At 40.3% G+C, this 126,853-nt stretch overlaps 6 protein-coding genes across 20 annotated transcripts in view; 4 read left to right on the top strand and 2 right to left on the bottom strand.

Moving 5' to 3' along the window:
* LOC111871551 (transcription initiation factor TFIID subunit 6) overlaps nt 1–16,519 on the top strand; it is a 58,155-nt gene extending 41,636 nt beyond the window's left edge. For 2 of the 8 annotated variants that reach the window (XM_023864740.1, XM_023864732.2), the window contains one exon: nt 5,056–10,254. The gene's annotated coding sequence lies outside the window, so the exon portion shown is untranslated. Of the gene's footprint in view, nt 1–3,014; nt 3,104–4,965; nt 10,255–15,734 lie in introns of those variants that run through there. The other 6 variants (XR_002844049.2, XM_023864738.2, XM_023864735.2 and 3 more) reach the window with 6 other exon arrangements.
* Nucleotides 16,520–23,809: 7,290 nt separating this feature from the next.
* On the top strand, nt 23,810–37,162 carry LOC111871552 (probable cytochrome P450 6a14). Of its 2 annotated transcripts, none has more exons than XM_023864741.2 (6): nt 23,810–23,917; nt 28,027–28,352; nt 31,795–32,407; nt 34,226–34,447; nt 35,080–35,331; nt 35,751–37,162. In XM_023864741.2, exons 2-6 carry the CDS (start codon nt 28,029–28,031, stop codon nt 35,921–35,923), a joined length of 1,584 nt encoding a protein of 527 aa, XP_023720509.1. In that variant the 5' UTR covers nt 23,810–23,917; nt 28,027–28,028; the 3' UTR covers nt 35,924–37,162. The 2 variants fall into 2 exon arrangements, with proteins under 2 accessions (XP_023720509.1, XP_023720510.1); XM_023864742.2 differs by having other exon boundaries at nt 23,836–23,934.
* Nucleotides 37,163–48,451: 11,289 nt separating this feature from the next.
* Nucleotides 48,452–66,290, top strand: LOC111871553 (cytochrome P450 6a2). 4 transcript variants are annotated; one of them, XR_002844051.2, is made up of 7 exons: nt 48,452–48,528; nt 52,411–52,736; nt 56,488–57,100; nt 60,450–60,671; nt 61,804–62,055; nt 62,817–63,046; nt 65,360–66,290. XR_002844051.2 is itself a non-coding variant. In XM_023864743.1 (6 exons), exons 2-6 carry the CDS (start codon nt 52,413–52,415, stop codon nt 62,984–62,986), a joined length of 1,581 nt encoding a protein of 526 aa, XP_023720511.1. In that variant the 5' UTR covers nt 48,452–48,528; nt 52,411–52,412; the 3' UTR covers nt 62,987–63,175. The 4 variants fall into 4 exon arrangements, 2 of the variants coding, with proteins under 2 accessions (XP_023720511.1, XP_033610192.1); XR_002844050.2 differs by lacking the exon at nt 65,360–66,290 and adding an exon at nt 63,520–63,771; XM_023864743.1 differs by lacking the exon at nt 65,360–66,290 and having other exon boundaries at nt 62,817–63,175.
* A 1,264-nt stretch (nt 66,291–67,554) lies between these two features.
* On the top strand, nt 67,555–81,395 carry LOC111871557 (E3 ubiquitin-protein ligase Siah1). Of its 4 annotated transcripts, none has more exons than XM_023864753.2 (3): nt 67,555–67,887; nt 78,780–78,956; nt 80,146–81,395. In XM_023864753.2, the coding sequence occupies exons 2-3, from the start codon at nt 78,781–78,783 to the stop codon at nt 80,831–80,833; spliced, it is 864 nt and encodes a 287-aa protein (XP_023720521.1). In that variant the 5' UTR covers nt 67,555–67,887; nt 78,780; the 3' UTR covers nt 80,834–81,395. The 4 variants fall into 4 exon arrangements, with proteins under 4 accessions (XP_023720521.1, XP_023720520.1, XP_023720522.1 ...); XM_023864752.2 differs by lacking the exon at nt 67,555–67,887 and adding an exon at nt 76,009–76,143; XM_023864754.1 differs by lacking the exon at nt 67,555–67,887 and adding an exon at nt 76,944–77,031.
* A 5,556-nt stretch (nt 81,396–86,951) lies between these two features.
* LOC117282871 (odorant receptor 49b-like) lies at nt 86,952–91,758 on the bottom strand. The gene is made up of 3 exons (XM_033754300.1): nt 91,608–91,758; nt 89,340–89,495; nt 86,952–87,011 (listed from the first exon to the last, which is right to left on the bottom strand). Exons 1-3 carry the CDS (start codon nt 91,674–91,676, stop codon nt 86,952–86,954), a joined length of 285 nt encoding a protein of 94 aa, XP_033610191.1. The 5' UTR covers nt 91,677–91,758.
* Nucleotides 91,759–115,407: 23,649 nt separating this feature from the next.
* LOC111871550 (sodium channel protein Nach) overlaps nt 115,408–126,853 on the bottom strand; it is a 17,598-nt gene continuing 6,152 nt past the window's right edge. The window contains exons 4-10 of the mRNA XM_033754299.1: nt 126,260–126,483; nt 124,545–124,677; nt 122,801–123,086; nt 119,894–119,947; nt 117,949–118,117; nt 117,262–117,368; nt 115,408–116,071 (exon numbers count right to left, since the gene is read on the bottom strand). Of these exons, the coding sequence (XP_033610190.1) occupies nt 115,845–116,071; nt 117,262–117,368; nt 117,949–118,117; nt 119,894–119,947; nt 122,801–123,086; nt 124,545–124,677; nt 126,260–126,483 (1,200 nt within the window). The 3' untranslated portion in view covers nt 115,408–115,844. The remainder of the gene's footprint in view (nt 116,072–117,261; nt 117,369–117,948; nt 118,118–119,893; nt 119,948–122,800; nt 123,087–124,544; nt 124,678–126,259; nt 126,484–126,853) is intronic.

The following is a 126,853-nucleotide window of genomic DNA, read 5'->3' as shown; positions in this document are numbered from 1 at the left end:
CTGGGTGCTATGTACTGTGCGAAATCAATCAATCTTGCAAGAATAAATTTTTGGACATCCCTCTTCTAAGAATTCCAATTGAGTGTGTTAGTGTGGCCAGCTCAGGGCAATATGATATTATAAACACAGCACATATCACCTCTCTGCTGTTTATAACTTCATAGCAAAGAAAACACGCCATTCATAACAGTAGATCACAAGAGCAACAGGAACTTTGCTGCAAGACAGGCATATGTAACGATGACTTAGCGCAGATAAAGTCGTGGCTTATTATACTCTGTTCTACTGAAAACAGGCCAGCGAAAAATCTAACAATCTACAGCAAAACCATCAATTATTATGGGCATTATAACATAGGTGTGCAGCTGGACGAAACATAGACGTCGAACCCCCCCAGACGATTTAACTGCTGTATCTACTATGATATACAATTTTTGTATAATAAACTTTTTACTGGATCAGCAACTGACTTCCCTGCCAGATCAGATAGGAACAGTTTTTGTTGTGATAGGCCTTAGTAGTCTGTCAGAAGCAGGTGAGAATTATTTTAAAAGGATTAGTGTGGCTTTCTAATTTTTTGTTTTCCTCACTGGTTGGAAGGTCAGTTTAACACTTCTGGTTCAGGACTATTTAAATATTTAACCCCCTATACCAGAGGGTTTTAAATTATGTTAAAAGTAACATTTACATTTTTTTGTATAAAAACATTTGGATGCAAAAAATGCAAACTTTCCTAATTTATACATTGTAAACACAGTCCTTAGTCAGACAAACTAGCCTCACTTGACAGACTACGCCCAGTAATTCATATTGTGACATAATGGGTGAAAGTCAAAATAGCGGAGTGAGATCAGGCAGCCGTTGCTGGGCAACGTCCTGTAATCGTGCGGGCTTTTGGTACACAATGGCTGGTAAACACCTGACACAGTTTTCATTTCATGCATCCTGTTGTGTTATAATATACAACTTCTCTATTAAAACTGTCACAACACAACTATATCGAGGTCAGTGCCTAGTTTTGACTCTGCTACATGTTTCAGCTATTAATAGCCATGATCAGGCAAATACATGGCTAACATATATACACCACCGAACTGCAGTACTAGTAAAATTGGATACAGCAATATTAATTGTATAAAATACAATAAATTAGATTATATAAAACAAAAGCTATAATATAAAACAAGAATAAAATTCTCTGATTGATGCTTTACATCATTGAGTCAGTCTTAGGTTTTTGTAATTTTGTTGTGTTCCCATGGACAAATTGGAGTATTCTATATTTTGTGTGTATATAAAAAACTGTTATTGGAGGAGGCTTGTGATGTAGATTTAGTAATATTAATGTTAATTACAAGGTGGTTCAAATATGACCGGGACTGATTTTTTTTTTTAACCAAAATTGCCAAACACTTACTTACGCATGTCAGTCTTCAACGTACTCTCCTCCGGAGGAAACACATTTTTTCCAACGTTCTGGAAGCATCCTGATGCCCTTTTCAAAAAAGTCTTGTGGTTGGCAGTGTACCCATTCCTGAACATTCTCGATGACAGCGTCATTGTCCACAAACCGCATGCCTTGCAAGTCTGATTTGAGCCTTCCAAACAGGTAGAAATCACTTGGTGCAAAATCGGGACTGTACGGCAGATGTGTCAGAAGGTTCCATTTCAATTTCCGTAGGGTTTCCATTGTTGTTTTGGTCTATGGGGGCGTGCATTGTCTTGAAGGAAGGCTACCCACTTTCCACCTCTCTTCCGCTTGGATCGGATCTTTTCCTTCACGTCTGTTGCCAGGGGGTCTGAGTAATAAGCAGCATTGACTGTTCTGGCATCTGTCAGAAAGTCTACATGGATAACCCCCTGCCAGTCCCAGAAGAACATCGCCATCACTTTTCCTGCCGAACGGCTTCTCCGCGCCCTCTTGGGTTTGGGAGAACTGGTATGCCGCCACTCGCGTGATGATTGCTGGGACTCGGGAATGAAGTAGTGCATCCACGTTTCATCGGTGGTCACTATAGACTTCAAAAATGCATCACCTTCATCTTCAAACTGCTGTAGGAGGCAACTGGCAACTTGCTTGCCCACCATTTTGTTCACGTCCGTCAAAGTGCATGGTACCCACCGTGCATTCACCTTGCAATAGTGCAGGCGGTATTTCACGATGTCTTCTACACTACCAACACTGATGGACAGCATTGCTCCAAGTTCCTTGATAGTGATGCGCCTACTCTCACGAATAAGTGCGTCTGCACGATCAGTGTTTGGCTTGGTGACGGATGTTCGCGGCTGATGATCATGCGGTTTATTCTCCGCGCGCTCTCTGCCTTCTCTGAAGCACACCACTCAAACACACGGGTCTGTGAGAGACACTCTTCCCCATACTGTTGTTGGAGTATGTGGTGAATTTCAGCGGAGGGATGTTTTCTCCAACGAGGAATTTGATCACAATGCGTTGTTCGACGCTCCACTGTACCTTCTGTACGCTCATCCCTCTAGCAACTTCCAGACAGCACTGAACAGATTCTAACCCTAACAGGAGGGAGAGTGGAGGTTGTGGCTACAATCTCTCAAGGTCGCACAGCTGCTGTGCAGTGTGGCTTGTTTACAAAAAAATCAGTCATGGTCATATTTGAACCACCTAGTATTTAGTCGGTGCCTCATTTTACAAAGTATTGTCCATTTTGTAAGGAATGTAAATTCGAATTTATTGTGTTTTTACATCAAGTATTTTATATAATTAATATCATTGTATCCAATTTTACTAGTACTGCAGTTCAGTGGTGTATATGTATTAGCCATGTATTTGCCTGATGATGGCTATTAATAGCCGAAACATGTAGCAGAGCCAGAACTAGGCACTGACCTCGATATATGTAGCACATCCACAAAGTAAGTTTCCCGCTCATCCCACAGCTAGCAAACCTTATATTGCACGAAGTGACTGCATGTACATGATAGAGCAATGACATATCATGGCGCATGCACTAACAGAATTTCCCGCATTCTCACAGTAGCATTGTTGCAGCTGTTGAAGATGGAGCCTCTTATTCCAGCTCCCGCCAACTGTGAAGTGCGGTCAGTGATAAAGTTTTTGAATGCACAGAGCATAGCTCCGATCAAAATTCATCATCAGCTGTGCTGGTGCAGATAGTATTCAGCAGGTCGACAAAGCGTGCACGATGAGAAGCGCAGTGGGCGGCTGTCCATCATTACAGATGACCTGGTGGAGCTTGTGCGGGAATGCATTATGGAGAATCATCACATCACAATTACGGAACTCAGCAGTCATGTCCCCCAGATTTCCCGCTCCTTGTTGCACGAAATTGTCATGGAGCACCTGTTGTTCAGGAAATTGTGCGCCAGGCGGGTGCCGAAGCAGCTGACACCAGAATACAAAACAGAGCACATGGAGTCAGCATTGACATTTCTGCGGTGGTACCATCATGACGGCGACGAGTTTCTGGACTGGATCATCACAGGTGATGAAACGTGGATTGCACACATTACCCCAGAAACCAAGCAGCAGTCAATGCATTGGCGTCACAGTGGATCTCCGTGTAAGATGAAATTCAAGCAGACATCGGCATGGAAAGTGATGTGCACGGTATTCCGGGACAGACAGGGCATTCTCCACGTCGACTTCCTGACCAGAGGTGAGACGGTGAATGCTGAGCGTTACTGTGAAACACTGCAGAAATTGCGATGGGCCATTCAGAACAAGCGGCGCGGGATGCTTAGTGCCGGTATCGACTTCCTGCACGATAACACTAGGCCGCACACAGCTCGACGGACAACAAGTCTCCTGCAGGAGTTCAGCTGGGAGGTGTTTAATCATCCACCCTACAGCCCAGACCTTGCTCCCAGTGATTTCCATCTTTTCCTACACCTCAAGAAATTCCTGTCCATTGAGCATCAGCATTTTGAGAATGACAGAGAGGCGGAGATGGTTGTCACACAGTGGTTCCAATCCCAGGCGGCACACTTCTACGACACAGGTATTCAAAAGTTGGTTCCAAGGTATGATAAATGTCTCAATTCCGGTGGTGATTATGTTGAAAAATAGCTGAACACTTACTGTATCTGTTGCAATAAATATTTCCATTAAATTATTTTTTGTTTCTGTAAACGGCCCCAGGGAAACTTACTTTGTGGACGAGCCTCGTAGTTGTGTTGTGACAGTTTTAATAAAGAAGTTGTAAAACTGGCACAGTGTTTTCTATGCGGTCCATGCCGTTTTTCTGTGAAGTATGTCCCGAGGCAATGTAACAAGGACCAATGAGGTCATATTGCAAACTTCTGCACAGAAAGGGGTGAACCAAAGGCACCATCTGCAATTCATGGTACCTTAGGGCCCATATTTTATCCAGTTGATAAAGCCACCATAATTTCTGACAGCTTAGAAAACGAGTTCAGAATGTGTGACATGTGAATGTGGCCATAGGAGACATGTGGAGACTCAAATCGAAGCCCTTCTGGCTACCAATGATGAAGACATCCCTGTTAATTTCTGACCCTGTGACATCGGAAAAGAAATACAATCCTTGAAATTAGGAAAGCGCTTTGATTTTGATGGTGTTCAAGATGAATATCTCTGCCATCTTCCAAGAAAACCTCTTATTCATTTACCATATTTATTAAATCACTGCCTTGCCTTTGTCACTTCCTGGCAGCTTGGAAAAAGGCAAAAATCATAACTCTCCTAAAACCTGCAAAGTTCCAAAATTTATGTCCAATCAGCCTCTTGTCCACTACAGGCAAACTATTTGAGAAGCAGAGTTTGAGAAGAATCCGAAAACACACTGAGGAAAGAAACTGAATATATGCAAGTCAGTTTGGCGGTTGATCAGATCATATTATGGCACTTCAATGTATGAGGCTGGCCAAGGCCTTGAATATATATGTAAGGACCTATTCTCTATTGAAAAATGGGTGTTTAAGTACAAATATTACACTTGGGATTTACAGAGGTCTGATTGGTCAGTTAATGACTTATGCCTGTCCCACCTGGGAGTATTCGGTGGATGTTCACTGACAACTTGCATGCCGGTTCTGCAGGAGTACGAGCCATTTTCAAAAGTTCTGTCTCAACGAGACTGGGAGAAGAAATGGAGCCAGCACAGTGTATAGCTGCTGCTTATGAAGGTGATCACATACATCACAGGCCCATCCACTCAGAATACAAGGAATGGCATGCATGAGCAGCAGAGTGAGAGGAGGCAGCTGTTGGTAGGCATCATCTGTTAAACATGAGGGTCATTGCTACGCAACAGCTGGTAAACAATGACTATGATGTGATGTTTTCTGTACAGTCTCCAGAGGCTGTATAATGAGGACCAAAGGGACAAGCCAGTGCGCTGTAATTATGAGTCAGTTGTTACATGAGCATAAAAGCAGAAGGCTCTCCAATGTTTGTAGCTGTTACCAATCTACAACTAGTGAAGACTATAAAAAACTGAGACTTAGTGTGTGCTGTAGTGATTTATAAAGCATGTGTATTAGTGAAAGATTTATGATTATTGTAGTTACAAGTTATAAGAGTTCAGTAAATTCAATTAGCAATCAAAATCCTGTTTATAGTTACTAACACATGACAGTATTTTGAAATGGTAATTTTAAACGCACTCCCTAAACAGTCTCTTCTTTTTAGCTTTCCCTTTTCTTTGCTTGCCAGTGTTTGCACACACTTTGCAGGTTCGGTGAGATTGTTCTTTCAGTTTTATCTCTGTTGCCAGAATTCTGTATGGAAAATTATCTCTTCCAGTACGTTTTCCTGCAGAAGTACCAGTCCGTTCAAAATGTCGTGCCCTGCCTTCAGCAGCCATCTCATAGATCTCTAGTGGGAAGACAGAAACAGATCCAATTTCCGAAACATCGTGTCCTCTGTTACCTAGAATTCCGAACGATGGAAAAAGTCCAAAACCCCAGTAATTCTGGGATGTTTTTTATTGTGCAGTATGTGGGCATTTATGATATACAGATCAGATAGAGGGAAGAAAATATTCTTCTACACTTTTCCAATTTTCTCTAGAAAGAGTAACATATTAACATTTTATTGGGCTTGTCAATGCTAATTTTGTGTTATTGTAGTCCATAACTTCTTACAGGTTTTGTTTTCTGGTGCTGTCCTCTGGGTGATGGTGCCTCAACCATCTCATTTCTATGGGAATTACTCAAAATGTGAATTTCTATGGTGTCTTTCATTGTATAGCCAAGAGGTGATATGTCTTGCAACAAACAGTTTCTCCCTTACCTTCAGTTGTTTTTTTTAATGGCTGTTTATGCAAATTTTTTTGTTGGACATTATTTGCCCACAGCTGTTGCCTTAAGTATCCATTGTTGATCAGAGAGTTTTGAGCTAGAAAACCACAGATTCATATGCACAGTATGACCCTCATTCTTTATTTGCTGGCTGAGCCTGTCAATAACACTTAATGTTGTGTTGTGAACAATGTCACTACATTTTGTGCCATTCTGCATATTTCTCATTGTTGTGTACATAGCCACTTCTTGCTTCACACAGCTGAAAATCTTGATTCCATACTCATGTGGCTTCCCATACATTTACAGTTGCAAAAATACTTCCCCTTGAAATGCACAGATTGTCTCATCAGTAGTAAGTTATTTCTCTGGCATGTATACTTCTTGAAATTTTGAAGTCAGGCTGTGTAATGACCCAGTTGTCCCCTGGGTACTTGTTTGCAAGTGTTACTGATATGCAGCATTGCCAAAAATTGCAAAGAATCTATCATGAGACATACCACTTTATGTTGCAAAGTTGGTTTGCATTATTGGTCATGTGCACCGATAATTGTGGGCAGATAGCGTATGATGCAGTGCAAATATGTGCTGCACATAACACTTTAATTTCTTATAATGTGATAAGTTTCCACTTTGCAAATACTGAATTCTTTTCAGAGGATCATCTTACTCCTCATTTTTTGCATACAAGTGGATTTCATCTTGCATAATTTTGAAACTTACATTTGTCCCTTGCAAGCCAGATAATGCATGTACATTGTTTGCTGTGTTATCACATTGTAAGTCACATTCGGAGCTTGGTTGTTTAGGTTTTGCTCTCACTGTCCTTCCGTGGCCCATGCTTTCATCTGGTCAAGGGAAAATTTCCTCTTCACTGCTACTGCTACCACTAAAAGAAAAGTTATCTGAGACATTCTGAGTGTCAGAAATTTCAATAAATATTCCTAAATATTGGTAGTGTTTCATTTTGTATTTTGTCCATTGCAAAAGATGTTTTTGTTCTGAAGAATAACCCAGAATAGTAGTATGCTGTTGACTGTTGATCTTGCTTGGGCCCCACTATGAACTGCTCTGAGTGAGATGAAGTTACGAGTATATTGATTCTCTGAATTACTTATAAACACTTTGTCTTGTAATAGGAAGCAGACCATTCTTTGTGTCTTGGCCTTGGCAGCATTATTAAGGCAATATAAACAGTTCCTTGCTTATAAAAGAAAACTCAACATGCATGGTTTACAGTGAAGGTAGTTTCAAGGTGGCGGAGCCTTGTTCTATGATGAGGTGATGAAACTTGCTGACACTCGCTAGAAGTAGGTAGATGCTTGGAGCTCTTGCTCAGTGAAAAGTCTGATAATTCAGGTTGTATTTCCTGTGAATTTTTTCATGTTGGGTTAGTAGTAATATTGTCAGTGTTGCCTTGGCAAGATAAGCAAGGTGGCTGTAGTGGAGAGCAGGTCAAGAGTTGTTTGGTGTGACTTTCAGCACTGATGTGAGATTTAGCTTCAGAGTTTGGATGTAAAGGTAACTAAATGAATGAACAGGTAGGTGCAGAAAATGTATAAAATGGGGAAGAGAAAGTGTACTTAAAATGGGTTTAATGGTGAAGTAAATGTCCTGGAAGTGTAATGGTTTTCATTATGTAGGCCAAAGAACGTGAAGAAAGTCATCTTTGTAATGTCCACTTTTCTACTTTCAGTATTAAAAGCAGGGAACAAAATTTGGACATACATGATTACATGTGGTATTGTTGTCATGTGTTAGTAATGATACTCAAGGTTTGGATTGATATTTGGATTCTCTGAAAATCTGTAACTCATGACTATAAGTAATTATGTTATTGCTAACCTACAGGCTTCACAGTTCACTATAGCATACCCAAATTCTTTTAGTTTCTCTTGGCTAGTGGATGCATAAATTGTTACTGATGAAATCAGTGCTTTATTTAGGGTTACTTTCTTAGTGCTTAAACATCCTTTTTGAACAAGGAGTAGATTATAATAAATGTTCTGAAGGCCTTGGCTTCAGTCATTTCTATGTGCAGTCTCCTTATAATCCTTTTAATCGAAGGTTACACCCAGATATTTTACATGAGTGATAAAGAAGGGGATATTCTGTCAGTTCAATGTAAGATGAGCTGCAGGGGGCCTAAGTCTGTGAGAAAAGTAGATGGCGTGAGCCTTATCATCACTGATTTTTATGTTCCAGTGCTCACAATACATCTTACTAGCAATTGAGGCCTTGCAGCAACAGCTTTCTCAGAACATAATCATAATTGTGGTCTGTTGCGTTTGCACAGGTGTCATCTGCCTGGAGCCCTAGATAGACACCAGCTGTTTGTTGGGTACAGAACAGAACCTAATGGCACCCCAGCTTTTATATCCCCTGGCGCAGACATTTCACCTTTGGCTGAGACTGCATTTCCTCTGAGAAAGAAAAGAGGTAATAATCTTGATGTAGGGCACCCATTCTGATGAGGAGACAGGTCTGTTGTTTACAATTGCTGCTGGCCCACTCCAGTGCAGTCATTCTCATGTCCCTAGTCCTGTGGGACTCATGACCATATTTTATTACCACAGGTTGGACACTCCTCCTACTTGGAGGGCTAGGTCCGTGTATTTATATCCTCCAGGTACAAGGTGGCCCAGTTGTCCCCCTAAGCACTGGATTCCCTTTTCAGCGCTTCCTATATCCCACAGAGATACAGTGGAAGCATTCAAACCCACCTGCACACTGGGACAGATGTAACAGGGTCATAGCCCTTATGTAGTATCCTCTCTGATGAGAGGATGGGTCTGCCGTTTAAAATTGCTGCTGGCCCTCAGCAGCACAGTCATTCTCAAGTCCAAGTCCTGCAGGAGTCATGACCACATTCTGCTGTCTCAGATTCAAGAATCCCGAACCTGAAAGGCCAGGTCTCTGTATATATATCCATATAGAAAACACCTCGTTGCCTAGTAGTGGCTCAACAATTCATCTATTCTTGCATATTTATTTGTTGCCATGGAGAGGTGTGTTCCATGCTGTTGCCTTGCAGCGGCTGACATTAAAACTAATGAGTGTGTCTGGAGATTGAAAGTTTACAGACTTCAACAACTGTATGAATTGGCCTGAATTATTTACAGAGGATTCCAATTTCCCAGCAAGAGGACTGAGTATCTTACAGAAAAAAACCAGCCAGGGCATAGCAAGGGGAACCAGTAGAACTCACTGTAGGCCTCAGAGGAATGTCAGGTTTGTGAATCATGGGAAAACCATATAAATATGGAAGTTTGCTGTGATATGACGTTAACTTATATTTTAGATCAGTTGGAAGGGGAGTTTTGTGTTTGGAAAGGCATTTCTATACTTTCTTCTCAACCTCAGCTGTAGGATCTTTGGGCAAGGGTTCATTAACCTCAGACTCTGGCAAAGTGTTTAAGTAATCCTTATATTTGCATTCATCCAACACCACAATGCAATTTCAATTCTCTGCCTGAAGAATCCTAATATCTTTGTTAAGTGTTAAAGATTTCACAGCTTGCAACTGCCTTACTTCTCTAGCATGGACCTGAGCTTCCACCTGAATTCATGCCCAGACTCTGTGAAAGTTTTGAAATAATGCACTCCATAGCACATGCTGTGGCTGGGTTGGAGTGTTTCTGTTGTTCAGCTTTTACTTCACAGAGGCACTAGCAGTAGGCACAAAGTGGTTTCAGAACATTCTCCTATTAATAATATGCATTGGTTTTCATGGACTTGACTTATTGGTTAGGTTTGTTGCATAAAATTTTTGTTTTACATTTCTCCTGTTTTCTCCCCTTGATGTAACCTGGTCTAAGGAATTTATATAGCTGTAGTTACACTGACAGGCTGCCCAGTGATTGAGCTCTTTCTAAAGCACCCAACAGAGTGGGTGTCTCCTCAGGTGGGGGACTTGAAGGCAGAAACAGATCCAGTTTCCGAAATGTTGTGTTCTTTAGTTTTTTAGAATACCATATGATGGACAAAGTCCAAAACCCCACTAATTCTGAGTGTTAACACTCCATTGTCAGAACCATTTAGAATCTACATTTTCAAAATAGTGTTAAAAATCAAAATTGTTTTAAACAGTTTTGAAGAAATCATCAGTTTTTCAAGAACTTTCCCATTTTTATACTTCTTATTTGTACAGAATTTCTTTTTTATATAAAACATTTTGAAAGTTTTTGTTTTTAAAATTATTTCAAGAAATTTTTAGTATTCATAAGTTATTTATAAAAATTGTGTTTGTTTTGAAATTTCATGTCATGTTTAATTTTGAATATTATATTGGATTCTTTTGTTTTTTCATATTGATAAACTTTCCATAATTACTAATGCTTTTAATCACGCTGTAGTCTTGCCCAAACTCTGTACTTCTTCTTTTACCATTACAAAATGGCCCTAAATTCAGAGTGTCTCGTACTTTCTTCCAGAACCTGTATGATGAGTTGGATATGCCAGAACATTGGTACCATCTAGTTTTGAATATTTATTTTATGAAATATGCAGTGTAATTCTATACCTTAGCAAACTTCAGAGGTGTGTGTGTATGTATATGGGTATATATGTATATTATCCAGCTGAAAAATGCTGTTTTACACAGTACAGAATAGGCTGGTGCATAATGTATCAGGTTGCTTCACAGTAGCTCTTCAGTGATTGACTGGAGCAAAATTTGAGAGAAATTGTAAAGTGTGCATGCTGTTGTTTTTTTTTTGTATCCCACCAGAAGTAAATATTTTCACTGAGTTGAAGGAAGGAGAATCTGTCTCGTATGGTTGAGCGGCTCATTCACAAAAGCTCATTGATGATCGCGCTATCTTTGTTCAGTCCTGACATAAAACATATGAAGGTTTCAATTTTTCTTCTTACTTCAGCACTGGAAACTGTATACCATTCCCACTTCATTTTACAAATTTGAAGCAAATAATCTTATGGGCAGTGTATAATAGTGCATTTCATTCAAGATAAAGCCAGAAATCCCTTCTGATTAAACCTCTGTCTTGGCCTTGAAATTTCTCATAATATTACACCGTTCAGTTGGTAATCCATTCATTCTTTCCAGGTATTATGTCTATAACTGGTGTTTCTTATAATTAATACATATATATTTTTATCCTTGTCTTTTTTCCTGATCATATCTCTCATTGCTGTATTCAGTCCTGTTATCACTGCTACAACATTTTAGTTTGCAAACGTACTTACTTGTAACAGTTTTATTACCCTATCTACTAAGATACAAGCCAGTATGACTTGTTAAAATTCTCTAGTTTGTCTTCATTGTTCAGAATAAGTTAATTTAATTCAAATTGAATTGTGTAAAGTAATGAAATATAGGTACAGATCTCAGTTCTGTTAGATAAATTGTCTGAAATCCAGTGGCAGAAATATATTAGTGATCAGGTTAGTGCTTAGGATGTGAAACAAGGGACACATTTGTAAATGTAGTGCAGTTGTTGCATAGTGGATAGTACTGTTTGTAATAAATTTTACAGAATAGGAAACTGAATTTCATACTGAAAATTCTTTACTTACTACTTACCTACCTTAATATTATTTATAGCTTAAGTTATGTATTGTATATTTGCATGCTTGTGGGTTGAACTTTGTTCCATTGAAGTAAAATAATTGTCACATTTGTAACAAATTTATGTGTAAGCACCATAATGTATTGACAGAATCACTTCCAAATGAAAATACATCAGTATATTTCTTAGAATTATAACGTTTTAATTAAAAATTAACCATGACCTATGTCCCTGTCATGAGTATAAAAATCCTCAGGTGATGTGTAAGACCTTTGCTGTCTGCTTACATATAAATTCTTAGTTTCATGAACAGTATAAGCTGGTATGTGGTAGTGTAGTTGGTTGAGGCATTATGCTACAAGCTGGAAGGTAGTGGGTTCGATTCTTGATGAAGTCATTGCATTTTTCAATTGACCTAATCCTTCCAGCCAAACTATGACCCTGGGGTCAACTCAGCCTCTAACAGAAATGAGTATCAGGAGTCTTCCTGTGTGTGAAGTGTGGCTGGCACATAAGGCTGACAACTTCACCGCCATCTGTTAGCCAATTTTCTAGAAATTGTGGGAGCCTCAGTGTCTCACAATCCTATGGTCTTCCAAAGCCTGTTACAGGAATAGCTATACCTTTATTACCTTTATTAGGTATTCTGTCCCAAGTACACACAGTGAACTCTGAATTGTTGATGTGTGGCTTATGGATTATCTGTGTTATTTTATGCATATGTCTGCAAATATGTTCATTATATTAAAAGAGCAGAGTGAAAGTTCCAGATCATATTAAACTGTTATTTCCTTTATTTATATTTTTCTTTTATAAAATGCACTTAAAAGAATCCATATTAATATGCAGTCAGATCTGTAACCAGTTCCATTTTTACCATAGCTGCCTCGGTATTTAAATTTTGGATGCCATCATTGATATGTATTACTGAGTTGCTTAAATGAGCAGGGAATTTTTAATTTAACTGTTTTCATAAAGTTTCAGTTAGTAAATTTGAAGTTTGACACCAATCCTTTACACCTTAGACCCACCCCACTGGGTTAATTGGGTAAGGTTCTTTATAATGAAATAATTAATTGAGGTGGTTGGGTGCCAGGAAGCTGGTTGCTTACAAATAAAATTTAGACTAGGAGGATGAAATTATAAATAGGCATGTAGCTCAACTGAAGAATTCGATGCTTCTCAGGTGTGGTGCTGACTGAAACTCCAACACATGGAATCAAATAATTTAAATTATTCACCAATTATAGGTCTTGCACGTGTGTATGTGTATATATATATATATATATATCCATAATTGCTCATGATCATGGACACAGAGTTAACTGTGTTAAAAGAGTTGGTGCAGGGGATGCAATGTATTCTGCTAATAATTGCTTAGGAGGGAAATATTATTATTTTAGTAAAATTCAAGTACCAGCCCACTTGTTTTAATTTGAAGCAGTTGTAATTCAAATTTAATGCAATACTGAACTTTCACATTTCATAAAATGTTGGTAAATTCTTGGGTAGCTGAATGACTGGTGGTTTCTCAAGAAGGACTCAGCTCCATGGAGTTTGTTTATTTACTTACTTATAGAGCTGAGCCCTTCTTGAGGAGAAGCCAAATCTGCAGCTACTCGAGAATTTCCCAGCATTTTATGGAACCCAAAGGTTCATTACCATGTTCACAAGAGCCCTCCACTGGTCCCTAGCCTGAACCAGATCAGTCCAATCCATACCATCCCCTCCCATCTCTCTAAAGATCCATTTTAATATTGTCCACCCACCTACGAGTTTGTTTAGTTAGTGATTATTATTTGAATAGAACATAACACACACAACAATCTGAAAGAGTGTTTGACTACTGAACATTTCTCTTCACCCTGTTTTAGCAAAACAATGAGATGTAGCAGATTTCTTCACATTCTCAGATTTTTGCAGTTTTAAAACAGTGACACCCCTCTTGACAGTAATAACCCAAACTATGACAGACTATGGAAACTTAGGCATATTTTCAGTTTTGTGAAAGTAATATTACAAATATTATGCCCTTCTGACAATCAGGTTATGTACAGAGTTATACAAATTTCCAATTGAAGGATAATTTTTAGAAAATGTGGCACAATTCAGATATTTGTGAATGATGATAACAGATCAAAACCTGATTCAGGAGGAAATTAAGTGGAGATTGAACTTGGGTAATGCTTGCTACCATTCAGTCCAGAACCTTTTGTCTTCTTGTCTGCTCTCCAAAAATGTAAAAATTATAATATGCAAAACTATAATGTTGCCTGTGGTTCTGTATGGGTGTGAAACTTGGTTTCTGACATTAAGGGAGGAACATTGACTGAGGGTGTTTGAGAACAGGGTGTTGAGGAGAATATTTGGACCGAAGAGGGATGAGGTGACAGGAGGTTGGAGAAAACTGCGTAAAGAGGAGGTTCATAACTTGTACTCTTCTCCAAGTATAATTAGAATGATCAAGTCAAGGAGGATGAGGTTGGAAGGGCATGTAGCACGAATGTGGGAGAAGAGGAATGCATGTAGGATATTGGTGGGAAAGCCAGATGGACTGAGACCACTGGGGAGACCAAGGCGTAGGTGGGTGGACAATATTAAAATGGATCTTAGAGAGATAGGATGGGATGGTATGGATTGGATTGATCTGGCTAAGGATAGGGACCAGTGAACATGGTAATGAACCTTCAGGTTCCATAAAATGCTGGGAAATTCTTGAGTAGCTGCAGATTTGGCTTCTCCTCGAGAAGAGCTCAGCTCCATAAATAAGTAAGTAGGTAAGGATAATTTTAGACATTACATACCATACGCAAGATGTTACAGAGTCAGAATTTATAAGATGTGTTACATGCATGGCTGTACATATGAATGGACATTTCTTAGGAAAGGACAGGACACATGTGGCTGCAGATATGACAGCAACACACACAGCTGCAAAACAACTAACAAGAAAGGTGGGCCATGTATGTGAGCTGTATATGGACAACTTTCTTTCGTTAGAGGATTTATTCACTGGTCTAACAAATACAATTCAGCTGTTGTGGTACAGTCAGATGTAGCAGAAAGGAATGCCTCAGAGCACTGCTTGCTGTCCATTTGTTGCTGGTTTCTCACTGCACTTAAACTTTTGACCCTGAAGACTGAGGCAATATGTTCCTCTGAAACATCAGTGGGTATTGGAGGATCTTACATCTCAGAAGACTACCCCTCATAGGCCGCCCTTCCTGCCTGCTTGCTAATTTCTTCCTTGGCTCGCTCTTCGACCATGAAGATTGAGGCAGTATGTTCCTCCAAAACATCAGTGAACTTTTGCTGTACCATATGGCATTATTTACCAGAAGGTAGTACTCTTCATAGGCTCTGTTTGCTGCCTGCTTCTTGCTGGATTCTAGCTTGACTTACTTTTCAACCCTGAAGATGGAGGCAGTATGTTCCAGTGAAATGTTGATGGACTTGTACTGGACTACATCCCAAAAGGTAGCAGTCTTCATGTCCTAGGAGGTAGTACCCTTAAATACTTGCATTTTTCCTGCAGGGCATTCCATTATAACCAACCACTTGTCTGCCATAATGCCTTTAAGCACAAGTTAAATACCAGGGTTCGGTTAATCAGGCTGTTAGAGGTTAATATACAGGGTGATTCAAAATTCAATGGAAAGTTTTAGGAGATTGTTATGCAGATAATGGGTAGAAACAGTTGTTCAATTTGCCACCATTTTACAGTTATGGCATTTCAAACTTTTAGTCATTATTTCATGTGTATTCATATGGTGGATGGTTCATAACATCATGAAGCAGCTCATTTACATTTATTTGTGTCTCACACATTATTTCTGTTGCCGCAGTAGTGATAATAGCAAAAGAAGATCACAATGTACAAAAGATGGAATGTATCCACAAATTTCAGCAGAAGTATCCAATTGTGCTTGATGAAATTCTGTTCTACAGTTCTCAGGTTGTTTCATGCACCCAGACGGATAGACATAGTTCCAGAGGGTTGTAAACCTGCCTAGAAGTGAGGCAGCAGAAGACAGTTCCACTCTTCTCTTCAGGAGAAAGCAGAATCATAACATCAGGAAACTGTATCGTCTTTTTAATAGAATAATCGGAAGTTTGTTTAGCACGCCGTTGCCTAGTATCAGCGTGCTCTTTTTCTATTATTCCGGCTTTAAGCCTTAATGTCACAATATCATATTCCACTATATGCCTTAAAATATGGAAATCTAATATTTGAGACTACTAATCGCCTTTAAAGTTAATATATGCTACATGTTGTGGCATTCTAGGTAAAGTGTTGCATCACGCGCTCACCAAGGCCAGAATGTGATATATAGGCCTATGTATACATGTACACACTTTACGTGGGGTGATTTATAGTCAAGTCGGCTGGTAGTCAGCCTGTTAAGAAATTGTTGAAGTGTTCCGAGTTAAGCACTTACACCAAAAATTTGACAGAATAAACAGTATTTTCTGCCGAAGTTCTGTATGGAAGAAGAGTGAACCGTAGTATAGTACACTTCTTTTTCCGTTTGATAACGATATATACCTTACACAGCAATTTTGGAAGGACGCTTTTAGTGCTTTGTAACACGACTGATTCCTTGCAGAACAGAAGGGAAGGAAATGCCTGAGTTAGATACTCGAAAGAAATTATTACGAAAATTACAAATTGGTATTTGAAGGTAATAATGAATGTTAGTTTCATAAATTGAAAATTAATCATATTGTTTGGGACAGTCCTGATTGTTTCATGGCCTATATGTTGTATCTGTTTTTACTTTCTTTAAGAAATATACGTTTTTCTGAATTTCAACAGTGAACCTACTATGATTGTCGGATCTTGTAGAATTCCCTGCCCCATTTAATCATTGTATGAAGTTAGTCATACCCTGCTAAAATATCGACGGTGATAAAGTTTGCTTTCAAGACGGAAACTCCTTTATTCGAGTCTTACATAACTTCAGTAAGGCTGATTGCTGGTCTATGCCCATCTTCTCTGGCCCTCTCCTCTATTTCTAGTATGAGGGCAGAGACACTTTTTTTTTGGCTCGAAATGTACGATATTGCAGTAAATTCCCAGATATAATAACTTTCCTGTTTCACGGGTTTCCAGATGTACGTATATGTAGTGGCATACTGCATTTTGTCGTAACACTAGCCAACTGCCGAACAAGGAATTGATGAATTTTAGTAGAACAAGACATGATGATTGTACAGGGTGCGTCAGTGAATCGGGCGATTTTAAGAACGGTATGAACAGTAAGCTAATAAATTTATTTGGTTTTAACACATATGAATACAGTGTAAACATAAACACATTTGGTTTCTCTCAATTAACTCACTGAAAACAGAAGTCTATTTCCCAAAAATAACATCCGACAGATGACCACTATTCCGCTGCAGGCACCCGTTAAGTCTCTTCCTAAAGTCACTCATTGCTCTTTGCACCATCTCTGCGGGAATTCGCTCAACTCCTGAACTGCGTGGGGTGCTGGAGCTTTGAAAACTTGCGATTTCAGATACCCCCAGAGGAGAAAAATCATGTAAAAAGATCAGGTGACCTGGCTGTCCGCATAGCATGGTTAGGAAACAGATTATTCACAACTGCCATGGAAGCTCGTGCGGTGTGGCACGTAGCCCCATCTTGCTGGCAAAACCTTTGTTCCTTGACTGGAAGACGAGAAAGTGCAGGAGCTAAGATGCTCTCCAGCATGTGAATGTAACGTGGCCCAGTCACAGTTACAGCCCTTTCCCACTCATCTTCAAAGAAGTACGGGCCACTAATTCCAAACGAAGATATCGCGCACCATACTGTGACTTTGAAACTGTGAAGTGGTCTCTCTTAAATTTCTTTGGGGTTTGTGGCTGACCAATAGCGGGCATTTTGCTTGTTAACAAACCCCGATAAGTGGAAATGAGCTTCACAGCTCATCAGCAAGCTGTTAACGACATCTTGGTTTTGATTAATTAATTGCAAAAAAGTCTGGCAGGAATCTACTCTGTTTTCATAGTCGTGTTCGTGTAGTGCATGAGTATTTTGAATTTTATAGGGGTAGAAGTGGAGACCTTTGTGCAAAATCCGCCGAACGCTGGCTTCGGACAGCCCGAGTGATGCAGCGTGGTGACGCGCAGACCGGCGTGGACTTCGTTCAATGGCTCCTCTCACTGCCGCTACATTCTCGGGTGTACGTGCTGTTTTTACGCTACCGCCTTTCTTCTTTAGTGTTGAACCAGTAGTCTCGAAGTTTTGAACCCAGGTCTTGATGGCATGGGCAGATGGAACAGCACGATTGCGAAGAATACCAAACGCTCTTCGAAATTCACGCTGAGCGATCAAGAAAATGTCACAATTTTTGTAAAATGCTTTCACAACAAAAGCACCTCGTGCTCCAGTCCACGGCTCCATTGCAACTAAAACGCTTTGATGTAGGCTGCTGGGTGGCAGTAGCGGCATCCTCCCCACTTCAACCAATCCAGGAAAAACACTGCTGTCAAATCGCCCGATTCATTGACGCATCCAGTACAATTTTTTTTCTTGGCACTACACCCACAGTGGGCCTACGCCTACCTCCGTGAACTTCTCCGTTCACTTCGGTTTTTCTAGATCTTACACATTCGGTAGGACTCCTTGGGCGGGTGATCAGCTCGTCGCAAGGCCACTACCTGTACACAAATACAGAAAAACGCGCACACACAAAGTAAACATCCATGGCCTGAGTGGGATTCGAACCCACGATCCCGGTTTCTAAGCGAGCGAAGACAGTCCATGCCTTAGACCGCTCGGCTACCGTGACCGGCATCCAGTATAAATACTGAAGTGAATATTCCTAGAGGAATGTGAAATGTGAGGACTGAACGCTACCTGTACCGAGTTTTCCGAACTGTAAGACATATCTTTGCTGCATATATTTAGAAATACTGTTTCCTCTTTCTTATTAATTATGTCCTATATTAGACATCTGCATCTGTGGTCTAATGGTTAGAGTTCCTGGCTACAGATCCAGAAGTCCGGGTTCGATTCCCGGCGCTACAAAATTTTCTGGGAAGTAGTGGATCTGGAACGGGGTCCACTCAGCCTCGTGAGGATAATTTAGGAGAAATTTGAAGGAAATAGTAGCTTCTGTCTAGAAAACCGAAATTAACTGCCGTGGGGTTCCGTTACGCTAACCATGCTACACCCTCTATCCGAAAAAGTTGGCACTAATTTGGCCGACAAGCGGCGGTTGCTCGGTCGGTATAGTTCGCTTGCGGACTCTAAGCCACGGAGTTTTAGTTTGTATTAGACGTCATCCATGGGCTGCTAATCTTTTAAAAATCAGATCTTCAAACTCTCCTCGTCAGTGTCATCACACGCATCAATATGTGTTAACTCCTTCCTCTTTAAGTAAGAAAATATTGAAGAGTGATTGAAAATCAGCCAATAAATTTCAGCTTCATCTGTGTGAACTATAAGCAACTCTGTGTCTGAACACAAAAGCTTACATCGGAGCAGACGTTTTTAGACTTTAAACCAAAGGGCGATTCATAATTAATAGGATTTAAATTACATATGTATTCTGTGTTCGAGAATACGTACGTAAGTGATAGAACCTTTCTTATCTAAAACAAAATTTTATATCGTTCACTAACAGATGAATATCTTTCTGTTTTTTCGAACTTATACTACAGATGCGTGTCTATAAAGGCGAAAAATCTACCAAAGTACTTGCATTGAAGGCCGTTCAGAGTGGGCGGTTTCTCTATTTTGTCAGATGTATGATAATCGAAATTTTAATTATGGTATCTAACATTACACTGTATTGAAATTACATCAATATTTTAAACCTAAACGTTACAATTAGCTTTCGCGTGTTGTGATTGAGATATCTGATCATTGCATGGCAGGACCTGTATTGGTAGAGTGGAAAAAATTATTTGTTTTGTAATGCGGCCGGCCGGCCGGCCGGTAAGTACCTCGGTATAATTCTGACATGTGGTTGGAAGCTGGACATCCCTGTCACTGCAGACCATGGGCGGGACGCTGACGGAGGGCGCTTTGTGGAGTGAAGAACGCCCGAGAGGGTACACAAGATATGGTTCCAGTTGCCTTTACTGCCGCTGAAATATCTTGTCTCCACAGAAGCAGTGTACGTATGCATTTGCTAAAACATCGGATGTGTATTTAGCATTACCTGGGATGTTTTAAGTGACATACAAATGATTCGAACCATCAACTGATATTCAAATGAGTTGGTGCAAGGTCGTAAGTTGATACCTCAAACTAACATCACATTCGTTTGGTTTATGATAAGATTATTTCAGGACTGCAGTATGTTTATAGTTATTGTTTTCGTTGTTCTTATTGTTCTTGTGTTGTCTTATTCTTTTGTTACTTCTTAGCCCTTATAGGGATTCTAGAGGCCTTTTCCCAGAAGATGATCAGGGTACAACATGTCTCATTGCCTGCCAGACCTTAGACAAAACAAATTACTTTATAATTGCTCCTTTTGGGAACGATTATGAACATATGTTCTGGGTAGACGGATGAAGCGGAGATAAGTGTTGAGCATATGTTCTGGGTAGACGGATGAAGCGGAGATAAGTGTTGAGCATATGTTCTGGGTACACGGATGAAGCGGAAACAAAATGTTCAGCACACCTATCACACGATGTTGCCTATTTATTGAAAGCGAATACTGCTGTAAAAGTGTCTTATCCACTCATTCATTTTACATATGCAGCACACAAGCTGAACAGAGTACCGAAGGATATTCTGGTAATGAATATATACTTTGTTCGCCGGTAACAGCAGTCGGGAGTACGTGTTGGAATTCAAAGTGAAAGAACCCACGAATGAGTGATTCCTCATGTACATGTAGGATCCTCTTATGTTGTGCTTGCAGAACCTGTACGTCCACACAATGCTGGACAGGTGTCGCTCAACTGCTTTTGCGTTTGATTTGGAGCACATTATGACTATACTGGAAAAATTCCGGGAGCCGGGATAGAGTAGTCGGTATAGCGACTGGCTACGGGCTGGACAGCCGAGGGGTCGGAGTTCGAGTCCCGGTAGGGTCAAGAATTTTCTCCACATCGTCCAGACAGACTCTGGGGTCCATCCAACATCCTATCCAGTAGGTACCGGGGGTAGAACCATCGGGGCAATAAGCTGACCACTAACTTTCACCTGGTGCCGAGGTCAAGAAATTGCGGATATATACATCCACTCCCCCATACGCCTTCATGGCGTAGTGCTTAATTAATTAATTAAACACAGGGACAACTTTTTTCTTTTTCTTTTCCCCTTGGCACTACAGCCCCAGTGGGCCTAGGCCTACCTCCATGAACTTCTCCGTTCACTTCGGTTTTTCTAGATCTTACACATACGGTAGGACTCCTTGGACGGATGATCAGCTCGTCGCAAGGCCTCTACCTGTGCACAAACACAGAAAAACGCACACACACAAACTAAACATCCATGGCCTGAGTGGGATTCGAACCCACGATCCCGGTTTCCAAGCGAGCGAAGACAGTACATGCCTTAGACCGCTCGGCTACCGTGACCGACCAGGGGCAACTTTACATTACGTAATACTTGTACCATCGTTTCACAAGCCCCTGAAAACGAGTTACGAGTTCTGTTCCACATTTATATTACGTATATCTCTAGCTTTTATGGCTGCTTGTATAAAGAGGAATATAACAATAGAGAATAGCATAAAGGAAAGAAAATGGATGATGTGAAATTAAATATGGAATGGTCTAAAAATGTATGAGTATACGTGAACAGAAATTGAAGCTTTGGAAGTAATCCTTATTTAGAAGGTTAAAAATAACTACATAATGACTCAGTCTTTAGCACAAAGCAATATCGGCCTCACATTCATTCAGGAAAAACCGCGAGAACATCTTTCAGTGTCGAGTTTTATTACTAGGTGACTCTGCTGCAAGCCAGGACAACCTTGCTAAGGGATGGATTATCACAAATGATTTCTGACGTCACTCAAAGGCACTGAAATCAGTAGCGTTAAAGGTGTGCACAATGAACCTGGAACTTGTAAAGTTCTCCCTGTGCTTAACTAATTAAGCACTGGACGATATGGAGAAAAGAAAAAAGTCTGACCTTACCGAGATTCGAACTCCGACCCTTCGGTCGTCTAGCCCATAGGCAGTCGCTGTATCGACTACGCAATGGCGACTTTTAACATATATTAGTCGAACTGGGAGCCTGTGCTGACAGACCTAGTCTCTGCATTTCCTGCTGTGGTAGATGCTGCTGCACGGGTTTCTGCACGCTATTTCCGTATGTCTGCGGTGCCTGAGGTTACTGGTGTTTTCTCGACGCAGTGAAGCTACGCAGGACTCTTCTGATGAGGTGTACTTAGAGAAGAACTTCCTCCCAGAGGATCTCTTGGGAGCTCGTTGTGCTCTTCTCCTTTGCAGTTCTCTCTTGTCATAGCTGCAGCTTCGGTATTACGCTGGGTGAGGTTCCTCTCCTCCTACTGGAGCTCGCTGTGTTCTCCTTTGCAGTTCTCTCTTCTCATAGCTGCAGCCTCGGTATTACGCTGGGTGAGGTTCCTCTCCTCCTACTGGAGCTCGCTGTGTTCTCCTTTGCAGTTCTCTCTTCTCATAGCTGCAGCCTCGGTATTACGCTGGGTGAGGTTCCTCTCCTCCTACTGGAGCTCGCTGTGTTCTCCTTTGCAGTTCTCTCTTCTCATAGCTGCAGCCTCGGTATTACGCTGGGTGAGGTTCCTCTCCTCCTACTGGAGCTCGCTGTGCTGTTCTCCTTCGCAGTTCTCTCTTCTCATAGCTGCAGCCTCGGTATGACGCTGGATAATGTTTCTCTGCTTCTACTATGATGCAATTGCAGCAGCTCGGCATACATTCTGCAGTTGTCTTTTCAGGAAATTCCATATACAGGTGGCCACCACCGTAACACAAACTCCGAGGCAGTTGCTTGCAGGTGGCCCAGACATGGCTAAAGTCTTGGCAGTTGTAGAACTGCGTGAGGTCAGTCTGATCTCTGTATAAATTTATCTTGATGATAATTTCGTTAAGGCAGGTATTCAATTAATTGGGTACGTGCTGGTATAGATGTATGTGTAAATTGAAAGGAATAGCTGACCGTTAAACGTTGATATTATTAGAGAGAAACAAATTGTTGTACATCCGACAGTCGTCTGATATTATTGTACCTCCAGGATCTGTATGATAGGTACCGACGCGTGCCCACTATTCCTACGGACCTGGACTGGAATAGTAAGGCTTTCTTTTTAGTTTCTTTAAATGGGGTGAGACTGAGTACAATTGGTACGTTTGCCACTAATTGGCCTATTGTACAAGTCCCGGATAATAGTTGATGAATGTGGAGCAGTTGGTGGATGAGAATTGGCAAGGAAAACTGAAGTACTCGGAGAAAACATGCCCCAGTGCCACTTTGTCCACCACAAATCCCACATGACCTGACCTGGGCTTCAACCCGGGCCGCGATTAACCGCCTGAGCTATGGCACGGCCTATGACAAGGCATTACTTAACGTAACAGCGTATGAATCTAAACTTCTATTGTTGTGGTAATATTCGCCACTTATCATTAACACTGAATCTGTGTACTGTTTAACAATGAGTTGTCACAGACCATAACATGAGTCATACAATTAAAGGCTGTATTATTGCTCATCGTGAGGTCTTGGTGTTAGTGTTGGCCCATTCATGTGAGCAGAAATCTACGAAAAGGATGACTGTACAAACATTGAGTATAGATCTTGTTCAGAAGTTTATGTGCCTGTTCTGAACACCGTGTGTCTTCTTGAAACGGATTCAGTCGCCCTAGTCTAGTATATTCACTATCATATCACATCCGAATATGCATCGACGGGGATTATGGAGAGCACCATAACATTTAAACAAGCAATGGGAACTTTTCTGTATTTAGCACTCGCTCCTGTTTCTCACGAATTTGTTTAGAATCGCAACGCCGTTTGCTAATGACATGCGGCACCCTTACAGGTGAAGGAGTGATAACAAGTTCAGTGTGTGTATTCGATAAGAGTTGTGAAACTTGCTTTGGCATGGCGTTAATTGCGACCTGAAAAGAGTGTACAGAGAGTTCTTTCACTGGGCAGTGCATCCGTCTCGCTGGTCTATTCTTCAGTAAGTAATAACTACAGGTACATACAGTGTTGTGTGGGATATTTCTGTATGACATGCTCTCTAAAATGTTATGCACACAGATCAGAACTTACAATTGCAGTTCTCCAGCCCCAGGAAACATTTTCCCCCAATAACTAATTTTTACATCGACATTTCAGTAGAAGAAAATGATATTTGAACCTGATTCAAGGACCCTGTATGGGCTTGTCGAAGTTTCCAAAGGTGAAGTTCTTTTTTCTTCTTCTTCTTTATGGGGGAATAGATTTCTGAGGATTAAAATCTTCTGGAATATGAGGCAGTATACTATATTATATAGGTATCTACCAAACCACACGGTGTTATCGCAGAACAACATAATCTTGTTAGTCACTGCTGTGAACACCCCAAATCCGGTATCTACGTCTCTTCTGGAAAAGACATTCATATTAAGATATGAAACAATCCTTTTCCCATTTTCAAGGTCATTAGAACCTACATTTTCCCGTGAGATAACACAATACTTGTGACATTACAGCTTTTATCTGCAGCCATCCACAGCTAATGATATGGTGAATGTTTTTGAGTTTAACATTTTTCTGGCCAAGTTCGCGAGTTTAGAAATTGTGAACCACAGAAACTGAAGACGTCTGAAACATGTAGTATAATGGACTGGTTATCAAGTCAGGATTTTATTAGTTGCAAATGTGAATACGTGAGGTTATTATTATTATTATTATTATTATTATTATTATTATTATTTCATTCGTGCTCACTTCATAATTGGCCCTTGGGCTGTTGAATTAACACGCAAGTAAACAGGAATCATATTATTATGATTATTCGCTCATTCATGGAGCTGAGCCCTTCTCGAGAAGCCACCAATTGTGCAGCTACCCAAGAACTTTGCAGTATTTTATGGAATCCGAAGGTTCATTGCCGTGTCCAAAAGAGCCCTCCACTGGTCCCTATCCTGAGCCAGTCCAATCCATGCCATCTAATCTCTCTATAATCCATTTTAATATTGTCCACCCACATACGTCTTGGTATTTGCAGTTGTATCTTTCCTTCTGACTTTCCCACCAATATTCTATATGCATTCCTTTTCTCCACCATTCGTGCTACATGCCCTGTCCACTTCATCCTCATTGACTTGATCATTCTAATTATACTAGGAGAAGAGTACACGTCATGAAGCTCCTCATTATGGAGTTCTCTCCAACCTCCCGTCACTTCACCTCTCTTCTGTCCAAATATTCTCCTCAAAACCCTGATCTCGAACACCCTCAGTCTATGTTCCTCCCTTAATGTCAGAGACTAATTTCACACCCATACAGAACCAGAGGCAAAATTATAGTTTTGTATATTCTAGTGTTTATGTTTTTTGACAGCAGGCGATAAGACAAATGGCGCTGGACTCAATGATAGCAAGCATTACCCGAGTTCAGTCTCCTCTTAATGTCCTCCTGAATCAGGTTTAGATGTTTTATAGTCGTTCCCAATTTTAATCTTTCCTTTACTGAAGTCAATTTCTTTTATTCTCTTGCTCTGGAGGAGTTAAAATTGCACACTCTGCATATTGGGAGGCACCGCCTCAATGTGCTCCTTCTTACTCAATCTTGCTTTCGTTTCCAATTCTGCCTTTCTGTTTTCGAAATTGTTGGTCTCCGAGTTCATGCTCGGTATATCAGAGACTTTTCATTGTTCAATGTTTGCTCATCTTCTAAAAATTGTCCCTCTGCTAGATGTGCAGCAGCTGCTAATGTCGTTTGCAGAGACGTTGACGTATTCGGAGCCAGGAATATTCTCCTCAATCTTTTTTTCTCTACGATGTTCCTCAGGGATCTCTTCTGGACCCGTGGTTTTCAGTGTATGTGTATTAATGACTTTTGTGATGAAATTGCCCACTCTATTACTTCTTTCTGACGACACCAGCATCTACCGAGCCGTTAAATATCCTGTAGATTGCAATGTACTACAGTGAAACATTAACTCTCTGCAATGTTTGTTCATGTATGTACATGTATGTATGTTGTGAATATTATCCTTTCTCGGGCTCTTAATAGCCTTAAAAATATTCGAATGAGAAGCAGGAGCTAAAAATAAGGATTCAGAAGATGACGAAAGGATAGGGATGACAACAGATCAAGGATTGTTATGTACTGACTTAAAATGCTTTGAAAATTTTTCAGCAATATCACAAGGTTCGATTGAATACGTGCCATCAAACTCAAGCTGCATAGAAGTAGAAATTCTTTTCCTAAAGAAGGCCATATATTTCCAGAATTTCTTGGGTTGCGACTTTAAATTTTCGTCAATACACTTCAACCATTTAAGTCTGTCAGACTTAAGAGTAGCTTTAACTGGCTTACGATAGAAGCCAATAAGATAGTAAAGGCTGTCTGATTTTTTTAAGCGTCTGTAAAACTAGTTCTTTTTCCTGATAGAATACCTTACGGAACCAGTTTTTTTTTCTTGGCACTACAGCCCCAGTGGGCCTAGGCCTACCTCCATGAACTTCTCCGTTCACTTCGGTTTTTCTAGATCTTACACATTCGGTAGGACTCCTTGGGCGGGTGATCAGCTCGTCGCAAGGCCTCTACCTGTACACAAACACAGAAAAACCCACACAAACATCCATGCCCTGAGTAGGATTCGAACCCACGATCCCGGCTTCCGAGCGAGCGAAGACAGTTCATGCCTTAGACCGCTCAGCTACCCTGACTGGCACGGAACCAGAATACCAGTATAGAAATTTCGGCTTCGAGTTTACGATGCCACTGGGAATTGCCTGTTCCATGGCATCTTGAACACAATATTGATGCAGGCGGCAACAGAATTGACAGAGATGGTATACACAAGACCAGTCATAAGTTAAGAGAACATTATAAAGCAATGTATAATCCCCAGACAAGAAGTTAATAATAATAATACTTTTATTAACACAGATCAAAATTTGTCATTAAGAAGTGAGAAAAGTAATCGTATATACAGTTAAAATGAACACAACTGGCATTTAAATTGTTAGAAGAACCATTGCTAATCTAATGTAATCTAATCATAAATAAATGAGAATATGCCTTGGTTTGTTTGTTTGTTTGTTAACGTTCTAAGTCAAACAGCAAGAAATGTTAAACTTGCATGCGTATTTAAGGAAACCTGATGATGTGCACCTCGGAACTATTTTTTAAATGTGTTTCCATTCCTTTGCTTGCGGGGGTGCAAATAAGTAATGTACATATTAGCGATATGTTTGTGTGGAATGCAAGATGACAATCATGACTATGTAACAATGGGAACAAAATATTTTTACACCATGAGTTGGTATTCTTATGTAACTTCTAATATTATATAAATGTGACTTTCCAATTAAGACTTTAATGAGACTTTCTTTTTGCATATTGAGTATAGGATGTAACTTTTATTTGCTACGTTGTGTGTACATCTGCTGAAAGTGCTTTTGTGATGTGATGTGTTTCGGTGAATTTGAGGGCACAACTTCAAATTTTTGTTCTTAACTCTACATGTGCGTCTAAAAAACTTATAATTAATTCACTGAATTATAATTATTTTTTTTTGTATCATAAATATTAAACAGATTGTTGGAACTTTCATTTGTTGGACATTACCTTTCGTTGGACTTTAAAGGATGGTGTATGCTGTACAGAATTATAAAGTTTATTTTGGACTCTATCCATCGTCTGATATATATATAAGACAAAAAGCACAAAGTTTCGGAGACTGAATCTGTCTCCGTCCTCAGGTGGATGGGGCAAGATAGACCTACTCAGTTTGGCCCGTTAGAAAGAGCTAGTGATTGAGACTAGCTCTTTGTAACGGGCCCAACTGAGTAGGTCTATCTTGTCCCATCCACCTGAGGACGGAGACAGATTGAGTCTCCGAACGTTGTTTTTTATCTTGTATATGCCAGACAATAGAGAGAGTCCAAAATAAACCTTATATTTCTGTATTACCTTTCGTTGTATTCAGCGATTATAAAGTAAAAGTTCACAGGCATTGAAGTAATACATCAGTCAAATCTCAATTACTTTGGCGCCATCCAGTGATACACTATTCTTGTAATTTTAGTTTAATTCTTGAAAGCAAACATGTGATTTGTTCTGTGGTTTCAGTCATGGGTCTACTCTTTGAAACCAGTCCTGTGGAATGGCTTACCATGGCTATTATTCTCTTCACTTCTGTGTGGTACTACTTTAAATCAGAATACAGCTTCTGGAAAAAGAAGGGCGTTAGATTCATTTCACCAGTAATACCATTCGGTAACATAAAAGATATGATTCTTTTGCGCAAGGCAACTGGAGAAATGCTTAAAGTACTTTATGACGAGTTTCCAGAAGAACCCTTTGTCGGAACATACGAACTAACGAAGCCGATGCTTATTATCAGAGACCCAGAACTGATCAAACGTGTGACGGTGAAGGATTTCTCCTATTTCCAGGTACAGTAATATAATTTAATGCAACTGTAATCAGGTTGTGACATACGAGTATACTTCTAGGTGCATATTTAGTAGACTTGNCCGGGATAGCTAAGTCGCTATAACGACGATCTACTGGCTGGACGAACGAAGGGTCGGAGTTCGAGTCCCGGTAGTGCCAAGAATTTTCTCTTCTCCATGTCGTCCAGACCGGCTCTGGTGTCCACCCAACCTCCTATCCATTGGGTACCGGGGGCTGTTTCCTGGGCGTAAAGCGGCCGGGGCGTGAAGCTGACCACTCACCTCCAGCTAGTGCTGATGTCATGAAAATGTGGATCTATACATCCACTCTCCCTTATGCCTTCATGACATAACTTAAGTAGTTAAGCACAAGGACACCTTTTATTCATTTAAAGATACTTTACTATGTGGTTGAAAGAAGCTTCACATATTTCTTCGGAGTTTTGGGGAGATTCTAATGAGATTTCATATGTGGATGTGCAGAAGGACTACGAGAGTGATAGTATTTTGAAGTTTTTATCAATTCATTTTTAGTCCTGCATTACTTTAGGTCACAGAGGCACTTCTGACTGTCCTTTACCAAGTATTGAACTCCGAGGGAAAAGATTTAAATAGAAGTTGCAAGTGTTATTATAAATTATGCAATATATGCGTAAAGCATATGGACTTTTACTTAAATCTTTACTATAATGAAAGTACTATATGTATGTCACGAAATTCACTTTTCGAGCTCATATATTCTCAAAGTCAAAGTTACTTTACGACTAGCGGTTTACCTCCCAATCAGTTCCTCTTTGGTGCCAGGCCCCTTGAGGACCACGACGAGAAATTTTTCTTCAACTGAACTCTTGCAGTCGTAGCCCTTATATACCATCCTCTCTGACCAAAAGATGAATTTGTCTCTTATGAATATGCTTGGCTTCTCGGTAAATGTATATTTCGCAATATAACATGTTATTGACATTTTTTCCTTTTGCACTACACACAGATCCTCTGCTAATACAGGCTTTGCCGAGGAGATCATGCCTATCTTACATATCTCATCCTACAACGGCAGCTTAGTCATTTGAACGGTCGTAAGCTTGACCACCGCCAAGTTTAAGCCTCTTATTCTTTATATTTTTTATTCTACTTTTTGCAGCACGTGGTATAGATATTAGGTAAATATTGTAATATAACGGCTCAAAGCTAGAATAGCAGGACCTATAATATACATCCATTGCTAGATAAGGACCAGTAAACACGTTTCTATGTCAGCAATACCCAGGCTATCGCTAGGCAACAGTCCGCTTAACACGTCATTCAACAATAGAGGAATTCTTTGAAGCGGTGTTTTCTCTGCGGTCCATGCCAAGTACACCATATTCATTAAGACTATTGCATAAAGCTTTTCTCCTAGCTGAACCACGAACTTCCCGGAAGTTTGTAATTAGTTGATGTACTGTCAATTTGTGCTGCCACATTTTCTCCAGCACTGAAGAATGCAGAATTTATTATTAGTAATTTATTATATAAGAGTACACTGTTGTTGACTACCATTAATTCCACCCAAGTTCAGAGAAAAATGTTGGATAAATTTGATATATTGTTAGAATCTGTGATATTTGTAGATATTTATCGATAATCGCTATTACATGCAGTTTTAACCACCGTTCTGTTTACGTGTGTTGCTTTAAAAGTCATGGCAACTAATTTTTTTTGGGGGGGGCAAACACTTTACAATGTAGAAAGTTCAAAATATACTTGTAAAAGGGCATGATATACCCCGCCGAATGGCTTAGTCAGATCAGGTAGATGTGAAGGGGCGTAGGTATAGTAGGCAAGAAAAATTGCACATTACGGAATGACTGTTTTTTTTTATTCTTTATTTATTCATTCATCTGACTTTTGAAGTAATCCACGTATAAGAGGAATATTATATTTCTTCCACTGTCACAGCACTTGTTCTCTGTTCCAAATTGAATTACCAAGTTTGTTTGGATTGCATATCATATTGGTTTTCCCCTGCTTGTATCAGTTCTGACAGTATTTGATCAACTGGTGACTTGTAACTTTTGAAATTTATAGTAGTAAATTCAGCTGAATATGTCTGGGGTTAGGTACTAATTGCTCAACGCTATATGTTTTAGTCTGCCTACCATTATTAACCTCATGTGCGATCAGTTTTCGACAGAAGTAATTCCTCCAACTATTCACAATGTTGTAGAACTCTGAAGTCCTTCTTACTCTACTGCTCACCCTTCTTCAGTTCAAAACAATCCTACAATTCTTTGTTCTTACTGTTTGTTTCCAGCTCATTAATTGTGTCTTCCAAAAATTCTCAATATAATTTCCAGAAATATCTATTAGTCTATCCTGTACCTTGATCTGATTGTCTCCACTCATTTACTTTGGGTTCTGCAGGCATTGTAATTTAACATGCATCCTTTTATCAAATAATTTCGAGTAATCTTCATCGAACCATGGCTTTTGGCTGCTTTATCTCATAATGCTGTCCGTGCCGTATGATACAGGAGTAGAAGATTATTTCTTCACAGCTTATTTTCTATCTCTTCTTCTACCTCTTAATTCTATATTTTAAAATCTGTTTTACGATTTTCATGGGATTAATCCTGTTGTATGTCATATAATAGCGTTCTTTGGGGCCATCTACACAACAGTTATATAAACGAACAAATCGATAATGATGTACCATCATGCATTCATTTGGTAAAGGCGTCGCTACATATTTCGACCCTCACAGGGTCTTCATCAGGCGAATTTATAGAAATGTGATCTTAGTCACTGAACTGTTTTTCCTGATATTGATCCGTATTATTACAATATTTTACCATTTGTTTTATTCCAATACGATATGTGGAGAGTTGATTCATATCTTCAATACAGAAGTCAGATAGTGAATAAAAAGAACTGCATAACCTGGTAATATTTATATGTAGCTGTATTCTACGCCGCGCCACATCTCAAGCGGTTATTCGCTGGCTTCCCACCGCGGCTGCCCGGGTTCTATCCCGGGTCTGGTCAAGTGGGCTTTGTGGTGGACAAAGTGGCGCTGGGGCGGGTTTTCTCCGAGTACTGCGGTTTCCTCTGTCAATCTTCATTCCACCAAAGTCTCCATCATCATCATAATCACCCGGGACAGGCTACAATAGGCCAATCTGTGGCCGCCGTGCCGAGTGGATCCAATTGGACTCAGCCCCCCGCTAAACGAATTTAAAAAATTTTAAATTATTTACTACTTGAGAGAGTAAACTTCCGGCTACATTTCCGGCCAGTAGTACCATTTTTGCACACATATGTTTAGTTAAATATAAAAGGGTACACGCAATAATAATTTGTGGGCATTATGTCCATGGATTACAAAAAGTGGCAGTTCTTAATTATCATGGGTAAAACCTCTGTACCATAAAGAAACAATGAACTACATTGTCCTTGCTTTCAGGACCGTGGGGTACCAGTTAACGAGGAACTTGAACCCTTAGGTTCCCATCTGTTGAATTTAACAGGCAAGAAATGGAGAACCCTCCGTTCCAAGCTCACACCCACCTTCACATCAGGAAAGATAAAGATGATGTTCCACCTGATGATTGAGTGTGCTGAGCAATTAAAAGACTACCTTGAGAAACCTGCACAAAATGGTGAAATTCTGGAAATGAAAGAGGCCGTGGCAAAGTATTCAACCAATGTAATTGGTCTTTGTGCTTTCGGCCTTCAGTTCAACGCAATTAACGAATCAGATTCAGAATTTCGTAGAATAGGCAGGCGAGTGTTTGAAACATCTGTCATCGCAGCTGAGTTAAGAATGTTGCAATCAGCTTATCCTTCTGCGATGAAAATATTTCCTATGAAAATTGTCCCAGATGAAGTTAATAAACATGTCATCAGAACAGTAAAGGAAGTGATGGAGTATCGTGAGAAAAACAACGTATCCCGTAATGATTTCATGCAGCTGCTCATTGAACTGAAGAATAAGGGGAGGGTACACGATGATGAACCTGTGAAGTCAGAAGACAAGTTGGACAGGACATCTCATAAAGAGACAGAAACCAATGTTGGTGAGTATATTTATTGTCATCGATTTGGGAATTTAATGTGACAGCTTAAAATTAAGTGTTTTTCAAGTGAAAGTTTTACTATCCCCCAAACAGACAAAAGCTTCAGACATTTTTGTTTTCTATGAAGACAAGGGGCACGCGGTAGCTTAGTTGGTTAAGGCACTATGCTACAACCCGGAAGGTCGCGGGATTGAATCCCAATGAGAATCCCACAGAGAACATCGCTTGCAACATCTTTTCTTTTGTTGTGTGACGTCACCGCGGACGTGATGTGTTCCTCTGTTGCGTGTGTAAGGACCATTACGTAGCAACGGGTATACATTCAACATTACATTTTCACAAACAGATTCACCGCTTTTTCGATGTCTGTTTCTCTTCGTTACATGCTTAAAAATACAAATATTTTTATATAATTACATTATTTAATGATTTTCGTTATTGTTTCTATGTATGCGTCTCTGACAAGCGATTTCTGTGTTACAGCATTATTCATATTGTCACATATTGGGTGTTGTCATGACGAATAATAATGGGCTCTGGATTAGACGACCGGATTTATTTGCGCTTCTTTACAATTACAGTCCTTTATAACAGCTCACACATCTAAATCCTTCTGGATGCATTACGACTCCTGTCTGACGAATGCCGTTTGAAGAATCTCTCGCAAGTCAGAGTTACTTCACGACTGGCGGTTCACCACCAATCAGTTCGTCTTGGCGACTTGCCCCTTGAGTCCCAGGACCAAAATTTTTATTTTCCAACTGAACCCTTGCGGTTATAGTACTTATGTAACATCCTCTCTGACGAGAGGATTGGTGTGTCGTTTACAGTTACTGCTGGTACTTGCCAGCGCAGTCATTCACAGGTCCGAGTCCCGAGGGACTATGACCATGTCTTGCTGTCTGAGATTCGAGACTTCCCAGACCTGGAGGACCAGGTCCACGTATTTATATCCCCCAGGAATAGTGTGTCCCTGCTGTACCCCATCTCTGAAATCTCCTGAACTGAAGTAACTTCCATGCGGACCGAATGGCGATCACCGCTTCCAAGGGTTCCACTACGGCTCTTCACGAATGCTTTGTCTCGGAAACGTGCTTGAACCGTTGCCTACTGAATGGATAATTCCGTGCCTGGTTCCATTATTCCGGCTTTTAGGCGGAGTTTTCCGAGCAGTTGTCTAGCAAACTGTATTTCCGGCTTGTTGTCACGGAAACACATGTTAGCAAGCCGTTGTCCAGCAATGGATTATTCCGGATCTCATGCTTCATGTCACATGATATAAAGAGCTAATCTCAATCGCTCTTTCTGACGGACCCAACAGAGTAGGTGTCTCCCATCCCTCACCTGAGGATAGAAACAGATCCGGTTTCCGAAACGTTGCGTTCTTCTGTGTCTTCTAGAATACAGAACGATGGGCAAAGTCTAAAAACCCAGTAATCCTGAGTGTTCTGCGCTATCAAGAGAACACTTTAGAATATACTTTTTTTTTTTGCTATTGGGGTGGGACTAAGTCCCTTGTACTGCGGTCACTTCTGGCCTATTGTACCAACCCCAGATGATAGGTGAGGGTGATTGTGGAACAATTGGTGGAATGAAGATTGGCAGGGGAAACCGAAGTACTCGGAGAATACCTGCCCCAGCGCCACTTTGTCCTCCACAAATCTCACTTGACCAGACCCGGGATCGAACCCGGGCCGCCGCGGTGGGATGCCAGTGACTAACTGCTTGAGCTATGGAGCGGCCCTTTAGAATATACTTTCTTTCTTGCAAGATTAAAAGTCATCAGTTTACATTGTGTCATTATATCTATATTGGCAGATTTCACAGAAACTTTGCTAGCATCACAAGCATTTATCTTCTTTTTGGCTGGATTTGAGACATCTTCCACAACACTAAGTTTCTGCCTACATGAACTGGCACTCAATCCTGAAGTACAAGAGCGGCTGAGAGAAGAAATTGATTCTACTCTGGAAAAGTATGAAGGGAAGATAACATATGATGCAATACACAGCATGTCTTACCTTGACAAAGTGGTCGATGGTGAGTAGTCTTGTGTATTAGGAAGAATTTCCTTTTTGTTTCCATCACAAAGAACAGTTGAATCACACACAGAAATATTTTTAATTTGTCACTAAAAATAGTCCGTTGAAATGCATTAGGACAGGTAGTATATAAGCTAGGATTTGTAATAACTTTGTTTAAAATATTATGCATACATGGTTTTGGAGGATTCTCTTAGTGGGGGGTGGAGTCCAACTGGGTCCACTCGGCACAGTGTCCACTGATGAGCCTGTTGTACCTGCCCTGGTTGATTATGATGATGGAGAATTTGGTGGAATGAAGATTGGCAGGGGAAACCGAAGTACTCGGAGAAAACCTGCCCCAACGCCACTCTGTCCACCACAAATCCCACTTGACCAGACCCGGGATCGAACCCGGGCCGCCACGGTGGGAAGCCAGCGACTAGCCACTTGAGCTATGGCGGCTTCAGTTTGGAAGATACAGTAAACATATATTCCTGAACTCTGTGTTGATATTGTAAACTTGTGGTTCGAATTTGTGAAATCTATTCCATGCCAAGAAATATTAGACTATTATCATAATAAATTTCATCACATGTTTAACTGTTAGAACACTGGCTTCATCAATAATCTGACATATGCTCATTTCAGAAACTCTCAGAAAATATCCTCCAATTCCTGTACTTCTTCGTGTGGTAACAAAACCATATGTAATCCCTGGGTCATCAGTGCATCTTGATGTGGGAATGAAGGTCTTGGTACCTATATATGCTCTACATCATGATCCAAAATACTTTCCTGAACCGGAGGTCTTTAATCCTGAGAATTTTAGTGATGAGAGAAAAGCGAAGAGACCACATCATGCATATCTGCCCTTTGGGGATGGACCAAGAGTTTGCATAGGTGATAAAAATGTACTTTTTGTTATGAATTGTATGTTACCACATATCAAGTTTTGTGAACAGTCTCACGTTCCATATCTTTAAGAACCATTTTAACGTTACTTTCTCATGCATGTTTGGGTCCTTTGACTGATTCAAATATTATTCCCTTCAAATGCTCTATATATGAAGAAGACTTGTATTTGTGAATATATAGCAGAGAGAATGAGGAAGAAATATTTCGTTTGATTATTTACAGTAATTCATTCTGATGGAGTTCTGTTTCATGAGTTTAATTTCTTGTAGAAATTACTTTGTAGAAAACCAGTGTATGACCAATTTACACTTAATTCTGATAGAATTTACTAAAATTCATCTTATTCAATCAATATTAGGATAGTGTTGCCATGTTAATGTTAATGCTATTGTCTGTGATTTCAGGCTTGCGATTTGGATTACTACAGACCAAGGTGGGGCTTACTTTCCTCCTTTCCAAATTTAAATTCAGTGTTTGTGAGAAAACAGAAGTGCCTCTAAAATTAGATCCTAAAGCAGTCATCACAGCAGTTACAACGGGAATATGGTTGAGAATCAACAAGCGTAGTGATTCTTAATCACGCTTTCCGATTTCATGCCCAACATATTAAGGGGGCCTGAAGTGTTGTGGTGGTGGTGCTGGTGGTGGAAGGGGGGGGGGCTCAAGGAAATTTGACACTGGATGAAGCTGGATGAACACAATTCATTTATTGGACTGAATACTGGAGAATTTTCACTTTGATCTTTTTGCATAATTTCAGCTGGAATAATCTAGGAAATTTATGTGGGTAAAAGGCATTACATTTCTACACAATATAAGAGAGGAAATATAATTTGTGCTACCTCTTCTTATAGGTATTGACATGTAATACTATCACAAAGAGTGAAATAAAGACACTCACAAGCATCTATGTGTCAAATGGGCACAGGCAAACTCCTACAAGCATGTCGAGTGTATATACAGATATTTCTGTTGTACTATTTTTAAAAATTCATTTTTAGTTTCTTGTAAGGGAAGGCATTGGACTATGTTCCATGGAGGTTTTGTGGCAATAGTTCTAAGATATTAGCTGCTGTTATAACTGGGAGCATATAGTAAGTTAGGGGGCAAGATTATGTCTAAGGAAGTGAATTTGTTTAGGGAGTGGTAACCAAATGAAGTTTTGAAGCAATGTACATTGCACCCTCTTTCTGATGATTGAAATTCTTGTTTCTTCTGCACTGAACATTTCACTTTAATTTTTTGATATGGGGAACATGAAGACACTTTAGAGTATTGTTACAAGCTGGAGTTCTCTTATTATGGTATGAAACAAAAAAAAAAGAGAGAGAGAGATAACCCTTTATTCAAGAGATCTGTATTTAAATGTTGCTACAATCAGTGGTAGCTCTCCTATCAGGCCAGTTTTGGCAGTGCTCCAGCTAAAATTGGAAGTATTATCATAGTTGAGATAAATTTACATTTAATTTTTACTATATTCTGGATCCTCCATATGAATAATTAGGTGGGTGTATGAGCAGCATACCAACTGACTATTAACTGAGGAGGGTTGACTGTAACTAAATTCCTATGTGAAAGTGAAGTATCAGAAGATTTACAGTGTTGCAAAATTGTTTACACCCACCTTTCATATACCGACAGCCCATTGAGTGTCATAATAAGGAGAACAGTAGAAACAGACACATGTTTTCAAGGATGATTGATTGTATTAAATTGTGTAATATGTTTGAACTTGCACTATATAGTCACATAATCATGACATCATTTTGGGTCTGGTCAATTTGATTTTTTAATTGTACAGCCTGATGCGTGACCAATGCTGCAGGCTTATAGGTGCATCAGAAGGTGTGCAAAGTGATCTTTGACCCATGCTTTCTGTCCACTAGAATTTGTAACTAAATAAATTTAAAATAAGGTATGTTGTCATTCGTTGTTATTAAACAGCAAATATAGCTACAAGACAAAAATTTGTTCTGGTATATACCTTATATAATGGGCAAGTTGTGAAGCAGTTTTGGTGGTGCAGTTGTCTCGGAGGTTCCACAACCACTGAACTCACAGAAGCAAAATTGGAAGAAGTTATTAAGATTTTATGAAATTACGCTGAGAAACCTGTGACGCAGAGTTGTGGTGGTGTCTCAGGTATGAGTGGGGATACACAGTGGTGTCCAGGCCCTTGTGAAACGGATATGCAAGCATGCATTACGTTCACCATTACACCAACCAGCTAAATCTAGTAATTCAGCTAGGCACTGGTCACATACTGGAAGCATGACTTCTTAAAAAAGTGTTTTGAAAATATAACTGTGTTTCATATTATTTCTTCTGACCATCTGAGCTCTTGGCTGTTTTGGATGCAGCTGTGTCCAGGAGACTTCCCAGACTTTCATACATGAGACTGAATTTTACCAGCAGGCTTGTCTGTACAGTTTACATGAACAAAGAAGAGTTAGCTGAGCATGTGGAAGAAATGTTAACATGTGGAAAATATGACAGCATTACTTTGAATTAAGCTTCAGTCTTACTAAACCATTCAAATCTGATAAATTCATGCTCTTGTTGTCATTTTTAAAGGGAAGTGCCATATGTTGACACTCCATATAATCAAATGCAGAAACATTGCATAGATCCAGTGTACACTGCAGGCAATATTGCCGCTTTTAGAACTGTATTAAAAGAATATGAGAGAACAAGTTGAATGTAAAAAAATTAACTCCAGCAAACAGTGCCAGCTTCCTCTTTCTAGAAGATTCTGCTACTGCCAAAGAAGCATGTGACATTATTTTAGTCTATGTCAATGAACATTTTTCCTACAAGAATCATTTGGTAGATTCCAAATTGTTCTATATGTAAAATTAGAAAGAGCTAATGACAAAATATTTATTACTGTTTGACAGTTAGGGTCTTATTTTTGTGTGTCTCCCTCTCTGAGGAGAGGACTGGTCTATCATTTTTACATGCTGCTGGCACTTGCCAGCACAGTCTTTCTCGGGTCTGAGTCCCTTAGGACTCGCTACCATATTCCACTGTCTCATATTTGAGACTTCCCTTTTCGTCGCCTCCTACGACTTGCAGGGTCACGGTGGAGGTATTTGACCCCTCCTCCACACAGGTTTATCTCATAATCCAAGTCCAAGTCACATTGCAACTGACGGTCAGTCAGTCAGTAAGTCTTGGTGTCGAGCCCCATCTGGGGCTCATGAGCAGATATTTATTACCTTTAACAGTTATGGTCTTGTTTTTGTGGGGCGCCCTCTCTGACGAGATGACGGGTCTGCCTTTTGTATGTACTGCTGGCCCTTGCCAGTGCAGTCTTTCTAGGGACTGAGTCCCTTGGGACTCGAGAATATATGTTACTGTCTCAGATTTGAGCCTTCCCTTTTCGTCGCCTCTTGCGACTCGCAGGGTCACGGTGGAGGTATTCGACCCATCCTCCACACAGGTTTATCTCGTAATGGCAGATAGTCCTCGTTATATGGCCTCGGCACGGACCGCACAGAAAACACCCCTTCCAATCGTTATTCAATTGTTGCGTGTTACACAGCCGTTACCTAACAATGGCCGTTTCTGTGGCTCTACCGTTCTTACTTTGAGCAAATATGCCACAATATTAAGCTTATTTTGTATAAAGCCCTAAATAGGTTAATAATGGTTTATGCTTGTCCTACCTGGGCCTATGCGGCGGGCGCGCAACTCCTGAAACTACAGTCTATGCAGAACAGAGTTCTCCGCGCTATTGGCAACCGTGACATGCGCACAACGATCGCGAACTGCAAGAGGCTTTTAAAATTCCGTAGGTGTACGATTACATAAGTATACTACGCAGGAAACCGGCAGAATTCGTCAAATTAACCGAAATCGAAACGTGCCGACAACTGGGCAAGGGAAAACCATGAATAGGAAGTATAAGAGGCTTAAATTTGGCGGGGCCAAGCCTGCGGCTGTTCAGGTACCTAACTGATGCTTCAGGATGTAAAAAAAATTAGATATAACCTGCTGCACAAGCCTGCATTGACAGAGTTGAGCCGAATAGCTTATGTAAATATTATTCTTTATATTAAAGTGACACAATTCGTATGGTGTCAATAAAGTATAGTGCCCTTAGGAAGCCGTGAGTGTGGGTACACTCGCGCTGAATTAGGGTGCAACAAATGTGGCCCCTTCTCAGAAAGACAAACCTTCCCTCTCGTCATAGAGGAGACGCCATTTCCAAACATATGAATGGCCTTGGGACTGTTAAAAATGGGTCCCGAAACCAAGAAGACTGTGCTGCCGAGGACCCAATAGCTATTTACTGCTGTGTTGTGCTTTCAGGAATTAAGGTGGGAGTACAAAGACAGACACACAGACACCGAAGTGATCTCATATGCTTCCTTTTATTTTTTCAGATTAATGAAAGTAGGCTCTAGCTATTTATCGACCACTGAGTTTGCCTTCTTTATTGCACCTTGTACTTGCGTTCCACAGGACATCTTTTTCTTTTCCTGAAAATATCTGTCACAGAAGTTCGGATTGTTTTCTGAGTCTTGAAGAGTTTCCTTCTCAGTTGCTATTAGTGATAACTCTTTGAGCTGTTAGTGAGCCTTTCCTGAGTCTGCGCCCCGCGTAAGTTAAGAATGGACCTCCTTAATGAGCCGTCGTTTAATAATGTTGACCATTGTGTTGTAGAGCCGGCGACAAGAGTCCTTTCCATCGTGAATATTTGCTGACATTCGTAGCCCCTTAACTGGAAATTTTGAGGGTTCTGTGTCTGCTTATGGGCAGCTCTTATTTTCTGACCATGCCTTTACAAGACCCTCGAGCTTATCTGTTAAAATATTCCAAATATTCCATGTATTTGTTCAGTAACTGATGTCACATTTTATTTGAATAATTTCGAAAAGTATATTGGGCGCGGAAGTACTCCTGAAATATTTTCAAATACAAATTAAGGCGGAGAATATAACCGTATTCTTGAGGAGAAATATGAATTTCTGCGTCCCGTTCTGGCCTGCTTGTTCAGTTGAAATGTGTTACTACCTTCCTTTTTGCTAACATAGGGAGCTTGCCTGAACGTGGGCTGAGATGCAGTGCCCCATCCCCCTCAGGGACATACTTGCTGGGCCTCTACTTGCTCCCAGAAACGGCCAGCGTAAGCAACAGAGAAATATCTAAGAAGCCCACGATTGGGCGGATGGAGTTGGCAGACATTGTATTATGTGATCTCATCTCCTTCAACTGTGTGAAGTACCAATGAATCACGGAAGACACATTTTTATTTTAAATTCAAATTGTTACCCTGGCTAACACGGATATCACGAATGATCCTCCATTGTACCATGCATAAAAGAGCTGCTGGTTCTTTGTAATTTTGGCAATAGTGCTGGAAAGTTATTAGTGGTTTTCTACGTGTATTAGTGGTTAAAATACTGCCAGGAAAGTTTAATCGGCATAGCGAGACTGAGGGTGTTTGAGAACAGTGTGTTGAGGAGAATATTTGAACAAAAGAGAGATGAAGTGACAGGAGTTTGGAGAAAACTGAATAATGAGGAGCTTCATAACTTGTACACTTCTCCAAGTATAATTAGAATGATCAAGTCAAGGAGGATGAGGTGGGCAGGTCATGTAGCACGAATGGGGGAGACGAGGAAAGCGTATAGGATATTGGTGGGAAAGCCAGAAGGAAAGAGACCACAGGGAAGACCAAGGCGTAGGTGGGTGGACAATATTAGAATGGATCTCAGAGAGATAGGATGGGATGGTATGGATTGGATAGATCTAGCTCAGGATAGGGACCAGTGGAGGGCTCTTGTGAACACGGTGATGAACCTTCGGGTTCCATAAAATGCTGGGAAATTCTTGAGTAGCTGCAGAATTGGCGGCTCCTCCAGAAGGGCTCAGCTCCATGAGTAAGTGAGTAAGCGAAGGGCTACTGACCGGACGGCTCAGAAAACGGGAATTGAGAGGCAAGGGATTTTTCTCCTCTCCACAGAGTCCAGAAGGCTCTGAAGCCCACCCAGTCCCTATACAATGGTTACAAGAGGCTCTTTTCCTGAGAGTAAAACAACCGGAGCGTGAAACTGACAACTGACCTCCATCTAGCGCCAAGGTCAATGATGGTGGGGCTAGACGTACACTTCCCCGTTCTTCTTCATGGAGTGGTATTTAATTGAATAAGCATAAGGGAGACTTTATTTCACTTATGGCTAAAAGATGGGTACTATAACGACATGCAAATTATGTATGGGAAGGTTCTGAAGAAAGTGCCACTGCCACCAGTTATGATGTCTGAATTAGTTTCTAAAAAGTTATGGCAGCAGAAAGGGCTGAATCCAGTCCCTCGACATTGACGCATTTGCAGAATAGAGGTAAGATCATGCACATTCGGCATCCCTAGTGACCAGTTCGGAGCCACAGATGCTCAATCTACTAGGCACTGCAACACCAAAATAACCCATATTTAGAGGTAAATGACGAAGAATGTATAAAGCAAAAAGCTAATATCCACACGGTATGCTCTCCGTGACAAGGACAGATGCAAAGAAAGAACGGAGAACTGTGGACGCCTAGCGTCGGAAGCGTAAATTTGCCGTCCATCAAACTAAACTCGTGCCGGAAAATAGAACGTCAAGTGTGAGAGGTACAACCGGTATAAGAAAAACTTAAGCGTTAAACCATTCCCCGATTTATAGATTTATGTTCTGTAATTTACAGGTTTCCAAGTGTGTAATTTAATGGTTCAAGGATATAAGTACCAACTTCCATAAAGACTGGTTCAGTCATTCGACAGTTGTTAGGAGGGATTCGCATGTAGCACGCAGATATGCAAACAGCAAGGTGATCTCGTGTCATTGAAAAATATAGGCCCAATTAACCGATTTCGTGATATGGCACCCCACACCCCGAGCTTCTGATCATGTCACAGTGTATCGATAATCACATGGGGAAATGGCGGCGCCATAGCTCAAGCGATTAGTCGCTGGCCCGGGTTCGATCCTGGGTCTGGTCAAGTGGAATTTGTGGTGGACAAAGTGGCGCTGGGGCAGGTTTTCTCCGAGTACTTCGGTTTCCCCTGCCAATCTTCATTCCACCAGTTGCTCCACAATCACCCTCACCTATCATCTGGGGCTGGTACAATAGGCCAGAAGTGGCCGCAGTACAAGGGACTTAGTCCCACCCCACTAGCAATAAAAAAATCACATGGGGTTTAGTTGCTGGCCAAACGCGGCTGGTTTAGCTGTTGACGTAGCCAGATAAGTGAAACCACACCTAATCGTTAAAGAATCTGACGCCCAGAATATCCTCTCTACTGGCAGTAATTACGTCTCTAAGTCATCGGCAATACTCAGTATGTTTGTTGTTGTCTCGTACTTTCAGTTCATGCACTCACATTATCTCGTAGATATGCAAGTGCAAATGCTTCTTCAGCGAGCTACGTGAGCTGCCGTCTGCCGTACCAGGTTACAAATATTATTACTAAGGAGTAGGTATACAGCGACTTCTGTCTCATTATGTATATGCACAATAGAGTCTTCGCAGCTTCACAGATTATTAGTTGAATCACCACTTAGTTCATGTTTTCATTCAGCTGAATTTTTACGTCACATAGGGCCGCCATTAGGCACACGACATGCTTCGCCTAAATTTGTATACTGGATTATACGGACCACGAGGGCTCTACATCCGAAAAGTTTATTATTTAGACCAACTTTGAACCTGCTTAAATGCAACATATAAAATTATTTTAATTTTTACAAATGATGTGAAATAATATATTGTGTGTTGTGATATTCTTCTTAAATTGTGTTCTTTTTGTGTTTTTCGCAAAGATGTGCATTTCATGGATTGTCTCTTGGTTACGTGTGTTCCAGTCGCCAGTGTATGTGGACTTGGGAGTGATGCTGTAGCACTGTGATATACCCAATTTATAGTTACACTCAAATATAAAATTACAGTACTGGAGTATATTGTAGACCTGTTGCTATGTAATGACTGTGTAAATAATGCCCTTTACTAGGCAACGGATTCCTAACACACAATGGACTGAAAAGCGGTGTTCTCTGCGCGGTCAGTGCGACAGCTGCTGCTGAGCAACGGTTGGGAGAGGTGTTATATGCAGGACAAGTCTAGAGTTCAGTCAGCTGGAGTCAGTCGGATTTGTAAGACGTTTGTGAGAGATGGCCGCCAGACTGGGAGTTAGCTGTGATTCAGTCGTCAGCCAGTAAGGAAATGAACACGGAAGCTGAGGAAGCTACGGCGTTGAAATCCACCACCAGGGGACAACCGGTAAAGATACAGCAGACTGAGAAGACTACATGCGTGCTGTAGTGAATTATAGAGTGTGTGAAATAGCGATAGCGCTATGGTAACTTGTAGTTAAGATGTGTAAGTGTTCAATAAATCCAATTATATGTCCAAATCCCGTCTATAGTCGCTCATACACCTGAAAATGTTTTTAGTTTATGGATACAAGGTATTCTACAATTGAATTTATTTTTTTATATTTATACAAGCTGGAATGTCGTGGGATCGAATCCCAATGAGGTGGATTTTTTTTTTTCAATTTACCTAATCCTTTCAGCCTCACTATGGCCAAGGGGTCGACTCAGCCTCTAACAGAAGTGAGTACCAGTAATATTCCTGGGTTGTAAAGGGCGGCCGGCGTGTAAGGCTTGCAAACTCACCGCCATCTGTGAGCCGATTATCTAGAAAATGTGGGAACCTCGACATCTCGCAAGCCTATGGGCCTTCACGGCCTGTTACAGGGATACATTTACTTTCACTTACTTATTTATAAACAAAAAAAATACAGTTTTACACATATACAGTAACAAAAGGACACACCGATATTCTATTTCATAGCCCAGGAATTAATAAGGAGAAATTAATTCCACTTTGTTTCGCTAGAGTAACAAAATTAATTTCAGTTCTACATATCCAATAAGGACTAAAATGTACTTAAATGCTACAATTTCTGGTGGAACACACCCTGTACTTGAGAATTAATAACACAGTGCTTTTTAAATAATTTACAATCAGCTGTGACACTGCTAGACTCAAAAGTGTTTTCGTACCATTCATCAAAATCATGTGACGTTATTTCGAGATAAGGATTCATTTGAATATCTACTGAGACCTTGAATCAACTCATTTGAATATCGGTTAAATGAATTTGGGTGGAATCATTTGTATGTCACTTAAAAGACCCCAGGTAATGCTAAATACACATCCGATGTTTCAGCAAATGCATACGTACACTGCTTCTGTGGAGACAAGATATTTCAGCGGCAGTAAAGGCAACTGGGACCATATCTTGTGTACCCTCTCAGGTGTTCTTCACTCCACAAAGCGCCCTCCGTCAGCGTCCCGCCCATGGTCTGCAGTGGCAGGGCTGTCCAGCTTCGAACCACTTGTCAGAATTAGAACCAGATACTTACCGGCGGGCCGCATTAAAAAGAAGTTTGCTATTTTTTCCCCACTCTTCCAATAGAGATGTCTGCCATGCAATGAGGAAATATTTGAATCACAACACGCGAAAGCTAACTGGACCCATTACTTTTAAAATACTGATGTAATTGAAATTTAATATGTTGTAATGATGCACACCAAAGTATAAATTAAAATCATCATGATACGGACAAATTCGTTTTTTTTTCCGTCCTCAAGTGAAAGGGGAAGACACTTACTCTGTTGGGTCCCTCAGCAAGAGCTGACATCAGACAACATATGTCGTTATAAACAGCTTCATAAATATCTGATACCAGGCTTTGTTAATGGGAGATAACAGGAGAAAATTGGTGAAATATGCACAGACCCGAAATTGAGATAAAAAAGAATGTGGAAATTTTATGCAACAATCCCAGCAGACAAACTAAGTCCATGTGAAGCAACGCAAGTGATTAATTTGAGAATGATGTGAAATTATGATGTGCCTATAGGTTCGAGTCCCGATGAGGTGGATTTTTTTCAATTTACCTAATCCTTCCAGTCGCATTATGACCCTGGAGTTGACTCAGCCTCTAAGAGAAACTAGTAGCAGGAATCTTTGTGGGGGATAAAGGGCGGCCAGCGCGTAGGGCTGACAACTTTACGGCCATCTGTGAGCCGATTATCTAAAGAAAATGTTGGAGTCTCGATATCTCACAATCCTATGGACCTCCACGGCCTGTTACAGGGATAAATTTAGTTTAACATTTTTAAGCCATTAACAATATTGCTTTAGGTAATGACTTAATTCATAACAAAGAAATGTAATCATTGCATCCACGCCGATAACATCATGAGGGCGCCTTTCACTCTTGAGTTTTGTGGCAACTTCCTTCCCACCTAAGTCTAGTGGACAACCTTTCTTAAGACATACATTTACAAAAGTAGTTTTTGATTCCGGTAATTTTGAGAATTCCTTTCATTCGAGGCCATTGAAACCAGCAGCGTTAGATGAATGCGCAATAGTAGTGCAGATTTTGGATTATAATTGTCTATGGAGAACAAAATAATGAAAACCCATCAATTTTACCTTGTAGTAGTTAGGAAATTTACGTATTGCGTAAAATATGCTTTACAAGTTTCAGGTCTGTAGGCCACTGAGAAGAATGCCGTCTTCTGGGATGTGGCGCCGTGTAGATATTGTGTTAACCGACGTTTCGGAGGAACATATCGCCTACATCTTCAGGGCACAAGAAATCTGAGAGCGATGAACCAGCGTGAGCAGATGGCTGCACCGTGTAACTTTGCGAAGGACTGCCTAATACTGCATATGCTTTGGCTTCTGTTGGTGTTGTTTTATTCTGTGTAGAATTTCCGCATTATCTGTCCGTCTTGTTGTTAGGGTGTGCGTGTACTCTGCAGGTGGTGCAGTCGGTAGTGCCTCTTTTGCCATTGATATACTCAGTGGCCTGTATTCCGCAAGCGAACTATACCGACCGAGCGACCGCCGCTTGCCGGCGAAGTTAGTGCCACATTTAGCGGATAGAGAGTGTCGCGTGGTTAGCGCAACGAAACCCCACGGTCGCTAATCTCGATTTTCTGGACCTTAGTCGCTATTTCCTTGAAATAGCTCCTAATTATCCTCACGATGCTGATAGGACCCCGTTCCAGGCCCATTACTTCTCAGAAAATCTGGTAGCGCCGGGAATCGAACGCGGGAGCTCTGGATCTGTAGGCAGGAACTCACCACTAGACCACAGAAGCGGCCTGCCATTGATATACTGATGATGCATTTTTCTAGAAGTAACTGCTACATATCTCCACCTGTTTTAATCAGTTTTGTGCGTACATATAATTTTGTAAGAAACAAGAAAAATGTTCGATGTCGCATCATTTTACTCTAAATTTACCTGTGGCTCTGCAGTCCTTCTGTTGGGCCCTGGCAGCTTTTTCACTTTCTTAATCCTAAGCTCATTCGGTAGGGCTCCTTGAACGGGGGATCAGCCCGTCGCAAGGTCTCTACCTACATACAGAACAACACAAACAGAATGAACCACAGACAGACATCCATGCCCCGAGTAGGATTCGAACGCACGACCCCAGTGTTTGAGCGAAGACTGGTCATGCCTTAGACCGTGCTGCCACTGTGATTGACCAATGAATTTCCCACTATTTCTGGTTTCTTGGTGTTGCTTTCTTCCCTAAAATATTCGCTTGAAAAGTTTAACTAGAATAGCTGACCGTAAAATATTTATGTTATTGCAGAGAGAGAGAAACTCTTACACAACCTGCATTCCTCTGGTACGCATTATTGTACTTCCGGGATCTGTAAGATAAATAGCAATGTGTTCCCAGTATTCCTACTGTAACCGTTCTTTGGTTCTGCTAGCTCTAGTAGAGAAATCGAACTCCTCTCAGGGCGTGTTGACTGGCCACGACTTAGGTGATTAGTGGGGCTTTAGGCGTAGAGAAGTCACCTCAACACCCATTAACTGTTTGAAGTCTTTATACAACCTGCACTATTTGTACGGAAACAGCACCGTGGTGACACTTCACAGAATTGTGGATGTAGGCTTCCTTACTGTTTTCCGAGACGCGCACTTAATAGTCACCACAGGGCGTGTTTATGGGGATCAGCACACGTGTACCCCCGGTGAATGTAACTTTCAGAGTCCTCCTTGCCAAGCACCCTCTGAATGGTAAATATTTGCCCTGGTTACCCAAAATTCGGGCAAAGGACCTCCCACTTCAGACGATGATTGGCTGGACCGGGCAGACTGGGAGGTTGCTTATCATTCTCCTCCAATTAGGAAAGCGAATCTCCACTAGTGTACAGTTTAGGGGTGAGCTTTGCCACCTGCTGCGTGGCTGTCAAACTGAGATTTTGGGGTAGCAGTGAACGACGCTGCTAAATTTATGACTTCCCCTGTCAAGTTTAGAATTTCTAAAGAACTCGGCCTTGTGTTACGCATTAAATTGACTGATTTACGGATGGGCAGCTGACTTCAAGCTTGACCAAAGCCACTTGCTGCTTGTCTCAGGGGGAAAATTTCAAATTGTGAGGCGAAAGTGAGGAATTTCACAGAACCCTAACCATATACAAAACATCAATTGACCATCACATAAACTGGACAGTTACACTACGGACGAGACTTTCCTTAGCGTAACAGCGTATGAATCCAAACTTCTATTGTTGTGGTAGTATTCGCCACTTATCATTAACACTGAATCTGTGTCTGTTTAACAGTGAGTTGTCACAGACTATAACATGAGTCATACAATTAAAGGCTGTATTATTGCTCATCGTGAGGTCTTGGTGTTAGTGTTGGCCCATTCATGTGAGCAGAAATCTACGAAAAGGATGACTGTACAAACATCGAGTTCAAATCTTGTTCAGAAGTTTATGTACCTGTTCTGAACGCCGTGTGTCTTCTTGAAACGGATTCAGTCGCCCTAGTCTAGTATATTCACTATCATATCACATCCGAATATGCATCGACGGGGATTATGGAGAGCACCATAACATTTAAACAAGCAATGGGAACTTTTCTGTATTTAGCACTCGCTCCTATTTCTCACGAATTTGTTTAGAATCACAACGCAGTTTGTTAATGACATGCGGCACCCTTACAGGTGCACGAGTGATAACAAGTTCAGTGTGTGTATTTGATAAGAGTTGTGAAGCTTGCTTTGGCATGGCGTTAATTGCGACCTGAAAAAACTGCGCAGAGAGTTCTTTCACTGGGCAGTGCATCCGTCTCGCTGGTCTATTCTTCAGTAAGTAATAACTACAGGTACATACAGTGTTGTGTGGGATATTTCTGTATGACAAACATGATTCCCAAGAAGCCAATGCACAAAAATCTGAACTTACAATTATGGTATTCCACCTGAAAGAAGTATTTTCTCTAAATATGTATTTAAAAATTAAAAAAAAAAATACTTTTACAAATTCAATAAAAATTACATGTATTATGATGATTATAATCATAACACTAATATGGATTCATATTAGGATATTTCAATAAAGTGAGACATATTTAATGAAACTGCCTGTGGATGGCCCAAAAAATTGACCGAAATATATAGCAGTAATTAAATAAAACCCATATAAACAATTAGATTAGTCTCTAAATTTGATAGCTATTACTGATACTGAATGCGACGAAGGAGTCGTGCTGATTCCACAGTTCGATAATTTATTTATTAAAGTCCGTGTGAAATCAAGTGAAATATTTAGCAATTACTTCCCTTGTTTTTCTTCGAGTGTATAACGGCCTTAACACATATTTCTGTGAAAGGAAAAACAAACTTACAGGTTTCATAAAAGAAATTTAAGGGCCATATACTGTCCTTGTGGCGTAAGTTGCGGGTTGATTCCCGGTTAGGTCATTGCGATTTTCAGTAGATCGAATCCTTCAAGCCTCACTATGACCCTGGGGTTGCCTCAGCCTGCAACAGAAATGAGTATCAGTAATCAGTAAGCTCTACTCTTTCACTCTGTGATTGTAATTTTTAGTTGAAAATGTGTATTATTATTATTATTATTATTTTTTATTATTATTAGAGGGGGTGGGTTTCCCCATGCACTTAGATCTGTTATTGGTACATTGTGCGTCCCCTTTTAATTTCTACTGTCGCCATACCCTACCGATACTGGTACTACGACACGGGACCCACGGCTTAAAGTCCCTCCCGGAGGACTTGTTCCCTGAATTTTTCCGCCCTTAAAAATTCCACAACCTCCGCCGGGTTTGAACCCGCGTACCTTGAGTCATGAGGTGGGAACGTTACCCCTAGAATACGGAGGCCACTTTAAATGTGTGTATAGTTGCTACGATTGGTACGCTCTTGACATATTTGTGTATCTTCAGTGTTTTTCTAATAGCTTGACCATATTGTATCTGTAATGTAAAAGCTTAATTATGAGTTATTTTTAATTTTGTTATGCACACTAAGGTATAGTTGCAATTTTTTGTACTTAAATTTTGTGATATAAGGGGGGAATATCGGAGGTATTTTGCTGAATGTTTGCGAAATCTGAAAACATTTCTGTGAAGTAACATTCACTCGTGTTGGTCTGTGTATTGGTTGAATATCACATTTCTCTGCATGTAACCTCGTCGTTGTTTCGGATTTGTTTATGTGGCGGTATTTCGGTGACTTATCAACTACTCTGACTGCGTCACTCCCAGGAAAAGACGTCCGGTAAAACGTGAAGGAAAGCTTGTCTCAGTGTTTAATTAGAACCACGCCACGGAAGCGTATAGAGGAGAGGACCATTCTTAACCTCGGCACTATGTGTGGTGTGTGGTCATCTTGACCCCCCGGCCCCTTTACCCGCGGGAAAGAACACCTGGTTTCGATCGGACAGGAGGCTAGGTTGACCAAAATATCGATGTTGACAGTGAGGGGAAGAGAAGTATGTATTTCTCCTGCCAGGAATGGAACACCAGGTGTGCAGCCCTTAGCTGATCACTATATCGACTGAGCTTTCCCAGTTCATACAGACCCTGGAAAAGCCACAGTATCGGAAAATAAACATAAGCAAAGAAGTAAGGAAAACAAATACAGACAAAAGACAAACTTGTTACGATAGACTCGTCAAATGCGTGGGCTACCACGAGAGCGTAACGTTTGGCTCTGTCGCCTAATTCGCATGAAGGGGAAATCGCCCAAACTCCAATCAGCTTTGGAGGCCCCATACAAGGTAATCACTCGGATAAGTTATATGGTATACAAGATGCAGCTGAACCCTAAATCAAGGTTGGCGGTGATAAATCTGGAGCTACTTGCATCTCATTAGGAAGCCTCTCGGGACGAGCGAATTTAAGGAGGGAGCAGTGGAAGCAGCTGGAAGGTAATCACCGTGCGAACCGAGCCACTGGTCAGAAAGACGAGGTCGATCACATAAGTTACAAACACAGCTCTCGAAAAAAGAAGAAATGGCCGTAGACCTGTAGGCTATTCGGAATAAATAGCCTTGAGGAGGGAGCACTGTAGCATATAGACCCGTTGCTAGTTAATGGCCCTTACGCAAGGAAAAGGGGAACACATCACGTCCGCGGTGAAGTCACGCAACAATAGGAGAGATCTTGCAAACTATATTCTCTGTAGGTCCGTTCCGAGACTGTATGACACGACCGAACTTTTTCAGTTCAGTTAATGATTGTAGTGTATTTGATTACAGTGGAGTCAAGTAGTTCTTTGGTGCGCAGTCAGTTAGTGGCCGCGTCATAGCTCAAGCGGTTAGTCGCTGGTTTTCCACCGCGGGGGCCCGGGTTCGATCCCGGGGCTGGTCAAGTGGAATTTGTGGTGGACAAAGTGGCTCTGGGGCAGGTTTTCTCCGAGTACTTCGGTTTCCCTTGCCAATCTTCATTCCACCAATTGCTCCACAATCACCCTCACCTATCATCTGGGGCTGGTATAATAGGCCAGAAGTGGCCGCAGTACAAGGGACTTAGTCCCACCCCACTAGCAATAAACAAACAGTCAGTTAGAGGACTGCTGTAGTTCAGTCGGTGTAAGATATTGCCCTAAGAAGCTGGTAGCTGAGGCACGGGGATAGTTAGGAAACCCAGAGTAAGAGGTACCTCTGCCCTTACCAAAGAACGACGCGTGTGAATTATTGATAGCGCCATTGTTACTTATAGTTATCATCTGTTAGTGTTCAATAAATCAGTTACCACTTCAAACTCCGTCTATAATCACTTCATACACGTGACCATATTTCAAATGTAAGGATATCTTAGTGCAGCCTCTCTTCCGAAAATATCGCGGTATATCTCCTGAATTTGCGGGACGGATGTCGCAACCCGTCACGTGACTGACAATTGAAAAGAATCGTCTTTGCTATACAAATGTATTCACGGTCAAGCGGGGCAAACAATTTGCGTGACCTGAGTGGGACGCCCCATCTGATAATATCATATTTCGTGCAATTCTAAGAGCCTCCATTATAACATAAACAGGTCTGCAACAACTCATATGGCGGTTCTCAAGCTCAAACTAAAATAACTGATAGTGAAATTACCCGGTTCATACTATCGGTACTACTAATACCGAGGTCTCTCCCGCTACGGTAACTGTCCACAGATTACTTTGTGTGTTTTTATAGAATAAATAGTAAGCGAATGGTTGATATGCCCATTTTTTCAATACAAAATGTTGTTTTATGTTTCAGTGAGTGTCCCAAAGTAGAGTTTAGAAACATTGTGGTACGCATATCAAAATATCTGAGTTAGCTTGGAGCTATCCAGTGACATTTTATATAAAACTAAAAGTACCCTTGTAACACACATTGGAGGCCCATAGGGTTGTGAGAGGTTGAAGCTCCCATATCTTGTAAACAATCGGCTAATGACGGTAAGGTTGTCAACTTTACGCGCCGGCCTCCCTTTAACACCTAGGAAGATTCCTGCTACCCATTTCTGTTAGAGGCTGAGTCGACCCCAGGGCCATAGTGTGGCTGGAAGAATTAGGTAAATTGAAAAAATCCACCTCATCAAGACTCGAACTCTCGACCTTCCGGCGTGTAGCATAGTGCCTCAACCAACTACGCTACCGCGTACCCCACTCGTTTTATATTTTATTATATTTCCTTTTATATTTATATATTTTAATTCTTGAATGTAAACGTGATTTTTTCTGTGATTTCAGTCATGGGTCTGGTCTTTGCAGCCAGTTTCCTGGAATGGCTTTCAATATTTATTATCGTCTGCACTTCTATTTGGTATTATTTTAAATTAAAATATAGTTTCTGGAAAACGAAAGGTGTGAGATTCATTACACCGGCAATACCATTTGGTAACATAAAAGATATGATTCTGCTGCGCAAGTCAACAACAGAAATGACAAAAGAACTTTACGATGCTTTCCCAGAAGAACGCTTTGTGGGATTATTTGAAGGAATGAAACCGATGATTCTTATTAGAGACCTGGAACTGATTAAACACGTGATGGTGAAGGACTTTTCCTACTTCCAGGTATAGTAATAGCATTTAGTTCAGTTTTATTTTGGTCATTATTACATTATTTATTATACTGCAATTGGGTTTTAGCCCGGTGGCAGTAGTACACAATAGGACACAACAGACAAGTAACACACATTACACTAAGTGACAACACGTTCAAACGAAACACAATACACACAACACAACAATAAGGACATCCTACCACAGTGAATACAAACCAAATACGATTAACAACTACAACAATTACAGAGAAATACAAACAACTGCGACAAATACAACAACAAAGACATCCTATCACAATGAATACAAACCAAATACGATTAACAACTAAAACAATTACAGAGAAATACAAACAACTGCAACAAATACAACAACAATTACAGAGAGAGAGAAAAAAATACAACACCCAAAACACAAACAAAAGGAAACCAACAGTCATGGATGCGTAATGTCATTCACTTCACTTCACTTCACTTCACTTCACTTCACATGACACGCACGTTAGGTGCGTCATCAATACACGTGCAAGAAGAGCCTGTTTATGGCATTTATATACCCATCTGATCACAAATAAGGCTCATCTCTTCTAGCTACGGCCCAACAGCTTACCCAACTTTGTTGACAGACAATGTCCGCTTATGCCGGAAATGGACTGCAGCTCCGATATGCTCACCTATGCCTTTAAAAGTCCATGCATCCGTCTGACAGATGGACGGTTTATAGCTATAGATGTGTCAGCGGACATTCTTATGAGGCCAATATCTTACAGCTTCTGTTGCTTGTAACACGTGACCTATAATATTCCTCTCGTCTTCTCTTATTCTCTTTGATAGTCATGGCGGCAAAGAAACATCTTTCACTATATTACTTCTAAACTGTCTTTAAATCATTTAGACATTTCTTCGTCAATTACTTTTCATGTATGGTAGCTGTTCAGCACAATCATTTTAATATTTTCTGCTGTTGTCTTTGAAATTATCGCGACTTCTACGAAGTCCACAATTTACACAGGGTTTCTGATAACTTTTTAGCCCCATTGATATTACAGACTTGTTTATCTAAATAAACACATATTCCCCCCCCCACACACACACAGTCCTATATGCGTACATAATCTCACAGGAGTAAGAAATCGGTGCAAATTACTTGTGCATGCTTTCACATGTACGACTGACCTTCTCTATGCTATTTTCGAAACGAAATTAACTGTTGTTTTGTAGTCCGCATTGGTTATTAGGTACCAATTAACAATGAAACCAATCCGGCCAGTAAAGCCGGTTTNTGACAAGAATATACTTTGTTACACTCGACGGAGGTTATATTGATAACCGGTTTCAGTAATATCTACATTTGACGCTTGGAACTCAGGTGAGCGGGCCGTTATCTTCCTGAAGGTACCACTGATGAAGTTTTTTATTTAGGGAGACGAAATCCAGAAAATACTTAAATTTAATCGAAGTTGTTAAGTCATTTTTAAGAAAATTGTCATTATTTGTTGGAGGTTTTCTAAAGGGCCTATGTTTTTGAAACAATAACATTGAGTTTCGCCGCTTCTATATCTATGGTGGATAATTTCTAAAATACTGAATATGAATTAAACTTCCCTACTGATAAAATGAGCAGAAAATATGTCAGTCCCTCAATATCTTGAGATCAGTTTCTTTAACGGGCACTCACTTCCCCATATATGTATACTGCGTGCGTAAGAAAGTAAGGCCAGAAGAAACCTAAAATAAAAATACGCCCCTTTCTTTCGGTGTAGCTGAGTGTCTGCGGCGTCAGGGAGGGTAACGCATGTGAAGACAAATATGGGAGACAGTAATGCGAAATTTTACGACTATCCGATATGGAGCTACAGTCTGACTGCCCAAGCGATAACGCCACAGACTTGCGAAAGGAAGGCGTGACGTTTGTCGAGGCCCATGAGCACATACAAGTGTGTCGTCATCCTGTGCCAGGAGCCTTAATTTCAAACGCTTGGACTTTTGTGCAGTAAATGAGTCAGCATTTTCCTCGTATGAAATATGAAGTTTTCTTTTTCTGTCAGTATGTCACAATGGGCCGCCTCTGTGGTCTAGTGGTCAGAGTTCCTGGCTACAGATTCAGAGGTCCGGGTTCGATTCCTGGCGCTACCGGATTTTCTAAGAAGTAGTGGATATGGAACGAGGTCCACTCAGCCTCTGTGATGCCCCAAATTTGAGATTAGAAAGAGGATGGTATTACCCAAACGCTAGAGACTTGCGAAAAGAGTTTCCNATATTGCGGCAGACACAGCAATCAGACGCAAGGGGTCCGCCCCCAACCACCCATGAGAGCCAATGAGGAGGTTATTATGAGGATTGAGGACACTGAGGGGAAGTCACCCACCCTCTTTCGTCAAGGCTGAATCAGCGAAATAAAACCATAAATTAGGGAATTTCGGGGGACTTAGATCATGTTCTAACAGAATATTCAGTTGTCAGCCGGAGGCTCTCGGCGACATGTATTCCATAAGAGGGTGGACAACGGCTGTAATCTACATTTGTATGGCAAGTAAGTCTCTTTGCTCATATACGCCATGCTGTTAAAGGTTGTGTTAATACAAGTGTTATTGTGAGATAATGAGGCAGTATCCAGTGAACCAAGTGAGAGTCAGAGTAGAACAGGGTAGGAATGAATGTACAGTAGCAGACGATGATAGGAGGCAGTTCAGGGCACCTCCCCTTCACAACTAGGACGGTAGAATGGGTTTAGCGAGAAGTGTCATGTAAACAGATAAGAGCAGGCCTTTTTATTAATGTATTTATGATTGTAAATAGACAAGTGTACATAGTGGAGAATGTACGCAGGGAGTTCTGATTCGCCCATTAGTAACCATCCTGTCCTCAACCCAGCCCGAGCTCCCCTAGCCAAGACCGCCAACGGCAGCCGAGTGCAACATAGATGTTAGCGAAAGAGAATAACAGACGAAAGTGATTATAAGTTCTCACCCCCTCCCCCTGAGGTGTAACAGCCTCGTGAGGATAATTGAGGAACTATTTCAAGGAAATGTTGGCTCCGGTCTAGAAAACCGAGGTTAACGGCCGTGGAAATTCGTTGCGCTGACCACGCGACACCCTCTATCCGCTAAAGTTGTCACTAACTTCGCCGACGAGCGGCGGTCACTCGGTCAGTATAGTTCGCTTGCGAACTTCAGTCAACGGAGTTTTATATTTGAGCTCCAGAAGATTTAATCAGTATAGCAACGGGCTACCGACTGGACAGCCAGTACATGGGTTTCGATTTTTTACAAGGGCAATAAATTTGTCTTTCGCTACAGCTTACAACATGTGGCCTTTGGCCCACCAACTTCCTGTTTAGTGGGTACTAGAGTCTTTTTCCCAGGGAGAAAATCGACAGGATGCGAAGGTAACCACTCACCTACATTTAGTGTCGAGGTTAAGAATGGTGGAAATATACCTCCATTTCCCCATACATCATCATTGCTTGTTTGTTAATTAAGAACAGTTTGAACGCAACATTTTACCTTACATTCGTCGATTTTTAGTGATCTGGATCTTTGCTACTTGACAGATTGGAGCATTCTCCACTGCTGACAATGATTCCATATGACGGCACTGTTTAACATATATATTTAGTTGAATATAAGAAGTACAAAGAGTAGTAATTCTGTATACCTTGTCTCTGAATTATGAAAACCATCGAAGTGGAATCATAATGAATAAAAGTTTTGTCTAACGCAGACTATGTTGAAATGATGGTACTGTAACATCCTTGCTTGTAGGACCGTGGGTTAGTAAGTAGCGAGGAAATCGAACCTCTGAGTGCCCATCTATTCAACTTAACAGGCAAGAGATGGAGAAGCCTTCGTACCAGGCTCACACCCACCTTCACATCAGGGAAAATAAAAATGATGTACCACCTGATGACTGAGTGTGCTCATCAATTGAAAGAATACCTGGAGAGATCTGCACAAAATGGTGAAATGCTGGAAATGAAAGAAGTCATGGCAAAGTTTACAACCGATGTAATTGGTCTTTGTGCTTTTGGACTTCAGTCTAATGCAATTAATAATTCTGATTCTGAATTTCATCGAATGGCAAGACAAGTGTTTTGTTCATCTCCATTAAAAGGTGTGGTAGCTGTGTTACAAATCGCTTTTCCTTCTTTGATGAAAATATTTCCTATCAAACATTTACCAGCTGTGGTTAGTAAATTTTTTCTGAGAACAGTAAAGGAAGTGATGGAGTATCGTGAGAAAAACAACGTATCCCGTAATGATTTCATGCAGCTGCTCATTGAACTGAAGAATAAGGGGAGGGTACACGATGATGAACCTGTGAAGTCAGAAGACAAGTTGGACAGGACGTCTCATAAGGAGTCAGAAACCAATGTTGGTGAGTATATTGCTTTTTTTTTTTATATATTTCGAGATATATTGTAACTCTTTCAAATAGACCATTTTTGAAAGTGAAGGTTTTGCTATCCTTAATCCCTTGTATAGGCATTTCAATGTCTTATTCTCCGCGTGAATCTACTGTGTGATAATGTAGATACCATAAAGAAAAACACACAAACTTTAATTGACGCAAGTAAGGAGGTTGGTCTAGAAGTAAACACAGAGAAAATTAAGTAGATGTTGCTGTCTCATGACCAAAATTCAGGGCAAAATCATGATATAATGATAGAAAACAGATGTTTTGAAAATGTGTCACAGTTCAGATATTTGGAAATGACGATAACAGATCGAAACCTGATTCAGGAGGAAATTAAGAGGAGATTGAACTCGGGTAATGCTTGCTACAATTCAGTCTAGAACCTTTTTGTCTTCTCGTCTGCTGTTCAAAAACGTAAAAATTTGAATGAACAAAACTATAATTTTGCCTGTGGTTCTGTATAGGTTTGAAACTTGGTCTCTGAACTTAAGGGAGGAACATAGACTGAGGGTGCTTGAGAACAGGGTGTTGAGAATATTTGGTCCAATTTACACGGTCAAATGCCTTCTGCCAGTCTATAAAGCAAGCACACAGTTCTTCATCTATCTCCAAAGTTCGTTCTGCTATAATTCTCATCATCCCAATTGCATCCTTGGTTTCTTTTCCTCTCCTAAATCCAAACTGATCCTCTCCAAGTATATCCTCTATTTTCTTTTCGATTCTTCTTTTAAGTATCTTTGCTGTTATCTTTGCTGTATGTGCAATAAGGCTTATTGTGCGATGGTCGCTGCATTTTGTAGCTTTTGTCTTTTTCTTTAAGGCTTCTGTAAAGTCCTTGGGCCACTCTCCNCCTCTGATCTACTATTCTATTCCCCTGGGAGTCTTTGATGCCAATATTTTGAATCCCATGATTCTCTTTCAATCCTAGTTCTTTTGTCTTCATGTACAAAATCATAAAGTCCTGTCCTTTTGAAATTCTATAATCTCATTACATATCTTCTCAAGATATTCCTTTTTGGCCCTGTCCGTGGCTCTTTTCAATTCATTCCTCAGTCTCCTGTATTTACTTCTGCCTTCTTCATTGTTTACATTCTTCCATTTCCTTCGCTCCTCCATTTTACTCATCATCTCCTGTGTAACCCATGGTTTTCTTGCTATCTTCTCAACTTTACCAACCAATTCGCTAATAGTATCTAACATGCATTTTTTATATTGTTCCACTGCACTTCAGCATTTCCGCTTTCACTTTCAATTTCACTGAGTTTCTCTTCTAGGGTCTCCTGCACGCTTTGTCCGTGAGCATATAACTTCTCCAAATCCCTTCTAGGTCTGCGCTTTTGGAATCTTATAATTTTCTTCAACCTAGTTTGAAACTTGACAACCATAAATTATAGAGTCGACGTAAATTATTGGGATGGTTATATGAAGGGGCAAAATTGGCACAACATGTACCTTGGCTGGTGGAGATAAGAAACACACCAATAATTTAATAAAAATATTTTGCGTCAAAGACAACTTGCGAAACCTTCAATCAGACAGGAGCATAAGATTTAATGCGAAGAATTCAGGCTTCTGGGATGTGGCGCTTGTAGGTCTTGTGTAAACGAACGTTTCGGAGGAACTTATCGCCTCAGTGTTCAGGGTAGAAAAATCCGCGAACGAAGTGCCAGCGTGAGGAAGTGGCTGAAGTCCGCAGAAGACTTCTATGATATCTGCACTGAATACGTTCAGGAAAGGTGTTTGACGTTTCTTATGCCTCTTCAGCCTATGAACTGGATCAATTTGAAGGAAAAGGTGTCATGGAAGAGTGAACAATTTAACTGTGTTTTCATGAAGGCTGCGATACCTGATTTGTCACTGAATGAAGATGACTTATTTGATGAGTTTTCATGTGTACAAAAATACTATGAAAGTAAACTGGAAGTAAGGAATTAAAAAAGTGACCAAAGTATTACCAAAAAGTGGTGTGAAATGTTGACTCACTTTCCAAAAGAAAACATAAATGATGTTACACTTAAATGTCTGATTAGTGTTTGTTTGGCACTGCCAGGATCTAGTGCATCTATTGAGCGTGTTTTCGCAATAATAAATGCTTATGGTCAGATGAAAGGAAACAGACTTAAAATAGAAACAGTTATAGCCTAAACCATTGGGAAGACCCACTTTAATTTCTCACGTTCAGAGTTCCTTTCTCAAATATGGAAAAAAAATGTTTCTGGGACAGGTTCACAAATGTGGGAAATATTCAGGTTAATCTGGGAAGGCTTTCGCAAATTAAGACCTATATTTTATTTATGTATGAATTTTTTAAGTGTCATGTTTCTAAATTAATTATTTTGAGCTTATTTTTATATGTTTAAATTTCTCGATATTTAATATATAATGTATTAATGATTTTTGTTTTTATTAATCTTTACCACGTCTCTTTATAATCAAATGCCCCGATTTTTTGGTGATAAATGCAAATGTCCCGTTTTTTGAAAAAGAAAATAAATATGGGAACCCTATCCAAAATGAGCTTGCGTGAGAGTTGTTCAGTAGAAAGAGCAGAAGACCACATGTTCATGGACACTTCCAACTAACCTCTTTCACTTTTTTTTAATTCGCATAATGGGGGGTGGAGTCCAGTTGGGTCCACTGGGCACGGTGGCACTGATTGGCCTATTGTACCTGCCCCAGGTGATCATGATGATGGAGAATTTGGTGGAATGAAGATTGGCAGGGGAAACCGAAGTACTCGGAGGAAACCTACCTCAGTGCCACTTTGTCCACCACAAATCCCACTTGACCAGACCCAGGCTCGAACCCGGGTAGCCGCGGTGGGAAGTCAGCGACTAACCGCTTGAACTATGGCGCAGCCTTGACCTCTTTACACTTCCTTCCTTCCTCTTTTAAGAAAATTTTTGTGCAGGTGCCATGAGTCCTTGGAGACGCTATGCTCCAATTGACTATGGGCCTATATATAAAGTTTGAGTACTTAATAATCCAGTAAAAATCAAGACGTCCTGAAGGAAAAATGCTCAAGATTTGTGTGCGTTAGATAAGAAATTATGTGGTTGCTTCAGAAAATATGAAATAGCCTATTCCCCATGCCTCTTTCCCCATATCTCCCATAAATTAGTCCAGTGTATTGCTATTCTACCCTCTCCAAAACTGCAACACCTTGACTCTGTGACATGTCACTATGCAGTTTAGTTTACAAAGCAATTGAAGCTAATGACAACCATGCATGGAAAATATAGACAAGCAAACTGCTTTCTTACAGGATTAGATCACTTTACATTTGCTTCATCTCTACCTATGTTGACAGAATTCACAGACAATTTGCTAGCATCGCAAGCATTTATCTTCTTCGTCGCTGGGTTTGAAACATCATCTACAGCACTGAGTTTCTGTTTATATGAACTGGCACTAAATCCTGAAGTACAAGAGCGGCTGAGGGATGAAATTGATTCTACTCTGGAAAAGTATGAAGGGAAGATAACGTATGACGCAATACAGAGCATGTCTTACCTTGACAAGGTGGTTGCTGGTGAGTGGGTTGAAGTGCTTTAGTTTTGTGTATTAGGAAGGAATTCCATTTGCAACAATTATTTTAAGGTTACTCACGATGCAATGTAGAAACTTAAGGTTGTTATCTGTGGTTATACATATTTTTGGATTTTTTAATGTTTAGAAATTCTTTGTTTTATTCAGTACAAGTAATTTATCATTTAAACAGCAGAGAGACATATTTTGAGTCTTTCACTAGCAAAGAACCCATTGCAAGAAATTACGTAACTTCTGATTTTTTAAGTAATTCTGTTGTCAAATATGCACGGGGTCACACGGTAGCGTAGTTGGTTGAAGCAGTATGCTGCAAGCTAGAAAGTAGCGGGTTCAATTCCCGATGAGGTCATTGGATTTTTTCAATCGACCTAGTACTTCCAGCGGCACTGTGGCTGTGGGGTTGACCCAGCCTCTAACAGAAATGAGTACCAGGAATTTTTCTGGGAGTTAAGGGCGGCAGGTGCTTAAGGCTGACAATCTCACCGCCATCTGTGAACTAATTGCATAGATAATGTGGGACCTCGACTCTGACAAACCTATGGGCCTTCACAGCCTGTTACAGGGACAGCCTTATATTTTTCTTATGTATATGATTTAAAAGGGAGCCATGATATTGTAGTCGGTACAGCACCTGTCTACAAGCTGGACGACTTAGGGGTCAAATTCGAATCCCGGCAGGGTCAAAAATTTTCTCGTCTCCACGTCGTTGAGACCATCTCTGTGCCCCACCCAGCCTCCTATCCAATGGGTACCGCAGGCTTTTCCCCGGGAGTAAAGCGGCCGGGGCGTGAAACTGACCAGTCATCTCCAATTAGTGACCTCAAATCTTACAAGGACAAGAATACATGGATCTATACATCCACTCCTCCATATGTCTTTATTACGTAGTGCTTAATTAGTTAAGCACAGAAACAACTTTGCCTTTACCTTTACATGATTCAAATATTAAAAAGAATTTGTATATCTGGACCCTGTGACTAATATCATGAACTTGATTGTAAGTTTTAAATGTTATCTTACATAAAAAAATTAGGTCATTTTCAAAATCAGTTTCATCATATGCTGTACTGTTAGAACACTAGCTTAAACAGTAACTTTTCTCCTGTTGATTTCAGAAACTCTCAGAAAATATCCTCCACTTCCATCTCTGTTTCGCGCAGTAACAAAACCCTATGTAATTCCTGGGACATCTGTACGTCTTCATGTGGGAATGAAGGTCATGATACCTGTATGTGGATTACATTATGATCCACAATATTTTCCTGAACCTGAGATCTTTAATCCTGAAAATTTTAGTGATGATAGTAGAGCAAGGAGACCACACAATGCATACCTACCCTTTGGAGATGGACCAAGAAACTGCATCGGTAACAAAAATTTGCTTTGTGTTATGAATAATATTTCTGAAATATGTCAATTTTTGTATTCCTTGTACAAATATGTATGTCTTCCTGTCCAAAATCAAGAGCTTGACACTTCCAACTAATTAGTTAGATGGTACTACAGAATCTATTTGTTGTAGGTCTTTACTGTTTCAATCTATTCCTCTGCCTGTAGAAGAATGGAGCAAGGTATAACCAACATAATCTTTTAGAGTTTCAGAATTTCAGCCTTTTTGCGTCCAATTATTGATAATCTTGAAGCAGAGTCCATCTTGAGGTACTTTTTGAACTGACCAAGAAATTCTCCATATATTGAGGCATACAAAGTTTTATTGAAGTGTTTACAAAAGCCTCTCTCTGTACACTATCCTGAACCAAGCGAATCTATTAAAGAACTAGCACCCCTTGTATTTAAAATCATTTTAATATTATATTTTCATATATGTTTATGTCTCCCTGCTCATAAAATATTATTCTCCACAAATGCTTTATGCAATAATAAGACCTGCATTTGGAAATATGTAACTGAGAATAGAAAGAAATATTTCATTGCATTCTGATAATAGAATTCGGTCTGATAGAATTCTGTGTTACATGTTTAATTTCTTGGAGTGCACTACATTTCGAAAATAGTAGTATAATCAATTTACTTTTAATTCTGACAAAATTACCAAACATAATTTTGTGTAATCGTTATTAAGATAGTGTTTCCATGTTGATATTGATGTTATTGTCTGTGATTTTAGGAATGCGATTTGGATTACTGCAGGCAAAGTTGGGGCTCTGTGTTCTCCTCTCCAACTTTAAATTCAGTGTCTGTGACAAAACACAGCTGCCTATAAAACTAGATCCTAAAATAATGGTCATGGCCTCAGAATCAGGAATATGGTTGAGAATCAACAAACGTGATATGTAAACACACTTTCCAGCTTGGTGTCCAGTATATTCAGAGGGCCTGGAAGGTTGTGGGCTCAAGGTAACTTATTACATAATTAATCTGTATAACACAATTCATTTATTAAACTGGTTACCGCAGAGTATGCAGATAATAATGTGTATGTAATTCCACTTTGAATAAAATACTGCCTTGTGGTTTAGAAATTTATATAGGTAAAATGCGTTTTTTTTATTATTGCTAGTGTAGTGGGACTAAGTCCCTTGTACTGCGGTCACTTCTGGCCTATTGTACCAGCCCCAGATGATAGCTGAGGGTGATTCTGGAGCAATTGGTGGAATGAAGATTGGCAGGGGAAACCCGAAGTACTCGGAGAATACCTGCTCCAGCGCCACTTCGTCCACCACAAATCTCACTTGACCAGACACGGGATCGAACCCTGGCCGCCGCAGTAGGAAGCGAACAACTAACAGCTTGAGCTATGGCGCTGCCTTGCATTATGTTACTACACAACATAGAAAAGGAAATATAATTTCTCCTGCCTCTTCTTACAGTTACTAACAAGTGGTGCGTGTTATCAAAAAGAAGAATTGAATGACATTCACAGACATTTGTGATCCAAGTTGTCACAGGAAAATTGCTACAAACTCTTAAAATATAGATGCAGCAATTTCTTTCCTCTTGTGTTGAAACTGCGGGAACATCCCACATACTATCACGCTCTTTCGCCCATCAACGGACAACACTCACTCCTACGTCAATAGCACAAGTCAAAGTCAAAGTCAAAGTCATGTTGCAACTTACGGTCAGTCAGTCTGTCTGTCTTGGTGTCGAGACCCAGCTGGGCTCATGACCAGATGTTTTCTTCTTTGTGAAAGTCGCTGTCCTGTCCATTTGGGGCGCCCTCTCTGACGAGATCTCGGGTCTGTCATTTAGCAGTCTTAGTCAGTCCATTGTCAGTATTGACATATATTTACAATTTAATTCAAGTCTTAATTAGTATTTCTATGTACAATATATATAAGGCCTCTGTCAATCCAGGCATTCTACAGCAGATTATGCTCTATTTCTAGTATTATTTGCTACAACGGCAGTCTAGACACTTCAACGGTCGTATGCCTGACGGCCGCCAAGTTTGAGCCTCTTATACTTTCTATGTCGGGCTTCGCCTTGTCCGATGTTGCGAACATTCTCATTTTCATGATTTTGTATGACTTCCGATTGTTGCCTGCATATTTTTTTTATGTAATCATATACGTATGGAATTTTGAATACCATGTGCAATTCGCGGACCGATGTGCCTTTTTTTCGGGTCATTCGCCTGATTGCTTTGGTGACCCAATTGACTGCCGTTTTACACTCTGGATCCCTGGTTTCTTGCCACAGTTTTCGTAGCCTCTGTTTATATTTTATCAAACGATCTAGACCAGGAAGATCGTTGTTTATGTCCGAAAGTGAGCGCTGGAATATAAAAATTAATGATGATAAAACTCGGGGGGTCTACTTCTCTCGTGAGTATCGACCGCCTGAGTCTCGTCTTACTCTTAATGGACGAAATATTCCATTTGTAAATAGTGCAAAATATCTAAGTGTAATCTTCGATAAGAAAGTGACGTGGAGATTACACATAGAAATGATCGAAGCCAAGGCCTTCAGAACATTCATTAGAGTATATTCCATATTCAAAAGTGAGCGATTGAGCGCTAACATTAAACTGACCCTCCATAAAACTCTTATTAGATCCGTAATGACTTATGCTAGTCCCGCCTGGGAGTTTGCGGCAGACACTCATCTAGTGAAATTGCACCGCCTGCAAAACAAGGTTCTCCGCACCATTGGCAATTTTTCAAGGCGCACACCGGTCCGCGAATTGCACATGGCATTCAAAATTCCATACGTATATGATTACATAAAGAAATTATGCAGGCAACAAGCAGAAGTCATACAAAATCATGAAAATGAGAATGTTCGCAACATCGGACAAGGCGAAGCCCGACATAGAAAGTATAAAAGGCTCAAACTTGGCGGCGGTCAGGCATAAGACCGTTCAAGTGACTAGACTACCGTGGTAGCGATTACTACTAGAAATAGAGCATAATCTGCTGTACTGAGCCCGGTTTGACAGAGGCCTTATATATATTGTACATAGAAATAGTAATTTAGACTAGAATTATATTGTAAGTGTATGTCAATTCTGACATGGGCTGACTAAAACTGACAAATGACAGACCGGACCTCTCGTAGGAGATGGCGCCCCAAAATAGACAGGACAGCAACTTTCACAAAGAAGAAAACATCTAGTCATGAGCCCCAGCTGGGTCTCGACACCAAGACAGACAGACTGACTGACCGTCAGTTGCAACATGACTTTGACTCTTACTTCGCAATCATCAGTGACGACATCAGCCAGTCAGCCATCACACCTAGTCCATAGCAATCGGTCTTCGGAGTCATCGGCAGTTCACTGCCTCAGGGACGGCTGCCTCGCCTCTCCGGCGGTCATGCCCCACTCACTGGGCAACTGGCGCAGCTGCCGCCACTCCAGCGACAGCGCTCCACGACCGTACGTCTTCCAGCAACTGCCGCACTGTGACCACACAACTTCCGACAACTGCCGCACTGCGGCCAGACAACTAACTCAGCTGCCGCAACATTAGCCAACACACCGTAACCAACATCTATTTCTACCGGCGCACACGGCCCTACATCACCGGTCTTTCAAACAGGCCTACTATCAAGGAACGAACTGCACTTTTCAGGGCCCTCGAACTTTCCGAAGTGGTTGTCTATTGGAGTACCGACAAAATCCCACAAAACTTTATTCATAATATAATTTTTTTGATGGAAAGAATTAGACTATGTTTGATGGAGGTTTTGTGAGAAGCTTATAGTCCTTAATTTGGACTGATTGTATAAACAAACGGAGATATACAAAATATATATATATATGTAGGGAGATAGAAACAGCGGTCGCTTAAATGTCGTCTTAAGGAAAAAATTATAATATCCGGTTTGAGACGCTTTGGGTTCTTGCTGCGTAGGAACCGACATATTCACTACTTTACGGTTATGAGGGATGCATGTTTTTAAGTTGTTTTCATCATAATAGAAGACTTGCACATTACGTTTTCGATCTCGGATTGAATGTGTGCTGCACCTTTGAGGAATTTAATGAAATAATTGTGGGCAATAGGCCCACTCATAGGCATGATGATAATATATTTGCTAATAGTGACAATATAATTTCTTATTATATAGTGATGAGTTTGTGAATTTTGTAGAGCGTGTTCTTTGAAGTTTTATTTATGCATTAAATTCTATGTTCATGAGACTTCTTTGTTCTTGTGTTTCATGCTGCTTAGTAGTTTCAATGGCCAAATGTACATTTCAAACGGCATGAGAGCATTTCTTGGGGGCTCTGTGGGATTTCGAATAATAAGTTTGCCCCATTCAATCACGAAACTTGGTCTCTGACTCCGAAATAACATAAATTGTAGGTATTTGTAAACAAAGCGGAAGATAGACATTAAGAACCAATACGTATGAATAACTGGGAAAATATCAGGCCTATACGAGTATAAGAAGTTACTTTGCAGTACTTTCTTTTCTTCAGGTGTTCTTTTGCTGAAACAGGTTACAATTTATTGGTCGCGTAGATTAAACAGGGTGGATGGGATAGGTCGTTTAAAGAAGCTGTATCAACTGTAACGGGTGCATATCTTCCAACGATATGAGAATATCGTGCCTTCAGTGTTCTGGATGTGTTCTGGGAATACGCAGCCTTGACCTATTTCGCAAATATATTTCCGTATTTATGTGACGGGCTGACGGAAATCACGTGAGACGTCAGTCAGGGAAGTCGGTGTTCCTGCCTGAATAAGAAGCGGGCACCTCCCGAATACAAGCTATAACGTTACCTTTTCAACCAATTCGATCGGTGAAAGAACGAGAGAAAGAAGAAATGCGTGCACAAATTTGGAGTAAAACCTTTCTCACATGGAAAGAGAAATTGCTGGTTTTATTGAAATGGAATTCGGAAGAATCGAAGTGATTCGAAATTAGGTGTAACACTATCAGAATCCAGTACCAGAGTTGGTTAATTCGTTTGTTAGGTTTCTTGAAGGCATAATATTAAAAAATGCATTGAAAGATAGTTTATATATGATTGATGACAGCTGTTACGTTGAAAGCGCTTATTCTGTTAAGAACTAAGAAATAACAAGATAATTAGGAGCTAAAGATAGACTTTACCGTGTATTACTGAACATACGTATTTTCTTTATAGCATCTTATATAAAATAATCAAAGTATACAGAATTTGGACGCATTACATGCATTTCCTCTTGTTACATTTGTTGAAACGTGAAACCAGGACCATATCATTATCAGATTTGTCAGGAGAGTTTTCTCTCGTGTTAGGTCCACTCAAAGTTACGAGTATATAGGTCCGTAGGGAGCAAACCCTTGTATTACTTCACTGCACCAAGAGCACCCCCTGTGTCCCCCTGTGTCCCTCTGTGTCCCACTGCACATGACATTGCTCAGACAGTCGTTGGCTTTCATCGCGGCGTTCAGGGTCGTTCAATATCAGATCGGCTTGTGTGGGATTTGTTGTGGACGTAGTGAGATTAGGGCTGGTTTTCCCCAAGCACTTCAGTTTCCGCTGCCAATTTTCATTCCACCATTCGCATCATATTCATTAATAATGAGTAATGCTATATAGTCTCGATACTGGCAACGTCATTTAACAACTAACACGGAAATTATATTTTTATTCGTACTATTTATACCTGGCTCTGCGAATATTGGCCGTTTATAAAGAATTGTTTCTGAAGTAAATATTTGGATTACATCAATAAGATTTGTAGTAAAAGAGAAAGTGAACTCAGCTGTTTACTGTTGCCCGATTTAACAGCAAGTGGGTGAGTGTAAACAGGATTTACTTTTAATTACATATATTATATTTGAATTACGTTATCTAATGATTCTGTATTTCAGGATCCCGTTGTAATTGTTCAAATTAGCGTCCATTGTTTATCTTCCGCCAAAATTTCAACACTTGTATGTTCTACACTTCAACACTACATGTTTCGGCCTCAAACGGCCATCTTCAGGTGTTTTTATGTTACAGATATTTTACTAAAACTCTGTTGAAAGCTGCTACACTGTTTTAATTCGTGTTGAAATCACATGCTGTAGTCTTCTTAAGTAAAACGAGATAAAATAATTTAAAATTTCTGTTGCATATTATTTCACCTCACCCAGGGTGTCGCCATTTTCGTAAATGTATCAAGGTGTTTTTCTCGGTAGCTTGCCCCTCACGTTCGTGGTCTACTTTCAGTTTTTGACTGCCATAGGCTCCTGGTTTGTATGTGCTTCCTAGTAAAGACTAGTAAAGACAACACCATATGCTGTGGAGGAAGCATACACAAACCAGGAGCCTATGGCAGTCAAAAACTGAAAGTAGACCACGAACGTGAGGGGAACCTACCGAGAAAAACACCTTGATACATTTACGAAAATGGCGACACCCCGGGTGAGGTGAAATAATATGCAACAGAAATTTTAAAGGATTTTATCTCGTTTACTTAAGAAGACAACAGCGTGGGATTTTAACACGAATTAAAACAGTGTAGCAGTTTTTAACACAGTTTTAGTAAAATATCTGTAACATAAAAACACCTGAAGATGGCCGTTTGAGGCCGAAACATGTAGTGTTGAAGTGTATAATGTAAAAGTGTTACACTTTTGACGGAAGATAAACAATGGACGCTAATTTACATTGTCTAAAGTGAAAGTAACGTTAACAAAGCCAAATATTTAGGATTAGACAACATTAGAATCAGATTGGTAGAGATCGTAAATCTAAGTCTAGACACGATAAATGTCTTCACAGAACATCGATCAGTTCATTATGTCTGTACTGTGAAGTAGCGGTGAAACAGAATCTGGCTAGTGAAACTTTAGCTCGGAAGATCGCTATATGCATCAATTTTGAAGATTTGCTTAGAGTCGATGCATTATGAAAAATAAACATACGATTAATATGAAATTTCAAATAACCACTTGGCGACAGAACATCGAGGATGATGACATCGTAACTTCAACCCCGGTTGCTGCAGTCCTCCGAATACCAGTACAGCCTGCTGACGGGTGTAGTGGACTTATTGACTGAGTATATCAACAATTTCTTTGTAGTGTCGTAATTCCAGATTGGACTCTTGTTCGTGCAGATACTCAGATAAAGCCTGCAACTGACTGAGGAAATAACTGCATAATTTATCTCAGAAGAAGCGTAGTGCATACGGAGATTTTTTTTAAATGAGAGGAGTAATTTCCTGATATCTGAATCTCACGGAATTGTTCTAACAAGATTAATTCCTGTAAATACCGGAACATCTTTGTGTTCCTTCTAAAAATGAACCTTTCAGTCCATATTTTTAACAGTATTACTGGAATGTATGTATTTTTCACAGGTCAAAATCAGGCAGTTAATTAGAATTACTACGAGTATATTTACATTTTTTGCAGTTCATTCAATATTTATATGCCCAATACAATAGATATCCATATACGGGGGAGAATCAGTAAATAGTTCACAAATGGATATCGAACGTAAAACATATGACATTCGAAACTGGAAAGAAATATTTATTTCTCGACATAGCCTCCATAAAAATTGGTACATTTGTCCTATCGCTTTACCAGTGCGTCGAAACAGTAGCATAGAAATCTTTTGACTGTTGTCTCGGTCACTTACTCACCTTCGTTTCAACCTCTTCATCATCTACGGAACATTTGCAATTAAGGTGATTTCTTTAGTGGACCAGACATGTGGAAGTTACTAGGGGCAAAGTTCGGGCTGTAGGACGGATATTCAAGAGTTCTCACTGCAGTTCTTGAATTCTCTTCTGGATTGCTCGGGCTGTATGAGGTCTGGCATTGCCATGTTGAAGCAGCGCCTACTAGTTGGTCTGGACGTTTGCTGCATCCCGAAGCTTAAACCGACCTTCACAGTATGATGCAGAATTGACATTTTCACCACGCTTCTCAAAATGGACTAACAGTACTTCCTAAGAATCCCAAACATGGCAAGCATAAACTTCCCAGCTGATTGCGTAACCTTAACCTTTTGGGTTGAACGTGAACGGGGTTGTTTCCTTTGCATCGAAGCGCATTTTGATTCGGGTTGGTAGTGATGCACCCATGGTTCTTCCTCAGTATCAGTCATGTTAAGTACACTAGTATCATCATCATCTATATACAGTAAGAGATGTTGCAAGGACAGACCCATTCAGTTAATTTCTTCTGGATCGTTCAGTTCTCTTGGTACCCACCGTGAGCACACTTTCCGAAACTTCAAACGATCACGGATTATGATGTATGCTAAAACATGGGAGCACTCTAGTGCGGTTGCTACACTACCTATCCTTATCCTTCTGTCGGCTCGAATCAACTCATCCATCCGCTGCACAGTTGCTCCTGTCACAATCTCAACAGTGCAAAATCGTCGGGCATCATCTGTGACTTTCGAACGTCCTTGAGAGAATTTCGCTGCCCAGTTTTGAGCCTCTTTGAGCAGAATACACTGCCCATGGTAAATAAGAAACATTTATTTATGAATATACTGTGCAATGAGTCCTTTTGCCCATAAAAAAAGCACAAGAGAACGCTGCTCTTTGATAGTACACGCCTAAAGCACGGCAAGCACGGTCACCATTTTGACTACTGAAAGCAACCTCTGAACATGAGCATGCGTGTCTGCTACCGATACTGTAGCTGGACTGTGTTGTTACCTAGCGAAAGACATGGAAAACCTATTAGTCCATTATAGCGGTTTTACTTCCATTTGTGACCTGTTTACTGACTCCCTCGTAAATATTCTAGGATATGTTTATATTCCGTGTGTCCTGAAGTACGTATTGTCGCTTATATAAATGTTTTTACCTTTTCTTTTCTTTCCTATTTTCTTATTAAATGTAAGACAGAACATTTATTCTACGTTCATTACTTGCAAATCGATTTCGAATCGCAACAACATTTAATACATTGACCTAATTCGCTGATCTGTAACAGCATTGAGTTTTATACAAGCCCTATCCCTTAGACTCTAAACAAAACTTATCCCGCCAAAAGCAAAAGTAGTCATAATTCTCTTACCAGCTTTCTTGAGTTTCGCGCTCGGCGTATGAGGTCTGTGGACATAAATGTAGCAATTACAGAATTGTAGCCAACATGGCAGTTGCTTTCACAAAATTACAATTAACGCTGTCGATGTTACTATAATAGATTGCTAGCCTGCTCCTGCAGCTCTTTTATTGACGTAACAGCTTCTGAATATTTCTAAGCTTCACAGAATTTATTGTTATACGTCTAATTTTTATCTTTTGTTGAAAATAAAATAGAAGGATTTTGCTCCCGAGACTTTGTAGAAGGCGATGTCAGTACAGGTCAGATAAAATTGAACACCGCCTGAAGAAAATGAAGTCCAAACGCATAGTGATAAATGTATGCAAATAAGTGACGGTTTCTTTTTATGTTTTATCACATTGTTCAATTTATGAATCGTTTCAAAGTTCTTTGAACTCGATGTTTATACTACGTAGATCATTTCCTGCCCTAAGTGGGCGCTATAAATCTTACAGGCCCACTCTAATGTTTTGTATTCATAGGTCATGCTGTATTAAGATGGAAGCTTCTTCCAGAAAAGAATATATATGTTAAATTTCCGAAATGTTTCGCGATATTCAGTTGAGATTGTGTATGTTTCTGCCCCCTGTCGGAAATCTTTAATGCTGAAATATGAGGTCCTGAAGAGAAAAAGGATGGTTGAGGTTTCTTCAGAATAGGTTGCTTAGGGAAATATTTGGACCAGAGATGAAGGATGTTACATGAGGATGGAGACAATTAGTAAAGGAGGATGTCCATTGTTTAGGACCTTCAGACAGCGCTAGGGTGCTGAAGTGAAGGATGAGAGAATTGGGACGTTACCAAAATAGGGTAATATTATGGCCGTCTGCAGTACATTAAGGAGAATAGAACACTGAAATTAAAAATTCTGTAACTCGCAACTGTTCTCGGTATTCAAAAGCACTTCATGTGTTTCTCTTATTTAAAAGAAGAAATGGAATGTTCTGTGTGGGAAAATATTTATCTCCTCCCCGTAAATCCGGCAAGTCTGGAAAGGATGTCTCGAACCCCTTCAGTAAAACACAGACGCAACCTTGCCAGTGTTTCGAAATGAAGGGAACAGAGGATAGAGAAAACGCTCAGTTCTTCATTTTCTTTTTTGGATATTGAGACATAGAAAATTTTCTGACATTTCAAATAGCCACACAATAAAATCTGAGGAGTTACCTTCAGTCACACGTTTCAGTTGGGGTATTTATAGTATGAAAGCCAATATTAATAATTTTTTATTCAATTTACATTCAATATTAACAATACTTAAGATTCTACACCTTTTCAACATGACTAATATGTTCTCCTCTTCTGAACGGAATTATGGTAGTGAGAATGCAAGGGTTAAACAACTTGAGAGAAGTAGACGCAGATAGGTTAACACTAAAATGTATTTAACAGAAACTAAATATGAAAGTGTAGCTTGGATTCAACTGACTCAGAATGGAACAGAACAATGGTGTGTTCTGAAAGCGGCAGTGAACCTTCGGGTTGCTTAGAAGTCGGGGAAATCACCCCTGAGCAGAGCGCAAACGCCTTTTCAGAAGGACTCCGCTTTATGGAGTTCAGTACACTTGTTAGCGCGTAGATAATAATTTGTTCTGCTGGTACTTCTCATGTCACTGAGACGAATATAACGATTTTCTACGATATTTTAGCGTACTAAGTTTGGAACTCAATTTCTGACTGTAAAGAATGTTAAGAAACATGCTGAACAGATCTGAAATAGTGTCAGAAATTTTCGATTAAGAAACACACAAACACACGTATTCATACACAGATAGGCATATGTGTTTAACGATATTGCCTGAAGCCATTTGGAAAGAGAAATTTCGTTGTGTACCGCGTGATTTACTTCCACCTACTTTGAAAGAGTGACGCTTCCTGAACCAGTTACAGTTCCTATCCGTATTATCTGCAGCAAGGATAGGGATGTGTTTTTCATTTCTGAATTTGTTGCAACTGTTTTGCAGCGATAACGGTTTCAAGATTCTAAATTGGTTCAGAGCATTTCTTCTGAATATCACGTAGTACTGTTCGTCGGATGGAAAACCGGCCTATCGCAAGGCTTAAGAATGACAACACATCACACAGAACTGCCTTCAAACTTATTGATATGTCACGTGATGCTGAAGTGGTTGTGCGGGGTAAACTGAAAAGTAGCAGTTTCTCTACCCAGGTTGTTGAGTTTAATAGATTTCTCCAATAAAATGTTTTGATGTAGCATTTATGACATTAGTAAACGATAGGAAAAATCAAGAAAACGTTTTCTCTTACACAGAGCCTCCCGAAACAAGCAGAGTGCAAGATATTTTGAGTGTCTTGTCTTCGTATCTGGAAACAAAACTCTGTCTCGGGAGAACTCTGTAGGCATCTGTACTGGTGGCACGCCATCAATAGTTGGCTCCATCAGAGGTTTCGCCTCTCTTTTAAAAAGAGAAAATCCTGACGCCACAACACACTGCTTCATTTATAGAGAGGCGTTGGTTGAAAATATCCTTGAAGAAAATATGGATTACTCTAAAAAATTGTTAACTTTATCAAAAAATACCGTCTGACTCCAGAATGTTCTAACAACTGTGTATAAACTTAGACAAACATCACATAAATCTCTTGCTACATGTAGAAATCCGGTGGCTTAATAGAGGAAGAGTTCTCAACAGAATGTTTGTGCTGAAAGCTGAATTGCAGGTTTACTTTCAATAAAACACTAGGCCAGATTTTTCAAAATGCTTTGAAGATGAAGAGTGGCTGGAGAAACTAGCCTACTTAACAGACCTTTTTCATCACATGAATCAGCTGAACAAGTCTCTGCAAGGCCCCAGAGAAAACGTCTCGACTTCAATTGACAAGATTCTCAGACTTCAAACGAAACTGATTCTTTGGAAAAATCATGTTGTGAGAGGAAATCTTGAAATGTTTCCACGGCTGCTGGAACTTGGGAGTGAAGAAGCATAACACCAAGTCTCGAGTCTTATTGATAACCGGCTTTGAAGAATTGCGGAACAAAATTAAACCTTATTTTCCTTCTCTTTCAACACAAGTGCATGACTGCGTGAGGAGCCCTAATTCTCAGTCACCTGCTCAGCCTGAGAACTTAACTTCAAATGAAGAGGAAGAATTTTGTGAACTGCAGCCTGATCACATAATCAAGATGAGATTTACTGACCTACCAGTGGACATATTCTGGATTTCTGTGAAAGAAGAGTATCCTGTCATTCACAGAAAGCAATGTACACATTGCTTGCAGTTTTCGGCTTCTTACATGCGTGAACAATTTTTTCTTGTTTAACAGTAATCAAGAGCAAAGATAGAAATCGTCTCATTTCTGCTGGAGAAGAACACAACGTGTGCTTGTCTGAATTTAGACCCAGAATTAAGTATTTGTTCAAAGAAAACAAGCATAGGTTTCGCATTAAAAATGTAAAATTCATTGTCAATTTTAGTTAAAAAAAATAACGCAGTTTTAGGGTACATTATTGTTGATATTGCTTTGATTTATCTTACGTTTTTGATTAACTTTACTCTTCAACATTGTCATAAAATTTTCATGTTGTAAGTAGCACTAATTCAGATCAGTTTGCAACTTTTATTTACACGAAATCCAGATCCTACCTTTATAATAGTGTTTATGCAGGGGTTCCCTGAGATTTGAAAATTATTTCAAGCGTTCCTCAAAGGTAAAAAGTTTGAGGAAGGCTGCAGTAGAGGGTTGGGTGTGTAACGTGATCTACAGCAAGGGAGCAGAACTGTAATAGTCCAGTCTAATATGTGCGTGATGAAAATGCGTCTCTCTTGAATGAAGTTCGAGGTATATTGTCCACTCAGCAATTTAAGAACCATAATTAGGGATGATGTGGAATATGGGGAGGAAGAGCACGTGTAACTTAGGCAGGCATGACAGGAGGACACATCCACATTTCTAGGTAAGTGTTCAATTTATGGTTCAGAAAAATTTTATTAGTCTGGAACAAATAAACACATTGAATTCGCTAGAAAAATTATAAAATATTTTTAAAAATATGAGGCGTTCACTCCTCTTTTATATTGTTTTCGTTCAATTGAGATATGTAAGTATACAGCGGTGATAACTAGTTTTCTATAGTCTGGTATAGTTAGAATTTAAAGCTAGAACTTTTAATTCGGTCTGTGCGCCAAGCGAGCATTAAAATGCCCCGTACTTCAAAGGTTACTGGTACATATTTGAAGAAAATGATGCCTCAAAAAATTTGTAGTTGCCGCGGTAAAATATCTACCGAACCGTTGCCTAGCAACGGTAAGAGGATACACAGAGAGGCACATAGATTCTCCTTTGATGCATGGACCGCACGACGCGTCGAACAGTTCTGCTGTTCCGTGTATTCATTGCAGCAGGGACGGGTTCACCAATCCGCTGCCTGGTAACGGCAGGAAAGTGTACACATACAGGCACACAGACTGATGGGAGGGATTTATGAAGTACGCCGTTGAGATGGGCTCAGGTGTCATGATGTACATATCGAGTTTAAAAAATTATTTCTGACGTTCAAAAGTTGATAAAGGGGGATACACAGACGCACATAGAGGATGGAGATCCTGTAAGCCTAATTTTATTTTTAAAAATAAAGGAAGCATACTTAAAAAGGCTGAGAAACTTTCTCATACCGATGATAATGAGTGAATATATTACACCAGCTCACATTGCTCGCTTTTATCCTGGGGCAAGTTCCTTAGCAGACTCAGGCAGTTAGACTTCCTGCCAACTTAGCTCCTACAGCAGCTGCTGTCGCCTGAACGCCTTCCTTGCAGTATTATTGCCTTACGGATAGATGGCGGAGTATATGCATGACGTCATACGTGCCAGCAAATGATATTGATCATATTGATGTACTGTAATAATCTGTAGACAACCAATGGTAGGCACATTGCTGATAAAGCTTATCAACCAACGTCTCGTAACTGAACTGAGTGTTCACAAAAGTTCCAGAGGCTGTAATTGGGGGCCAACGATTGTAAACGTAAGTAATATACGCCATATGACATAACGTTCATAAATATCCACCAAGCTTTTTTATTTATCGTTCATTAAGTTAATTTGCAGAATTTATAGAAAACACACGAGCAGAGTTGAATCGAGTCAGTGAATATAACCTTTGAATACTAAATAATCATCTGGAGATCCAAGGTTCGAATATCGGTCATGAAATAAACATTTTATTGTAGTTTTCCCATCTCTTTCCACGTCAATTCTGAGATAGGACCTTGAAACAATCCAAAACCGCTGTATTTGACGTCTTCTTTTGTGCATAATCCAGAAAATCCCTCCCAAAGACCTCAATGACTTCTGCAGTTGAGAAAGCGCTTGTAAAGGTTAAAAAGAAACGTGGCTTAAATCAGTGAATATTGACGGTAAATCAGTTAATATCAACGGTAGATACGAGCTTCTGTGTAATGAAGCTAGATGTAGCTGAATTCAGAACTTGTAATTTTAAATTGAATTTAAAGAATCGTTGTAAACATTTAGGCCTATAAATTTCTTTGATTGATAACTGTGACTGATAAACGATTACACATGGAGGTGTGGAATTTCATAAGGTGACAGATTAATAAGATTTATTTGATAATCTCTTTCAATGTTGTGAAATACCCACAGTGTTTCAGCGTCAGGAAATACGACCGTTCTTCATCTACATGAAACGGGTATTCCCAGTAAAGCATACGTCTCAAACACGTGACTTGATGACACACACATACATATGTGCCAAACGATTGTGTCACAATTAGCTATTTTCGTCGAATCACTGACACTCGCTTTGTGGTAACTTGCTTGTGTGCTGAGGGTCGTATTTTAAGATACTGTTATTACATTTTTCTAGAGGGACTACGGAAAATACCGAAAAACTAAAGTAAGTACAGAAGAATATTGGTCGATTTTCCAATCGGAGATATTCCAGATGTGAAATTTGAATGCTAATCACTGAATTACGGTGCACGTTTCTTGCTTGCAACAAAGAATGCCTGTGCGTTCTATTGTATCCATGTAGACCTCTCTTCTCTTTGGAGTTAATTTCAGCTGCATACATATTGATTGGCATATGGGGTGGAAGGCTGATCAGGAATGTTAAGTGAGTGTGGGTTAAAAGTGAAAGGTCATTGTCTTTTTCGAGGTTTTATCCTTGCACTGTTATATACTGCATATATCATGTTTATTTGGAAGGGATGAATGAATGTATAAGGGATGGCCTTTCTTGGTCCTTGCACCGCGACCACAGTGATCTATTGTGCCTTATTAAGAAGGGATAAGGACATTTAGTAATAGGTATTGATTGAATATTTCAGATTATTTGTTATACACATATTCACTGAAACACGCTGTGTCTGAGTAGAGTTAAAGCCCACGGGATGTAGGATACTGACTAAGCGAGTTTCAGGAGCCGAGTCAGCAAGTCTAGGTCACGTTGATTTCCTGTGCAGATGGTAGAGTGATGCATGTAGCGGTGAGAGCAAAGTCTAACTCACATGAAATTACAGAACAAAGATGGTCGGTTTTAAAGAGAGAGAATGAGACGGAAAATAATTATCCAATTGTAACTTCTGTTACAATAGGCCTTGGGGAAACAATTGTCATTTTTAAGGTTAGTTAAAAGGGAGTGAGGGTCACAATTAGTAGACACAAGTGCTTTAAGATCGAACCGTGACCCACTCTCCGAGGAGCGGGGGTGACAATGGAAACATCAGGCCGATTACAGACCTCTACAAATGACGAGTTGAGACCTGATGTCCACGTATTTTTCAGCATTTTGTAAGTAGAGATCTGTTTTCTGCCAGCCAGGCTCAATAACTTTTACAGACAGGAGAAGTGATTGCAGTTAGACCAGTTCGAGTCAGACCATTGATATTTTGTTTTGTTGATTGAATAAATGTTACTTTCTTGTTTTTGATTAGGAAAGAGAAAGGTGTTTCATTGATTCGGGGAGGGACTACTATAGGGATATATCCTTGAACAGGAACCCCTATACCGCAGCCCCCCTGGCATCATAACGCATCACGTGGGATACCCGAGGAAAACTACAAAAAATATCAGTCTTTGTAGCCGGTAGTTCGGACGAGATTGAAACTGGATACTTCTGGAATAGAAGTTTAGATGGTGTCCTCGTCTTTAAGGCCTGTCGGGAAGGCGTGTTCAGCAATAGGGTGATTCTCAGAATGAATGATTTCAAAGTAGAGGGTTGGGATGATCTTATAGCAACAAGAATACACTCTGCCAACTGCCACGTAGTCACACAGTTATCAGCAATACTGTCAGAAACTTATCGCTGAGTGACGTACCATTCTCGGTCTCTTTCCCTGGCCTTCCGACTGCACTTGGAAGGTCGTACTTAGAAAACAATTCATTAAGCGTGGACTCTCAGAAATAATGGTAAAAACTACGTGGTTTTAGTCTGCAAGCGAAATATACCGACCGAGCGACCGCCGCTTGTCGGCGAAGTTAGTGCCAACTTTAGCGGACAGAGGGTGTCGTGTGGTCAGCGCAACGAATCCCCACGGCCGTTAATCTCAGTTTTCTAGGCCGGACAGAAATAATGATATATATTTGTATATTTTGTTGCTAGACATCCCAGTAGCATGCTTACTTTATGTACCTGAATTCCAGAATGCTTCCTTCAGACAGACGGAACCTCGAAAAGATTTCATTAAAACTGCTGAGCGCTTCCAGAACTTCATTATCAGATGAACAGGACGAAGACCTGAACACAGCCGTGCTCAAATTGCTACAGTGTTCTGCCAGCTCCTGCCTTCGCTACCTGTACCCACCCATCAAACAGTGCAGGTTTGTTCTTTACCTACACACAAACCCATATTCATACACAATCACACATTCACATTCCCACACGCAAAAGGTAAATTTGTCCTTATGGTTAACAAATTAAACACTACGCCATGAAGACATTTGGGGGAATGGATATATAGACCCATGTTCCCTTAACCTCGGTACTAGTTGGAGGTGAATAGGTTAGCTTCACTTCTCGGCTGCTTCACTCCCGGGGAAAGAGCCCTCGGTACCAATTAGATAGGAGTTTGGTCGCCTGTTTCTTCGTGCACTGTCCCGTGTCATCCTTTATTGCGACAATTTATTGACTGTTAAAATGTTATGTTCTGGAAATCCCATTTTATACATTGGGTTTTCAGTGTTTTATCATAAGGTAAAAGACATAAAGCTATCTTGTAACAGGCCGTGAAGGTCCATAGGGTTGTTAGAGGTCAAGGCTCCCACATTTTCTAGACAATCTGCTCACAGATGGCGGCAAAGTGTTCAGCCTTACGCGCCGGCCGCCCTGTAGTCCCCAGGAAAATTATTTAATTCCTGGTACTCATTTTTGTTAGAGGCTGAGTCAACCCCAGGGCCATAGTGCGGCTGGTCAGTTGTTTGAAATCTTTCCATCAGTGCTGAATAAGCACTCTCTTTCATCTCATGGTTGTGGTATTCTTTGCTTTTGACCTCCCAAATAGGAGGATGAACACGAAATTCTTCAATAAATTCCAGTCGACCCCAGGGCCATAGTGTGGCCGGAGGGATTAGGTAATTTGAAAAAAAAATCCACATCATCGGGACCAGAACCCGCGACCTTCCGACTTGTAGCATAGTGCCTCACCCAACTACGCTACCGCGTGCCCCCAGTGTTTTATCGTACATATAATAAATTAATTTGTACATTATACTTCGTCTGCAGTGTTTTTCAAACAGAAATATTCAGAAACGAGATTTGTATCAATCATCATATATAGAGGGAAGGTTCGAAACGGCTGGTGGTCACCGGATCCCCAGAAGAAACCTCAAGATAATGGAGAATATTCAAAATAATTGACATCATAATGATTAATTTTTAGCAAAAAAATTCATCGTTTCACATACGTGTTTTTGACAATTTGCTCTTACCTACAAATCAGTAGTCTCTATTTTTACCACTCGTTACTTCATGTCTCCAGCTCTAGTTAATGTGACGGTTGCTATTTCACAGATCTGGGCACTGCTTGTGCCTTAGCTGCTCTGAACTGCCGCGTCCCATCTGCCCGCAATGCAGCACGCCCCTCATCCAAGCCAGGAATGTTGCTTTGGAAGCAATTGCTACAAAACTTCTGGCCGCATGCAAATATCGTTCCGAAGGCTGTCCTGAAGCGATGCCACATGGTTACAGTATGCTGGCCCATGAAATGCAATGTCACTTCCGTCTGCATAGCTGTTTTGCCGGTAAATGTAAATGGACTGGTACTGTTCGTAACATTTTGGAACACATGGAAAGCCACCACAGGGAACGAGTGTTCCTGGGGTCTGAAAAAGTCTTCAAAATAAAGAAAATTAACAACCGTGAGGATATGGATATGATGTTCTTATTTTCATGTGAGGAAGGCGATTTCTGGGTCAAATTTATTTACAGTAAAGCAGAAACTTCATTCTTCGGTGCTGTTCAGTACATTGGTAAAGCAGATATAGCAGGTAAACATAGGTACCGTTTTGAAATTAAAACTTCGGGTGATGAATCTGAAAGCCTATACACATTCTCAAGGAGAACACATGCAGACACAACAAATTTCGAAACAATTTTTAATAATCATGATTGTTTCTGGGCTCCAATAAATATTGCCAAATACTTTGCAGAGAATGATGTACTTTCGGTCAAACTGAACATAGATTATATTGGTAATTGAAAGTGTTTGGACATGTCAATAATGTGAAAAATTTAATATGACCACATACACATACGCATACTTTTATGAAGCACCAAGTACGAAAATAATTTTAAAATATTTACTTCAGTTTTAAGAGAATATAATTAAGCAGATAAAAAGAGCACAGGAATGTTGTTAAATAACCTGTACAGAACATACAAAGCATTTCACTATCAAAATGCAAATCACATGTTACATCTGACACAATAAATTGCAAACCTTGTCTGAATGAAGCATAAACTTGTATGACAACACTGGTGGTGACATTGCAAAGAGATGTCGGGTGTATGACCCGAGTTTACCATCCACTTTGGTTCATAGAACTGGTCTCTGAGCTTTACGTTTCTTAATTCATAATTGTCTTGGATTTTGGGCGTGTTCTAAATTCATACTTTAGAGTGGTAAGGAATGTGAATAAACTAGACATGGGCCGAGGATGATTTTATGAAAATATATCCAAACATTTTGATTGTATGAAAATTATGGTTTCTGTTTCATACTATTTACTTAGTGTTAAATAAATCAAGTCTCTTGCCGTTTTTATACTTCATAGATTAAAAAAAACTCAGAATTTTTAAATTAATCCTTGACTTCAAATTACGGAACTACTGAAAAAGTTATCTGAACACACCATTTTAAGACTATAATATTAACAGGATTTTGCAGTGAAAATAACAACAGATAATTTATTGTGCAGTTTGTACTCATTAACGGTGAGAAAATAAATTGTCTACGTGTTTAATTCGCGTAAGAGCGTAAGATCTTGGATAAAATGGGCAGCATTTAGAATTGTGGAAGCACAAATAGCTGCACTTAGGGCTTTGCCAGTAACTCTACGCAAATTTTATTTCTTTCCTCTGTTTGAGAATATCCCAGCCAGTTGCTCAACGGAATGATTTAAACATTAGTAACTGATGTTCACAGACATCATTCTGAAGGGCAGAAAAGGAAGTGGTGCAGAAGTAAATAGAGTAGGACTTAGGAAATTCGAACCCACATTAATCGGAATTACCACCAGTCCGAACTGTCTTACAGTATCATACTCGCCACGCGCATGCGCAAGCATACGCGTACACAAAGCAGCGCCTCAGAAATTAAAGTTTTAATATCGTTATGTTACTTCGTAGCAATAAAAATGAATTCTTGAGAAACATGTTATTATATGTTAATAGACCTGCACCTCTGGGTTATGAAAGATATAACTCTGTTACTGCTTTCATGGAGTCGGGCGTGTAGTCGAATGTCCGAGGGTTCGGAATTGACATTTTATTGCTGTTATATATAAAATTTACATATTAAGTTCAACATTATTCATTTAAGTCCCATAACAAAGCAACGCAAAACTATTGTCCATTTATTATTTAAATTTACATGAAGATTGTAAAACATTTAATGTGTTGTTTCCATAAAATAAATAGCCTAAGAGACGTGAGGGAGGGGTAACTCCAAAAGCACTTTACTGACAGACATGTTAAAAATTACTTTAAGCAAGTCCAAATATAGCCATTATGGCCTAGACTACACAGAGACATAATTCAATTTGTGATTTAATGAGTGTTTAAAATAAACTGACTTATTGCAACAGAATTAATTTTTTAACTTCAACAGTACCAATAGTACTGAACAAAGATATACTTTTTTTATTGCCTGTGAGGTGGGACTAAGTCCCTTGCACTGCGGCCAATTCTGGCCTATTGTACCAGCCCCAGATGATAGGTGAGGGTGATTGTGGAGCAGTTGGTGGAATGAAGATTGGCATGGGAAACCGAAGTACACGGAGAAAACCTGCCCCAGCGCCACTTTGTCCACCACAAATCCCAATTGACCAGACCCGCGATCGAACCCGGGCCGCCGCGGTGGGAAGCCAGCGTCTAACCGCTTGAGCTATGGCGCCGCCATTAGAGATATGCGTTACTTAAGTGTTTGTAACAATGTCCATTGAGAATTCTATACTACAATTCACACGGCTGAGATTATAGGAATCACCAGGTTCCACTCCAAATAGTAAACTTTTCTGCATCCACCTTTCCTGGAATGACAAATAAATAGTTTCTCTTTAATTATCAGTGAAATCGAAATGTATCAAGTTGAAGAAAGTTGTTCACCACAAAACTGAAGTTCTTACTCAGGGGAACTATACACTAATAACTGCACATAAAGCAAAGTGGGCAGCGTATTGAAGAACTGAGGATTTATGCAGCGACATCCATTCAGAAAAGAGTTCCAGTACGTTCAGAGAGAGATGAAGAAGGAAATTATCAAGTATTTTAAAATCCGGATCTGGTAAATTTCAGCTAATTCCTTCAAATTTTGAAACCTTTCAAGTGGCGTTATATCTGTGTAGTTCTATATGTATGTCATCGTTTGTTCTACTACAGATGTGTTGGTTTTCAGATTGGAAATCCATGACGGAAAGAAAAGTCTTTACTTTTCGTTTCGTAGAGATGAGAATGAAATGTTCGCAGTTTTTATAGGGCAGGTTCGCTCAGTGTAGTGGCAGAAGAAATCTTACAATATAAGTTAGATTTAGCAGGAATACAGGAGGTCAGTTGGGATGGAGGTGGCATCGCACCAGCAGGAGACTATACATTTTTCTATGGAAAGGGGAATAAAAATCATGAATTAGGTACAGGTTTTTTTCGTACATAAGAGAATCGTATCAGCAGTTAAGATGGTAGAGTTCGTTAGTGATAGGATATCATATAATAATAGTAAAAGGTCGCTGGTGCGATATCGTTACAGATGTTCACGCCCAAACAGAAGATAAAATTGATGACATAAAGGACAGGTTCTATGAGAACTAGAACATGTATTTGATAAATTCTCGAAGTACCCTATGAAAATTTTGTTAGGGGATTTCAATGCCGAAGTAAGGAGGGAAGACATTTTCAAACCAACAATTGGGAATCAGAGTTTGCATGAAATTAGTAATGATAATGAAGTTAGAGTAGTAAACTTTGCCACATCAGAAAATCTTACTGTCAAAAGTACAATGTTCCCACATCGTAACATCCATAAATTTACTTGGACATCTCCTGATGGGAAGCTACACAATCAAATAGACCATATTTTGATAGACAGGAGACGGCACTCAAGTATACTTGATGTCCGATCATTCAGGGCAGCAGATTGTGATACTGACCACTACCCGGTGGTGGCAAAGGTTAGGGAAAGGCTGGCAATGAGCAAACAAACAACACACAGTGTTCATATGGAGAGGTTCAATCTCAAGAAATTAAATGAGGTAGAGGGTAAAGAGCAGTATTTTGTTGAAATCTCAAATTGGTTCGCGGATGTGGAAAACTTGGAAACTGAGGTGGATGTTAATAAAACTTGGGAAACTATTAGAGAGAATATAAAAATGTCTGCCAAAGAGAGTCTAGGTTATTATGAACTGAAGAAGCATAAGCCATGGTTCGATGAAGGATGCTCAAAATTATTAGATCAAAAAGCAGGCGAAATTGTAATGGTTACAGGATCCAAGCGAGTTAAATGGGGACAACNTAGGGTCGGTGATGTTAGGCAGACAGAAATCGATACAGCTGAGCCGTTAATACCTGATCCTAGCCCTTTTGAGGTTGAAAGTGCTATTGCAAGATGGAAAAGGTATAAATCGCCAGGTAGTGTTCAAATTCCGGCAGAACTTATTCAAGCAGGAGGCGAAATATTACGTTCTAAGATCTACAAGCTAATTACTTCTATTTGGCATAAGGAAAAATTGCCTGATCAGTGGAAGGAGTCTATTATTGTACCAGTTCAGAAGAAGGGTGATAAAACTGATTGTAGTAATTATCGGTGATATCACTGCTATCAACTTTTTACAAAATTTTATCCAATATTCTTCTCTCAAGGTTAAATCCATATATAGATGAAATTATTGGGGATCATCAGTGTGGATTTCGACCTAACAGATAGAATACAGATCAGATCTTTTGCATTCGTCAGATATTCGAGAAAAAATGGGAGTACGATGAGACAGAACATCAGCTATTCATTGACTTCAGGATAGCCTGTGATTTTGTTAGAAGGGAAGTATTGTACAATATTCTGATAGAGTTTGGGATACCCATGAAACTAATTAGGTTGATTAAAATGTGTTTAAATGAAACATATAATAAAGTCCGTGTAGGTAAACATTTGTCTGATAAATTTCCTATCCAGAATGGTCTAAAACAAGGAGATGCTTTATTGCCACTACTTTTCAACTTTGCTTTAGAATATGCCATTAGCAAGGTCCATGAAAACCAGGTGGGACTGAAATTAAACGGGACACATCGGCTGTTGGCCTATGCCGACATGAATCTATTGGGTGATAATATAGATACCATAAAGAAAAACGCACAAACTTTAATTGACGAAAGATAGGAGGTTGGTCTAGAAGTAAACACAGATAAAACTAAGTATATGTTACTGTCTCGTCACCTAAATGCAGGGCAAAATCATGATATAAAGATAGGAAACAGATGTTTTGAAAATGTGGTACAGTTCAGATATTTGGGAACGACGATAACAGATCGAAACATAATTAAGGAGGAAATTAAGAGGAGATTGAACTCGGGTAATGCTTGCTACCATTCAATCCAGAACATTTTGTCTTCTCGTTTGCTGTCCAAAAACATAAAAATTTAAATATACAATACTACATATAATTTTTCCTATGGTTCTGTATGGGTGTGAAATTTGGTCGCTGATATTAAGGGAGGAACGTAGACTGAGGGTGTTTGAGAACAGGGTATTGAGAAGAATATTTGGACCGAAGAGAGATGAAGTGACAGGAGGTTGGAGAAAACTGCATAATGAGGAGCTTCATAACTTGTACTCTTCTCCAAGTATAATTAGAATGATAAAGTCAAGGAGGATGAGATGGGCAGGGCATGTAGCACGAATGTGAGAGACAAGGAATGCGTATAGGATATTGGTGGGAAAGCCAGAAGGAAAGAGACTACAGGGAAGACCAAGGCGTAAGTGGGTGGACAATATTAAAATGGGTCTTAGAGAGATAGAATGGGATTGGATTAATCGGATTGATCTGTCTCAGGATAGGGACCAGTGGAGGGCTCTTGTGAACACGGTAATGCACCTTCGGTCTCCATAAAATGCTGGGAAATCCTTGAGTAGCTGCAGAATTGGCAGCTCCTCCAGAAGGGCTCAGCTCCATGAGTAAGTAAGTAAGAGATGAGAATGAAAACCAAATATGGCGCTGTTATGTGACAACGATAATCATATGGTCTGACAGTAATTAGATTCTACACCTTAAAGGTAATTGCATAAAATACGCAATAGTGTTAACTCGGATTTGTTCGAAAACTGAGGGACCGTATGTGCCTGGTAAGAGAAACGTAAGACTCCGGCAAACTATGCCTGAATTAGTGGAAATTTGCGTATGTATATGATTTATCTTAAATTAACTTGGGCCGCGACTAGCTCAAGCGGTTAGTCGCTGGCTTCCCACCGCGGCGGCCCTGATTTGATCCCGGGCCTGGTCAAGTGGGATTTGTGGTGGACAAAATGGCGCTGGGGCGGGTTTTCTCCGAGTACTTCGGTTTCCCCTGCCAATCTTCATTCCACCAATTGCTCCACAATCACCCTCACCTATCATTGGGCTAGTACAATAGGCCAGAAGTGGCCGCAGTACAAGGGACTTAGTCCCACCCCACTAGCAATAAAAAAAGTATATACAATATCGATGACTGGATTATTAATTAATTTGGAGCAGTTGGAATTGAAACTGGCAGTAGCAACCCAAATACCCTGAGATAAACCGCCAGAGTGTCACTATTTGACTACAAATCCCAGCTGACCTGAGCTTGGATCGAACTTGTGTCTCCCGATGGGAAGCCAGCGCTCTAAAAACTAATGTTCTCAGATCGCGCAGTCAGTTATAGCCTAGTATTTCAGCCGGCACTTGCAGTTTCATACCGTTCCTTCGTTCGAAGCCATAGCACAAAGAATTTCCTCGACGCAGTAGCTGTAAATTCATTAATCATTTTGTTTGCTGCTACACAGAATCACTTGAAGACCGCTGGTAATTTACGGAGCTTAATTTTTACTGATGTTGAACTTACAATTTGTTTTTACAAATTCTGTGTCGCACATACTACTTCCCCGCGTACACTTGCCGCAGTAACGTCAGGTAGGAATACGCTGATTGCACCACCTGAAATAAAAAAAAAATATGCATAAACACTCTATAGAATACCTCTTAGTTTGTTGTCTTGTTTGATAGCACAATATAAGCCAAAGGGGTGTAGCGTGTCAGTCAGTTCCACCGTACGTTACAAGTACCGACACTGGGGTTGTGGACCCACAGTTACTAGCGCTACTAACACGTACATTCATGCTGACAGCAATTAAGGTACTTCACATGTTAGCTCTGGGTTAATTAAAACAGAACATGCCGCGCTGTATAAGGCACGAAATATCTTGGCCAGATCAAACTGTGAGATCGTGGGTTTGAATCCCACTCGAAGCAATAATATCTGGGTTTATTCTGATTTTATGTTGTCCTGTGCAAGTAGCTGCCTTACGACGGGCCAATACCCCGTCCAAGAGTTCTACCAACTGCATATGGGATCCATAGTTTCACTTTATGATGTGAATAGGCCTGACGTCCCAATCCATCGTGGTAGAAGGAGAAATTATACACTCAAGTGCCAAAAGTCATGGGATGGCCGTATGTATATTTATTTTTAAGTGGCGCCACCGCCCCTTGGCTTGGGAATGCCCAGAGCAGTATCAGTTGTGAGGTGTTCTCTCGTGAGTCAGGGTGAACACCGGCCTGTCTGCTCATGGCAAGCCGACGTGAATTATCGGAGTTTGAACGGGGCATGATAGTGGGTGCCAGGCGGATGGGATATTCCATTTCCGAAGTTGTGCGGTCATTCAACATTCCTCGATCCATGGTGTCACGTGTGCACCGGGAATACCTTGTGGAAGGCATTTCCACTCACCGTGGACAGCGCAGTAGCCCACCACGGCTGCTTAATGATCGTGACCAGCGGCGTCTGGCTAGAAGTGTCCGTGGTGACAGACAAGCGAACTGGCTGAAATCACATCCACATTCAATGCAGGAGGTACCAGACGCATATCCAGCAGGTCAGTGCAGCGTTCTTTAGCTTCCATGGGATATGGGGGCAGAAGACAGACCAGACCTCTGTTAACACCACGACACTGGACACAGCGCCTAACCTGGGCTTGTGACGTCGCTAATTGGACCCTGGAGGATTGGCAACATGTGGCGTGGTCCGATGAGTCACGGTACCAGTTGTTTCGGGCGGATGGTAGGGTTCGGGTGTGGCGCAGACCCCATGAGGCCATGGATCCCAGTTGTCAACAAGGCACCGTGCAGGCTGGTGGTGGTTCCATACTGATGTGGGGTGTGTTCATGTGGCATGAGTTGGGTCCGCTCGTCCACCTAAACACGTCATTGACCGGTGACCGCTACGTTACACAGCTTGGTGACCATTTGCAGCCCTTCATGGACTTCATGTATCCCCACAACGATGGGATATTCCAGCAGGACAATGCACCGTGTCATCGGGCCAGAGTTGTCGAGAATTGATTCGAGGAGCATTCTGGAGAGTTCCGACGAATGGTGTGACCACCACGTTTGCCAAGCATGAACCCAATCGAGCATTTATGGGACGTGGTGGAGAGGTCCATTAGCACCCAAAATCCTGCACCTACAAATACCAGGGAGCTGTGGGCGGCTATCCAGACGGCATGGCTCAACGTCTCTTCAGAGGTCTTCCGTCCACTTGTGGAATCGATGCCACGTCAAGTTGCTGCACTTCGCCGGGCTAGAGGTGGTCCTACACGATACTAGGTACCTATCCCATGACTTTTGGCACTTCATAGAAGTAAAAGTAAGTGAATTTGTTTCTATATTTAATTAATTACGAGTAAGCACTACGCCATCAAAACAAATGGGAGGGTGGATGTGTATATCTAAGTTTTCTTGACTTCGGCACTAGTTGGAGGTGAGTGGTTAGCTTGACGCCCCGGCCGCTTTACTTCCGGTGAAGGAGCTCACGGTACTCTTTGGAGAAGAAGTTGGGTGAACCCCAGAGCCGGTCCGGATGGCGTTGAGAAGAGAAAATTCTTGACGTTACCGGGACCCGAACTCTGACCCTTCACTTGTTTATGTAATTCGAATTTAAAATATAATTAAACTGATCATTTAAAGTTAAATTCTATGAAATAATTCTTCCAGTGCTGTAAGAATTATGACCGAGAAGGTTGGAACAGGCAGGAGAATACACACAGGGTCTATTGGTCTGTGGCCTATGCGAACACGTGTCCGAAGTTTTATGACGGTTGTTCTAGTCTCTGTAGCGAACGCTGATGTAACACCTTAAGTTATGATTAGGGCATTTTTCATAGACTTCTCCATTTCTCATACACATTCACCGTACATCATTTGATGCTAAAACAGAGAAATGTTAAAGGATCCATAAATTGAATCGAAAGTAAGAATGCAACTCACTGCTGCGAATAGTTCTAGGGATACGGTTCCGAAGGGCCCCAGTGTCAGGACGACCGGGCGCTGGGCCCTCATCATGATCAAACCAACAGATTTCTGGAAGGCTATAGATTCGTTGTACCACTCACAGGCATATGCAGCTTCAGCAATGCTCCCGCCCTGAGACATAGATATCTTATTGAAGACAATTCAGCAGACATCTGGAACTCAGATATGAGTTTATTAGTATAATATTAATAAGAAGACAATTGTTTCTTCTTTGCCTAACAAATTAACTTATTTCCTGGAGCCGAGCCCTTCTTGAGAAGCCACCAATTGTGCAGCTACTCAAGAACTTCCCACCATGTTATGGAACCCGAAGGTTCATTACCTTGTTCACAAGAGCGCTCCGCTGGTCCCTATCCTGAGCCAGATCGATCCAGTCCATACCATTGCAACCTACCTCTCTAAGATCTATTTTAATATTATCCACCTTCTTCTTTGCCTGATGTAACCTAAAAGGTTATCCGAACACCAGAGAATTAATTCGCATTTTTATTTCAAAAGAAACCGGTGGGCCTACTAAAAATCATATGAATAATTTAGCTTTTGGCGGCTCAGTGGTAAGTTAAGCTATCTTCCAATGATTATGTCTGATGTTCATCATCAAAGTCCGGTCTAGAAAACCGAAATTAACGGCCGTGTGGATTCGTTGCGCTGATCACGCGATGCCCTCTATCCGCTAAATTTGGCACTAACTTCGGCCACAAGCGGCGGTCGCTCGGTCGGTATAGTTCGCTTGCGGACTAAAACCACAGAGTTTCTTCCTTTTGTTTTCTTCTTCATCAACGCCGTGTGCACAGGTCGGAACTCAGGGCATCAGTTAGGCGTTCATGGTTCAGATTAGTGGAAATACATTATAAAAATTTATAAGTAATAGAAGGTAACAGAGCACGTTGATAGCTAGCGAGAGTTGGGATTTGTTGACAAATAATTCCCCTGTTTGTAACCTGGAGCTCGTGTGCACCTGGTGTCCATGTACATGTAACCTAGAATCAAAAGGTATTTCTTTTGGTTCAACGTGAAGACATCTGCTAATGGTTGTAGGGCAATTCCGATATTCATCCTTAGTGATTCATTATAAAGGCTAAATTACGTAAGGCCGTAAATGGTCTTTTCCATCTATTCTATGGGCCGCTTCTCAGATTTTGCTGTAAGCAATATAGATCACTTGCACCAAAGATTAGTCGGATATTGATCCATAATAAAGCCTATTATAGGAGATACTTATCCTTGTTTTTCGTAAATATTTTGTTTAATTTTGTTCAAATTCAATATGGGAGATTTTACTAATAGCTTTTGCAAAATACTCTTATTCAGCAACATTAATTAATAATAAAGCATAATTTCCACAAGACCATAAATATATATGTATGAGGGATTTCAAATAATTTTTACTCAATTATTCCCATTTCACCTGCGTTCAATAAACTTCGAAGAACACCCGTAGTAAATTTGTGTATTGCATTGCGGACTACATTAGCGAGCTCACAATTTCCCGTCCTGTTATAGCTTTGTGACCGATCAAATTTGAAGGCTTAATACTAGATTATATTTCATTATTGGAATTAATTAATATTACTGAGTTGAGAATAATTACTATTGTTTGTTGATTCGTAGAAGTAAAAAGGCAATAGGCGCTCAGTATAATTTACATAGCTTAATGAGTAATATTAAAATAATATAATTAACATGGATTAGTTATTAAAAATAAATTGCGTTTCTTACAATTTTGATGTATCGGAACGGTGAAACCTTTGAAGCCTTACGTGCAGCAAATGTTCGTAACATACTTTTCAGTAAGTTGACACGAGGGCCGCGCCATAGCTCAAGCGGTTAGTAGCTGGCTTCGCACCGCGGTGACCCGGGTTCGATCCCGGGTCTTGTCAAGTGGGATTTGTAGTGGACAAAGTGGCGCTGGGGCAGATTTTCTCCGAGCACTTCGGTTCCTCCTGCCAATCTTCATTCCACCAGTTCCTCCACGATCACCCTCACCTATCATCTGGGGCTGGTACAATAGGCCAGAAGTGGCCGCAGTACAAGGGACTTAGTCCCACCCCACTAGAAATAAAAAAAAGTTGACACGAGATAGGGCCAGCTGGTAATGATGAGGCCATATGTCAAATTACTAAGCTGTTCAAGATGTCGCACCGCCGCAACACTCATATCTGGCATAGCAGTTCGCGTATGAATTTCCGTGGGACATCTCTTAAGTGAGTTTTACGAACGTACGTGCACTTGAAGCTGTGTCGCAAACCAGCAGGGAAGACCGATCTGAAGAAGGGCATCCGCAGTGTACATAATGACCTTCGGCAACACCGCCGCGTTTCCAGACACCTGTTGAAGTAAAGGAATTAATTACAGTAACATGGTCTCGCCACGAATCATCCTGGTGAGTAATGGGCGGCCGGCGCATAAGGCTGACAACGTTACCGCCATCTGTGAGGCGTCTGTCTACAAAAACTGTGGGGGCCTCAACGTCTCACAATCCTATGGGGCCTCCACGGCCTGTTACAGGGAAAACTTTATCTTTACCTTTTTTCCATGGTCTTACCACTTCCGCCAAACAAACTGCAAGACAATTAGTCAGAAATTCCAACAGGAGGGCTGGGACACGTGCAGATGATACCGAAAAAAAAAAATATATGTCTATTACAATACATCCTGTGAACGATCTCCTTGTGCCAGAATAAAAGAAAGAAGTAATCTTCTCTATTTCTGAAAAATATTATTTATATGTAATTTAATAATTACACATTGTTAGGAAAAGAGAATAACTTTCTTCTCCAACTTTTGTTTCTTTAGGATTTTGCCCTGCAAGAAAATATACCACCAACAACTGCACATATTTCCCAAGAGTCAGGCTCTGTGTTGCGTAGTTGGATTCAGGCAGTAGTAAAATCGTTAAGAAGCGTGTTTAGAAATCTATGTCACATTTAGATAGTATCTTTATGCTGCATTCAATAAATTTAAATAAAATAAAATGCCTTTGAATAATTTATTTTAATAAAATAATTTTCATTGTTCCTGGCACATCTTGCCATAAAGCACATCTGTTACGCTTCGCAAGCTCCACATAACAGAATATTCCGCTGTCTCCCATAGCTCATGAAGTCAGCCATAAATCATAGACAGAATGCAAAAATTTAAACATGGTTTATATAAAGGTTTGTAGTAGCGTTTGATACGAACATTACGTTACATTCGATGTTGTCAAATGTATGGAGTGCATTTGGTGCGAAGACATTTCGGTAGTTGACTGTACTCCGGTCTGCAAATCGTTGGCTGCTATTACACGTACAGGTTTATTGTGACTATTATAAATTTCTGAGAGGATGCAGACCCTGGCTTATGGAAACTGCAGGTCCCATTGGCTCTGTGAATAGCACCTGGCAAGGGCATATTCCTATTGTTACCTTGTGGGTAGACAGGACTCAGCCATGAGAGGCAAACTGAATATGAGCCTGGCCCACCAAGGTAGGAAGTTTTACAATAGGCTGATAGTGCTCAAGTAAAAAAAAAAAGGCTGATAGTCCTCAGTAGCGTAATCAGTATAGCGACTGGCTACGGGCTTGAAGACTGAGTGGTCGGAGTTAAAGTCCTGGTGGGGGCAAGTATTTCCTCTTCTCCAGACCGGCTTTGGGGTCCACCCAACCTCCTACGCAATGGGTACTGGGGGCTCTTTTCCCGAGATAAAGCGGAAAGGACGTGAAGTTGATCACTCACCCCCAGCTATTGCCGAGGTCAAGAAAAGTGGATCTATACATCCACTCCTTCATACGCCTTCATGGCATAGTGCTTGATTAAGCACAGGGACAATTTTGCCTTTGCTGCATATTTGAGGACGGAGCCCAATCCCCGCAAATTAGGAGAATGACTTACATATATATATAGTACATGTGAGCAGGATTTGTAACAGTGAAGTTACATACTTTCAGACGCCTCCCTGATTATGAAAAGTATTAATATTAACGCAGGCTATATACTTTGAAGTCTGTCCCTCTGGAATACATCTGTGTATGGACGTACGCCTCTGTAGTGCTGAATGACTAGACGATTGTTATTTATCTTCGGTATTCGAGAATTTCTTTATAACTGGTGGATATGAATGTTATGGCTCCAAAAATAAGGCCCCACCCGAAATACAAAACGGATTTCTTTCTAGGAAACGCCAACATTTCAGTAACGTATGAAGAAAAGCGCTTGAAATAGATCTGCACGTGTGATATATCCGGGAAAATGATAAAGGTACTAAGGACCCAAGCCCGAAATACTGAGTTTGTTGAAATCGGCTTTAGGTTATGGACGGATTTAATTATTACTAATTAACCAACAATTGTCTACGAGTAACGTTCGATTTCGTTTTTAAGGTGACCTGATTAAGTTTCTATTATACGCACGTTATTTTGGTGCATTTTATTTCACCTCACACGGGGTGTCGTCCATGTTCATAAATGTATGTCTGCCCAGGGTGTTTTTCGGCAGAAACTTTAAAAGATTTTATCTGGTTTTACCTTGAAAAGAGAACTACAGCGTCTGATTTTAACACGGACTAAGACAGTGTAGCAGTTTTAACATAATTTAATAAAATATTTGTAACATAACAAGACACCTGAAAATGGCCGTTTGGGGCCGAAGTATGTAGTGTCAAAGTGTATAATGTTAAACTAAAATACAAATTAAATAGTGAATGAACACGTATTGAAATATTGACGGATGATAAATACATGGACGTTAAATTCAAATTTAAGGTTTGCTAATTTATGAATGAACAGTTCGTCACATTGTTTAATTCGTGGAAAAGTTTTGCTACAGAATTACAAATTTCCACCATATATTAACTGTTTATACTAATTTATCGGATCGAACTTACAATTGCTGTGAACCCCAGGGTGCAGATGAGTAAAGAGGACGTCAGTGCTTGCAGGAACTGAATCGGGCTGCTTAGCACATTCAGATGTTCAATGTATCTGGAAGCATAGTTTTTTTTTGTGATGAATGTGAATTTCCTCATGTAAGTTAAGAAAGGTTCTACCTAAAACAAAGTTCTAGAATTATTTTACTTTTCTGAAGCAATATTGGAATTCATCACAGGCCTTTGATATACACGTAACTACCATTTAACACACGAGTTTAAGGAGACATAGAAAGATCTAAGTAGCTAAGTGACATCACAGGGTGAGCCCTTCTTGAGAAGCTGCCAATTGTGCAGCTAACACAGTTGTCAGGTTACGTGAATCACTGTACTTTCGCATCCATGGATGAAAGTCGGACTACCTAAAGTAACGTTGCTTTTGGCATCACTATAGTTACCAGTAGTATTCTGCCATCTAACGGAGATTTCTTCAAATTCTAACCATGTATACATTGATTAGAATATTTCTAGATGTCTATGTACACATAGTATGGGATATTGGTGGGAAAGCCAGAATGAAAGAGCCCACAGGGAAGATCAAGGCATAGGTAGGTGGACAATATTAATATGGATCTCAGAGAGATAGGATGGGATGATATGGATTGAATTGATCTGAATCAGGATAGGTACCAGTGGAGGACTTTTGTGAACACGGTAATGAACCTTCGGGTTCCATAAAATGCTGGAAAATTCTTTAGTAGCTGCAGAATTGGCGGCTCATCCAGAAGGGCTCAGCTCCATGAGTAACTAAGTAAGTAAGTAAGTAAGTCTATGTACACATAGCTTTCTACAGTGTTTTGTTACTTTTAAAAATTACCGTAGTCCTTGCTTTTCCGCCTTCCATCTAATCCAATTTCATGATGGCACGCCATAGTAAGGAAACTTTGCTAGACAATGAAATTATGCAAAAATTACATGGAGGTTTGCTGTCAGGTACGCCAAGTGATTGTGAAAGTGATGAAAGTAATAATGAAGATGATGATGACGATGATTTTAGGCCCTCAACGTCACAGAAAGGCCGGAAATGGGCGAGGTTAGAGGTGAGTAATTCATATGTAAACATTGATGATAACGATGACGTTTATGATCGTTGGACAAAAATGATGATTTAAGAAACTTAGAACACTTGTTAGGTTACACTGGTCTAAGATTCTACCAAACTTCTAAAAGAGTGAACAGCTTTCTCGGGAATAATTTTCTTCAAAATCTTGTAGAGTAATCAAATTTATATCATGCACAAGCACGAAGAAGAAGTTATGAAGAAAGCAGTCTTCTAGGATTTAGCACCGTATATATGTTGTGTTAACCGACGTTTCGGAGGAACGTATCGCCACCATCTTCAGGGTAGAAGGAAAAATATAAGAAATCCGCAAGCGGAGAGACCGTGAGAACCGGTAAAGGCAGACTGCTTTCTTCATAGTCACCGCCGTGAAAACCTCAAATCTTACACAGAAGAAATTATGTTTGGAGATTGTCATGAAACATGAAAGATCACCAACTTCATGCAACTGTTGTAGTTGGAAAAAGTAATTTCTACAGAAACCCTGCAGAATGTGTGCGGCTATCAAAAACGTAAAGACACCTGAAGAAAGGCAAAGTCCCTTCTCATGAAGGAGACTGCTTCACGATGTGTCACACCAAGTGAAATACTAACACTTTTAATGAGTTCTAATTCCAAATTTAATTATAATATATGCTCTGCATTAGTACTTATATCTGTTTATATGAATGTATGTAATGTCAACAAAACTGGTAAAATAATCTGGTTCACAGGGGGGGGGGCTTTCTTGTGCACTGGTACAATAATAGACTCCTTAAACTGATTAGGCAATTTTCCTTATCCGTAATAGAGATATAAAAGTTCATTGTTCGCGACGTAAATCTTAATTGTGAGCGTGTTCTAAGTAGAATGTTAAGTTTATCCAGTAAAATGAAGATATTAATTATTACATTCGTTAGAAGGGAAGGAGTAGAGGCTTAAAGCATTAATTTTGCTTTAAGAGAAATTACTCTCATCACTACGATATACAAAAGCAATTCTTTGATATATCCTTCATCTTCCAGACTCATTACTAAGATGACTGAAAAAGGCCTACTTCATAATTTTTTGCAGAAAATTACCAACAAAATTCTTTGAAGTGGTCTTAATTATAGTGGAAATAATTAATTGTAATTACAGGAAGTCTCCGCTGTCGAATTTAAGTAAATCTGAAAAGGAATTTGTGAGATACGCGGAGGAGGAATTTGTTGCCTCGTGTACAGGATTTATTACGAACAAATGCTGCTGAAATTGAGAACTACCTGACCTTTATTGAAATTTGCCATATCGAATTCCAATGAAATCTCTTGCAACATTTTATCAGATACATGGAGATATCCGTTTGTGACCTTATATAAATTTTGCTTTATTTTGTCCAACAATTGTTAATAAAAAGGGGTACGCGGTAGCGTAGTTTGATGAGGCGCTATGCTAAAAGCCGGAAGGTCGCAGGTTCGATTCTCAATGATGTCACTGGATTTTTCTATGGACCTAATCCTTCCAGCAACATTATGATCCTGGGGTCGACTCAGCCTCTAACAGAAATTAGTACCAGGAATCTTCCTGGGGGGTAAAGGCGTCCAGCGCATAAGGCTGACAAATTTACCGCTATCTGTGAGCCGACTGTCTAGAAAATGTGGGAGCCTCGACGTCGCTCAAACCTAGGGGCCGCCACGGCCTGTTACAGGGATAGCTTTACTTTACTTTTTACTGCTAATTAAAGCATAGCATATGGCACTCCAATAAAATGAATGGGATTGTGTGCTGGATACACAGAAAATACCAATTTATGGTCTTATACAATTTGCGCTCTATTATTGGTTAGTATAGATGAAATTATCCTCAAAATTTGGGGGAAAATTTCTCATAACGACTTTTAACAAAATTTACAAAACACTTTGTGTTGTATGTAGAAGAGTCCATATATGAATTAATGTTAACTAAGCTTTATTATGAATCTGTACTGCGATGTGGAAAGCAAATGGAAAAACTACCACATTATCACATTTCCTAGATAGTCTCTTTCCAAAAACAGAGATACCAAGTACGCGAGATGTTTCCTCTGGAGAGAAAACAAACCCGAGGGGCGGATAGAAGTGACCAGAAGACGAGGAAGAAGACGTAAGAAGATGCTGGATGACCTTGGGGACAGAAGATGATATTTTTGTTTGAAGGAAAAAGCTCTAGATCGCATTAAGTGCAGGAACTGTTTCGGAAGAGACTGTGGGCCTGTCGTCTTGACAGATTACTGATGAATGAATGAAGGCTAAATATCGAAATTACACAAAGGGCGATGGTGAAAGTGTCGTCGAGTATTAAGAAATTTCTTCCATTTCTTTTTTAATTTTTCTTAATTCGCTTAGTGGGGGGTGGAGACCAACTGGGTCCACTCGGCACGGCGGCCACTGATTGGAATATTGTAGCCTGCCCCGGGTGATTATGATGATGGAGAATTTGGTGGAATGAAAATTGGCAAGGGAAACCGAAGTACTCGTAGAAAACACGCCCCAGCGCCACTTTGTCCACGACAGATCCCACTTGACCAGACCCGGGATCGAATCCGGACCGACGCGGTGGGAAGCCAGGGACTAACCGCTTGATCTATGGCGCGGCCTTCCATCTCTTTAGGCCCCGACATTTGGTGTCAAAATGACGGTCACACGTGACTTCGTCACAAGGCATTAATATTACTTTGTAAGGAACACGCAACAGAAAGCTACATGACGAGAGCCGGGTTTGCATCTCACTATGGTGGAATAACACGGCTTGAGGGAGTCAGAACAAAGTGCCACTGAGAGAATTTGGGCTTTACAGAGAGGAATTAACAGAAGAACGTAAGTAAACCTAAAACAAGAAGTTTTATAGCGCGTGTTCTTCATCAACTACAATGAAGCTTTGGGAAATATATGACAAAAGAGACAAAATTACGAATGCATAACAATATTTTTAAAAAGGCTTTGTGATATTGTATTAAAATTTGGATTATAAACAAGAGAGATTCCCCAAAACTGGAAGCTCCAAAAATGATATTCCTGAGACCATTATTAGGACGTAAAAATCGGGCGGCCAGAGAAATCCTGAGGTTCGCAATAGGCTTAAAGTAAAAAACCTATTATGAGACATAAAGTTTATCAGAAGAGCTCGGTAGACCACCTGGAAAACGGATAGAAGCCGCTTTCACAACTAGCTTTTCAATGTCAGCCTCGGGGGAAACGGGATGCTGGAAGACACAAGAAAAGATAGAAAGATTAAGAACGTCTTGGGTATTAAAGGAACAGTTCTTAATACTTAACCCTTGTATGTATTCATGAAGAAGAAATATGAAATGAGAAACGAAGCATGTTGCTAAAGCTCAGAACATGAGAAGTGGACACAGCAAATGTGATATATGACGTGGGAGAACTACATAGAACCAGGGCAATGCATATATGGATTAATTTATTGAAAACCGTCAGCTACTCAACAAGGGACCAGGTATATTTATTTATTTCTTGTATTTTAATAACTATGAATTTCTTAATAACATATCAGTGAGAATTAAAAATTCCTGTCTGTTTCCGAATGCTTAAATACATATAATTTTAGGTATTCTTTCTCAGAATCATTAGGAAAACAAAGAATATGATTAGTTACCTATATTTAACTTCAGCACTTCGACACTATATTATAAAACCTATACACTTTTCTTCCGAATGCGAAACTTGCTGACTTGTGATGTTAGAGTGTGTAGGAGACAAGGTTTGTATCGGTGCAACCAAACTCGAAAGTACGTATCTCTTACAATTGCAGATTTATACCTAGTTTTACAGAAATAGCATGAATTAACAAATAGATTCATGAAACCAATTTCAGAATAAAGAAAATCAAACAAGAACAAAATCCGTGGCCTATAGTCCGTAAGCCAACTATACCGACCGATCGACCGCAGCTTGTCGACGAAATTAGTGCCAACTTTAACGGATAGAGGGTGTCACGTAGTCAGTGCAATGAATCCCCACGGCCGTTAATTTCGGTTTTCTAGACCGTAGCCGCTATTTCCTTGAAATAGCTCCTCGATTACCCTCACAAGGCTGAGTGGACCCTGTTCAAGACCCCCTACTTCTCAGAAAAATCTGGTAGTTCCGGGAATTGAACCTGGGACCCCTAGATCTGTAGCCAGAAACTCTGACCATTAGACCACAGAGGCGCTCAAATAAAGAAAATGTCAAGACTAATTTTATAAATTTATACTCATAACAAAATAATAACCCATGACAAAGCCCATAACTAGGTTAGGCTATAGCTTGTAACTATACAGATTTCACGAATAGAGATACCTGAAAGCTACGTACTGTCGCGGGAGCTCATTGTGGGGGTGGGGTTTCCCCTTCGCCTAGCATGATCACGCTTTTCGTAATGTCTCGATGGTTCGGGAAGCAGCCCGGCTGATGTGAAATTCCGATATAGCCCGAGAACGCGCTAAAACCTTTCCGACAAGCATTTAATAGTAACTGTCATTAACAATCAAGTTCCTTCCGTCAAATGTGACACTTTTTTAAGTTTTCCACCTCGTCAGCACCTGCCTTACATGTTTCGGCTCACCACGGAGCCATCATCAGAGGCATTTATAGTAGAAAAAGAAATCACCAACACACAAAACTTCACTTTGTCCAAGATAGCCACGTTCCAGTTAATTAAAATAATTACAAATAGTTAAAATTACCCAGAATGTCGGTTCACTAAAAGTTTTTCACACACCACAGTAGCTTCCTTATTTGATTCGTCGTTAATTCTGTAAAATTATACTTCGTTATTTGAAGTAAGAATTCTTAAAATCCCTAGAATTCTTTCCCGCTTGGCCCAATCTTTTTGCTTCGGGATGTTGTTGACGTGTGTTGTCTGTCGGTAGTTGATGTTGCTTGTCTGTGTGTTGTGATGCTTAGTGTGACGGACCAGAATGAAAGACCTTAAAAGTAACTGTCATCTTCTCTTGAGACTCTATTTCAATTCAGTGCAGCGCAGAGCAGATGGGATGAGTAGTGAGAGCCATCAGTGAGTCAGTCAGGGAGTGGCTGAATAGTCATGCAGCTCCACATTCAGTTTCAGAGCAGTGCAGAGAAATCTAGCCGAAAGTGAGCTCGGTGGCGTAACCAATGGGAGTACTGTCAAATAATGCACGAACAAAGAACGGATCTCGAAGCCAAACGTGTTTTCAAATAGTGGGACAGAAATTGCTTCATAAATTGATAAACATGATATGATCTCATTATATTCAATTTGGGGCACGCGGTAATATAGTTGGTTGAGGCAATATATTACAAGCCGGAAGGTCGCGACTGTTATTTCCAATAAGGGCATTGAATTTTTCAACTGACCTAACACTTCCAGCCGCACTGGGACCCTGGGTTCGACTCAGCCTCTAACAGAAATGAGTAACAAGAATCTTCCCGTGGAGTAAAGAGCGGTCGGCGCGTAAGGCTGACAACCTTACCGCCATCTGTGTGCCTAGTGTCTAGAGAAAATGTGCGAGCCTCGACGTCTCACATCTCTATGGGCCTACACGGCCTGCTATAGGGATAGATTTACCTTTTTATATTAAGTTCTCCTAGAAGAGAAATTCCACATTTAATGTCGCCTTATTTCAAAGATATAGGACACAACCTTATATTTTTGGAACATACAAAGAATGATGCTGGTATTTACACACCAAAAGAAGTTGCACGGTCGCCAGACTTTATGCTGGTGTCAGGAAACAGTAACTACCAAATAAAGGTGATATAGAGTATTGTCCTCTCTGCTCCACGGTCCACGAAAATCGACAAATTAATGTCTATGGTATTGTAAGAAGAAAAAATTTTGGGAGGAGTAAGTACCAAATTTTCTTTAGACAATTATGCTGTTGAAATCAATGCCTTTTGTTTTTCGATTCGTCACTGCTCGGTCATTGCGGTAATCTTATCTGTTTACTTTACTGCAGTGAGCTGAGAGCTAGCTAACAGGTCACTCACTAACTGAACGCTGACTGACTCACTGGATCTCCAACCTACCGCTTGAGTGTCTCACTACTTACCCGTATTCCCCGTACTGAGCTGGACTGGGCCTCGTCGAGAACTTGACAGCTACTGTTATAAGCTAACCCTTCTGGAAAGCGGCCTCCGTAGCCTAGGGGTAACGTTCCCACGTCGTGACTCATGGTACGCGGGTTCAAACCCGGCGGAAGTCGTGGAATTTTTAAGGGCGGAAAAATTCAGGGAACAAGTCCTCCGGGAGGGACTTTAAGCCGTGGGTCCCGTTTCGTAGCTTTACGGCACGTAAGTAAACCTCATGTCCCAAGGGGACCTCTGAGCCAAATTCAGGACATTTCCCGCCCAACAGTAGTCTCTAACGCCTCTGGTAGATGGAGGAAGCATCGAGATACCGCTGAGCCAGTAGAGGCTGAACTCGCTGGCTGAGTCGGGACTGAAGGTACGCACCAGTACCGGTAGGGTATAGAGACTGGTAGAATATCACAGGGGGACGCACAATGGACCAATATCTGGTCTAAGTGCATGGGGAAACCCACCCTCTCCAATAAACAACAACAACAACAACCCTTCTGGAACAGTCTAGCGAGTTTTCGGGCCTTCTATGCTTTTGACGTCATCTGAGCTGCTTCACAAGCAATCCAGATGCTGCAATGGGGCACAAGGAGGCCAGAAGATGCTAATCTCACCGCGCTCAACCTCTGCAGCAATTCTGATATTCGTGATTCAGTAATCGATTTCAGATAAGATAGCAGCCAATCAAATTCATGTTAATGTTAACTTAGGAAAATACAGCGAATTACTCTAGCAGAGCTTGGTGACGCTCAACGCATCGACCTAAATGACTCTCCATTTGCAGTCGGTGATCTTCAGTGCCAGAAATGGACGCCTCGTCTGCCGCGGTTTCCGTGACGACAACCCCACTCTTGTTAAGATTAGAACGATTTTTGGGAAGAAAATGCTCGTTGGTTGGTTCCAACGTTTCCATCCTTTGCGTGGCTTGTACTGTCATATCCTCAAGTTCTGAATCTGTAAACACAAGAAGCGTAAATTGTGAATATGTTCACAAATACAGAGTGGCTCAGGATGAGCTCGACAAACTTCATAGGTTATGACCGTGTGTGAAACAAGCAATCAACATGAACAAATTCGGAAAATATAAGGAGTTGTAGCCTTTCAGAAATTGTGGATTTTAATGAATACATTAACACTTTAATATAGAATTGTAATGTGATCTGTTTAATAATAAAATATGTTAAAATAATTGGAACCTCAAGTCATACTACCATTAGTAGAGTGAATTTACCGACTACACAACACGTTTTTTATTATTATCACTACATGTTTCAACCTCAAGAGGTCATCCTCAGGTATATGAACACGGCTGTATAATTACACGCGGTCACCTTCACTTTTCACTCATTCGACCCTGTATCTTATCCAGACTTAAGCTCGCTGATATATCGAGTTCTTTTATAAAACACAGGTTAAAATTCTAATTAAATGTTAAAAGTTAAAAGTTCGTGAATCGAAGTTCAATTCATGTCACTGGTTACACTTTCGCTTGTTTTTCGGTCTCATTTTAGTTACGCTCCCTACTTTATCTATTTCTTTTTAAACCTAATTTAATTATTATTATTGTTAAAAGTTCGTGAATTGAGGTTCAACTTATGTTATTGGTTACACTTTCACTTGTTTGTGAGGTCTCACTGTTCTTCCGCGTTCTTTGATGTTGCTGGTTCTGTATTGATCGTTGTCATGATGGGTACTGTGTGTACCTGTGTTTTATAAAAAAGAACTTGATATATTAGTGAGCGTAAGTCTGGAAAAGATACAAGATCGAATGAGGGAAAAGTGAATATGACCGCGTGTAATTATGCAGCCGTGTTCATATACCTGAGGATGACCTCTTGAGGTCGAAACATGTAGTGATAATAATAAAAATCGTGTTGTGTAGCCAGTAAATTCACTCTACTATTGATTAAACACACAAGAGGATGCAAGAAACGATTATAATCATACTACCATGTTCATAATGAATTGCCACAGAAATGCTATCCTGGGCCAACCGATCCATAACAATACCCCCTTAACCTAATGATTTAAAATTGTTTATAGATTCTTTTGTCTATGTCTTGGTCTCCAAGGGGTATTTTCCTTGGGGCTTCATCACAAAGTGTGTATCTCATTAATCTAACGTGTAAGCACACTGCCTGTCTGCTCATTGCCTCCTTCTTAATGTGAGCATCCTAATAATATGAAAGAGAATACATATTTTTCAAGCCACTCCTTATTGTGCATTTTCTATAGGCCTGCTACTAACGCTCATGTAGGACGAATTATTCTCCTAAACGCCCTTTCTCGAATACAGAGTGTTCCTCTTTCAAAATATGAAGGTAAGTTTCACATATGTACAAAACAACTAACTTATTGTTTATTTATTTATGGTTTTTATCGACGCTTTCAGTTGCGCAGATTTTACAGTGTGGAATAATTTTATGAGTAATGAACAATGAAGTGGAAGTGATAATAAAATGTAAAGTTTCCTTGTGCTTAATTAATTAAGCAGTACGCCATGAAGGCTAAGGGGGGAGTGGATGTATAAATCCACATTTTCTTGACCTCGGCACTAGCTGGAGGGAAGTGGTCAGCTTCAAGCCCTGGCTGTTTTACCCCCGGGGAATAAAGCCCCCAGTACCCATTGGATAGGAGGCTGGACAAAGTGGAGAAGAGAAAATTCTTGGCCCTACCGGCACCCGAAATTCGACCCGTAGGTCTTCCAACCCGTAGTTAGTTGCTATTGCGACTGCGCTACCTCAGCATCTGAACCGGAAGTGATATGGAAAGAATCTCTAGTGACCTAATTTGAGTTACTCTCTCAGAGACTGAAAAATGCCATGAAAACAGCCAGCATAGTAAGTATCCAAGAGAAAAGTTTAACCAGGCCACCCGAATATCTGCCGACGAAGCTGCAATAAAGAGTGGATCCTAATGTTTCCACTGTATAAATTATATACTCATGGTATTGTTATGGTTCAATATTCGGTTTCTCAGAAAAATGAACGATTCTAAGTGGAACGGTTGAAAGTGTTCTGCGAATTTAATCTGCTCTCAATGTGCCGTAAATGCAATTTTGATTTGTATTTGGTGTTCGAATATGCACGTCACCACATTATCAAAGAACTCATTGGTATCTTTAAATCATAGAATATGGATTCGTTACATGAGATCTTTCTTTTAATGCTAGTGGGGTGGTACTAAGTCCCTTGTACTGCGGCCACTTCTGGCTTATTGTACCAGCCCCAGATGACAGAGAGGGTGATTTTGGAGTAATTTGTGGAATGAAGACTGGCAGGGGAAACCGAAGTGCTCGGGGAAAACCTGCCCCAGCGCCACTTTGTCCACCACAAATCCCACTTGACCAGACTCGTGATCGAACCCGGGCCGCCGCGGTGGGAAGCCAGCGACTAACCTCTTGAGCTATGGCGCGGCCCAAAATGTCCGAAATTCAGGCCGCGCCATAGCTCAAGTGTTTAGTCGCTGGCTTCCCACCGCGGCTGCCCGGGTTTGAGCCCAAGTCTTGTCAAGTGGGATTTATGGTGGACAAAGTGGCGTTGGGGCGGGTTTTCTCCCAGTAATTTGGTTTCCCCTCCCAATCTTCATCCCACCAAATTCTCCATCATCTTAATAACCCGGGGTATGACGTGCCGAGTGGACCCAGCTGGACTCCACCCCCCAATTATGCGAATAGAAAAATAAATGTCGACACTTTGATGATTCTAAGGATGCTGACGCTGAAACAAATCAGTGGGGAACCCTATAACAGAGAAACCTGGACACTCAGGTTTGTGCATCTTCCCTACTAATAAATATAAAATGCAGTTTACCTTGTGAGGATATACTGTCGGCTCGTAGCCACGTGTCCACACTCGCCGCTGGAAGCTGAATGGCTCTTCCCAGGAGCCCATATTGCATGGCAGCAAACATTACAAGAACCACAATGAAAGAATAAATTATACAAGTGCTGTAGATCTCGAAAGTAAAAGAGATAATCTGATATATGAAACCGATTTCATATGATGGACTTTTCTTGTCATTAATCGGTAACCATATTTTAAGAGGAAGTCTCCAATGGAGTGTTTGAGTGATGTTCGTTCCATTCAGTGAGGCTGATAGCTTGTTTGCATGGTGCACGGCTGATAACTTCTCAGCCACAATCAAACCAATAGTTATGATGAAAAGAGCTGTGTATGGTATAGTGATCCAAAAGGCAGCCCGTTTTCCAACTTTTATCTTCGAAATTATTTCATTCTTGAACATATTTTCGTGAACATAAAAATTTCGTTTCAAGTTATCTATGACATAGCGGAGATCCTTGCTGTAAATAAGCATAATCCCAAATTTGAAGAGGCATTTGAGCTGAGTAATGCAGATGGTACCACATTCGATAAACTCCATGAAGTTCGTGCGTGAGTTGTAGGCCTTAATGAAGGCGCCTGTGACCATTGTGAGACTTAGTGCTATAAATAACGTAGATATCAATACATTAACCCGTCTTCTAGCATCTGTGTTTGCTGGTAAGAGCCCACAATATGACAGTAAACGGTTGTTCAGGGATAAAGGATCTTCTTTCTGGAGCCATTTTGGGATTGATTCCTCTCGTAACTTCATTGCCTTCTTTTGTTTCTTGAGCTGTCTGAAGGGAATTTCAACCTAATTGATACAACAAGTACATTTGTTACAAATTTTACATTTTAGATACTTATACACTTATTCATAAAAACTACCTGCATATTTTGGAAAAATTGTACAGATGTTTAATTATTGCAAATTTTTGTCTCTTATTTTACGACATTAATTCATAACACAAAATTGTACAGGTATTCAACACAGGAAAAATAACGCAATATAACTCAATCTACTGGGGGGACGGTGCTGTATCATCTATACGATAGTAACATGGACGATTAAGTCAACATTAGATCTTTACTATATTATATATGAAACAAAATTCCGGTATTTATGAGACGGAGGGAAATTCAAACAGACTTTCATTGCTGTTCTCTTCCGTTAAGTTATGTCGTGTTGTGAAATGTACTGGTTCGCAGAGCAGATGGGCCGTACTGAAATTTGTACTCCATAAGAAAGGAATAACTCCATGGTCTATAGTCCGCAAGCGAACTATATCGACCGAACGGCCGCTGCTTGTCAGCAAAATTAGTGTCAAATTTTTGCGGCTAGAGTGTGTCGCGTGGTCAACGCAACGAATCCCCACGGCCGTTAATTTCGGTTTTCTAGACCGAAACCACTATTTCCTTGAAATAGCTCCTCAATTATCCTTACGAGTTTCATTGGACCCCATTCAAGACCCACTACTTCTCAGAAAATCTGGTAGCACCAGGAATCGAACCCGGGACCCCTTGATTTGTAGCCAGGAGCTATGACCACTAGATTACAGAGAGGGTCCTAAGGAAGGAGTAAAATAACTTAAATATGTAGTAATTTCCTAATAAATACAAAGATAACTAATTCGAAATTAAATTGAATATAATAAAACACGCGCAAGCATGCTTATTAATCACATGCATGTGTATGAAGGAAGCGGTGGGATTTAAGGCATGTCAGCTGTTACGGATAATTGAACACACGAAGTGAGAGGAGCGTGATTTCCAATTATGGAAAATTACAGGACAAACGAAAATGTTCATATTTCTTACTTTAATTAGGCTACCATTTATGACCTAGATACAGACCTAAGGATCGAGTGTACTTAAGTGAAACGAGTGTTCACATATCTCGCAAAATTTCAAAGGTTTAATTTACGTATTTAAGTATTTTCTGGCGAGCATTTCCTGGCGCGCTTTAAATTCTTTTGGCTGTACAGAATATTTAGAACTCTCAGTCAAGTACTTACGTCGCTGATTCCACCCCCAAAACATACACATGGAAAAAAAATGTAAGCTACTTATTTAGGTCACGTTGTTGACAATAAACACTTTCATGAACACGGAGAAAACTGGTAAAATTTTAATTTCACCTGATGTTTTGTATGAATACAGAACTTGGTCCTACACGTTAGAAGTTTGAAGGTGTTTAGTAACAGGATGATGAGGAAAATATATGGCTGTAAGAAGGAAAATTAGCAGGACCTGAACAAACCTGCATATTTAGAAGCTTCGTAAATTGTACTCTGTACAATGGACGGTGAGATTTGTGCGTGAAGTAGAATACACAGGAGGATATAAATGTACATAAAATTTCATTCAGAGACCTGAAAAAAATTCTTGAGTGGTCTGAACATCGGTAGGAAGGTAATATGAAAATTAATTTTAAAGCTAACACGGTGAAAATATATTTGGTTCATCTGACTCAGGATAAGAACTCCTGTGAACACAACAGCAGAACTTCTGAGGTGAAGAATATCAGGAGAGTTAAGGAACTACTAGCTTCTAGAGAGACATAGACTTGTCAGAAATTAATAATTACTAATTTTGTGTTCCTGTTATATGCTTCTGTGCATAACATTCGTCAATATGGATTTACATGTCAACCTAATTTCGAGATTAGGAATACTGCCCCTCATGGCCCCCATACGTCTTCGTGACAGTCAAGACTAGGAACAACTTTATATTTTTAAATCACGAGTATTTTTAATTTCAACGCATTTTGAACATCCTTACGTACTGATATGAGTATCTGAACGCCGACACCTTTACGCCAATAGAGCTGGAAGTTACTATCACAATATANCTATATTAATTAAAATTACGTTGCATCCTCTCTTCCACAAACTTCAGGTACGTAACTTTGTTTGCCTAAACATTAGGAGTTGGACGGTTCTCCGCAGCCTGGAGACATTTTGGGCTCCTCCGAATATTTTAACAATTATGTAAGCCTTCTGATCTATTCCCTTCAAGTGGAATCGAGAAGGAGAAGGAAAGGAACTGCTCGGATTTTGATTTTTGTTTCATTCTGGTCCATCTCTGAAAAGTTAAACAGTTCCATCTTGTGTGACTGGTGAAGATTTTCTTTATTTCAATTATAATTGAAATAAAGAAAATCTTCACCAGTCACACTAGATGGAACTGTTTAACTTTTCAGAGATGGACCAGAATGAAACAAAAATCAAAATCCGAGCAGTTCCTTTCCTTCTCCTTCTCGATTCCACTTGAAGGGAATAGATCAGAAGGCTTACATAATTGTTAAAATATTCGGAGGAGCCCAAAATGTCTCCAGGCTGCGGAGAACCGTCCAACTCCTAATGTTTAGGCAAACAAAGTTACGTACCTGAAGTTTGTGGAAGAGAGGATGCAACGTAATTTTAATTAATATAGTTTATATGCTTTCAGCTTCGGTTCTCTGTCTTACTGCTGATATATTTCTGTCATGCAGGATCAAAATATCGCAACGCATTTTTGGTTTTATAACAGAACTCCACGAACTATATAATTTATTCTTCTATTATTGAAGGAAAGAATAAAAGGTTACATTTTCAGCTGTGTGTGACGAGGAAGTCCCGAATAAAATTTCTAGAGTGCATGGTACAAATAAGAGGAAAGTTACCTCCCGTGCAGTAATAATAGTTATAAGTATGAGAATACAGGAGTAAAGTAAAAAGCGTGGATCCCGAAGTAGTAGTTGATGAAATTGAATATGTTATGAAGGGGATTTGGAGACAAACGTATAAAGTGGAATAATAAAAAGTAGCTGATTATTTCCATGAAATGTAGGGAAAGTATTTGTAATGTGTCAAATAATATTTATTTGAATATATGTAGCCATTATCTGTCATTGAGCTTATCTTTATATCAAGGGCCTTATGTTTTCATAACACATCTTCTTAATTGTATCTTGTACATAAAACGCTCGTTATGTGATACATATTTCTGAGAATTGGTAAAAATAGCATCTGGAATTTTGTAATTATTTTATATTAATACAGTGTTCGATTCTCTGGATATTATCCAGTACTAATTTTTATTAAAACCTTTCCGAGACTAGACTCTTTCCTCAGGTGGAAAGCATACTCTGGTGGACCTAACAGAGTAACCTTTTACATGAGACGGAAGCCACAGTCAAATCTCTTAAATGTCGTATTAATAAACATTTGGACGATGGATGAAGCTCAGAAAATCAGTAATTTGAAATAAGTAGAGTTATTAATATTCAAATCATATTCTCACTTTTCCTGTTTCTTTCAATTACGTTAAATTGACCGCAAAGGCCTATGTTACGCGCAACGAGATCCGACGCAATTATGTTTGTCTACGGTTCCTCACGAAATTCTGAGATATTGCTTCAAGAACTACATTCTTTGCTCAATGTCATTTTTCTCACTTGTATTGGTGCCATTCAGAATATCGTGTAAGTTGTAACGAAGTGATTTAGATTAACGTCTTTTTCCATTGCCATTAAAATATTATATTGGAGGTAAAACGGGGTTATTATATGGCTCATATTAGCCAGTAGTGAGATAATGCTTATACATCTTGCCTATGTAGTAGGAAGTGTTGAAATGTTTCGCTTCTTTATCATGCTATTTTTCGTGTAAACCCACTTACATTTTTGTTCTAAACAAAAGTTTTCTTTGCTGTAGATGATATTTTGGAAGCATTCCACTACTTTAATGTAGCAAGGCAGTAAAATATTTTGCCGGTATAAGGTGCTGAGGATAATAAGTGCTGTCTGGTAGTTAAATATAAGGTGGCCTCAAAGGCAGTGAACTGGGTAGTAAATATACAGTAAAATGATTTTCCAACTTCTTTGTTCCTTGCTCAGTTTACAAATATTGTTCGAAATGAGATCCTCCGTGATCACTGATCATAACTCTGTAGTGCCCTTCTACAAATTGACTGCCGGGTTAAATTTGTCTTAATACGAAAGAATATCTTAAGTTAACTGACATTTGAACTAATCTATACATCGGGATAAAGTTGAACTCATTGGTGCCATAAGCTAATGCAAATCCTGTAATCGATTCGCCCAAGTTCTCTTTTTTTTTCTGATCGACTGATGCTTCGATTTTAATGCCGAGTAAACGCTTCCCCTCATGTGATCGAATAAGTACACCATACTAAATAAAATATCTACAATACATGTCATATATTAATGATTTTCGCATTCATTTTATGAACTATAATATTTCATGTGAAATATAAAGCTGAAAATATCCTACCCTATAATTTCTTGCATAAAGTAATTTGATGTAAGAGTGCAGCTGTTGAAAATCCTTCTTTGGGCTGTTACTGACAGATACAATTGAAAGGAAGTGATATCTATCAAGGACGTGGCTTTAGGGGATAATACGGTCAGTTCTCACCATATAGACTCAGGTTCAGTCCAGGGTGACTTCGTACAAATTTCATGGTGAATCAAGTGGCACTGGGGCAGATTTTCCTCCAAGTTCGTTCAGTTTACCCATGTAATCACAATTCTACCAATATTTCTTACCCATCCACCACCGCTCCCTGAAATGTGTCACAGCTTTAATCAGGCCGCCCGGCGCGTAAGCCTGACAACCTCACCTCCATCTACGAGCCGATTGTCTTGACGATGTTGGAGCCTCGACGTTCCACAACACTATGGGCCTCCACGGACTGTTTCAGGGATAGCTTTAATCAGGCACCTCGTTCCTACATCCTGGGTCCTTAAATTTGAGGCTGCATTTGTGATTCGACACTTGACTGGAATATATACATGGCAGTTTCCTTTCCTGTAACATTTAACATTATACTACTCTTAACTTCGTGACACGGGTTACGGAGATACTCGGTTTGTATCACAGGCACACCTCTTGAATTTGTTAACTGAATGTTTTCTCTCTTCCCCAAATCATCCTTACAATTTCTATCATTTCTAAATACGCAAGTGTCCTCACCAAACACGAAGTATGCCTAATCATATGTCACGTAAAATGATATGGATTGAAATTTAAATTTTATTTTACAGTTGGATTCCACTGACAATAAGGCCCTTTCCTTGAATTTCTAAGTTTCTTAGTTCTGATCGCGGTCGGCTACCGTATTTTCTGTCTGAGTGAACTGCTTAACGATTACCTTGATTCAGGCTTCGAGTTTATCCTCTCCAATTCTAAATTTTTACGCAATTATCATCTGATCTTCCCTCATTTTTACGTAGCCTTGTGGCTGAGACGTCATTCTTGAATAACCTCAGGAGGAATAAATTTTATACATTTATGTTGCTATATTATACGTGGATATCTGTCAGTATACATGCGCGGCGATTTTGAAAATAATTCTGATTAACCCACGATGATACGTAATTATTACTAGGTCCACTTCTTTCCAAGGGACAACATACGTGTATGACAATTTTAAAGTAGTATCTTTATTTATTTTGCCGGTTCGGTTCCAGATAACGGCAATAAAGCGAGTCACACGAACTTTTTGGGTTTCCCGGTGCATGCAAAAGTTATGCTTACACTGTACTGTAGTTTATTAAGTGTGTAATGGCATTATTTCTAAAAACAAAACAATGTACTTACCTTAATCAAAATACTTTATTGTTAAAAAGTGCTAATCATCCTCTGAGCTTTCGGCGAGTCGTAATATTTTTGCTCATGGAAGGTCTTGCCTCGATTTTGATGGTTGCTGACTTATCAGGGTGGTGGTCGCTGAAGGTTGGGGTGGCTGTTGCAATTTCTTAAAATAAGTCAACAATTAAGTTTACCAATCGATGGAGTAGTCAGAACACACACAATATCTATCGATTACGTTCGCCGTCTTATATGGGCGCGGTTCATGGCGCCCCAAAACAATTACAATAGAAATATCAAAGATCACTAATCACAAATCACCAAAAGAAATATAAAAATAATGAAAAGCTTTGAAATATTGCGAGAATTACCAAAATGTGACACAGAGACACGAAGTGAGTACCTGCTGTTGAAAGAATGGCGCGATAGAATTGCTCGGCGCAGGGTTGCCACAAATTTTCAGTTTGTAAGAACACAATATCTGCGAAGGACAAAAGATAGGTATTTCTGTAGAGGGAACTTTAAGGTTATGGCTACATTTTTTTTTTCAATATGCGTGTATTTCACGTAAAATATTTAGCTAATATATGCGTCTTTATGGGCATTTTTGCAGTATGCCATCATTTCATTTCGTCCCTTTGCAGCTTCCTAGATTTAATTCATTGTGATCGGTGCTGACAGTTCCTACTGAATTCGAAAAGATTACAGAAATAAGAGACAACCAGATAATGGTCTTCCACGATGTGACACCGTGATGTCTGATAGAAACAGAGACCTCTGCTACCTCTGTCTTCACACTAGAATACTTCTCTATCTTTAAGAAAGTGTTAGCATATTTTTCTCAAAGTTGGTTTCAACCGACCACACTCGTACACGTCGGAAAATCCTAGAAGATAATAATCATTATAGAGCCGTGAGAAAAATAGCAATCAAGTGTAAGATTTGTCGATATGGCCGCGCCATAGCTCAAGCGGTTAGTCGCTGGCTTCACACCGCGGCGGCCCGGGTTCGATCCCGGGTCTGGTCAAGTGGGATTTGTGGTAGACAAAGTGGCGTTGGGGTGGGTTTTCTCAGAGTACGTCACTTTCCCCTGCCAATCTTCATTCCACCAAATTCTCCATCATCATAATCACCCGGGGCAGGCTACAATTGGCTAATCAGTGGCCGCCTTGCCGAGTGGATCCTGTTGGACTCCACCCCCCCCCCCACTAAGGAAATTAAAAAAAAAGATTTTGTCGATAAGAAGACAATTGAATCACCCGATGCTTCGTGCATTTAAACATGGCGTATTGAACTGGCAGTTTAAGAGATCATTTTAGAGTAAAAGTTCTCACTAAAATGCATATAAGGAAACTACGATAACCAGAGTTTATGAGTGGCGTACATTCATAAACATTAAACCTTATATTTAAATGTATGTGAATAGTAAGCAAGTCGTTACTGCGGCAAGTAGGAAAGAGGTACTTTCTTCAAAACACAAACCTGAGACACTTCACTTTGAGTCTGCTTGCCAACCGCTGGGCCTTATCACATCCGACGGAATAACTTAGAATTACTCGATACTTACCCAGCAGCTTTGGGATAATGAGATGTTCCCTGCTTTGACTAGATTTACGCAAAGAGGCAATTGAAGAAGCTTTATTAATGATTTAGTTCCTTTGATGACTGCTGTAGGCTAACAGGTATGTTACTGGAGTAGGGGTAAACCAGAGAAGGGACGGAAAGAGGAAGGACAGGGCAGGAAGGATACAGAAGGGTAGCACAAGAAGTGTCATGAAATGGGACGAACGTAAAGGAGAAAAATTGAAGGAAATACGCCGTGACAATCTGTCTACAATACAAATTCTTCTCTGGACACTTTTCTTTCGTTCTATTTCTCTCATCTCTCTGTCGCAACCACAGTCTATTTTTTCTGCTTTTTTGTATATGCCATGTTGTTTAACCCCTTATAACAGGTGGTTACTGTGTGTAACAGCTGCTGTGACTTAAACAAAACTCACATTCTCCTTAAAAATGTCTTTATATTTTTAAATGATGCTCACAATAAAGAGAGATTATTTCCTCAAGGATATTAACCGGTTGGTCTTTGTAATAAGGCTGCGGTGTTTTGCTTGTTATGTATTTTTTTCTTTCTAGTGGGGTGGGACTAAGTCCCTGGTACCGCGGCCACTTCTGGCCTATTGTACCTGCCCCAGATGATAGGTGAGGGTGATTGTGGAGCAATTGGTGGAATGAAGATTGGCAGGAGAAACCGAAGTACTCGGAGAAAACCTGCCCCAGCGCCACTTTGTCCACTACAAATCCCACTTGACCAGACCCGGGCACGCGGTAGCGTAGTGGTTGAGGAGCTATGCTACAAGCCGGAAGGTCGCGGGTTCAATCCCCTATGATGTCACTGGATTTTTTTTTTCAGTTGACCTAATCCTTCCAGCCGCACTAGGCCCTGGGGTTTACTCAGCCTCTAACATAAATAAGTACCAGGATTTAATTAAATAATTTTCCTGGGGAGTAAAGCGCGGCCGGCGCGTAAGGCTGACAACCTTATTTTTTACTTTTATATAGATGAATTTTAGGTTCAAAGTGCAAATATAAAATATATTTGTTTGGTATCTACAAGATTTTCATTAGGCTGTATCCTGAATCTAATTACAAGCAGAAAGAAATAAACCCTTCCCTTGCCATGGAATCGATTGTCCAGCCCATATGCAGCTACTCTGTTTACCAGTTTGTGTTCGAGTATGAAAAGGAAGTTCACAGAAGGCTGATGTAACATAAGTTTTGGGTGCAAGTGTTTCAAGCTTTGAAGTGTCTGACGTGAACCTGAAAACATTTTAAGTATTTCCTTTTTTAAAAAAATCAACTTATTTTCTTTCATTTGCATGCCTATAACATAGCCCGTTATCGTGAGTTGCCTCATGAGACTATTTTCTTAATGTCTGTGCTATTGTTACAAGCCGATGGCATCCTTACATGTTCACTGTCTGCCGGTACAGACGATTTCAATCCCTTAACAACTGCACATGATCCACGAGATGTGAATGTGCATCTCACTGACGTCTTGTAGCGCGCATGGTGCCGAACAGGTTAGCTAAATCGGGCGATTTTTATTCAGGCTGTATCTGTTTACATTTTCTGTTTGAGAATATGCTACACTGGCCAAGAATTACTTTGGTCTGTTCTTTCATGCGCTATGATAGCAAAACACTTTCAATCAATCCTATCGCTCATTCATTATCGTCTTCTTGGGTTTGAAGTACAGGCATTAAATAATGAACTTTAAGTTCGACATATTTCAGTTCAGAATAATTACTTCTCTGTGCCGTATGTACAATCGTGAAGCAGTTTTACAAAATGATAGTCCTATATGTTGTTTTATATGAGACTGTGTCTCACTTATGTTCGATGGTGCATGAGAAAAGGGAAACAAAGAAGCACTTGGAACAAGAGCGGGAAAGTAATAAAAAGATACACAAATTTATCAATAATAATAATGAATTTATAATTTTATAACCTTCTTCAAATAATATTATTAATAAAGCTTTGAATATGAATTATGCTCATCTGTAACACGTGTGTATTCTGGTAGCATTTATGAAGGCGTACTTTACATTGTTGACAGTTCATTGTTTGTTATGTTAAATTGTTTGAACCAGAATTTAAAATGATGACTATTCTTGACCAGCCAAAAGGGCACTGGAACTTTATATTAGGGATGAGAAACGTATACAGAACTTAAATAAAAATACCCGAAAGGGTAGACAACTTTGGAATCATTGACATACAATATGCAGTACATACGGGTAATATTAAGATGGGTGCTGAAGGAATAGAACGTGTGAACTGAATTTATTGTGGCTGATGGTGTCCGGTGGCGGTTTTCTAGACATAGCAATGCTCCTTCGGGTGGTATAAAGAGGGAGATTGCTTGACTGACAGAGCGACTATCAGCTTTACACGGGAAAGTATAGATATTTGCAGTTTTTAGTTATTACTCGGGCTGGCTGAACTAAATGATGACTCAGTAACGAGTTACATCTTGGCGTGGTATAATCTCGCGCCAGTAAATATCTCTGTTTCTGGCACCAAGGCCTCTTATTTTATTTGCAGAATCGATATTTTTTCCGGAATTCTTATCTTCTGCTCCCCTGGCCGCAAAGAAGAGCCGGAGCGTGAAGAAGTAGACGAACTCTACGATGCTGATGAGACTGAAGCCCACGAATAGGCCGCAGATGCCGCCGAAGTTACCTAAAATTACGATAAAACCCGAGGAGTAATCTTACAACCTATATACAAACACAACACGTCAGAATGAAAAGCCTTAGGAACTAACAACTGATTGGACAGTTTTGAAAAATTATATGTGAGCTGGTTTTAGTGTTAAATTTGCACTTCTTTTGCTTCTCAGCGCCCATCTAAAATTAACAGTCGATCACTTCTAGCACGTTTTAGCAACTCTTAAACTGTTTTGTGGCCAGTGCATTTCGAAACTCCCATATAAAAGGAATTAAATATAACGAGTTATCACTTATTTCTGAATTCTGTTTTATCGGTTATTAGTAAAATCTTTTCTGTGGATGTGGACTTTAGTGTCGGTGGAGGTGTGACGCATCTAATCTGTAACTACCTCCCTTATTGGTCACTCAAACTCTTCCCGAGAACTGCATTCGGATCAGTTAGCCGCTGAACTACAAACCACAGCGAGTTTCTAGGGACTCCCTTTTCGATTTAGCCATGTATTTTGCATAATGTTTTATTTAATTGGTCGTAAAATCGATATGGAGGAACGTAGAGACCTCCAGTTTGTTTATCAGTCGTGTTTTGCAAATTGTGCATTAAAGGCCAAACAATGAAGCTTACTTCAAGACTAAGATCTGATCATGAACGCCTGAATGGGCTCTAGATTAAGAGAAAGTGACTGGCAAACTGTCAGTCGTATAATGACTTTGAAAAGAAGCAAGAAGTAAAGAGGAATTTTGTAGAAACGAAGCGGTAGAACATGTGGAGGACGAAGGCGAATATTTGCCATAACCATGGTGGGCCTTTGATAAGGCCCTGGTATATGGTTCAGAAGTTACGTGGTTGGAAGGTACCGGGTTCTAGACCACTGTGTCTTTTGTCAATAGAAAATGAAAAGTGAATAAATAAATACGATTTTTCTGCAGCTATAAACCAAGTCGTATAATATAAGGAAGATCTCAGTCATCTACGTCATACATGTCCTGGTGGCCTAGCGGTAAGGCACCGGCGCCGTAAATACAAGGTTGGTGGTTCGAATACAGAAGTATTTTTGTAATGAGATTCTTATGGAATTATATAGCGAAATGTAACATAAGAGGAAGATTAAAGCTCACAAATTGCCGTGGCATCGGTGGCCAATTGGTATTCTTCATAAAAACACAATTTTGTACTACTGTAACTAGAACAAAATTACTTACTCAGTAGGTCATACCAGTAATACAGCACATCTTGTTTGAGACGAAGTGTGTTCCTACTGCCAAAGTACAGGTGAAATACGCTGTGATTCTTTAAGGAAATGTTTTCTCTGTAACGTAAAATTTTCTGCATTCATTAAATCGTTCCACAGATTTGTAGAGTTTTACTAGATCAACGAAGCACAAACTGTGTTCATTGAACATAATTTGCTATGCTATTTCCCCATACATTATAATTGAAAGAGATTGTTTAAGATTTTCATGTGTATTTATTTTCTACCGAACCAATCACAATTTCTGAACAAATGAAAATATTTTAATCAAATTATGTGTGAAATTTAAACTGTCATTTTACAGCGTTAGCCTGCAGAATAAATTCCCCATTTCGTTCTGAACCCTTCTCTTTATTCAAGTAGTAATTTTATCAGCTCTATTGTCATTTCCTAATAAATTGCCTGTATATCTTGCCACTCGGAGTTGTCTGAAAATTATTTATAATTAGACTGACAATGAAGGAATGGGCAGACCAAAAGGGTGCTACGTCATTGATTAGAAGGAATATAGACGGAGATTTACTAGAGGCATATGAGGAAAGTTGGCTTCTGTAACTGTACGTCTGCCATTCTTCTTCGAGCTGGGAGATGGGAGAATACTATTTCATACTTGGACACGAAATCACAGTGGACTCACATGAAGCCTGATCGAAGGTAAGGAGTTTGCGACAGATGAGCTGAGGAGGTCTGCACGTGGTACGTTGTGTCGGAGCACGCGGGAGAACATTCCTCACACGATATGGACTCTTGCATCTCTGCGCCTAAACCTGGAATGTTCTCAGTGGGTCGCAAAGTGCTCCACTTCTCTGAAACCGTGCAGAGGAAAATAACAGAATGAAGGCCGTTCAACAGAATAAACACAAAGTTATTATCATTAGCGTTACGGCTTAGGCTATTAGACCTGTTCTATGTCCATTACATTAAAATCATTTTGTAATTACTGGTGTAGAGTTGGCCAGTTCTGTGCATCTTGGGAGCAAACTCCTAAAGAGAACTTAAGCATCTAAGAGAGAGGAAGTAAGGAAAACTGAAGGAACTACATATGAGGGGGTTTACAATTTCAGCTTTAGACAAAAGTAAGGTGATCAAATGAAATAGATCGAGATAAGCGGGATGGATTGCGCGCATGGAGAGGAAATTCTCTAAATGGCTCTGTCGGTGGTGTATAACACTCGGAATTACTGGGTTTTCGGACTTCATCGATCATCTGGTATTTTAAAAATTAGAAAACACATTTCGGAAACTGGATCTTTTTCCGTCCTCAGGTGAAAGGGGGACAATTACTTAGTTGGGCCCCTCAATCCAGTGACTGATACTAGCTCTTTCTAATGGGCCGAACTAAGTAGATGTCTTTCCTTCCTCACCTGAGGACGGAAACAGATTGAGTTTCCGAAACATCGTGTTTTCTATTTTCTAGAATACCGGACGATGGGAAAAGTCCAAAAATCCAGTAATTCTGTGCGTCCGTGTGTTATTGTGACATATTGGCCGTTCCTTTAACAATAGAGAAATGTCCGTAAACATCCTCGTGGTAACGAATACAGGCAACAGTAGAAGAACTGCCGTTTCTATGCGACGGCCGGTAAACAACTTCCCCCTCAAGAACGTGATGACAATAGGGAATGCATTGTTATGAGGTAAGCGCTGTGACTGGTTACTAGATGACTCAACTATTCAGAATGGAAGAGGTTTTCTATGCTGTCCGCGCCGCGGCTATATAACGAGAGCTTTGTGGAGGCGGTGTCGAATACCTCCACCGTGACCCTGCGAGTCCACAAGAGAAGTATACTAACCGAGCCAGCGCCGCTTATCGGCGAAGTTAGTGCCAACGTTTGCGGATAGAGGGTGTTGTGTGGTCAGCGCAACGGATTCCCACGGCCGTTAATCTCGGGTTTCTAGACAGAAACTAATTTTAGTCACGACTGATGAGTAGCCAATAAATCGATTTGCCAGTCCAAACCCGCGTCTTAGTCACTAATAAACTGGACATTATTACACATCATAATAAATTAGTAGTAAAGTTCGTTTTGCAAGAAAATAATGGGCCAGTTTATATTTTTGCATTTTGTGTAGTTCTTTAAGTGACTGAGATAGCTTGGCCAGCGCATTCTGTATTGCGACTGGCTACGGACTGGACGGCCGAGGTGTAGGAGTTCGAGACCAGGTAGGGTGAAAATTTTTATTTTCTCCACGTCGTCGAGACCGACTCTGCGGTCCACCCAACCTCCTATCCAATGGATACCGGGACTCCCTCCCCGGGGGTAGAGCGGCCTGGGCGAGAAACTGACTGCTCACCTCCAAATAGTGCCGAGGTCAGGAAAATGTGGATCTATACCTCCACTCTTCCATACACCTTCATGGCGTAGTGCTTTATTAGTTAAGCACAGGACAATTTTACCTTTACCTTTACTTTAAGTGACTGAACATATCTGACGTTAAGTGTATTAAGGAAGGCAATGTAATTTTTTTTTTGGTTACATATCAGAACTTGGCTAAACTCTCTCTTCCCAAAGGCAAGTTAGAACCACGCCAAACGGAAAAGAAACTAGAAGCGAAAAGTGATATTCTTGCTTCATACGTACCTCTGTATTTATGCAAACATGGAACATCCAGCAGGTTACATTTTCTTGTTCTTCCTGAAATTGAAACAAAAATTCTGAGAAATTAGTCTGATACAGCTGATGTATGTAAGGAAATAAATATGTTTCTTCTTCTTATTCTGTTGCGGGCATTAGGTCCTCTGGAATTTAGCAGTTGGGATGTAATTTCTGAAAGTATGGATATTTTAGATATTTTGTTGGACTAAATATTTGTGACAACTCTATATTAATATAGCATGTTTCTGGACACTATCCATCGTCCTGTTTTTATTTAAAACATGCAACATTTCGGAAACTGGTCACTTACTCCATCATCCGGTGGAACCTATTCAGTTGAGCCCAATGGATAGACCTAGTCTCTATCTGAGTAGGTTCCACCTGAAGACGGAGACAGAATGCAGTCTCCGAAACGTTGTGTTTAAAATAAAAAACAGGATGATGGATAATGTCTAACAACATTATATTTGTACTTTTATGACTCCTTTGAAGGAAAAGAGGCAGTGGAAAGGCCCATAACATATGTACAGAACAAATTCAATGTCCATGTCTCAAGCGGGATTCAAACAGCAACAACTCAACGTTCGAGTTATTGAAGAGCACCTTAGGTTGCTCTGCCCATTTGACCGGCGGAAGAAAATGTTGATGCGCTAATAATAACATTGTTACTTATATTTCATATAATGTGTTGGGTGTCCGGGTGGATGTTTGGGTGGAAGTATTATCTACGTCAAGGCCTCAGTCACAAAGAGGAAACACAGAACTGAGTGAACAATCGTGCATGTGCCAAAATGGATTCAAACCTAGGATTCCATTGCGTGAGCAATTCGTTATGTGCTCATTATGATCGCCCCTTGCAGTAACGCGAATGAATAAATCCTATAATGAATTCAAATTGATTCAATCACGTTCTATCGGTTAATTTGCTAAGTTCTGAAAAACCCTAAAGTAGAGTTGAACTGTTGAACTTTTTCCTGAAAGATCAATCGACAATTTTGTCCGAAGTGCGTTTGTAGGATATTTCCAAGTAAGATATGCACAGCCTTGCTCCCCCGAATTTCTTCTTCTTTCTAAGGTTAAGTGCATGTACTATTTTAACCAAGGCATGACGTTTGTAATACTGCGGTAGCGTAGTTAGTTGAGCACTCTGTTGCAAACCGGAAGGTTGGGGAATCGAATCCCGATGAGGCCATTAGATTTTAAGTTGATCTAATCCATCCAGCCGCACTATGTCCCTGGGATGGACTCTGCCTCTAACAGAAATGATTACCAGGAATTTTTCTGGGGGTAAAGGGCAGCCGGTGCGTAAGGCTGACAATTTTACAGCCATCTGTGACCACATTGTCTAGAAAATGTGGGTCTTCACCGCATGTTACAGAGGCAGCTTAATCTTTTACTAAAAATTGTAACAGGTAACGGGCTATTTCTGGTCTCACAGACGGACTTTGTGCCACATTTCTCAACCAGTAGTCTGCCGATTGCTGTATGTCCGCAAATTTTAGCCTGCATAATATTAGATGGGAAACAGTTCATTTAAATTGAATTATAGGAAAAATTTTCACCTCTTAGCTAATGGAAAGTCACAGTTACTGTTAAATTATCACTTGGTATCGCCGTGATAAGTGCAGAGATAAATAAATTAAAATTATAATTAGTAAAAGAGAAACGCTGACTTCTGTAAGTAATGACAGTTATCACATTTTGTGAAACATTCGTTAAAGAATGCGGAATTATCCGTGTTAGTAGAATTCAATCAAAGGAAATTAGACACAGTAGGAGTGCTGGATTAATAAAGAGGCAAATGATTGGGCATTTTGAAAAGAAAGAGACTAGCAGTTTTTTTACAAAGAGATACAGTTATCCCTATGCTTAATTAATTAAGCATAAGGCCTCTTAAACTTATGAAGGAATGGAGGTATACCTCCCCCCATTCTTAACCTCCGCACTAGCTGGAAGTGAGCAGTTGGCTTCACGCCCTGGACGCTTTACAAACCGGAGGAACCCGTCATGCCCATTGGACAGGAAGCTGGCTGGGCCCCAGGGCCAATTTGGACAATGTTGAGAAGAGAAAATCTTGCCGGGAATCGAACTCCAGCTGTCCAGAAGTAGCTATTCGCTGTATCGACTCAGCTATCCCTGCTCATACATTCTTATCAGATGTTCACGTATAATATTTATATAAATTTTGTAAAATTTACATTTCTAACAGTTGACTCATGATGGCGTAATGTACATAGGCGCAGGCTCAACTTATTCATAACAAGATTATGGAGATGTGCATCATTTCAGCCATCTATGGCCGAAACATGTTGTGTTAAGTGTTAAATGGTGATTAAACAACTGTTGCATTATTGACGGACTGTGGGTACATAGACGTTTAATTAAACATATGCAACAGGATGTGGAAATACAGAATTCCTGAAGTTTATGCGGGTTGGCTCATGGCATAGTTGTTCACGATGCACAGAAGATTGTGACTGATCGCGGGGCTTGGACAATTTGACGCCCACTCATTCTGTTCTATTCTATTGTACAGTTTCATCTGGAAGCCAAAGTTTCTATATTTGTTGGCCGCGCCGTAGCTCAAGCGGTTAGTCGCTGGCTTCCCACCGCGGTGGCCCGGGTTCAAACCCAAGTCTGGTCAAGTGGGATTTGTGTTGGACAAAGTGACGCTGTGGTAGGTTTTCTCCGAGTACTTCGGTTTCCCCTGCCAATCTTCATTTCACCAAATTCTCCATCATCATAATCACCCGGGGCAGGTGCAATAAGCCAATCATTGGCCGCCGTGCCGAGTGGACCCAACTGAATTCAACCCCCCACTAAGCGAATTAAATTAATTTTATACCTGTTTCTTTGAAGCGGATTTAATTACAAGATATGAATGGCAGATACCTCGAACGGGAAAGTAGAAAGGCAGACAGCCGCAGAGCGTGTGGATGCTGCGGATACGGCAGTTCATGAGACAGTCGCTGTAGGAGTAGGAGTCACCGAAGAGCAGGGAAAGCTCGCTGGAAAAGAGACAGCCCCTTTGCTTTCTGTCGAAGCTCTTCACGATGGGTTCAGCATACACTGAAGTCGCTTCTAACCGGAAGAACACTTCTGTCTTCGGAGGCACAAGTTTCTCTATCAATCCGCCACTGGGTGTGTCTGGGAAGTCTCCCGGGTTGAACACCAATACCTGGAAAGTACATCACATAAATGAAGTTCACAGCATGTAAAATATAAATTTTATTTTCATTCAAATAATATTTGTCCTGTTAAATTTTAAAAGAGAGGTAAAGCTATCTCTGTAACAGGCTGTGGAGGCCCATAGGGTTGTGATACTCCCACATTATCTAGACAATCGGCTCACAGATGACGGTAAGGTTGTCAGTCTTATGCGCCCTCCGCCCTTTACCTCTAGGAAGATTCCTGGTACTCATTTCTGTTTCAGGCTGAGTCGAACCCAGGGCTTTAGTGCGGCTGGAAGGATTAGATCAATCGAAAAAATTTAATGACCTCATCGGGAATCGTACTCACGATCATTCAGCTTGTAGCATAGTGCCTCAACCAAATACGCTATCGCATTCCCCATATTTGTCCCGTTAAGTAAATCAATTGCAACTTGGTTGCTTCTATCTCATCCAGCAGTTCTATCAGCAGTTCTAGAAGAGTATACACATCGCTATGGTAGCAGAAACCCATGATTGTGATCATGTACGTTTTGTCATTTTAGACTGACTGAAAATTAAATTTAAATGTATTTATTCTGGCTTGAATCAAAGTATTGTGGAATTGTCATGACTACTGTGGTACTAGATGTACTTTATATTGTATTAAATGTTATGGCCAATGCACGCCTCTTGGACACAGTAGTTATATATGGCATTACTTTGAAGATTACATTTGCTTGCGTCCTTATGCTAAGGACGCAAGCATTCATGCTTTTTTTTTTTTGTGGCGCTACAGACCCAATTTGGGCCTAGGCCTACCTCCATGAAACTCTCCGTTTCACTTCGGTTTACTAGATCTTACACATTCGGTAGGACTCCTTGGGCGAGTGATCAGCTCGTCGCAAGGCCTCTACCTGTAGACAAACACAGAAAAACGCACATAAACATCCATGTCCTGAGTGGGATTCGAACCCACGATCCCGGCTTCCGAGCGAGCGAAAACAGTGCATGCCTTAGACCGCTCGGCTACCGTGACCGACACATTCGTGCTTAGTGCTACGAAATTAGGTGGGATTCCCATAATATTTGTATGGTGATAGCAATATGATTAACCTACATAGGTAGGCCGCGCCATAGCTCAAGCGGTTAGTCGCTGGCTACGCACCGTGGCGGCCCGAATTCGATCCCGGGTCTGGTCAAGTGGGATTTCTGGTGGACAAAGTGGCTCTGGGGCAGGTTTTCTCCGAGTACTTCGGTTTCCCCTGGCAACCTTCATTCCACCAATTGCTCCACAATTAGCCTCACCTATCATCTGGAGCTGGTACAATAGGCCAGAACTGGCGCAGTACAAGGGGCTTAGACCCACCCCACTAGCATTAAAAAGAAACCTACATAAGTCGGAATTCGTAAAGTGCGTCTAATGATTGTGTCCTTGCGTCGTGACCCATATACAGGACCACTTCAAGTGGTCGTACTCTCCTTACCTTGGCACCGTATGATGAAAGAAGAGGGTAGTAATAGTCGTCAGGCTGTGGATCAAGGAGTACTGTCAGCCCCATGTGGTACCCTGGCGCACTCAAACGCTCACCGACAGTGACGTTCCTGGACTCATCATCGCTATCCAGTGAAACAATGAGTAATATTAGGAAATATCATCTTATTTGAGTCGCTGTTCAGGCCTGTGCCCAAAGGAGTGCTCAGTATTATATCATCTTTGACAGAAGGTGCGGTGAGGCAACGCATGGTTCCTGACGCTGGATGCGGGAAACTGTGCTGTATGATTTTGTTGTGACATTATATGCTGGAAGCTGCGAGAGTGAGCTTTCTGAGAGCTATGTCAGGATATCGATTCATCGATCAAATATATATTGAATATTTAGGAGAGGAACTGAAAATCGTTGACAGAAAGTAAGAATTAAAAATGTCGAGATGCTACAAAATCTAGTAAGAATAGAGTAAAGTATTTTCCCTAAATTACTCTCATACTACGAGCCCAGAAGTAGAACAGAACAAGAATGAAAATGGGAATGGGGAAAAAGATGTACACACGCAGAATGGGAATATAATTTTTCGGCATTCCTCTAAAATTGGGCACAGTCTATGAAATGGAAATCGTCTTTTATGGAGCAAGAGATTTCGTTACAGTGTTCATAAGAACCCTCAAATGAACTCCTTTATAAGCCAGGCTAACTCTTTTTCTTTAAGATTCATTGAAATATGCAAAATAAATTAGACGTACCAGAAGAAATTTCCCCTTTCAAATTCATTCATCATTCATTCATCAGTAATCTGTCAAGACGACAGGTCCACAGTCTCTTCCAAAACAGTTCCTCCACTTAATGTGATCTAGAGCTTTCTCTTTCAAAAGAGAATATCCTCTTCTGTCCCCAAGTTCATCCAGCATCTTCTTACGTCTTCTTCCTCGTCTTCTTGTCACTTCTATCCGCCCATCTATCTTTCCTTCGATAGCTTCTTTTAGAAGGCAGTTTCTGCGTAAAACATGACCAATCCAATTAGCCTTCCGTTTTCTTATTTCGTGTAGGATATTCCTCTGCTCACTGACTCTAAATAACACTTCTTCATTTCTCACATAATCGGTCCAACTGATGTTCTCCATCCTTCTTCAACACCACATTTCGAATCTGTTCAGGTGTTTCTGATCTACTGCCCTAAGTGTCCATGTTTCAGCCCCATACAAAACCATGCTCCAAATGTACAATTTCACTAGTTTCCTTCTCAAATTTAAGTCCAATTTGCTGGTAAAAAGATTCTTCTTCTTGTTAAATGCAGCTTTTGCCGTGGCAATCCTAGATTTAATTTCACAAGTACACCTTCCATCATCTGTTAACAAGCTACCAAAATGTATAAAATTAAAAATTGTCTGCTCTTCCCATATCTCCCATATGCATTGTATTCCCCTGGCCGTCCCGTGTTCAGCCTAGTAGAGAGCGGAATTTTATCCCATCATGATCAGTATGTTGCGAAAAGAAATGTGAGAATTTCAGCTTGTGATCTTGTATTCATAGTACCTACTTTGTCCATAACAAGACATAATATCTTAATTTGTGGGAAAGTAACTTTCCTTAAACTTGTAATTAAATGTAATATAACATTTTGTGAAGCCTACACATAGGAGTTGTGCATTTAGTAATTTTGGAGACTTACATTGCAGATAATGTAATAAAGAGCCTTATCTTACTCATCGAAGTTGTCAGTAGGTCGTATGTAATTGAAGACACAGCAGTAACCTTCCATTGACTTTCTCATTTTGAACATCTCCTTGCAGCTCTTGCCTCTGCCCATCCAGCGGCAACGGACCAGCAGATCTTCACACCGAGGAGTAAGCTGAACAAAAGAATGCAGCTTTATGTTAGAGGACAGCAGGAAGCACTTCTGTGTTTCACAAAGCAAGTATACTGAATCCTGCCTTAACATTTTAAACGCCATTGACCTTTATGTAGTATATGTTATTATTCCAACATGACAAGTAAATAATATTAAATAAGCTCATACGTTTGGTTGTAATTATCTGGGCCTTAAGTGTTCTAAGTTTTACTGGAGTACAAGTAATTTCATAGGTGCTCGTCACTAAATGTTATTCTCTCTTTTGTTGATGTACATCAACAGACGAAAAAACTCAACACGAAAGGACTGTCTTTTGTTTCTTAGGAAGAGATTTTCAGAACACTTAAAGCAACTGTTTTGACAACTAATTCTCTGAGTAACCAACCATCAACTACACAGTTAACAAGCCAAATTCCCAACCAACCAACCAACCAACCAACCAACCAAC

This window comes from Cryptotermes secundus, unplaced genomic scaffold (assembly GCF_002891405.2).
Source record: "Cryptotermes secundus unplaced genomic scaffold, Csec_1.0 scaffold1264, whole genome shotgun sequence".
NCBI classification, from domain to species: domain Eukaryota; kingdom Metazoa; phylum Arthropoda; class Insecta; order Blattodea; family Kalotermitidae; genus Cryptotermes; species Cryptotermes secundus.
The sequence above is the reverse complement of the archived record's forward strand: the minus strand, read 5'-3'. Positions and strand labels throughout refer to the sequence as shown.

Bases quoted from the DNA above. Each gene is read 5' to 3' on its own strand.
- LOC111871552 (XM_023864741.2), top strand. From the start codon at position 28,029: ATGGGTCTACTCTTTGAAACCAGTCCTGTGGAATGGCTTACCATGGCT. The intron at 32,408-34,225 runs GTGAGTATATTT...CTATATTGGCAG, and splicing joins AGAGACAGAAACCAATGTTG to ATTTCACAGAAACTTTGCTA. The intron at 35,332-35,750 runs GTGATAAAAATG...CTGTGATTTCAG, and splicing joins TGGACCAAGAGTTTGCATAG to GCTTGCGATTTGGATTACTA.
- LOC111871557 (XM_023864751.2), top strand. From the start codon at position 77,851: ATGGAAACATCAGGCCGATTACAGACCTCTACAAATGACGAGTTGAGA. The intron at 77,928-78,779 runs GTAAGTAGAGAT...CCTGAATTCCAG, and splicing joins CACGTATTTTTCAGCATTTT to AATGCTTCCTTCAGACAGAC. The intron at 78,957-80,145 runs GTTTGTTCTTTA...GCTATTTCACAG, and splicing joins CCACCCATCAAACAGTGCAG to ATCTGGGCACTGCTTGTGCC.
- LOC117282871 (XM_033754300.1), bottom strand. From the start codon at position 91,676: ATGTACACTGCGGATGCCCTTCTTCAGATCGGTCTTCCCTGCTGGTTT. The intron at 89,496-91,607 runs GTACGTTCGTAA...TCTATGTCTCAG, and splicing joins CGACACAGCTTCAAGTGCAC to GGCGGGAGCATTGCTGAAGC. The intron at 87,012-89,339 runs GTGAGTTGCATT...TTTTTATTTCAG, and splicing joins CCCTAGAACTATTCGCAGCA to GTGGTGCAATCAGCGTATTC.
- LOC111871553 (XM_023864743.1), top strand. From the start codon at position 52,413: ATGGGTCTGGTCTTTGCAGCCAGTTTCCTGGAATGGCTTTCAATATTT. The intron at 57,101-60,449 runs GTGAGTATATTG...CTATGTTGACAG, and splicing joins GGAGTCAGAAACCAATGTTG to AATTCACAGACAATTTGCTA. The intron at 60,672-61,803 runs GTGAGTGGGTTG...TGTTGATTTCAG, and splicing joins CCTTGACAAGGTGGTTGCTG to AAACTCTCAGAAAATATCCT.